Source organism: Homarus americanus, unplaced genomic scaffold (genome assembly GCF_018991925.1).
Source record: "Homarus americanus isolate GMGI-L3 unplaced genomic scaffold, GMGI_Hamer_2.0 scaffold57980, whole genome shotgun sequence".
In the NCBI taxonomy this organism is placed as follows: Eukaryota; Metazoa; Arthropoda; class Malacostraca; order Decapoda; family Nephropidae; genus Homarus; species Homarus americanus.
In genome coordinates this window covers 21794626-21938804 of record NW_024716703.1, presented here as the reverse complement: position 1 = coordinate 21938804, position 144179 = coordinate 21794626, and positions in this window count along the sequence as shown.

Sequence of the window (144179 nt, the reverse complement as noted above, 5' to 3'; positions counted from 1 at the left end):
GTAACAGGAACTAGGGAAGCTGTATTAAGTTCGAGAATTTTAAGTGAAAAGACTTATAGGTTTTAATAAAGTAAAACACAATAATCTTATAGATATCTTGGAATTATACCAAAAAAATCTTGACTGGTAACAGGAGGCTACAGTGTTAGTTCAGTAAATATTGAACTAACTAATTGGTTCAGAGTTAGACACGGTCACAGGGAGTAAGACAAGGCTGTGTTTTATCCTCAACATTATATATTATTAATGAGAGAAGTTATGAGACACTGAAGGAATAAAAGGTAACGGTATAGTGATATCAAATAATACACTAAGTAGACGATATTACCCTTTATCTCAGACAGTGGAGAGACATTACAAAAACTCGATATAATATAGGTTTAATAGATGTGGCCACTCGATATAATATAGGTTTAATAGATGTGGCCACTCTATATAATATAGGTTTAATAGATGTGGCCACTCGATATAATATAGGTTAATAGATGTGGCCACTCGATATAATATAGGTTTAATAGATGTGGCCACTCAGCTGTGTTTAAGTGGCAATAATATACGTCATCTGTGCCGGAGTCCTTGACCTGTGGACAGAACCAAGGTGACTGCCAGGTCGAGAGGGATGGGGGGCTAGAGGGGAGGAGGGGTTGGAGGAGGGGTTAGGAGGAGGAGGGGGTTAGAGGAGGAGGGGTTAGAGGGGAGGGGAGGGGTTAGAGGGGAGGGGAGGGGGTTAGAGGGAGGAGGGGTTAGAAGGAGGAGGGGGTTGGAGGGTTAGAGGGAGGAGGGTTAGGAGGAGTTAGAGGGAGGAGGTTGTTAGAGGAGGAGGGGTTAGAGGGGAGGAGGGTTGGAGGAAGAGGGGTTAGAGGGAACTGGGAGGTTGCAGGGATTGATTGTATTTTTTCCCCCTCAACTGTTAGATAACTTTAACTTGGTGTTCTATAACCCATGAGGGGATTATGTAACATACTGGGGTGGGGGGAGGGGGATTGGTGCCCTGAGGTTATGGAGGGAGAGGTTTGATGGGTGACCTAGGAGGGGAGTGGAGGGGGAAGGTAGGGGGTACTGTGGGGGTTTTTTCCTTCGATTTTATGGATTTTTTTTTAGTTTAAGAGACTGTATTTTGGGTTTAAAAGCTTTCTCTTGCAATAAGGTTATATTTTCACAGGGTCTTGGATACTTTCTTTGGGGGTTAATGGAAACTTTCTCTATGGTAAGCAGTTATTATTTCCTTAAGATAAAAGTGACAGGTTGATTAATGAAACTTTCTTCTGGGTAAGTAAGATATACTTTCCTTATGCTTATGAAAGTTCCTCTTGAGAATAAGAAAATTTTATCAAATTTCTCTGGGGTAAAAAAAGTTTGATATGGGGTCACCAAATTACCCCCAAAAATAATAAACTTTTTTAAAGGATAAGAAAACTTTTAAGTGAGATGTTGAAACTTTCTCTAAGATAACGAACTTTCACTGGGAGCAAACAAACTTTATTTAGGTTCTTGAAACTTTCTCTGGGGGTAAATAAACTTTACCTAGGGCCATGGAAGTTTCTCTGGTGGGCGATGACGTGGTGGGTGATGACGTGACTGGGTGATGACGTGGTGGATGATGACGTGGTGGATGATGACGTGGTGGGTAATGACGCGGCGGGTGATGACGTGACTGGGTGATGACGTGGTGGGTGATGACTTGGTGCGTGATGTGGTGGATGATGACGTGGTGGGCGATGACGTGGTGGGTGATGACGTGACTGGGTGATGACGTGGTGGATGATGACGTGGTGGCTGATGACGTGGTGGGTAATGACGCGGCGGGTGATGACGTGACTGGGTGATGACGTGGTGGGTGATGACTTGGTGCGTGATGTGGTGGATGATGACGTGGTGGGTGATGACGTGGTGGGTGATGACTTGGTGGGTGATGTGGTGGATGATGACGTGGTGGGTGATGACGTGATGGGGGATGACGTGGTGGGTAATGACGCGGCGGGTGATGACGTTGTGGGTTATGACGTGGAGGGTGATGACACGAAGCGAAAAATGGAGTAATGGATGATAGCTCGACGACGGGTGATGCCATGGCGGCTGGTGATGTCATGGCAACGGGTGATGGTGTGGCGGCGGGTGATGTCATGGTAGCGGTTGATGTCTTTTTAATATATTATTTATTAATTTATTTATTTTTTTGTAGAGAAAGGAGGGGTGAAAGAATATTAGAGGTGGGGGAAGGAAGTTATAGTTCGGAAATTGAAGATATTTAGGAGGAGGGAAGAGATGGCGAGCTGACCACCTAGCTAAGCTAATAGTGTGTTTGGGTTGTGTCATGGGTTAGTTATTGTCTGTCGGTACAGGCACTAGAGATTCTACCCTGTCCCATATATATGGGTGTTTTGAGGACCTTATTTCATATTCTGCCGACCCTACTGGTCTAGGGAGGTTGTCTATAACCGAATCTAGGTAAATTGCTCGAAATCAATTGCTCGAAAAATAACTTCTCGAACTATCAATTGCTCGACAGTAAATTGCTCGAAATAATTTCTCGAACTCGACAGTAAATTGTTCTATTCGAAGCTCGAATAGAACAACATGTGGGAGGAGTCAGTACAGCTGGGGGCAGAAAAAAGTACCGTGACTGCGCAATGCGATTAAAGAATATTGTATCAAACTATGACGAAACAAACAATGTAGAAGAATATTTAAGAACTGTTGTATAATAGAAATGTACCCGTTCTTAATTTTATCTGTTCAATTAACAATAATAAAGTTGTATTTTTTTATCTTATTTTTGGATAATCTTCATTAAACCACTATTTTCGAGCAATCTGCCTTTCGAGCAATTGATCGTTCGAGATATTATTTTTCGCGCAATTGATTTCGAGAAATTTACCGGATACCGTCTATAACCTGGCCGTGTAGATCGGGGGTGGTAATGGACCTTTTGAGATTTGGTAACTTTTTGGGAACCATATTTGGTTGTTGTCGCTATCTGGTGGGAGTCTTTGAAGGAGTTCTTGCTCTGATCGTTCTATCTTTTGCCAGACTGCTGGCATGACGGCTAGTGATGGCGCGGGGGAGGGTGATGGCGTGGCGGCGGGGAGGGGGACAGGACACGAGACGATGGCGGGGTGTAAAACAGAGGAGACAGCCATGACTCCTGGTGGAATGGCGGAGCTCGACATGACCGCCGCCCTACATCACTGGTCACCGCCTCGATGAGTCCATTCCTGCCGCCCCAGAAGGAGGAGGAGGTGAAGGGGAAGGGGAGGAGGTGGTGGTGGATGAAGGGGGAGGGTGATATGGAGGGGAAGGAGGAGAAGATGGAGGAGGAGGTGAAGGGGAGGGGAGGAGGAAGAGGGGATAATGACTTGGGAGGTGGAAGAGGGGGATGGAGAATGAGGAAGAGGTGGAGGAGGGAATGAGAGGCAAGAGTAAAAAGGCAAGCAAAAGTAATAGAATGGAAATAAAGAGGAAGGAAGGAAGGATTGAGAGAGGGGCAGAGGAGGGAAGGCAAAAGGATGAAGGAAGAGGGGAAATGTGGATAGTTTGGGCGTGCAAGAGGGAGAGAGTAGGTGAAAACGAGGGGAAAACGAGAGATAGAGAGATAGAGATAGGTGAGAATGAGAGAGGGAAAGCGATGAAAGAGAGAGAAAGGAGAACGGGACAGAACGCGAGGGAGAAGTGTGACAAGGAGAGGAGATGAATGGGAGTGGGAGAGAGTAAGGATGAGAGAAGGGGAGTGTGGGAGAGGGAAAGAGTGAGAGTGAGGAATGGAGAGAAAGAGAGTTGACGAAAAATAGTGAAAGAATAGGAGGAGAGAGTGAGAGAGTAAGATTGGCTGAAGGAGAGGGTAAGTGATGGAGATGGAGACTGGAAGAGGGATTGAGTGAGTAAGAGTAGAGATAGAATAAGAAAGAGGGGAGAGGGAGTAAGAGAGTAGGAGAGGGGACAGAAAGAGTAAAAGAATAAGAATGAGGTGAGATAAGGAACGGAGAGAGAGAGAGAGAAGAATAATGTAAGCAAGAGAGTGGAATGGGGAGAGAGAGAGAGAGAGAGAGAGAGAGAGAGAGAGACCGACCGACCGACCGACCACTGACGCCTCACCACTTGTATATCTGGTCAGTGTGTGTGTGTTGGTTTTACCAGTGGATACAGACACATCTGGCAGGTTAGTGACGCTGTACCCACACCGGAACACTCAAAATGTAAACTCTGTGATAAACCTTTAAGGCATATAATTGAATACTATATTATTGAATGTAACACTGTCAAAGACTTCAGGCCACCTGGCTTATTGTATCATGAACTTTGTAATTACTACATTGAATCAGGAGTGCTTGAGGACATTCTTGTTGTTTATCCAAAATTTGCCGCTAGTCCACACTGATTAGTCCTCAATTAGAATATGACTCCTAATGTATATGAACCTCTGTCCTGCATGGCAGTGAGAAGTGATACCACCCTCAGTGTCAAAACCTGACTGAATTACTCAGAATAGGCAAACTGTACTCCAAGCTTTGCCAATAAATTTGTTAACTGTTAACCGGTGACGGGGCGTCCTTCTTCCCCTCTCTTCCCTCTCCCTGACTCTTTCCTCTTCCCCCTCACACCTCTCCCCCTCCCCGACTCTTTCCTCTTCCCCCTCACACCTCTCCCCGTCCCTTACTCTCTCCTCGATTAGTCAAGTATTCTTCTTCTTCTTCCCTCTTCTCCCCCATCTTCTTCCATCTCTCCACTCATCACCCCTTCCCTCTTCCCCTTTATTCCCCCTCTCTTGACACTGAGTAACCGAGTCCTTCTTAACACTCCTTAAGTGATCAACATTTTCTCCCTGTCACTGCGAGTAGCTGAGTTCCTTCTCCCTGACCACTCTTTCTCTCCGCTCTCCTCCTCCCCTTTCTCCTTCCCTCTCTCCCTCTCCTAGAATGGCCAAACCCCCCCACGTATAATGGTGACAAAGGGACCTGGAGTAGAGACAAAAAAGCCAGCCATAGACGGCAACTTTTGTAGACAATAATGGCTAGGCGAAAGGATGGCTGGGAGGCGCAGGAATGAAATTAGGTCAGAATTATATGAAAATGAAGAAAAGTTGAAGCAATATAGCCATGGAGTTTGGCCGGGGAAAGAGGGAAGTTTTTTAATGAGCGCGTGATACATGGTACCTCAGGAACCCGTAAAAAACAAGATAACGGGAGGAGGAAGAGGGGACGACATGGCGACCACCACCACGGAAAACAGCTGATTAGTGTCAACAGAGAAAATCAGCTGAGCAGTTGATGAATCTCAACACAACATCAGCTGATTTATGCCAACAGAAGGTAATATGTGAATGTATAACACAACATAGACTCCGGCCTTAACACAACACAGCTGATGACCTAGACACCACATAAATAAATAAACAGGTACGGGAGGGGGGATGCGAGGGGGGAGGAAAGGGAGGGGGAGGAGAGGGAATTCTTACGTAAATAAATAACGGTATAGGTAAAAAAAATAGCAACATGACACTATGAACGAGAGGGGAGGGGTAGATGGGGTGGTGGAGCTGTCATAAAGATGTCATGTTCCCCCCCCCCCTCCTCTACTCCCTCCTCCCCATATTAAAAAAATCTCGTCAGATTTTAGATGAGGGGTTGAAGAGTGGGGGAGGCTATATAATATGCAGTATATTGCTTCATAACACCACCTGTCCTTCCCCTCCCTTTACCCCCCCTCACCCCTCTCCCTCACCCTTATTCCCCCATCCTTCTCTCTCTCTCTCCCTTCTTTCTTCTTTCTCTCCTCGTGCTAAAAGAAGAAAAAATATTATTAATTTATATTTTTTTTCTGGGATGTTTTAAATTGTATTTTTCTTGTTGTAGATTGAGGTTAAGTTAGTCTCTCTCTCTCTCTCTGAACGTGACTGAACTGGGAATGAGTGATCAGTGAACGGGAGATCAAAGAACATGAAATTAGGGAAGAGATGAGATGGAGGGAAGGAAATAGAAAGGAAGAGGGAGGGAAGGAGGAAAATAAAGGAAATACGAAGAAACAAAGGAGAGAGAGAGAGAGAGAGAGAGAGAGAGAGAGAGAGAGAGAGAGAGAGAGAGAGAACGGGCGATCAAAGACAGGCTGGCCAAGAAGAACGTGAACTGGATCGTCTCTTTAGCTCGGGGGATTACGGAGACAAATAGGATTTTAAGGATGGCACAGTGATCGGGGTCGGTAAGTAGGAGGAGGAGGAGGAGGAGGACAGGGGAAGGATGGAGAAAGAGTAGGGGGAGAAAAGAGGAATAGAGGAATAGAGAGGGTGAGCGGAGAACGTGAGGGAAGGAAAAGGAGGGAGAGAGAGAGACGGAGGAATAGAAGGATAGTGAAAAAGAGAAGGAAAGGATGAAAGGGAGAGAGATGGGGAGGAGGAAAGGAGATTTGTGAGGGAAAGGGGGAGAGAAGAGGAGAAAAGTGGAAATGGGGAGGGAAAGAGAGAGAGAAAAGAATGAAGAATGAGGAATGAAGGAGGGAGATGAGGTTAGAGGAAAGGAAGGAAGCAAGGAAGTATAGATGGTGGCAGGGAAAGAGAGGAGGTAAGAGGAAGAGTGAGTGAGGAGGGAGGGAAGAAGAAGAAGGAACAGACGGAAGGATGGAGAGAGGAAAGATGATAGAATGAACGAAGGAGAAAGAGGAGAGGAAGAGAAGGAAAATCCATGGTTAATTAAGAAGAGGAAAGGAAGGAAAGAAGAGGATGATGGAGCAAAGAGAAAAGGGAAGGAGAGAAGTGGAGGTCGGATTTGAGAAAGACAGAAGAATAGAATAATGATGATGAAGTAAGATAGAAAACATAGAGACAATAAGGAGGAAGAAAATGGGAAGAGGAGGAGAAAAAAGATGAGAAGAAAACGAGTAGGAGACAGAGGAAGAGGAGAGGATTTGATAAGTGCAAAGTAGGAAAGAAGGATAATGAAATGAAAACGAGGATGGCTGAAAGAGACAGAGAACACAAGAAAGATTTTAAGCGGAAGGGAGGAAGAAAGAGAGTAAGAATAAGAGCAGAACAAGTACATAGAACAGGTGAATAAATGCAACAAAAGAGGCCTCGAGAAGGAGAGAGAGAGAGAGAGAGAGAGAGAGAGAGAGAGAGAGAGAGAGAGAGAGAGAGAGTATCAAAGATGGATGGGTGTTGGAGGGTGGTGGTGTAGGGAGTGTCAATAACTGAGGAAGGGGAAGCAGCACGTGCATTGGTAACACTGCAGGCGACTGGAAGATACCAAATCAAATCCACCGCTTTATTGTGTGTGTGTGTGTGTGTGTGTGTGTGTGTGTGTGTGTGTGTGTCAATCTTTAGCGTCCATGTAGCTATTTGCTCTCCGACTATTAAATTAGGGTGTAGTGAATCGATTGCTTTTACCCTTGCAAGAGTGCGTTCGTACCAAGATCCACCAGACCCGATTAGCGTACCATCACGGGTTGGCGATTCTTTCCTAAAGCTGGCCCCTGATTGGTCCGTTCACAGTTCTTGGTCATGACGTCGTCGTTTGCCGCTGGGGATTCGCCTCTCCTTCCCAAGACACCACCTCCTGAGGGTCTAGGCTACGTAGTACTCCTCCTGGGGGGTGTCTAGGCTCCGGGGTGCGTACAGTGCTCTGTTTTGTTGTTTTTCCCGGGGATGGTGGAGAGTTAATACCATTTCCCGTTGGGTGTAGTTTAGTTACCCCGTTAAAAATACACGTATTAACTTGCACAGGGGGGAGGGAGTTTAAAGAATTAGTGACGTAAACAACACCGATCCCCCGTTCTAATAATTATTTTGGCAATACTCGTAACACTTACAGTACACATACTAACACAAACCAGTTGAATTTTATTATTATTATTATTATTATTATTATTATTATTATTATTATTATTATTATTATTATTATTATTATTACTAAATTCTTCAGTAATTTACCCACACAACGGCGAGGATTAGGGCTGGTGAGGGAGGGAGGGTGAGGAGGGGGGGAGTTAAGGTGGAGTTCCAGGAATCGACTGCAGGTAGACATTGGCTCAAATTTTCTTGCTGTTTAATGATGCAACATACACAGGTAGGTGGAGCTCGACGCCAGGCAAGCATAATCTCAGTGTTGTAGGTGTGTGTGTGTGTGTGTGTGTGTGTGTGTGTGTGTGTGTGTGTGACACGTTAATAATGTAACAATTGTTATTTTAATGGGAATACATACGTCACATTTTTGGTACCAACGTCACATTACTGGTACCAACGTCACATTACTGGTACCAACGTCACATTACTGGTACCAACGTCAATTTACTGGTACCAACGTCAATTTACTGGTACCTACGTAAAATTACTGGTACCAACGTCAATTTACTGGTACCTACGTCAAATTACTGGTACCAACGTCACATTATTGTTACCAACGTCACATTACTGGTACCAACGTCACATTACTGGTACCAACGTCACATTACTGGTACGAACGTCACATTACTGGTAGCAACGTCACGTATTGCCTTCAAGATAATTTTATATACGAAATATTAGATACGTAAATTTAAGTGAAAATACCTATTAAATTTTTAATAAACTCATTTCACCAAAGGAATTTTTTTTAAATAAAGGACAAAATGTTAATATGATTTAAATTCCTGATTTATTTTTTATACACGGAAAAGAAAGGAGATTTTTTTTTCGTCATTTTTGTACTTAGGGAAAAAATATTAATAGATCCAATTGTTAGGTTTTTATTATTTATTTTATTTTTATGATATATATTTTTTGTGTGAAGGGAAAGTGTAAGTAATATTTTATTTTAAGGTGAATAAAGAATACGATATAAAGGGCCATGGTATTTTGGTTTGAGGGGAAATTGTGTATTTTTTTTTTGTACTAATTGAGAATTGTAATACGGTATGACTTTTATATATATATGGTAATGCGATTTAAATGCCAGAATTTTCTTTTCACGGTGGAAATGTAAAGGATTGATGTTATGAGGGGAAATAAGGGGTTTATATATATGAGGGGAAAGTGGGTGGGTGGGTTTTGTTACGAGGGGAAAATAATGGACTGTTTTGACGTTAGAAAAGTAAGGGATTTTTTTTCTATAAGGGGAAAAGCGGATTTCTTTTAACGAGAGGAAAGTGCGGGGGGGATTTTGTTAATGGGGGAAGTGGGGATATATTTTAACGAGAGGAAAGTGGAGGATTTATTTGAGCTGAGAGGAATTGAGGGGAATTATTTTGACGTAGGCAAAGTTTTTGATGTATTTTAACGAAGGGAAAAGTGGAGGATTTATTTTAGCTGAGGGGAAAGTGGAGGATTTATTTTAGCTGAGGGGAAAGTGGGGGATTTATTTTAGCTGAGGGGAAAGTGGAGGATTTATTTTAACTGAGGAGAAAGTGGAGGATTTATTTTAACTGAGCAGAAAGTGGAGGATTTATTTTAGCTGAGGGGAAAGTGGAGGATTTATTTTAACTATTAATTGTCCTCTCTGAAGTCAAGTCAAGGTGCAATATTTCTTACCTTTGGTCAGGTGAGGATAATATTAACCCTCTCTCCCCTCACCCTGCCGTAACTACCACCAACCATCTACCACCACCACTACTACTACTACTACACAACATCATAATACGACCATCACCACTACCACACACCATCATGCACCAACAAACACCATTACATTCACTAACACCATCACTACTACCCCCCCCCCTCCACACACACACACACACACACACACACCACCTCGCCGATCGATTGTGTGGAGCTGTGTGGTAGCTAACATGGCCCGAAAACCTGGCTTATTCAAATCTTAAAGAGTTATATAGATAAATTCGACCTAACTTTTGACCTTTGACCTGATAGAAGAAGATACAATTGGGTGAAATCATGGAGGAAGGAAGGTATAAAGCTGCTTGTGGATGGGCTGGTGAGTTAGGACTGTGTTGACCTTAATATATATATATTTTTGACTCTCCATTTTCTGTTCGACACGCCCTGGCCAGACCCAACAACAAACTACATTAATTCTACTTTTTCTTTTTTGTTCGGAAGAGTATTTTTCACTTAATTGCGAAGCGAAATAGTTTGTAGAGTTTGTGCCTTGTGTTACCAGCAATTGATTTTTTAATCTTTATTTCATTTTATGTCTTGTATCTCGTCTTCTGTTTACGTATGGAGAGAGAGAGAGAGAGATAGAGAGAAAGAGACTGCGTGTGGAGGAAGCCAAGTATGATCGATTACACATGGGGTGACAGCAACAACATTAAAAGCCACACCCGCCCCTCCTACCCCCCGCCCCCCGCCCCCGCCCCGTCCTACACAGCTGCCGGGCGTACGGTCTTTCAGTTTACTTTAATATTTTCCTTACTTGCGTCACTCGTAAGCAGCGGCTCCGATTGTACCGTTGGGGTTTATATACAACATAAAGGCTTTAGTTTTTACTGGATGATGCTTGTTCGTATAATTCTCCCATTTTTATTTTATTTTATTTATTTTTTAGCAGAAAGAAAGAGTGTTGGAATTGTCGTAGTTGAGGCTGTCGGTGAACTAACCTAACCTAACCTAACCTAACCTAACCTATCCTTACCTATCTATCTAACCTAACCTATCTAACCTATCTAACTAACCTCTCACAACCTAACCTAGCTTCCATCTAACTAACCTATCCTATCCTAACCTATCCTAACCTAACCTATCCTTACCTCACCTATCCTAACCTAACCTATCCTAACCTAACCTATCCTAACCTAACTTTACCTAACCTAACTTTACCTAACCTAACTTTACCTGACCTAACCTACCTAAACTTTATGTAACCTGACTTAATTTAACCTACCATAACTTTACTTCACGTACCTTAACCTAATATTACACCAGGGCCACCAGGGTCTGCCACACCAGGTTCTGCCACACCAGGGTCTGCCACACTAGGGCCACCAGGATCTGCCACACCAGGGTCTGCCACACCAGGGCCACCAGGGTTTGCCACACCAGGGTCTGCCAGGGTTTGCCACACCAGGGCCACCAGGGTCTGCCACACCAGGGCCACCAGGATCTGCCACACCACCATGCACGGCCACAGGATCTTAAAATAACAAACTCACGTACACACACCTTCATTAATATTATTATTGTTGTTGTTGTTGTTATTATTGTTGTGGCTATTGTTATTATTGTTGTTGTTTATATAATTGTTATTGTTGTGGCTATTGTTGTTATTGTTGTTGTTTATATAATTGTTATTGTTGTGGCTATTGTTGTTATTGTTGTTGTTTATATAATTGTTATTGTTGTTGTTTATATAATTGTTATTGTTGTGGCTATTGTTGTTGTGAATATTATTGTTATTGCGGTTATTGTTGTTGTGGAATATGCCTATCGTTGTTGTGTTTATTATCATTATTATTGCTGTTTTTATTATTATTATTGTTGTTGTTGTTTATATTGTTGTTGTGTGTCGACATGGAGGACAATTTTACCCACTCATAAAAAAAAGTCGTCAGGATAAATTTTACTCCAGAATGACCACAGTGAAGTCATCCTCAATTCTAATTTCATGGCGGAAGAACAAGCGGGCCTTTTGTTTTTCCTCTCTCTCTCTCTCTCTCTCTCTCTCTCTCTCTCTCTCTCTCTCTCTCTCTCTCCTTTTTATTTACGTGTTGTTTTCTAAATTATTTTAAGGTTGGTGTAAAATGTCGTAAAAGTGCTGTAAAATATTGTGAATGCTGTGAGATATTGTGGAAGTGCTGTGGAAATAATGTAAACACTGAATGAGCTGTAAAACATTGTAACATACTTGTAAAACAATGAAAAAATGCTGTAAATATTGTCAAATTTACCAGACCTAGTATAAGTGCTGTAAAAAATGGGCGAGGGCGCTGTAAAACTTAGTAGAAATGCTGTAAAATGATGGTGCTGTAAAACTAGTGAATTCTGTAAACGCTGTAAATGTTTTTTTTACAGGAAGGAAAACGCTTGAAAATACAGATATTTTTAATGTGTTGTTAAGCTGTGAGAAACTGTAAAAGATTGTCGTAATAAAAGCTTAATAACATTGTAAAAGTGCAGCGGATAATTATTGTAACAGAGCAGCCAATTATTTATAGAAGTGTAAATGAGTATGTCAAAGAATGTAAAAAATTTGTCAAACATTGTCAGAGGATGTAAAGCAATGTAAAAGAGCTGTAAAACATTGTCGTAGCATTTTTTTTACACATTCTTTAGAGTTTCCTAATTTTATTGTAGGAGAAAAGTTTGTAAATTATGTTGGTGAGTTTTCGTATTAAAATGGGCGAGTTTTGTCTCACTGTAAGAGCCAAGTTGTCTCTCACTGTAAGAGCCAAGTTTTGTCTCACTGTAAGAGCCAAGTTTTGTCTCACTGTAAGAGCCAAGTTGTGTCTCACTGTAAGAGCCAAGTTGTGTCTCACTGTAAGAGCCAGGTTTTGTCTCACTGTAAGAGCCAAGTTGTGTCTCACTGTAAGAGCCAAGTTGTGTCTCACTGTAAGAGCCAAGTTGTGTCTCACTGTAAGAGCCAAGTTGTGTCTCACTGTAAGAGCCACTGTGTCCTGTAGAGCCAATTGTCTCACTGCTTAAGAGCCAAGAGATTGTGTCTCACTGTAGAGCCAAGTTGTGTCTCACTGTAAGAGCCAAGTTTTGTCACTGCTTAAACCAAGTTTTGTCTCACTGTAAGTCAGAGATTGTGTCTCACTGCTTAAACAAATTGTCTCTCACTGTAAAGCTTACCATGAGGAACTACGGCACCTACCGCCAGGAGACTACGGCACTCTACCATGGAAAGGTACATCGTACCATGGGGGTAACGCACCCTTGAAGACTGGCACCCTACCATGGGAGACTGCGGCACCCTACCATGGGAGACTGCGGCACCCTACCATGGGAGACTGCGGCACCCTACCATGGGAGACTACGGCACCCTACCATGGGAGACTCGATGTTAACTTCGCGGTCTCCAGTTTCGTGGGAGTTGATTTCCCGTGGGCGCTGGAGCTAGTGTGTGTGTGTGGTCGATGAGGAACCCCAGGTGAGCCGGGGAGAATGTAGGGGGTGGGAGGAGGTAGGTGGCGTGGGAGGAGGGAGTAGGTGGCGTGGGAGGAGTAGGGGGCGTGGGAGGAAGGAAAGCACCTGGGGATTCCGGGGGAGGGAAGGAAGGGGGAAGGATGAAGCCTACGTGAGCCGGGGGATGAGTCAGGCAAAGTTAATTCAGATTACGGTTAGGGAAGGGTACCTTGGCCAGGTTAGGAGCGGATTAGGAGAATTTTTACTTAGGTTAGGTTAGTTTTGTTTCGGGTTAGGTTAGGATAAGATTATATCACCTTACCTAACCTAGCCACAGGATGAAGATCTCGTGAAGATTCGGCACCCTAGCTTACTTAACTTAATGCATGAGCACTTTGACACTAGTTAAACTTAATCTAACCTAACCTAACCTAATATAATCTAATCTAACTTGCCACCACCACCACCAACCACCACCACCACCACCCAGCCACACCACCGCAACCACCAACCACCACCACCACCACCACCAACCACCACCAACCACCAACCACCAACCACCACCACCACCACGACCACCACCACCACGACACCAACCACCACCACCACCACCACCACCACCACCACCGACCACCACCTGCCGACCACACCACCACCACCACCACCACCACCACGACCCACCACCACCACCACCACCACGACCACCACCACCACCACGACCACCAACCACCACCCCACCACGACCACCACCACCACGACCGCAACCACCTACCACCACCACCACCACCACCACGACCACCACCACCACCACCACCACCACCACCACGACCACCACCAACCACCACCACCACAACCACCACCACCACCACCACCACATGCCACCAACCACCACCACCACCACCACCACCACCACCACCAACCACCACCACCACCACCACCACCAAAAACTAGATCCAGTATTTTATTTGTCGGTCAGGAATTTAACCATTAGTTGTGTGCATTTTAATCAGATTTATTCTCAGCTCAAAACTAATTCCCTCACAGTTATCATATACTATATATATACACACACCTTTGCTCACTGACCCTTCTTTCATTCTAGGCCCCCCCCCGACCACTACCACGACCCACCACCTCCCCACCATGATATTTTTAACTGAGTCTCTCCCTCTTCCTCGTTTTCTAATTTTGGTTTCGACTTCTCTTTCGGGTTCTCTTTTTATTTTGGGTTTGGTTTATTTTCACTGCTTCTTTCATCCCTAATTCCTTCCTTCCTTCCTTCTCTCATTACTTCTTCCCTTCCTGCTTTTCTTTCATTTTCGATTCTTCCCTCCTTCTCCTTCTTCCCTCTCTTTTTCTTTTGTTTCTTGCTTCTTCTTTCTTCATTGTCTCTCTGTTTCTTCTCTTCTTTCTCATCTTGTCCCTCCCACTGTTTGTTCCCTCCAGCTGTTCGTATCCTACAGAGATGGTAGGAACTTTCTCTCATAGTGTGTGTGTGTTGTTCAGTATTATGTGTACGTTGTTTAGTGTTGTGTGTACATTGTTCAGTGTTGTGTACGTTGTTCAGTGTTGTGTACGTTGTTCAGTATTATGTGTACATTGTTCAGTGTCATGTGTACATTGTTCAGTGTTGTGTACGTTGTTCAGTGTTATGTGTACGTTGTTCAGTATTATGTGTACATTGTTCAGTGTCATGTACATTGTTCAGTGTTGTGTACGTTGTTCAGTGTTATATTTACGTTGTTCAGTATTATGTGTACGTTGTTTAGTGTTGTGTGTACATTGTTCAGTGTTGTGTACGTTGTTCAGTGTTGTGTACGTTGTTCAGTATTATGTGTACATTGTTCAGTGTCATGTGTACATTGTTCAGTGTTGTGTACGTTGTTCAGTGTTATGTGTACGTTGTTCAGTATTATGTGTACGTTGTTCAGTGTTGTGTGTACATTGTTCAGTGTTATGTGTACGTTGTTCAGTATTATGTGACGTTGTTCAGTGTTATGTGTACATTGTTCAGTGATGTGTGTACGTTGTTCAGTGTTATGTGTACATTGCTCAGTGTTATGTGTACGTTGTTCAGTGTTGTGTGTACATTGTTCAGTGATGTGTGTACGTTGTTCAGTGTTATGTGTACATTGCTCAGTGTTATGTGTACGTTGTTCAGTGTTATGTGTACATTGTTCAGTGTTATGTGTACGTTGTTCAGTGATGTGTGCGTCGTTCAGTGTTCTTCTGACCAATATTATAATCAGTGCCACTCAGAACACAAGTGCCACCCTCAACGCCCAATGCCACCCTTCATAATACCCAGTGCCACCCTCAACACCCAGTGCCACCCACCATAATACCCAGTGCCACCCACCATAATACCCAGTGCCACCCATCATAATACCCAGTGCCACCCTTAACACCCAGTGCCACCCTCCAGAATACCCAGTGCCACCCTTTAGACTATAACTAATGCCACCCTCCTGACAGTCCCCCAGTGCCACCACCCATCAAGGCACTACTGGACGTGTGTATGGGTTTATGCAATACGTCTCTAGTGACACCTTCCTCACTTGCTGGGTGGCACTGTGCCTGTGTGTACTTCCTCCTCCTCCACACACACACACACACACACACACACACACACACAAAAGAGGCACACATTTTATTTTGTATTGTCACGTTCCAACAATTTCACAAGTTAGCCGTAGCGCGTTGTCCCCACTTTTGCCCAATAGGAAGGATAGTGGTGCAGAAAATACATATTCCCCGTGAATAATATATTTGCATTTGTGACAGCAGAGACGAGGGCGGCGGGCAGGGACGGAGCAGTTAAACCTTCCTCTCTAACAAAAGTCAAATTCCATTCAAACTCTCTCTCCCTCCTCTCTCTCTCTCTCTCTCTCTCTCTCTCTCTCTCTCTCTCTCTCTCTCTCGTAGAAGAATTTATGGGAAGTCATACGCATAAATAGAAGGGTGCCCAGGCGTTGTGGTGTGTGAGAGCTGTTGTGGTGGTGAGTGACAGGAGGGAGGGAGGTGCTGTGTGGAGAAGGCTGTGGTGGTGGTGAGGGAGGGAGGGTGCTGTGTGGAGAAGGCTGTGGTGGTGGTGAGGGAGGAGAGGGGGTGCTGTGTGGAAGGCTGTGGTGGTGAGGGGAGGAAGGGTGCTGTGGAGAGGCTGTGGTGGTGGTGAGGAGGAGGGTGCTGTGTGGAGGCTGTGGTGGTGGTGGGGAGGGAGGTGCTGTGTGGAGGGCTGTGGTGGTGGTGGGGGAGGGGGTGGGGTGCTGTGGAGGGGCTGGTGGTGGTGGGTGGGGAGGGTGCTGTGTGGAGGCTGTGGTGTGGTGGGGAGGAAGGGTGCTGTGTGGAGGGCTGTGGTGGTGGTGGTGGTGGGGAGGGAGGGTGCTGTGTGGAGGGCTGTGGTGGTGGGGAGGGAGGGGGGTGCTGTGTGGAGAGGCTGTGGTGGTGGTGGTGAGGGAGGGAGGGGTGCTGTGTGGAGGCTGTGGTGGTGGTGAGTGAGGGAGGGAGGGTGCTGTGTGGAGAGGCTGTGGTGTGTGGCGTTACGTGGAGGGGAGGGATGAAGGATGAGGTAGGATTGTGGTAGAGTGGAGTAGTATCTTTGTGGTGGAAGGGAGAGGGGTGTCGATGTGTGTGGTGGAGCGGTGTGGTGTGGTAGAGGGGTATGGTGTGTGGTAGAGGGTGTGGTGTTTGATAGAATGGTGTGGTGGGTGGTGGAGGGTGTGGTAGGGTGTGGTGGAGGGTGTGGTGGAGGGTGTGGTGGAGGGTATGGTGGGGGTGTGGTGGAGGGTGTGGTGGAGGTCTGGTGGAGGGAGTGTGGTGGGAGGAGTGTGGGTAGAGGTGTGGTAGGGGAGTGTGGTGGAGGTGTGGTGAGGAGTGTGGTAGAGGAGTGTGGTGGAGGAGTGTGGTGGAGGAGTGTGGCAGAGGAGTGTGGTGGAGGAGTGTGGTGGAGGATTGTGGTGGAGGCGTCTGGTGGAGGAGTGTGGTGGAGGACCAGGGTTGGTGTGAAGTTTCTTGGGTCTTCTTCCTCCCTCCCTCGTTTGTCATTCATGAATATTCAGTCCAGGATTATCTTCACCCCACACCTCCCTCTTCCTCCTCCCTCACTCTCCCTCACCCTACACTTTCTCCCTCACCCTACACCTCCTCCCTCACCCCACACCTCCCTCTTCCACCTCCCTCTCTCCCCCTCACCCCACACCACCGCAGAAGCCTCCCATCACAGTTGTTGTTGGTGATGGTGTTAGTGATGGTGTTGGTGTTGGTGATGGTGTTAGTGTTGGTGATGGTGTTAGTGATGGTGTTGGTGTTAGTGATGGTGTTAGTGATGGTGTTGGTGATGGTGTTAGTGATGGTGATTGGTGATGGTGTTGGTGATGGTGTTGGTGGGGGAGGCGAGGTCTGGTGATGAATGTTTTGTTCCTGTGGTAGATGGACGTGTTACTGCTACTGTTGCTGTTACTTTTACTGTTACTCTTACTAATGCTATTACCGTTGTTACTTGGTATTAATGTTACTTCTGCGGCTACTTGTTATTAATGTAACTTCTGCAGCTACTTTGGCTGTTAACGTTACTGTTGCTACTAGTGTCACTTCCGTTGCTACTTCAGCTTCATTTGATGTTGATGTCACTGCTACTGCCACTGCTACTTATGCAACCTTTATTGTTGTTGTTGTTACTGCTGCTAGTTTTATTGTTTCTTACTGCTCCTTCTGCTACCTTATGCTGTTTGCCTTCTGCTCTTTCTGCTGTTTGTTACTGCTCCATCTGCTACTTTATGCTGTTTGTTACTGCTCCTTCTGTTACTTTATGCTGTTTGCCTTCTGCTCTTTCTGCTGTTTGTTACTGCTCCTTCTGCTACTTTATGCTGTTTGTTACTGCTCCTTCTGCTACTATGTGTTTCCTTCTCTTTCTGCTGTTTTTGCCTTCTCTTATTGTTTTTTCTTCTGTTCTTTTGTGTTGCCTTCTGCTCTTCTGCTGTTTGTTACTGCTCCTTCTGCTACTTTATGCTGTTTGTTATTGCTCCTTCTGCTACTTTATGCAGTTATTATGCTACTTGTGGAATTACCAAAGGCCCTACAGGATGTTTGGCACTGAGAGATTTTTTTTTTTATTTAGAGGGGAGAGTTGGTGGTGGTTGTTGTCATGCTGTGAGGGGAATTTTATTGACCTTTTTTGTGTCATTGTATCGTAGAGGAGAAAGTTGTTGGGTTGTTTGTGAGGGGTTGAGGGCGGCTGTGTCTCGGTTTAAATATATTTTGTTGTAAGTTTAAGAGTAGAGGGGAAAAGTGATATTGTGAGGGGGCTTGTTCGTGGTACAGAAGAGGGGAGTCTTGGTCGTGGTACAGAAGGGGCCTTGATCGTGGTACAGAAGGGAGTCTTGGTCGTGGTACAGAGGGGAGCCTTGTTCGTGGTACAGAAGGGGAGTCTTGTTCGTGGTACAGAAGAGGGAGTCTTGTTCGTGCAGAAGAGGGAGTCTTGGTCGTGGTACAGAAGAGGAGTCTTGGTCGTGGTACAGAAGGGGAGTCGGTCGTGGTACAGAAGGGGAGTCTTGTTCTTGGTACAGAAGAGGGGGTCTTGATTGTGTGGTACAGAAGGGAGTCTTGTTCGTGGTACAGAAGAGGAGTCTTGGTCGTGGTACAGAAGGGGAGTCTTGGTCGTGTGGTACAGAAGAGGGTCTTGTTCTTGGTACAGAAGAGGGAGTCTTGATTGTGGTACAGAAGGGGAGTCTTGTTCGTGGTACAGAAGGGGAGTCTTGTTCGTGGTACAGAGGGGAGTCTTGACTGTGGTTGATAACATAAAGTAACCAGTGAGCCGAGTTTCTCTTACCTTTGGAGAGAGAGATTTACAGTTTGTAATTTCTTAACGTTCTATTGATTTTCTTCAATATTAGTTTGGACAAAATACTGGTAGAGGACTGAACCCCCACTTCCTTCCCTCCCTTTCTCCCTCCCTTTCTCTTCTCCCTCCCTCCTCCCTTTCTGCTCCTCCTTCCCCTACCCTTTCCTCTCCCTCCTTTCTCCTCTCCCTCCCTCTCTTTCCCTTCCTTCCTCCTCCCCAGGGGTCAAGGTCCTCACCTCTCCCCTCCTTGATGATAAATATTTCCCTAGCCTTAACCTTCCCCTCATCTCCCCTTGTCTTGCTGGGGTCATGAACATTTGACCTTATAGTATCACTTTCCTGACCCTGACCTTCCCTACAGGTTAGGGTGGGTGACCTCTCGTTGGCGATGTCCTACTTGTGTACTCGGGACGCGTGACCACTGCAGCTGTGTCCTCCAGAAGTCGGGGATCTCAGGGTCTTTGTGCCTGGCTCGAGGCCCTAATCCCTTACCGATGGGGCCGATCTCCCTTCTTAAGCGATGCTCCCCTAAGTTTGTAATCCTCTTCTTCGTCAGGGAGGAGGTGTCTCGGGGAGTCCTATCAGCCTGGGAATGTGTTGGTGTGTCATGGGGGAGAGTCCTGTGTCAGAGCTTGGGATGTGTTGTGTTGGTGTGTCCTGGGAGAGAGTCCTGTGTCAGAGCTAGGGATGTGTTGTGTTGGTGTGTCCTGGGAGAGAGTCCTGTGTCAGAGCTAGGGATGTGTTGTGTTGGTGTGTCATGGGGGAGAGTCCTGTGTCAGAGCTAGGGATGTGTTGTGTTGGTGTGTCCTGGGAGAGAGTCCTGTGTCAGAGCTAAGGATGTGTTGTGTTGGTGTGTCCTGGGGGAGAATCCTTTTAGGCTAGAGATAGGTAGGCCTCTATGATTGTGTTGTGTTTCAATGTATTTTAAAACCTTATTATATTTTCTCTCCTTTGTCTCGTGTCGTCGTGTTGGGTGACCCTCTGAAATCGTGTTGACGTTTAGAAAGTTTTATAAAAATGAAAAATGACCAACAAAAAATGGTTCAGATTTAACTATTAGAGACCAGATTTAAGGGTCTTGTAGGCGGATTTCAATGGTAATGTAAAATCCAAGAGAAAAAATGAATGAGTGAATAAATGAGTAAGTATGAATGAAGGAGATATGATCCCTATGGCTGTGGTAATAGTGTGATAGTGGTGATGATGGTGGTTGTGATTATCGGATGGTGATTAATGTTGATGAACTGTTGAATGTTGATAGTGGCAGTGGTGTATAAATGATGACTTTATGTTGACTAGGGGAGATAGTGATGTATAGTTGTGATAATGGTAGTTGTGAGTGATGAGAGTGAGAGACTAGGAGAGTGGTTGTGACATTATAGAGTGACAGTGAAATTATAGAGATAGTGGTTAGGGAGAGTGATAGTCTGTGTGTGTGTGTGAGAGTGGTGGTGGTGGTAGTGAGAGGCTGGGAGAGTGTGGAGATGAGAGCACCCTGGCAGCTCACACTCTCCCCAGGTCAACAGCTCCCAGGGCCTCCTCTTACCTCCGTCCATCTCCACCTTATGCCTCTCCTCCTCCTCCCCCCTTCCTCCTCCTCCCTTCCTCCTCCCCCTCTCCTTCCTCCCTCCCCTCCTTCCTCCTCCTCCTTCCTTCCTCCTCTCCCCTTCCTCCTCCTCCTTCCTCCCCCCTTCTTCTTCCTCCTTTTCTTCCCTACAGCACCTCTCCCTCCTTTGTATCTCCCCTCTTCTCTTTTCTCCCTTACCCCCTCCTCGACCTCTGCTCCTTCTTGTTAACTTCTCCTTCTCCTCCAACACTTCCTTCTCATCTTCAACATCTCCCTCCAGCATCTCCTCCTTCAACTCTCCCCCCTTCCCATCCTCTCCTTCCATCCCTTGTTCTCTCCCTCACTCTCACACCTTCAGCCATCTCCGTTACTTTCCTCCCTCTTCTTCCTACTCCCCTCCTACCTCTCCTCCCTATCTCCATTTCCCTCTCGTTCCTCTCTCTTTAAATCTCCCTTCATTTCCCCTCTTACCCTCCCTCCTTCCCCCTCCTCTCCCCTCTCCTTCCCTGCCTGAATCTGGCCAAATTAGTATGTAGGCATCGTTCGAGGTTCATCCGTCTGGAGGCCGTGAACACCAAGCTCTGTTCTATTTGTTCATCACTTGTTCTTCGTCTGTTCTTCACATGTTGTTCTTTTGCTCATCAGGCGTCATTTCTCTGTTCATTGGGTTTTTTCCTCTTTATTTCGTGTTCTTTGCGAGTTCATTTTATTTTTCATCTCTTTATCACATGTTCTTCTCCCCTTTCATTATGTGTTCTATTCCTGTTCATCTTTTGATCACGTGTTCTTCCCCTGATCATCAACTGTTCTTCCCCTGTACATCACATTTTCTTTATCAGTTTCCACCAAGACACAAGCGAACACTGTCTCCATTTCCACCCCGTAACATCCTACCACACTACCGGCCACCAGGAGTCTTATAATAAACTCGTAAACTTACTTAACATTCACCACATAGGCCTATCTAACATTATAATGACTGTACTTAACCAGAATGTACAACACCACTTAATAGTAATAATAATAATAATAATAATAATAATAATAATAATAATAATAATAATAATAATAATAATAATAACAACATAAATAATAATAATAATAATAATAATAATAATAAAAATAATAATAATAATAATAATAATAATACATTGATCCTAAACTGAGTTAGGACTAATTTTCAAGTCTTCATAAGCCGGAATTATTAGTGTATTACCCTTAACTGGTAACCAAGACATAACACCAGTCAAAGTGACGAAATGGCACCAGTTAAAGGAACGTAATAGTACCAGTTAAGAGACGAAATCTAACACCACTTAGAGACGAATTAGTACCACCTTGGGACGAATTAGTACCACTTAAGGACGAAAAATAACACAGGTTAAGAAGACGAAATCGCTATAGTCTTAATAAAACTAGTTTAAAATGACGAAATTAACTTAGGAAAATCTTTGTGACTCCTGTGTGGGGCAGCTGTAGTACTTGGCGTTTATTTGAGAGACGATTTGTTTTCGCGACTCACGTGGTAATAACCCGGTGGAGCCTCTAGACTATTATCTCTTCCTTCTATCCTGTGTAAAAGAAAATGTTTCTCTCGTCTGATTCCTGGAAATTAAAAAATATATAATAATAACACTTCTTTCATTAATTTGTTTTCTGGAAATTTTATGTTTCTTTCATCTGTTTCATTCTTTAAATGTTTATTCTTTCGTTTGTTTGTTTTAAAAGTATTTATTTCTCCCGTTTTCTAATCTTATCTAATTTAATCTAATCTAACCTAACCTAACCTAACCTAACCTAAACTTAACTCTATATCAATTGTTAAAGACAAACCAAAACAGACTTAATTAACCTAACGAAGGCAAACTAAACTTAGTCAACGGAAGCTATAAGAGAAAGCTAACGTGAAGGTATGTACTGTCTTAATGGTGGTCAGTTTAGCTTAGTTGGAGGTGTTGAGGGACAGCTATAATCTCGTAATACAGCTAACTAGTCTAAAGTAACCACGACTTCTAACCAAAGCTAACTACTGGGGGTAGTTATATCCCCCAGAACTACTCATCATACCCCAGAAATATCTCCAGCCTCCCCCAGAACTAGTTAGCATACCCCGAAGGTAAGAGATAAGGTCCGTGCCCTATCGATCATCTGGCTGGTATTATCTTGAGCCCCCAGCCTCCCCTCCTTCATGAGTTATTCGTGTCATCAGTATGGGAGCGGGGGGGGGAGGGGGGTTGCCCTACTGGGGTCCTCAAACCGCCCCTCCCCTCACCCCTCCCCCCCCCATCACTAACTTTCGCGGCCCAGTTTGTTAGATCAGCCCAACATGTTCTGTATTCCTCCGCCTCCACCCACCCCGTGCACTACCCTCCGCCTTCTCCATGCACCCACTCCACCTCCACCCACCTACCACCCGCTGTCCACTCCTATGTAATATTTTATCTCATTAATTTGGAAACCGCAGCGCAGGTAGCAGGCACAGATACAAGTACGTACAATAATTATTTCAGAATGTTCACAGACCACTAATTGTGTTCATATATTGTTATTTCCTTTTTGTAATTCAGGAATATCAATACAAGTACAGAGACTACAGCAGTACCCTAACACTGCTCTGGATGTACTGTATATGCGTGGATAGATTGGATCATGTGAAGATTAGTTCCCACGTTATTTCTCCTTATTACCCACCTTAATCTAACTTAACTTAACCTAACTTTACTGCTAACCTAACCTAACCTAACCCCCAGTTAACATAAAGGAGAAATAAACTAGGGTGTCTAATCTTCATGTGATCCCTTATATCCCATCACCTTGTAGGCACTGGCAGTAAAGACAAGTATTAATATCATTTACATCAAATTTACATACAGTTAGAAGGTAGAGAAGGTGTGAAGGGCCTTCTTATCTACTTGTCCCTAGATGATTGTTGCGGTCACCTGGATGATATTAAACTACCGCGGTCTCGGAACCCACGACAGGTATATGACAGGTACACAAACGGATATTCACATGATAAGTACAAGTAATATGGCTGTTAACTTTTAATAGATTCACAGCTGGGCAGGTAACGAGATGTGTGTGTGTGTGTGTGTGTGTGTGTGTGTGTGTGTGTGTTGGCCAGGTGGTAAGGCCAAGGTAAGGAGGGTTCGAGCGGTGGCCCCACTAAGTTGAGTGGCGCCGAGTTTCAACGAGTTGTCCAATTTCAGTGTTGCCACAATGTCCCTTTGATGCTAGTTGGGAGCCACTCTCTGAGGGATTTACTTTTGTCGCATCACTGGAGTCACGTGGTGGTGGTGGTGTGGTGGTGGAGCGTAAGTGGCTGGTGGTAGGGAAGGTGGTGGTGGTGTGGTGGTGGAGCGTAAGTGGCTGGTGGTAGGGAAGGTGGTGGTGGTGTGGTGGTAGTGTTGTTTTGATAGTGTGGTGGTAGTGTGACAGTAGTGTGTAGGACGATGGTGGTGATGCTGGTGATGGTGGTGGTGATGCTGCTGATGGTGGTGGTGATGCTGCTGATGGTGGTGGTGATGGTGATGCTGGTGGTGATGCTGGTGATGGTGATGATGGTGGTGGTGATGGTGGTTATGGTGATGGTGGTGATGAGTGTAAGTGGTAAACCTTGAATTTTTAGATTATTGTAATTGATCAACCTTTTGTGGACAGTTTATATAGCTGGACATCCATACATGACGAACTCTTTCTGTTTTTTGTTCCTCTTCTCAGGTATTGTTATGACTCGCCTTGACAAAGCTCATATTCACCTGTTGTATTCACCATTAGAACGCGTTGGGTCGTCTGGGTCTTGGCGTTCTTTAATTTTATATCACGGTTTCTTCCCGCTGAGAGAGAGAGAGAGAGAGAGAGAGACTTCTTACCCTGACCTTTGACCTCGTATTCACCTTTTACACAGCTCGTTGCGGTGGTCAGTCTGGTGCACATCCATTTGGTTTATTTAAAGAGAGTTATGGGAAGTCTTGCGGCCTCCAGGTGTATCCCATTTTTTTTCTTTTGCCTTGCGACGCTACCTTCCCCTCCCTCCCTCAACTATAACATACCTTTGACCTCTTACTCAACCTTGTTAGGCAGCGCAAGTCTGGTGTTAGCTTCTTGGTTCATTCATGACTCCGGGCAGTTGTCTCTCCCTCTCTACTCTCTCTCTCTCTCTCTCTCTCTCTCTCTCTCTCTCTCTCTCTCTCTCTCTCTCTCTCTCTCTCTCTCACACTCCCTTCCTTCCTTCCCTTCCTTCCTTCCTTTCTTCCGCTAGCTTCCTTTTCCTCCCTCTCTCCTCTCTTTCCCTCCTTCCCCCCTTCCTCGTACAAGCTTTCAGGAAGGCATTTGGGTGGTGTTGTGGCGGCTGGTCTCAACTCAACCCATCACTAGTAGGCAGCTACCAAACAGGGAGGTACTACCGCCTGGGAAGATATTGGAAGCGTAATGTGTTGTCTAATGGTCGACCTTGCTGCCATATGGCATCACGAAAATAGTGACCAAGACCCAGGTTGCTGATCTGTCTTTCTGCCTCATTTAAACACAATTGTAGGGTCTCAATTGTTTCTCTTACATGACAACACAACATACATATAGCATTTCTCACTCCTGATTTGTTTTCATTCTTGTATTTCTTTGTATTTATTATTATTATTATCACAATGTTATTATTATTATTACCATTAATATTTCATTTTACTTTTTATTCAATTCAATTTCAATTGTTTATTCCTTGATAGAGGAAGCGGGATCCTAGTGCTGTCACTAGGTACCCCTGTACAATGACACCAGAAGCATCTGGCAAGTGTGACAAGTATATACAGTATAAATATTATAAAGGGGCTTACTAAAGCCTAAGGAAGGAAGGATATTCCTTTAACACATAATCAATGTTATTTACAAAATATCTGGCCAGTATGGGGAGGATCATCGTGTCTCCGTCAGGGGGTCGTGAAGTGGTGGTCCAGCAGGCGTCACGGAAGCGTTGTGTGTGGGGACATCTTAGGAGGGAGTGGATAAGGGTGCGGCTGTCGGGTCTTCTGCATAATGCACAAGAGCGTTGCTCAGGGGATGCGGAGATACCAATCTCCCAAGCAAAGTCATACCCAATGATGATACGGGCAGCAATCACGTCCCCTTTCCGCGACCCTTTCCCATAGACGTACGAGAGGTTACTTTTTGTTATAAATTTTATTTACTATGAATTATTATTATTATTATTATTACATTTTCGCCCCCCAGGCCCCGATGTGGGTCAGTGTCCTGTGCCCGGGTGAGCTAATCCCCGTAAAAAAAAAATACAAAAATAAAATATCTTGTAGTAGTCAATGATGTTTCTAAACGTTGAGGTAAATGGTGGACGATCGACTGTAAGATTCTTTTTCGTATCATTTATTTATTTTTTATCTCTTATTTGTTTTTATTCCCTCGTACTTTCTTCTTTTTTGTTTGTTATTCCTCGTCACAAATTCCACTTCGTCCACACCTGTTTCATGACATCATTACTACTTAACCTTGGTAATGTTGAGCTTTTGTCATTTAAGCGATTAATATAACCTAACCTAACCAGGCAGTTCAGTCTTAACCTAATCAAGCTAAATTAACTTAACCAAACTTACCATAACATAAGTAGACCCAAACTAATCAAACCTAACCTAACTACACCTTAGGTAACGTAACGAAACAACCGTAGTTTATGATAGGTACGTAAATTGAGTCTACATACGGCTGACTGGGCATGCGTACTTTGTGTGTGTGTAGTAATTCTCAGCTCACACGAGAAAGAGAGAGAGAGGGAAAAGAGAGAGAGAGAGAGAGAGAGAGAGAGAGTTATAGGTCCGTATTATTTCTCAGTGTTGACGTCTCTGTTGACCCAGCAGTCAATTATTGGTGCCCGGGACGTGATAGACCTGTGTGTGGGTCTGATTCACGAGGTGGAGAGAGAGAGGGGGGGGTAGGGTCAGTGCAGACATCTTGTGGATTTTATTTTTCCTTAGATGCTGTCCCAGGCTGGGAGAGGGGGAAGGGTGGGGGCTGGCAACTGGTCTCCCTCTCCCCCTCCCTCCTCTCATCTCCCCTTCTCCCTGGATCATTTCCTTCCCATCTCCTCAGTCCCCCCGTGGCACCTAGTTTCCCTCCTACCACCTCTTATTCTCCTCACACATCCCTCTCATCACTCCTTCCCCCCCTCACAATCCCCAGCTACCCCTCACAATCCCCAGCTACCCCACCTAATCCCCCAGCTTCCCCTCCCACAATCCCCTCCTCCCCTTCACAATCCTCTCCTCCTTTCCCTCACAATCCTCCTTCGTCCTCACCCCTCACACAGCCCCTCTTATTTCGTCTTGTCTCCATCTTTCCTTCCCCCAGTTCCTTTCCTTTACATATTATTCCTTCCCTCTTCCGCCAGCTCCTCTCTCTCTCTCTCTCTCTCTCTCATATGTATCTCAATATCACTCTTCGTCCTTCTTTTCCCCTCCTCTCCCTCTCTTCCTCTCTCTCCCACCCCCTCCCTCCTCCTCCCTGTCCCCCTAAAATCCCTCCCTTCTCCCTGTTCCTTCACCACCTCCTCTCTCTCTCTCTCTCTCTCTCTCTCTCTCTCTCTCTCTCTCTCTCTCTCTCTCTCTCTCTCTCTCTCTCTCTCTCTCTCTCTCTCTCTCTCTCTCTCTCTCTCTCACCCCTCTAGCTCACACACACACACACACCTCTCCCCTCCCTCCTCTCTCCTCCTCCTGGCTTGGCTGTTGCAGGCAGAGACGTGACTTGGGTTCTATGAGTCGTTGGAAGCTTCTTGATTTTCCGTCTTACGTTCACTCGAAAACAGTTTTAAAAGTTTCGCTGCGATTTCTCTCCCCTTCCCCCTCCTCCCCCTCCTTCTGCTCCCTGTTCCCCGAGGTTTCCCCTAGGCCTCCCCCGGGTTTCTCAAGTTTTCCCCATTTCCTCCAGGCTTTACGAAGATTCTCCAGTTATCACCACCACACTTCACCATTCTTCTAAGGCTTCCCCATCACTCTCACGGGTACCCTGGGATTTTCTAGTTATCCCCATTCTTTCCTAAGGTTCCACAAGGCTTCCCAAGCCTCCCCAAGGTTTCTCTTTTTTTCACTTACTGCGGTTCTCCAAGGCTTCCCCAAGCCTGTTTAGGTTCTCATACCCACAAGTCTTTCCCAGGGTCCATAAGGCTCCCCAGGGAATCCCCACACCCCTCAAGGCATCAGGCATGTGTGTGTGTGTGTGTGTGTGTGTGTGTGTGTGTGTGTGTGTGTGTGTGTGTGTGTGTGTGTAATAATAATAATGTGTGTGTCATGTGTGTGTGTGTGTGTGTGTGTGTGTGTGTGTGTGTGTATGTGTATGTATATATATATATAATAATAATATAATAATAATAATAATAATAATAATAATAATTAACGGTTTATTGAAAAAGTTCGGCAGCCCGAAGGCTGAAAATATACATTGGACAAAAATTACTTATTACATGCAAAGACATGGGGTGGGTGGGTTGTTTAACTAAAGCTTTCACGAGTGAAAGAAGAAGGAACAATGATTGAACATACAAATTATTATAGTTTACAGTTGATGGCCTTGGCTGGTCATGGAGACATCGGGTGGTGTGGTGTTCACGTGGTGTGGTAACTCGTTCTCGGGTGTTGATATGAAGGACTTCACGTGGTCATGGGGACTTCTGGTGGTGTGGTGTGTGTGTGTGTGTGTGTGTGTGTGTGTGTGTGTGTCGAGTCTCTCTCTCTAATAATCCCATCCCCCGTCCCTTCTCCTCCACCTTTACCTTCCCACTTCTTCCCCTCACCTACCCCAACCCTGCCCTATCTCTTCCCCAGTGTCTTCGGTTACAAGAACTCCTCGTAGAAACATGTGGTATACTTGTTCTCTGTCATAACAATAATAACAACTTAATCTCCGCCTCTTACAAGTCTTGTTATGAAGATTAATTCCAGGTTGTGCTCCAGTGTATTATTATTATTATTATTATTATTATTATTATTATTATTATTATTATTATTATTATTATTATTATTGTTGTTATTCCTCTTGTAATTTTATCACTTGTTTTTCTACTAGTTGGTGTAGGCCTGAGCTTGCGGGTCACTGAGTGTGTGTGAGTGTGTGTGTGTGATCAGGCGGCTGACACAGCCTTCCCAGGCACCTCCTGCATACCAACACCAGCTGCCGGGGGGAGGGGGGCTCATTCTTCTTCTTGATCTTTTTTGTCTTCTCACTTTATCTCCCCCTTTCTTCCTTTCCCCCCCCTCTTTTCCTTCCTCCCTCATCCTCCCTCCCTCCACCCCCCTCCTTTCCTCTTCTCCCTTCCCTCCCTCCACCCCTCCCTCCGCCCCTCCCTCCGCGTGAGCAAGACAGGACGCACTTGACCTTTCGAGACGCTCCTCGCCAGTGCCTCCTGACACTTCACACCACAATTAAATTACACCGGAGAAATCGTAATATATTTTGACTGTTGTTTCTTCAGTCATTCGTGTCTCCTGTGTGAGTCCTGTCTCTTAATTTTATTTCGTAACTCTTAAAAACGACAGGAACAGTTAGAGATGCAAGCACAGGTATTCATTTAAGTACAGGTGATTATGTAAGTACAAGTACCCATTTAAGATCAAGTACACGTAAATCCACAGGTATAGAGACATTCCCAAATTAGGAAAAACAAAAACACCAGACGAACACTACCCAGAGTTAGGTGGAGTGTAACTGCTCCCCCAAGTGACTGGTCCAAGCACAGCAGCGAGTATGAGGTAACAGTGATATGTATTATGAACCAGTGTGGGGTTAGGAATAATTAACCCAACTAGTAAGTGGTAGTATAGAATGAAGCGGTGGGGGAAGTTCTTTTGTTGACGTTTTTGTAACAAGACTCGGATTTTCAAGGATTCATAGCTTATTTATTTTTTAATTTCCTAGGAATTATAGAACGCATTTAGTTACAGTAGAGACGTAAATGTACGTTTATAATCAATTTAATTATACTTACATCACAAATTTAAGTGTATTTTTTTTTACAGGTTTAAGTGTATCGTTGACACATGTATAATAAGTGAACTTTTTACACTAGTTTGCCAGCTTAAGTGACCTAGATCTTCAACTTTTACGGGATGGAGTTTAGTCTTAGGAATTTACTTGACAGTCTGGCGGTGTTACGTGTCAGAAAACTCTACGGAAGTATCAAGAAATGTTTCACTCGCTGGCTCGTAAGACTAACTCAATAATTCAGTGTTGCCAGTATAAAGAACACCTCCCACTCACTCACTCTTCCTACGACTCTCATCTCCCACTCACTCACTCACTGTTTCAACGACTCCCACCTCCCACTCACTCACGGTTTCTGTAACTCTCACTTCCCACTCGCTCACTGTTTCAACGACTCCCACCTCCCACTCACTCACGGTTTCTGTAACTCTCACTTCCCACTCGCTCACTGTTTCAATGACACGCACCTCCCACCCACTCACCCACGGTTCCTACGACTCTCACCGCCCACTCACTCGCTCTTCCTGTAACTCAAATCCCACTCACTCACTGTTCCAACGACTCTTATCTCCCACTTACTCACTGTCCCTACGACTCTCACCTCCCACTCACTAACTGTTTCAATGACTTTCACCTCCCACTCACCCACGGTTCCAACGACTCTGACCTCCCACTCACTCGCTCTTCCTGTAACTCTGTAACTTCAACTCCCACTCACTCACTGTTCCAAACGACTCTGACCTCCCACTCAATTTTTAATTCTTTCTTGTAACTCTAATTCCCACTCTCTCACTCACCCTTGTGCTAATCAATTTCACTCACTCTCTTCCTGTAAATACCCAATTCTCCCACTCACTTCTTCCTGCAATAAATTCCACCTCCTCCCATCACCACTTTTCCCTGTAACTTGCCCACTCACTCACTCTTCTTGCAACACTCACCTCCCACTCACTCACTCTTCTTGTAACACTCATCTCCCTCTCACTCACATTTCCTATGATTCTCGCTTCATGATTCCCTACCTATTGTGTTCTTAACCTATTGCCTTCTTCCCTCACCTCACCTCACCAAACCAAACCATATCGCGATAGAGTGTTCAATCATCATGTAAAATAAGCTTTGTAAGAGGGTGACTAATCTTCATGTGAGTTCCTGGCTTATGAGCGGCGGCGGCGGCGGCGGCATTATGGTCACCGAGAGCTGAGCAGTGGACGGTGAATTTAATAACATCTCCCTTGATAACTGAATATAATTAATGGCCATATATTTTAAAGTTTTAGGGACACCAATATACAATTTACTGGGTCTAATTTGTCATCACCTGTGTGGAAGGGGGGAGGGGTAGTGGATGGGAGGTAGAGGGGGGGAGGAGGAAGGTGAGGAGGTGGGGGGGATTGGGGAGGGAGTTGGGGGATAGTGTTGATATCTATCTATCTTATCTATCTTATTCACTACCTATCTATCTATCTATTCATTCATCTTATCTATCTATCTATTCATCTATCATCTAGTTAGTAATACGCTACACAGATTTAAAGGTGGATTTATTTTGCCACAAGCACATGAATATATTGTGCCAGTGACTTGAGCCTCGGAATTAATGGGGGGATGTGGAGTCTTAATCTTATGTTGGTAAGGTAGTGTACATGTGTGGAGGGAGTGTACAGGTGAGGGAGTGTACAGGTGAGGGAATGTACAGGTGAGGGAGTGTACAGGTGAGGAAGTGTACAGGTGAGGGAATGTACAGGTGAGGGAATGTACAGGTGAGGGAGTGTACAGGTGAGGGAGTGTACAGGTGAGGAAGTGTACAGGTGAGGGAATGTACAGGTGAGGGAGTGTACAGGTGAGGGAATGTACAGGTGAGGGAGTGTAATTAATTTTCACCTAAAGACCTAAAAAATACACTTGTTTGTTGACGTATTAACACAGTTTTCTTGTCACAGGTAAGCGATGGCCCAGCAGTGTGTGTGTGTGTGTGTCTGCAGGTGAGGCAGGTGCTACAGGTAAGTTAATGCCAGTAGCCAATCAGCATACAGGGGGGTGAGGGAGGGGGGTGAGAGAGGGGTATTGCTTCTGGTGTGATAACTGGAAACAACTTCCATTTCCAACATTAGTTATAAACATTGGTACGATAAATTAGCCTTCAAACACATTTTTAATACACACTATAACTGTCTTAATGTAAACAATAAAGACACCAATTTATATGATTGTCCTCGTAAGATTTACTCCCTGTGGTGATGGAATTGTTACCCTCCTTCTGGTGCTTTACTTGAACCTCATGGCTTAACCTCACAGCTCAACCTCACAGCTCAACCTCACAGCTCAACCTCACAGCTCAACCCAACACGGTTCACGAGGACACAGCAATAGCTTCTTAATGACTGTACTAATGACAGTCCATCCCACCACCACCACTATCACCACCACCACCACCACCACCACCACCACCACCATCACCATCACCACCATCACCACCACCATCACCATCACCATCACCACCACCACCACCACCACACCACCACCACCAATTCACACTATGAGTGTTCACCAATTACCATCATCACCATCACCACCATAACCCACCAGGAGTACCACCACCACCACCACCACCACCACCACCACCACCATCGCCACCACCACCACCATCGCCACCACCACCACCACCACCACCACCAGTATCCTCTCAGTTCTTTTCATTTTTTTTCTCTATTCTTTGATTAGTTTTTGTTTTATTTAATTTCTCCTGTCTCCTGTTCCCTTCTATCTTTATTTCTCTTTTATTTATTTTTTTCGTTTCCTTGTTTATCTTTACTCTTTTTCTCTTGTTTCCTTGTTTATCCTTTCTCCATTTCCCTTGTTTAGTTTCATTTCTTCGTTTTCCTGTTTGTTCTTCTTCTATTTTTGTCTATTTGATTTTTCAATTCTCCTCTTTCATCTTTTTTTTTATCAGTTATAAAATTTTATTTCATTTGTCCTTTGTTTCCTCCTCATCAATCCTCTATTTCTTTGTTTTTATTCCATTTTCTTTTATTTTCCTTTTCTTTTTATTCCTTCTCCGTGTCTGTTAGCATTCTTTTATCTCATTATTCTTTCTCACTTTTCTTTATCATGATTCATTTTCCCGTCATTCTTATTTTTTAGTCTTATTTTGTTATCTTCTTCTATTTTATCATTTATTGAATTATCCCATCTCCATCTTTATTGTACTTTGTGTTTTCTTGCTTATTCTACAATTATTCAGGTTTTTCATCTTTCATTTCTGTATCCCTTCTCTTAATTTCTCCTTCCTTCCTTCCTTCCTTTCGTCCTTCCTTCCTTCCTTCCTGTGTTTATTCATTCTTTTCTCTTCTCCCTCTTCTTATTGCATTTCTTTCTTCTTCTTCTTCTTCTTCTTCTTCTTCTTCTTCTTCTTCTTCTTCTTCTTCTTCTTCTTTGTTTTTCTCATCTTTCCTCCATCTAGGTGTGTTGGGTGGAAAGGATAGATGGATAGATGTGATAGGCTGTTCGGGATAGGAGACAGGGTAGAGATAGGAGACAGGATAGGGAATAGGAGACAGGATAGAGATATGTGACAGAGGATAAAATATAGAATACAGACAATAGGGGATAAAAGCCACAGGATAGGAGATAGGGGGCAGGATAGGAGACAAGGAGATAGCGGGTAGGATAAGAGACAGGAGACAGGGAATAGGAGACAGGATAGGGAATAGGAGACAGGAGAGATATAGGACAGGACAGGGAATATAAGACAGGATAGGGAATAGTAGACAGAGGATATGTGATATGGAACAAGACAGGGAATGGGAGACAGGATAGGGGGATAGGAGGCACAGGATTGGGGATAGAGGGACAGGTGTGCAGGCAGCCAGGTAGCATAACAAAGCGCCATCAACGGGCGATTTATCCCTATAATACACAACACTGTGGGATTACGAATGTCAGCCCAGGATGGATTTACGAGAACAAGGGAAGGAATGATGGAAGAATGATGGGGAGGAGGGAAGAATGGTGGAGAGGGAAGGAGGGAAGGATGATGGAGAGGATGGGGAAGGAATGATGGAAGAATGATGGGGAAGAGGGAAGAATGGTGGAGAGAAGAGGAGGAAGGGGGGAAGAATGATGACGAGGAGAGAGAAGGAAAGAGGGGGGGGAAGTGATGAAGAGGAGAGGGAGAAAGAAAAAATGACGAAAGGATAAAAAAAGAAAGAAAATATGAAAGAAGGACGTAGATATCGAAGGAAGGATAAATGATGGAGAGGGGAAGGAAGGACGGAAGAAAGGATGATTGATGAGATGGAAGAAGGAAGAGGGAAGAAGTAAAGAATTATGAAGAGGGGGACTAAAGGAAGGAAGGATAATAGAGAGGAGGAAGAGAGAATGATGAAGAGGGAAGAGGATGGAAGGAGGGAGAGGAGAAAGAACAAGAAGGAGATGGACAATAATGAGGCGGAGAAAGGAAGGGGAGGATAATTTTTTGTGAGGGAGATATTATGATAATGTAGAGAGAGAGAGAGAGAGAGAGAGAGAGAGAGAGATGACCTGGAACTTACAATGTCAACAAACTCATCTTAGTCATCATTATATTAGGTATTTAGCAAATCCACCCACGATGACTACCAATACCCCTCAGTGCCACCACCCACGATGACTACCAATACCCCTCAGTGCCACCACCCACGATGACTACCAGTACCCCTCAGTGCCACCACCCACGATGACTACCAATACCCCTCAGTGCCACCACCCACGATGACTACCAATACCCCTCAGTGCCACCACCCACGATGACTACCACTAGTACCCCTCAGTGCCACCACCCACGATGATCACTATTCCCTCAGTGCCACCACCCAATGATGACTACCTCTAATAATTCTGACAATGCCACCTTCACACCCACGATGATCACCAATATTCTCAGTGCCACCACCCACGATGACTACCAATAATTTCAGTGCCACCACCCACGATGACTACCAATACCCCTCAGTGCCACCACCCACGCTGACTACCAATACCCCTCAGTGCCACCACACACGATGACTACCAGTACCCCTCAGTGCCACCACACACGATGACTACCAATACCCCTCAGTGCCACCACCCACGCTGACTACCAATACCCCTCAGTGCCACCACCCACGATGACTACCAGTACCCCTCAGTGCCACCACCCACGATGACTACCAATACCCCTCAGTGCCACCACCCACGCCGACCTGACTCACTCCCCTGTTCCCTGTGTTAAATTATTACAGGAACATAATCATCACTGGAAAGATTAAGGTGAACACACAAGTCAAGTCTATTCCAGTTAAGTCAGGTCGTGTTCATTAAGGTGTTCAGTAACATTAATGAGGCCATGTAGCTTCTTGTATTATTATTATTATTATTATTATTATTATTATTGTTGTTGTTGTTGTTGTTGTTGTTGTTGTTGTTGTTATACGAGGTGCAGGGCGGAAGTGAGGTTAACGAGAGGGGAGAGTTTTGTGGTGTTGGTTAATGACAAAGGAAGAGGCAGTCAGTGAGAGGGAGAGAGGGACGCAGGCACGAGAGAGACGAAGCCAGTGGGGAGGGACGAAGACAGTGGAGAGGGACAAAGACAGTGAGGGAACGCAGACGGTGAGAGGGACGAAGACAGGGAGGGACGAAGACAGTGGAGAGGGACGAAGACAGGAGAGGGACGAAGACAAGGAGAGGGGACGAAGACAAAGGAGAGGGGACGAAGACAAGGAGAGGGTTTTTAAAGACAGGGAGAGGGACGAAGACAGTGAGAGGGACGCAGACGGTGAGGACGCAGACAGGGAGGGACGAAGACAGTGGGAGAGGACGAAGACAAGGAGAGGGGACGAAGTCAGTGAGAGGGGACGAAGACATGAGAGAGACGAAGACAGTGAGGGACGCAGACGGTGAGAGGGGACGAAGACAGTAAGAGGGACGAAGACAAGGAGAGGGACGCAGGCAGTGAGAGGGACGAAGACAGTGAGAGGGACAAAGACAGTGAGAGGAACGCAGACGGTGAGAGGGACGAAGACAGTGGGAGGGACGAAGACAGTGAGAGGGACGAAGACAAGGAGAGGGACGAAGACAGTGAGAGGGACGCAGACGGTGAGAGGGACGCAGACAGTAAGAGGGCTACAAGAAGTGTGAGAAAGTGAGTTAGATGACAGAGGCTCCGTGGTGAAAGGATAAATGCCAGGAAGATAACGAATGGCAAATAAGTAGGGATCTGTGTGTGTGTGTGTGTGTGTGTGTGTGTGTGTGTGTGTGTGTGTGTGTGTGTGTGTGTGTGTGTGTGTGTGTGTGTGTGTGTGTGTGTGTGTGTGTGTGTGTGTGTGTGTGTGTGTGTGTGTGTGTGTGTGTGTGTGTGTGTGTGTGTGTGTGTGTTGTAAGACGCTGCAGCAAGATAATGAAGAAGAGAAACATGGAGACGGTGGCACATTACGCAAGACGGGTGAACGCGTTACGCCCTCCTTACAAGTAACCTTACGCAGATCCGGCTTAAATCCCAGAGGATGGGAGAGTAGTAAAGATACGCCAACACTAAAGGTAGTCGGCAATTTTTATGCCGCCAACACTACTGGTTAATCTACGCAATTTTGGCGTAAATCCAAGCTGAAGCAAGAGGAACCGAGGAGGGGGTAAATATGCCGGTAACAGCCAGAAGTAGGTGCAATTTACATGCAAATAGGCCCACTGGCGGCCAGTTGGGGCGTATGCAGAATGACTTTATTCTATAGATGAAAAATAAACATCTCGTGGCTAAGGGGGGGTGGGAGGGGCCAAGGGAGGGGGAGGAGGAGGAGTGGTACGAGGAGGGGGTGTGGATCAAGAGAGAGAGAGCCACGGTCGACGTTCAGGCTCTCATCTGTTCTGATAATATTTTCATAACCGTGGCACAGCCTTTGTGGCTCTACACGCCGGAAATACCCAATGTCAGTATCTATTTCTAATGCCTTTCAGGGAATACAGAATGTCTCCAGGAATACATAATGAACTTGGAAATACCAGAGGCGACAGTCTCTTTCTCATGTTCAAGAGAATACAAAATATCAGTATTTTTCTAATGTCCCTGAAAATACGAAATGCAAATATACGATTCTAATTCTCTTGAAAAATATTAAATGCCTTTAAGGAATAATGAATACGAATATATTATTCTTATCTTTTATATCTGTTGCCAATACTGAGAGAAGGATCAGGTAGTTATTATAAGGGATTGAATAATGTTTATAATTAGTGGCTCAGGTACAACAAAGTGTCCTGCTGTGTGTCTCTTCCTGTTGTCTGCTGTCTGTCTCTTCCTGTTGTCTGCTGTCTGTCTCTTCCTGTTGTCTGCTGTCTGTGTAGGCGTTATTGTTGTATTAGTTAATGTGTTTGATTATAGACAAGTTTTAGTAACGTGAGTATACATTATATACGTCACTTGAAGCTTAAAATCTGTCTGGTTATGGTTGAGCTTCGGTTACTTGCAGTACACAGAGTTATTACCAGGGTTTACTGTATGATCGAGTCGGGGGGTTAAAGATAGTGTTACAACAATGTTAATAAGCCAGTGTCGTAGTAGGATTATATATGCACAAGAAAGAAAAGAATAATTTTTTTTCTGACACAGGAGCCGTCAAGCAGAGTAACGTGATATTCGGCGTTATTAAAGGTTAATGAGAGGTCGCCACTTTGTTAGTGTGTGTGTGTGTGTGTGTGTGTGTGTGTGTGTGTGTGTGTGTGTATATATGTACTAGCTCCTTTTAAAGTTATTTTCATAAGAGTTTAGTTGTGATGTTCTTTATAGTGGACCATTAATTATTTTAAAGGTGTAGCTTAGTGTGAGCTCGGGTGAGACACACCTGGGAAGAACTTTTATATGATGAGAAATCTACTCCCGATTGTTCTGTTTTATGTATGAAAGTTTTGGTTCTAGAAGTTTAACTCCACTGTACAGTATTAGCTGAGGATATATATATATATATATATATATATATATATATATATATATATATATATATATATATATATATATATATATATATATATATATATATATATATATATATATATATATATACCTAACTAGGCTATAAGGTCAAGCCAATCACTCCTCCACTTGAATTTAGTGTGTGTACAGGTAATTGCTTCACTTGTATTGAACAAATATTTTACCGTTTATCCCATCATAAAAAAAAATAAATGGCATATATGTATTTTTGCTGTATTTCACAAGGGTCTAACTTGAATTGTTTACTATGTTAAAAATGGATATGGCAGTGATCGGAAACGGCCATGACTTCACCTCTGTTATGACTTTATAATTAAGAAAACATCTGAACCTGCAGAATAGTTTATACGATCACATAGTAAATTAAAGTACAGGTGACCCATTATGTGTTACCTGCCTAATACGGTACTTAAGTTAATTTGATTTTCAAGCATCACCTGAAAGTTAGCCTCCCCAGCTCAATTCACATCCTAACACTACTTTAGAGGTTAGGTTAGGTTAGGTTGGGTTGGGTTAGGTTAACGTTAGGTTAGGTTAGGTTAGGTTAGGTTAGGTTAGGTGAGGTTATCATTAGGGAGTTTAATCATTTAGAGAAATAAATTTACAACGCCTAGTCTGGAATAAAACAACGCTTATTATGGAAGAAAACGCCTAGTGTAGGGGTAATGAGATCTCTTACAGCGCATAGTGTGGAATTATAACCCATCTGTACAGGCGAGTCATCACATATGTTTGTACAGCCGTGAAGAAAGCAAGTAGCTGGCATCTTCACATACACAAAGGCGTCTCTTTATAGCTCTGACGGCCGGCCACTGTAGTTCACAGAGATCCATAACAAACTTTGACCTCTAGAGATGGTCGGACTCGTTCCGGGTCGTGATGTCTGGCGCCAACCTAATCTGTTATTATTTCTTTAACCTTTTGAACATTTGGTTAATTTGTTTATAAAGAATGTCAGAGAAGAGAGACAGACACACGAATAGACATACAGTACAGAGAGGAATCCTATAGTCTCTTTCCGGGTTCAACAGTTGTGGACTGATAACATGGTAAACACACAGTATACTACACAAGGATTGCCTTCATACTCTGCTGTAGGTTAAGTTAATATGTTCTTAGTGAATTCTGGCTGTAGTTAAAGATTTTATGAGTTGTTGAGATAGGTGATGGTACTATTAGAGTGGGTGGTGGAGGGCGGTACTACTGGAGTGGGTGGTGGAGGGCGGTACTACTGGAGTGGGTGGTGGAGGGCGGTACTACTAGAGTGGGTGGTGGAGGGCGGTACTGCTGGAGTGGGTGGTGGAGGGCGGTACTACTGGGGCGGAGGATGACCCGCCTACCGCACTGACAAGAACAACTTGAGGAGATCTGCCTCTGCTGACGCTTTGGCTGATTCACTTACTCATGGGTGCTGCTGACGGATGGTGGTTAAGGCTGACAGTTGGTGGTTCAGGCTGACGGATGATGGCAAACGGCTGATGGTTGGTGGTAAGGCTGATAGATATTGGTTAAAGTTGGCGGATGGTGGCGGCTGACAGATTTTAGTTAAAGCTGACATATGATGGTTAAGACTGACAGATGGTGGTTAAAGCTGATAGTTAAGGTTAAGACTGACAGATGGTGGCTAAAACTAATAGTTGGTGTTTAGGCTGATGATTAATGATGGTTAAAGGACAAGCTGATATTTGGTGGTTTAGACTGACAGATGGATTGGACTAACAGATGGTGGTTAAAGCTGATATTTGGTGGTTAAGACTGACAGAAGGTGGTTAATGCTGGCGAATGGTGATTAAGGCTGACAATGGTGATTAAAGCTGATAGTTGGTGGTTAAGATTGACAGAAGGTGGTTAAAGCTGGCGAATGGTGATTAAGGCTGAGACAGATGGTGATTAAAGCTGATAGTTGATGGTTAAGGCTGACTAACACCTTGTAATGAAAGACTTATTGGTGATAATTATTTCATGAAATGTAGAAGCAGCAGCAACTAGAACTCAACAGCAGCAGCAAGAACACAAAAAGAACAGCAGGATCACAGCAGCAGCAGCAGCAGGAAGAAAACAAAGCAAGAACAGTAAGAACACAACAGCAGCAGCAGCAACAGTAGAACAAAGAGTCAGACAGTAAGAGAGAGGAAGGGCGTTGTTGAAATGATAACGAGTCCAGCTGTATCATCACCGCCCCTCCTCGCCCCACTGGCCTCCTACCTCCCACTGAAGCGCACCCCATCCCTCAGCCCTCAGGTCCAGACGCTGGGTTTGTATTCTCGAAGATTCTTACAGTATTACTTTTTTATCTCTTTCTCTGACCTGAAGATGAAAAAAAAAAAAACACCATTTGTCTTTGTACATCATTAGTTCAAGTCTATCTTTCTAATCAAAGTCTCACGATCAACTTCGAATCGCGCGCTTTATTGAACGAGTTAGATGCTGTTCTTACGTCACCAATCAGGAGAAGACACAAGCTGACGAATCTCCTAAGAATCTCAGGATCAAAATGTGCAGCTGGCGACTCAAGCTGGTTGTTGTGGTGCGGGACTCGTCTTGTGTGAATGAATGAATGAAAGAAACGCCTTCAGTGTGTGTGTGTGTGTGTGTGTGTGTGTGTGTGTTGTGGAGGGTGTTGATGGGTCGTGATTTATGTGTTGTTCCTCGACTTACTCCCTCTCATCTTTAAGACCAGACGCCGGTTATTTACGACTCACTCTGTTGAACGTTTTTAGATAGAAGATGTTTTATCGTTGTTGTAGCAGTGGAATGACTAGGCCTTGATCGATGGTATTCCTCGAAATGTTCAGGAATGAGGAACAAAAATTTATACCCGAAACACTGTGTAGAAATGATCAGTGACTTGGATAGTTTCTGAAAATATTTTATTATATTTTGTTATTCGTTATTGTGGGACATAGGATTTTTTTTCCACTGTGAAATGAACTTTTAAAGAATTAGCCTTAAAGAATTCTATATAGAGCCAATACAGTCCCTGCCATATAGTGAGGCGACCTGGAGATATTATATCAGTGCTTCCTTGATCTCTATTTATGAACGTGATTTATCGGAAGCAAATCGAATCAAGAGTCTCAATTTGTAACATTACGCTGTCGCCTGTCGGTCTCTCTGATGTGTTGGGCCATAGTTAGTATCTCCCATCTTTATTTTGACGTGAGATAAGAGTCAGCGTTTTCCGTATCTATTTTGACAAGTTATGGACACCTTTTGTTTTCGTGGCCTGATGCTCCAACTACGTGATGAACGATAACTTGAATCAATAGCGATGAATTTTTGAAGAGAATTTGGTGTGTGTGTGTGTGTGTGTGTGTGTGTGTGTGTGTGTGTGTGTGTGTGTGTGTGTGTGTGTGTGTGTGTGTGTGTGAGACTCAACATGACCTCCTTTGTCTTCTCGGGTCACCTGTCATGGCGGCAGCGAGGACCTGGTCTGCTCTTCTAGGTCATATTTATTTGTTTATACACCGTTTTTTTTTAGAGGAATGTCGAGTTTGTTTGTTTTATCGTGTGTTTTTTTTTGTGAATTTGAACGCTCTATTTTTTTTCAGGTGTAATATGAGATTTTTGGTCTTATTTTTTATTTTTTTTATTACAATGGTGTTGTAGATTTTCATTTATTTATTTATTGTCGCGATATATTTTTTTTGGGGGGAGAGGAGGGGAAAGGGGGGGTGGGGAGTCTCGTTTTTTCTTATTTATGACGCAGTGTTTAAAGTTCTTGACACGCTCTTTGTATACAGTATATATTTTTTGCTGCACAGTTTGTAATTTTGGAGTAAGATTTTTGCTATAAATTGTGTGCGTATGGTTTATTTTTTTGGGAGCCTGTAGGGTGTACTGTATAAACTTTGTGATGCACAGTGTGTATAATTATTACCGCGCAGTTTGTATGATTTTTTGGTGCGCAGTTTGTAGGATTTTTGACATGCAGTTTGTAGGATTCTTTGGTGCGCAGCTTGTAGGATTTTTGACATGCAGTTTGTAGGATTTTTGGTGCTCAGTTTGTAGGATTTTTGGGTCGCAGTTTGTAGGATTCTTTGGTGCGCAATATGTGAATTTTTTGACGCTGACGCACATGTAGTTGGACAGTTCGTTGGACGTCAATAACGCGCCATTATTATTTTATGTTGGCGCGAACCACAAGATTACCTGTGTCTCTGAAAGCAGGAGCAGGTGAGGGAGGGATGAGGGGAGAGAGAGACGGGAGGACAGAAGCGGATGAGGGAGAGGAGAGACGGGAGGACAGAAGCGGTTGAGGGAGGGACAGACGGGAGGACCGAAGCGGGTAAAGGAAGGGAGAGACGGGAGGATAGAAGCATTATGAGAGTGTGTTTGTGTACGCTTGTGTATATGAAATATCGTGTGTGTGTGTCTGTGATTGTGTACGTTTCTTTATGCCTCATGTCCTCAGTGTGTGTGTGTGTGTGTGTGTGTGTAAGATCAGACTCGTTCCTCGCTATTTTCTTCATCATATTACGCCATAAAAAAGATCAAAGTTATCTCCAGAAAATTGATGGGTCATGACGGGTTAAAGACAGACTATTGACAAGAGAAGACAAGGGAAGGAAAAAGAAAATGGAGGAGGAAAAAATCAACCTTGAAACACACTCAACGTCGATTATAATCCGGTCAGTAGCGTAGTTAAAACAAGCAGAAAGGGGGGGGGAGGGGGGAGGGGGGAGTGCTTCATCCTCCTCCTCCTCCTTCATGCTCCTCCTTCACGCAGAGGGGGCGACGGGGAGACGGGAGCCAGGAACGGCGCCTATTGTGCGGACGACGCCAGCCAGGCAGCTCTTCTCATTTACAGTAAATATTCTCTCTCTCTCTCTGGTGATGAACGTGCCTCACCCCCGCGGGAAGATTTTCATTTTTAGCTCGTGTGTCTTGGACTTTCGTTTTACAGCTCTTTTGTTAAGCTTTCCTATCTCGCTGACTTGTGAGCTGAGACTTGAGTCCTTGTGAGCTGAGACTTGAGTCCTTGTGGGCTGAGACTTGAGCCCTTGTGAGCTGAGACTTGAGTCCTCGTGAGCTGAGACTTGAGTCCTCGTGAGCTGAGACTTGAGTCCTCGTGAACTGAGAAGAGTCCTCGTGAGCTGAGACTTGAGTCCTCGTGAGCTGAGACTTGAGTTCTTGTTAGCTTACTTTAACTTCATTTTTAGGCTTAACTTAGCTCCAAGTATTACTCCCTTTAATCAGGTGTTTATCTCTGTTAGCTTCCCAGCTCTGAGTTGTAACTATATTGTTTTTTTTTTTAGCTTCCTGACTCTGGTTCATTTCCTCGTTAGCTGCCACTTTTAGCTTCTTCGGTAGTTCCCTATTCTTAGTCTGTAGTTTAGCTCGTAATTCAAGCTTTTTCGTTAGGTCGTACTTCAAACTTTCTCGTTAGGTCGTACTCCAAGCTTCCTCGTTAGGTCGTACTCCAAGCTTCCTCGTTAGTTCCCTGCCTGTCCTAAGCTTGGTGTCGTCTCTTTGTTGTTCCTCCTCCCCCTCCCCTCTCTCCCTTACCTCCCCCCTCCCTCACTTCCCTCTCCCTCCCTCACCTCCCTCTCTCTTCCCTCTCCCTCTTCCCCTCCCTCACCTCCCTCTCCCTTACCTATCCACACCCCCATCTCCCTCCTGCACCCCATGGTCCTTCCCTCACTAGCCTTCCTTTCCTTCAACCTTTCCTCCTACACCTCCTTCTCGTCTCACCTCACTCCACCTCCCTCTCTCCCCTTCTCCCCACCTTCCCTACCATGACCCACTTATTCCCTCCTCATGATCCATTCCTCTCCCTTCACTCTCCCTCTCCCTCCCCCTTCACTTCCCTCCCTTCACCTCCTGTTGAGTCGGATGTATTGAGGTAAGATTTAACCATTTTTTAACCTTTGTATTTTATTCAGATTTTAGATTTCCTTCACCGTCTCATTATCATTTTATCTCACTCCCCCTCTCTCTCTTTTACCCTCATTTCCTTCCTCATTTCCTCTCTTCCTCATTTACTCTCCCTCTCACCCACCCACCCTCCCTCTCCCACTTTCTCCTCCTCATTCCCTCTTTGTCTACCCTCCCGAACGCTATTTTTTTTTATTTCTTTCTTCTTTCTGTCTCACTCATCACTATTTTTCTCTCTCTCTCTCGCGCGTCGAAATTCTATGTAAGGCCTTTGACTTTGAAGTGAGTGTTTTTTCTTTTGTAAAGGTGGGAGATGTTGAGAGAAGTGTGAGTTTTAGAGAGAGAGAGAGAGAGAGAGAGAGAGAGAGAGAGAGAGAGAGAGAGAGAGAGCACTTGCCCGTGAGTGTTCAAAGTGCGGTGGAAGGGAAGGTAGGGAGTGTGGTGAGAGGGCAGATAAAAGCTAGTAGGCCGTAGGTTAGTGAGTGCACCAGAGTACAGGTTATTGAGTGAGTGAGTGAGGAGAGAAGCCAGCCATTGTGCGGGTGTTGACTCGGTGAATAATGTAGCCGGCCCAGCGGCTCTGTGGACCGGCCAGGTCGGCTGGAGCCGCCCGCCCCGGCCTCAACCGTGTGTCCTCCGGTAGGAAGAAAAACTGTGGCCAGATACTCTCAAGACACGGCTGTGTGTGTGTGTGTGTGTGTGTATATACTGAGGTAACAACATAGCTGTATCACATGTGTGTATACTGAGATAACAACACAGCTGTTCCACATGTGTATACTGAGGTAACAGCACAGCTGTACCACATGTGTATACTGAGGTAACAGCACAGCTGTTCCACATGTGTATACTAAGGTAACAACACAGCTGTTCCACATGTGTATACTGAGGTAACAGCACAGCTGTTCCACATGTGTATACTGAGGTAACAACACAGCTGTTCCACATGTGTACGCTGAGGTAACAACACAGCTGTTCCACATGTGTATACTGAGGTAACAACGCAGCTGTTCCACGTGTGTATACTGAGGTAACAACACAGCTGTACCACATGTGTATACTGAGGTAACAACACAGCTGTACCACATGTGTATACTGAGGTAACAACACAGCTGTTCCACATGTGTATACTGAGGTAACAACACAGCTGTACCACATGTGTATACTGAGGTAACAATACAGCTGTACCACATGTGTATACTGAGGTAACAACACAGCTGTACCACATGTGTGGTACTGGGAGGTGGAACACAGCTGTTCCACATGTGTGTGTGTATACTGAGGTACAAATAAGCTAGTACTAATATGTATACTGAGGACAACACAGCTACCTTACATGTGCATAATTATAAATAAATACAGCCAAAACACATGTGCATACTGAGGCAACACAGCTGTTCCACGTGTGCATACTGAGGTGACAATACGCTGTTCAGCGCAAAGGTGCAAAGATATTTGAGGTAAATAACACAGCTAAATTATTAGCGTGTATTCGAGGTGACAACACAGCTGTACCTTTCACATGTGCATACTCGAGGTAACAACATTGGCTGGGTACCATTATGACATACTGAGTGTAACAACACCGCTGTTCCACATGTGTGTGTATACTGAGGTAACAACACAGCCACCAATATGCGTATACTGGAGGACAACACAGCCGGTACCACATGCGTATACTGAGGTGACAACACATTGCTCCATTATGTGTATACTGAGGTGACAACACAGCTGTGGCCTTACATGTATATACTGGAGGCAATAAACACAGCTGGTCTGCCATGTGTGTGTAAGACACTCGAGGTAACAACACAGCTGTACCACATGTATATACTGAGGTAACAACACAGCTGTTCCACATGTGTGTGTGTATACTGAGGTAACAACACAGCTGTACCACATGTGTATACTGAGGTGACAACACAGCTGTACCACATGTGTATACTGAGGTGACAACACAGCTGTTCCACATGTGTGTGTATACTGAGGTGACAACACAGCTGTACCACATGTATATACTGAGGTAACAACACAGCTGTTCCACATGTGTGTGTGTGTATACTGATGTAACAACACAGCTGTACCACATGTGTATACTGAGGTAACAACACAGCTGTACCACATGTGTATACTGAGGTAACAACACAGCTGTACCACATGTGTATACTGAGGTAACAACACAGCTGTACCATATGTGTATACTCAGCGGCCGGTGTTGTCGCGTTTTGCGGGAATTTTTGGGAAAAACTTAAGGTAGATATGAATTTTGCTGCAACTTTGGCGAGAGATTGTAATGTACATAACTTATTTTACCGCCGTGTTTAAAGTCGCGTGAAGAATTTAAAAGGGTTGGAAATGTTGAAGAAAAGAATTCTTTGCTGTGGAGACGAGGGCGTGTTTGTCGTGTACACGGGGATGATGTGTGTTCACTCGTGAAGATACACCTTTAAACGGTGGTGACCTCGCCTCGCACACCTCGGTGGTGGAGAGTAATACATCTGCTGTACTCCATCACCTTTGACCCGGTGTGGAGCTGTTCCTTCTATACCTTTAAATAGAGATCTGGAGGGTAATAACGTGAGTGGGGGGTTGCTTGCAGTAGTGGCAGCAGTGGCCACACGGAGGGCTGCTTGCACCTAGTGGCCACACGGGTTACTTACACCTAGTGGGGACCTGAGGGCTGCCTGCACCTAGTGGGCACATGGCAGGGTTAACCAAGCCACTTGCTGAATAAATTTAAAGTAATGGTTATTACAAAGAAATTATGTTTGCGTCTACGGCCCATACCATAAAATAGCTCCAGCATGAGCCATCAACAGCGCCTGGCTATTCCTCTCACCCTGCAATAACATAATCATACGAGCTACGCCAGACGAACATTGCTCACCTTGTGCCTTAAGTCAAGCGTTAGTTAACTGTATTGGTTATAATTATTCTCCAAACATCACCCCTGTGTGTGTGGTCGACCATATGGCCAACACACAGCCCTCAGGTGTCTACACAACGGTGTGATCTAATTCTGATGTGTTAGAGAAATGAAGGAGCAGCGTGGAGTGCAACTTTGCTACCTTGCTACTAGTAAAGGTCAAGTGACGTTGAGCGGTGGGTTTGCGAGTCCCAGGAGACGGCGCTTGTCAGGCGGCGGTGACTGTTCGTACTCTGAATAATGGAAGGCGGCCCGTCGCTGCCTGTCTGTTTACACTTACCTCAAATGTCGCGTTTGGACAGCAGACGGGATTCATCTTCAGGAAAGTGTTACTGGTATTGTCTTGTGGCAGCTCCCTAAACATATCTTGAAGTCGTTCTTCGTGGAACCCGTCTTCAAGTTGTTCTTACAGAAACCTACTTTCAGGTACGTCAAGGAAGCGTCATCTCCAGATGACTCCGTAGGTAACCAATCCTCCGGCAGCTGACTGAGGAACACCAGTCTCTCGTGGTAGGTGGGAGAATATTCTCCAGAAAACTTCTTTACAAACCACTATGAAGAAACCCCCGACAGAATTCACTAACGGTTGGACCCACTTCCAAGTACCTCTTGAAGACGTACCTAACAAGAAGCTTCAGAGAACCCCCACCTTCAGGCACCTCTTACAGCAACTCACATTCAGACAGCTCCTGGAGAAACCCATCTTACGGCTGATTCATAAGTACACACACACACACACACACACACACACACACACACACACACACAAGAGTGTTCTCCACCTGCCCCAAACAAAGACCAGCCATCACCACCAAGGATGACTCCTGATATACCTGCTGCGGCATGGCAGGGAGGAGCTTGACCATCACATCTCGACCCAATTATTTATAATGCCGGGAAGCCACTCTGAAGGAGGAGGTGTGTTCCTGGTGTCACTTCCTGGTACTTGAACCTGTCCCTCAGATACTCGTGGCCTCGCTGCCGGAGGATCGGAGGAGGAGGAGAAGAAGCCACACTAACGTCTTGAGGGAATGGTCGCCACTACCAAGAGTCGCACTGTATAAATTGAGATTTTCTTTACGCATTTTCACAGGTCTTAACTTGATGTATTTTCCGCGCATTTAGGTAAAGAGGCAGAAGGTGGAGCAGGTGGAGGGCATGAAACAGCTATAGCAAGAGGGTGGAAGGCATGACACAGCTAAAGTAAGAGGGTGGAGGGCATGAAACAGCTATAGCAAGAGGGTGGAAGGCATGACACAGCTAAAGTAAGAGGGTGGAGGGCATGAAACAGCTATAGCAAGAGGGTGGATGGCATGACACAGCTATAGTAAGAGGGTGGATGGCATGACACAGCTATAGTAAGATGGTGGATGGCATGACACAGCTAAAGTAAGAGGGTGGAGGGCATGAAACAGCTATAGCAAGAGGGTGGATGGCATGACACAGCTATAGTAAGAGGGTGGATGGCATGACACAGCTAAAGTAAGAGGTGGAGGGTATAAGATGAAGAACATACGAATGGAGGAAACTGCAGCGGACCTATTGGCCTATATTGGGCAGTCCCGTTTACACCCAACTCCTACCGCTCATATACCCGTCCAACTTATATTTGAAGCTATCCAGCGTATTCGAGTTAATGATGATGATTAGTAACTTGTTGCACCACTCATCCACTATTTCCAAGCCAATGTTTACCTATCTCGCGCCTAAATCTAAATTTGTCTAATTTAAAACCATTAGGGTGATTATAAAGGTGAACAACAGGTGAACGCGACACAGCTAAGGTGAACAACAGGTGAACACGACACAACTGAGGAGAACAATAAGTGAACACGGAGAAGAATACAAGACACAGTAACAGTAATAGGCATATAACTACCAATGTTCCCCACCTATAGCTGTGCTGTGAGGTAGGTTAGTTTAGGCTTCTTTTGGTTAGGTTAAGTTAGATTTGGTTAGTTTAGGTTATGTTTGGTTCAGTTAGGTTTGGTTAACGTAGGTTTGGTTAGATTCGGTGAAGTTAGGTTCGGTTCGGTTAGGTTAGGTAAGGTTAGGTTAGGTTAAGTAAGGTTAGGTTAGATCTGCCACAACAACAGCATCTGAGAATCCGGTCAGTCCAGATGTATTCACTCAAACTCGTTCAACACTGGAAGAAGACAACCTGAACTTACCACTTTAACTCAGGGAAAACACCGCCTGTCGCATCTGGCTAGGACTGAAGAGAGAGAGAGAGAGAGAGAGAGAGAGAGAGAGAGAGAGAGAGAGAGATGACGGAAGGAAAATTGAAAATATAGAACGAGAAGAGGTCAAGACGTGGAGAATGTTGACGTTTTTACAGGTTAATCCGTATTGATCCATTTGTGCACCCGGATTCCTTGGATTAATATATCTCGATCCAGTTTAAAATTTTACACTCCAGGCAGTGCCGATGTGTTTTCGCTCCCACGCTGTTTTTCCCCCCGCCTTTAAAAACGTATTTTTAAAATTAGGACGCATATTGATGAGCGCTTTAGAATTTCGTGTAAAATTTCCGAGCCGCTGACTGGCACGATGGAAAAAAAAATATGCCTCCGCTCCAAATTGCTAAGGTGTTTTTTTTTTATTGTGTGTGGAGGCTGGGAGTGACATATGAATGCTCACCATCTGCATCATATTATGTTTCTTTTATGTCTAACGCCATTTTATCGATTCGAGGTTGGCGATGGATGTGTAATTCTCGTATTTGAGTAAAGATGGATGTATATATATCTGGCCGAGGGTGACGTCACGCGCGTGTGTCAATTTACCCAACCGACACTGTTGTTTGGTACCCGCGGTGTGTGTGTGTGTGTGTGTGTGTGTGTGTGTGTGTGTGTGTGTGTGTGTGTGTGTCCTTGTTATTACTTACATAATTATGGATCAAATGTCAATATAGTTTCCAGGGTGAGGGGATGGTGGAAGTTATGGTGATTGGTGATGTGGTCGTGTCGTGTGGTGTAGACTGTGGTCGTGGTGTGGTCGTGGTGTGGTGGTTGGGAGGAGTAGTGGTAGTCGTGAAAAAAAAAAGGAGGGGGATGGGGTGAGATTTTTGTAGATGAAATTGCTTAAAGGATGGTGATGGAGTTATGGGTAGAGAGAGGAATCTGTATTTGCTTAGTGGAGTGGGTGAATAGGCAGGAGAGATTAGAGAGGGAAGTAATTGTATGTATGGCAGTAGGTGGGGAAATTGGTGCTGGGTGGGTGGGTGGGTTGGAGAGGCAGGATTGAAGGCCAGAGCGAGAGAGGATAAATGTTTCAGTGGGAGGAGGAGGTGAAGGCAAGGAGTGGGAATAGGCATGGTGGGAAGGTAGGGATGAGGGATTGGATAGTAGAAACATGAGGGAGGAAATAGTATTACACAGGCACGGAGAGGGGCAGGAAGAAGGAAGGGAGGGACAGGAACGAGAGAGGAAGGGAGGGTGGGTGTGTGTTAAGCTGAGCGACAGTGGGCGTGGGTGGTGGATGGGTGTGTGGGTGGGCGTGGGGTGGTGGATGGGCGTGGGTGGTGGATGGGGTATTATTGGGTGGGCGTGGGTGGTGGATGGGTGTGGGTGGGCGTGGGTGGTGGTGGATGGGCGTGGGTGGTGGATGGGTATGCTAGATTGGGCATTGGGTGGTGGATGGGCGTGGGTGGTGGATGGGTGTGTGGGTGGGCGTGGGTGGTGGATGGGTGTGTGGGTGGGCGTGGGTGGTGGATGGGCGTGGGTGGTGGATGGGCGTGTGGGTGGGCGTAGGTGGTAGGTGGTGGATGGGTGTGTATGGGGGGGGGTGGTGGTGGTGTGGGAGAGGTCATAGCAGCGTGATCATTAATTAACCACATAAAAAATGGAAATGGGTGTGGGTTAATGGGCGCGGCTGGGTAATGACCGTGAATACACAAGAGCGAATTATAGCAATTGCTGTTGGAAAAACTGTGTGCCAATCCGCCGGCAAAATGTATTTTCCCGGGGCCTAGTTATATTATATAATTAATTAATACGATAAAGCGCTGGGTGATGTGGAAATGTCAAAATATATATATTTTGTTGGCATTGTTTCGGAAGTGTTAGTTGGGTGTTTCAATTGTTGCCAAATAGTAGGGGTTTTTTCGCGAGGGTATATTTTATAAACATACACACGAGAGAGAGAGAGAGAGAGAGAGAGAGAGAGAGAGAGAGAGAGAGAGAGAGAGAGAGATCGTAATACCAGATAAGTCGAACCAACGATTATCCCTAAAAAAAATCGTCCTGGTGATTAGATACCCCTCCTCTGGGAAGTAATTATATGCAGCGTGTTCCAGACATACATATACATAAATGACTATGACCATAAGACTGTCAACAAGTCTATGGACATAAAACATAAAATATCAAGACCTATTTAAATTAAGTGTTAACACTCGAGTGGGTCTGTTGTCATTCAGCGTGAAGTGACACGAATGTACATCTCATCAGGTAGGATTCACAATCGATGTTTGGGGTCGGCATTATTGGTGACCACCTCATTGACCCATATCTGCTGCCCCAGCGACTGACAGGTGAAACATACACACATTTTCTTGGCGATATGTTGCCAGTGATGCTTGAGGATGTGCCCATCAGGATACGTCAACAACTGTGGTACACTCAACAAAAACCTCTCCAACACCTGGGCACGATGGGTGTGAGAATGAGCAGAATGGGGCTGGTCATCTCGGAATGGTTTCAGATTCGTCGTTCATTTCTCAGATTGCATAGTTCTTATAGCGTGCGAGAAGTTTTTGGTGAGAGTCTACAGTACATGCATGATGTTGCCCCAACTCATTTTGCACTAGTAACAACGGAATTCCTAAATGTTGGGTATCCTGGCAGGCGTATAGGGCGCGGAGGCTCTATTCCATGGAAACCTCGATCACCTAACCTAAATCCCCTTGACTTATACTTGTGGGGTCACGTTAAAAACAAATTACATGTTACAGAAGTACCGACTCGTGAGGAATTGTGGCGCCGAGTGCAAGACAGTGTCACAAGCATTCACAACTCTCCTGTAGCCTTCAAACTGTCATATGTTCGGAATTTATAGTCATAAAGTAATTTATCCTTATGTACAGTATGTCTCAGGAATACACCCCCAGAATTATGAAACGTATTTATGAAACACCCTGTATAGTAGAATGAGAAATAATTATTGAGGCTAGGAAATGATTATACAGGTTAGGAAAATATGATAAAGGCTGGGAAATAATTATATAGACTGGGAAATTATTAAATATGAATTAATTATGTAGGGAGTGAAATAATTAGATAAATTGGGAAATAAATATACGATATAAGTGGGAAATAATGAGCTAAATCGAGAAATAATGATATAAGATAGGAAATAATTGTATAAGATGGGAATTAAATATAAAATAAGGGAAATAACTGCATAAACTGGGAAATAACTGCATAAACTGGGAAATAACTGCATAAACTGGGAAATAATTGCATAAACTGAGAAATAATTAGATGAACCATGAAGTAATGATATAACCTGGGAAATAAATATATAGGCTGGGAAATAATTATGTAGAGTGAGTGAAGGTGGTGCCGCTGTGGTGAATTTGATGATAGAGTTAACGCGTTATATAATTACTTGGCTGAAATTGAAGCGAAATTGAACACGTTGTACTGCAAGAGAAGAATGATGTAGCATATAATGGTCAGCGGGTGTTAACATATAGCAGGTGTTAACATATAGCAGGTGTTAATATATAACAGGTGTTAACATATAATAGGTGTTAACATATAACAGGTGTTAACATATAACAGGTGTGAACATATGGTAGGTGTTAACAACATATAGCAGATGTTAACATATAGCAGGTGTGAACATATAGCAGTGTTAACATATAGCAGATGTTAACATATAGCAGGTGTGAACATATAGCAGGTGTTAACATATAGCAGGTGTTAATATATAACAGGTGTTAACATATAATAGGTGTTAACATATAACAGGTGTTAACATATAACAGGTGTGAACATATGGTAGGTGTTAACATATAGCAGATGTTAACATATAGCAGGTGTGAACATATAGCAGGTGTTAACATATAGCAGGTGTTAATATATAACAGGTGTTAACATATAATAGGTGTTAACATATAACAGGTGTTAACATATAACAGGTGTGAACATATGGTAGGTGTTAACATATAGCAGATGTTAACATATAGCAGGTGTGAACATATAGCAGGTGTTAACATATAGCAGGTGTTAATATATAACAGGTGTTAACATATAATAGGTGTTAACATATAACAGGTGTGAACATATGGTAGGTGTTAACATATAGCAGATGTTAACATATAGCAGGTGTGAACATATAGCTGGTGTTAACATATAGCAGGTGTTAACATATAGCAGGTGTTAACATATAACAGGTGTTAACATATAACAGGTGTTAACATGTAGTAGGTGTTAACATGTAGTAGGTGTTAACATATAACAGGTGTTAACATATAACAGGTGTTAACATGTATTAGGTGTTAACATATAGCTGTTGTTAACATATAACAGATGTTAACATATGTTATAGCAGGTGTTGGCGTATGTTAACATACATCATGAGAGAAGAAAATATTTTATATGAAAATATATACATAGCTGTAAGGAGGAAGTACAGTACTGTATGTGTAAGGTTTAAAATACAACTTTACTATCTGTCTTCCACGCCGCCGCTTGTAATTTGTGTTCTTTTATTGCATGAAATCTGAGTAAGGGTCATGGAAGAACTATGTTGGGTACACATTAAACACTGAACCTTTTGTCATATCTCAGGAACTGGTGGATGAAACGCTTCAAATTTGTTATGGAGAATATTTGTAGGACCTTCATCGTTCATAAAATAAAATCACGAGATGAACAGTGAAGTGACATCCTCAGTGTTGGGTGTCCCGTCCCGATGACAGTGGGAGGGGGTGAGGTAGACAGTAGAGTGGGAGGGGGTGAGGTAGACAGTAGAGTGGCAGGGGGTGAGGTAGACAGTAGAATGATAGAGAATTGAGGTGAACCTTGAGGTAAGTGGCAGGGGTGGGGTAGACAGTAGAGATGATGGCAGGGGGTGAAAGGTAGACAGTAGAATGGCAGAGTGAGGTGAACAGTAGAGATGGCAGGGAGGTGGGGAGTAGACGGTGCAAATTGTGGGGGTGAGACAGTGGGGAGTGGCAGAGTTGAGGTAGACAGAGTAGAGATGCGTGGGGGTGGGGTAGACAGTGAGATGATAGAGGTGGGGTAGACAGTGAGATGGCAGGAGGTGGGGTAGACAGTGGGGAGTGGCAGGAGGTGAATTAGACAGTAGAGTGGCAGGAGAATTGAGGGGTAGACAGTAGAGTGTGGGAGGTGGGGAGTGTAGACAGTAAAGTGTGGGGGTGAGGTAGACAGTGGAGAGTGTGGGGGTGGGGTGTAGACAGTAAGAGTGGCAGGGGAGATTGGGAGTGAACAGTGGAGGTGGCAGGAGGGGTGAAGAATTAGACAGTAGAGTGGCAGGGAGGGTGGGGTAGACAGTGGAGTGTGGGGGGTGGGGTGAACAGTAGAGTGGCGGGAGGTGAGGTGGACAGTAGAGTGGCAGGAGGTGGGGTAGACAGTAGAGTGTGGGGGTGGGGTGAACAGTGGGGAGTGTGGGGGGGTGGGAGTAGACAGTAGAGTGTGGGAGGTGGGGTAGACAGTGGGGTGTGGGAGGTGGGGTAGACAGTAGAAGTGACAGGAGGTGGAGTAGACAATGAGGTGGCAGGGGGTGGGGGTAGACAGTAGAATGATGGGGGTGAAATTAGACAGTGAGTGGCAGGGGGTGGGGTGGGTAGAATGATAGAGGTGGGGTAGACAGTAGAGGTGGCAGAGTTGGGGTAGACAGTGGGTGGCAGAGTTGGGGAGTGAACAGTGGGGGTGCAGGGGGGGTGGGGTAGACAGTAGAGTGGCAGGAGGTGGGGTGAACAGTAGAGTGACAGGGGGTGAGGTACGCCATCTTGTTTGTGTTGTATGAGCACCAGTCCTGCCTGATAGAGGGGCCTGGTGATACAACTCATGACCAGTAATACAAGCTCATGGCCGGATTAAAATTTACCGTTCATATATCACGTAATTTTTTTGGTACTGACACCAGCAGGAGTAGAGTACAGGTGTTGGTCAGGATTTCACACCAGTTAGGACTCAGTTTCATACCAGTTTGGACCTGGATTCACACCAGTTAGGACCTGGATTCACACCAGTTAGGACTGGATTCATACCAGTTAGGACCTGGATTCACACCAGTTAGGACCTGGATTCACACCAGTTAGGACCTGGATTCACACCAGTTAGGACCCGGATTTACATTCACTAATTGACATATTCTAGAAAGGCTATAACTAGAGTCATGACTAGTGTATGTAACGACCTAGAATTCTCACTCAAAGAACTTAAGTGTTTAGAGCAGTAATACATAAGTAACATCACCTACAATAACAACATTACCAGTTAAGAGTCTTAGTACATAGAATCAATACGAATCAACACCCAATCCCTGATCCTTGAAGATTCGTATGCCGTGCACCCCCCCCCCCTTCCCATCCCCCAATCTCTGCTCCAATGGCGTCGAAATTACGTTGAGACTTTAGTGATAATAATTGAATTTTTTTTTGCATTATTTCCTTTTGTATCCTAAGTTCTGGAAAGCATAAATATGATCAATAATTAATTAGTCATCAGCTTGGTGAAACTGCACTTGAAAAACAAACACGAATCCCTCACGTAAAAACAAAATATAAATCAGTTTGGTTAGTAATGGCTGTGGGAGGGAGGGTGATTTGGGTAAACTAAAAGCAGCCAAGAATACACTCATCCACCCTCCATCCATCCATCCATCCATCCATCCATCCATCCATCCATCCATCCATCCATCCATCCATCCATCCATCCATCCGTCCGTCCGTCCGTCCGTCCATCCATCCATCCATCCATCCATCCTCCCGCCCGACCGTCCAAACACTCATGATTCCACCATCTTGTTTTAGACACGCCCTGCCATGGTCAACCAGCCTGGATTTTGTTTTTTTTACTGTATGCATGTAGATTACAATTTTAATCTCAGGCATATTTTTTTTTCTCTTTTTCTGTTTAACTTTTATGAAGGCATGAGTGGTGTGTGGTGTGTGGGATGAAGTATATGGTGTGTGGAGTGACGCGTGTGGTGTGTGTGGGGTGAGGTGTGTGGGGGCGAGGTGTGTGGGGGGAGGGGTGCGTTACATCTCATTTCATTGAAGAGAAATCGCCCGAGTTTAGGAGAATGTTGTGTCATAATGAATCGAGCTGGTCTCTGCTGGTACAAAAGTCATCTTCCATTAAAACTGATTTGGGGGGGATGTGTGTGGTTCGTTGTGTGGTTCGTTGATGGTGTCGTTGGTTTTGTGTTTCGTTCGCTGGTTGTGTTGTTGTTGATTGATTGTATGTTTCGTGGATCATGTGTTGTTTTTTGTATTCATTGCTTCGTTGATTGCGTCTGTTACATTGGTCGTGTTAAGTCATTATTTTATGTTCCATTAGTCATCTATTTTCTTGACCAAACATTTTTTTTTTAAATTATTCATCAACAAATATTTTAACCAATAACATAATAGATTTATAATTTGATATTTACATTTAATTAGTAATATTAGATAATATCAGTAATCATAAATAGAAAGTTATTGTGTATAAATTAATTATGTATAAACTCTCGATTATGTAAGATTGTTTATGATAGTGAGTGAGAACTTATGACAACATGGGTCTCGTGGGACAATGGCAGGCACTGAACTCGACCTTCTTTCATTCCCCAACTTGAAAAGACGGATCAATACAAAATAAATCAATACAAATTTCAATGAAAATAACTTCGTGTTTCAGATAGAACTTTGTGACTCTACATCCGGTTGTGCTCTAAGGGGAAAAATATTCAGGAAAAAAATCTACGAACATACTTTCTTTTGTACCCTTATTAAAAAAAATCATAATAATCACGGTTAGATGATCATCAGCATCATCGTTCGGTAGTGACTCGTGGGAGACGACCCCTTGACATACGGAGGAGGTCACACCCCCCCCCCCTCTCAACCTCCTTACCTCCTTTCCTCTGTCAGCGGCTTACGTCTTGGCAACACCTCCCTCCTCTTTGTCCTCCTCCTCCTCCAGGGGATCCCAAGGAGGGGTAGGAGGATGAGTCCCTCGTCCTCATTAGCGAGGTGTTGGATACCTCTCTTCCTCCACCTCCCTATCCTCTCCTTCCCCTTGTCCCTCTTAGCCTTCCTTCTCCTCCTCCTCTTTCTCAGTGTCGTTTAGTCTTTTGGAAACCTTTCTGGTATAGTCCTACACACACACACACACACACACACACACACACACACACACACACACACACACACACACACACACTCTCTTATAGTGTGGGGGAGAGAGTGACGGATCGACTAAGAGAAAGAGGGTAACGGAGAGAAGAGATGAAAGAGGAAAGACAACAAACGGAAATAAGTAAAATGGTGGGGAAGAGAATATAGAGAACCAATAAATAGCAAACTAGGAGAAATAGAAATAAACAAACAACTAAGGAATGCAAAACAAAACAGAAGAAACGTAAAGGAGGAACCAGGGAAACGAAAGAAGAAGAAAAAAGAGGAAGATGAGGAAAACTGAAGACTTAAGTTTAGGAGGGATTAGGATAACGAAGGAGTAAGAAAAATCGAAGAAAATGGAGAATAAAGAAGATGGAGAATTTGGAGGGAGACTTAAATGTTTTTGTCGTCAAGAGATAGTTCGGATCGGGAGGAATAGAGAGAAACTACGAGACATCAAGTACATGGACTGGAGAGACACACCAACTACAGACTTATTAGGAGAGATATTGAGAGACATCAACTACAGACGTTAAAGAGATATTCAGGCATCATATGTGATCATGAGACGTTAGATATAGACATCGGGTAGATATTGTGAGTCATCAGCCGGATATGTCTGGTAGGACGAGACATTGTATGAAAGGCAAGCGGAGTGAGAAAGATGGATTGGGCGGAGACAGAATTGTTAGGGAGAGAGAGAGAGAGAAAGAGAGAGAGAGATAGATTAAATAACAAGAGTAACATGTTTCAGGAAGAGTATCGACAAAGCTCATACCCAAAGCGTTGCCGTGTCACGTGTTGTGGTCGACGTTCACCAGAGGGAGGGAGGGAGTGTTTGTGGAGTATTGTAACGCCACACAAAGACTGTCAGAAGTGCGCTAGTCGACCAGATGTTTAGGGGGGAGGGCATCATCGCACTGTATATATATTTAGCAACAGTGACCCCTGACCTCTGATCTCACCTTTTAACCTTTGACTTGAAAATCAGTCCCATGAGTATTGATAAATCTGGGTGACAAGATATCATCATACTGCAGTAACTGTGTGATGGACGGACGGACAGACTAAATTATGTATGCCACCACTCTAACTGTTCGCTGCGGTGGCATGGAAATAAAGATGAAAATAAAATGACAAAAAAACTGGAAAAAGGAGATTGGTGTTGAACAGAGAAGAATACATTTCTATAACAGGAAAAAGGAAATACCCCGTAGTTAGAAAAAAAAAGGGCGAAAGATATATTGTCTCAAATAGAAACAAAAGGGGATGGAAAGAAGAGAAAAAGGAATTGGTTGGAAAAATGGAAAAGGTTGCTGTCAGGTGTAAAAAAAAAGTGTTTGGTAAAAATGTAAAAAGACTGATGTCTGCCACGCTGACGGTATCGTCGCCACAATCCTGCAGTGTAGCATCGAGTGTTTACTTCTAGAGGCGGAGGACAGCAGTGCCCCTCCTCCCCCCTTCAGGAGCTATGTGGAGGTCCTGTACAAGTGGCTTCTCCTAGGTGTGACGTCCCCCTCTTGTTTACATTCTTGGAGACCGAAGCTGTATAGAGACCCAACACTGTGATGTCTCCTGGGTGTGAAGGTATCCTCCTGTTTACACGAAGCTAAATTGTCGCTAAGTAAAGAGAAGTGTTGTACTGTAGCTGTTAATTGAGGAGGCGTGTGTCATGGTGTGTGTGTAAAAGAGAATCTTACATAACTTAATCTGACCTAACCTAAGCTAACCCAACCTAACCTAACCTAAGCTAAGTTAACCCAACCTTACTTTACCTTACGTAACCTAACCTTACTTTACCTAACCTAACTTAACCTTACCTTACCTAATCTAATCTAACGTAGTCTAACTTAGCCTTACCTTACCTTACCGTGGGTTCCTATATTTAGGTTTCTGTGAAATTATGTCCTTGGGTTCTGTCCATGAGTTCTATCCGTGGGTTCTGTCCATGAGTTCTGTCCATGAGTTCTATCCATGAGTTCTATCCATGGGTTCTGTCCATGAGTTCTACCCGTGGGCTCTATCCATGGGTTCTGTCCATTAGTTCTACCCGTGGGCTCTATCCTTGGGTTCTGTCCGTGAGTTCTACCCGTGGGCTCTATCCATGGGTTCTGTCCATGAGTTCTATCCGTGGGCTCTATCTATGGGTTCTGTCCATGAGTTCTACCCGTGGGCTCTATCCTTGGGTTCTGTCCGTGAGTTCAATCCGTGGGCTCTATCCATGGGTTTTGTCCGTGAGTTCTATCCGTGGGTTCTATCCATGGGTTCTGTCCATGAGTGTTGAGGTTCTAATGGTTCCTTTCTTCTTGTAACTGGTTGACTCGTAACAGAACAGTAATTGTCTTCACGTGTTTTACTTCTTTATCTCTCATCATTATTTATCTTCACGTTTCTCTCCTCATTAACTCTCCTCATCATTATCCTCACACGTTTTTCTTTGTCTTTTTGTTTCATTTTCTTCACGTATTTGTTTGTTTCTCTCCTTATTAACTTCACGTCTCTCCCTCTCATCATTATCCTCACGCGTTTTACTTTGTCTTCTTTCTTTCACCATTATCCACGTGTTTTCTTTGTCTCTCTCTCTCTCTTTCCCTTCCATCATTATCTTTATGTCATTGTACTGTGAGCAATGTGTTAATTATTATGAATGTGTTCTTCCAATAAGGTTAATGTGTCTTGTTTAATCTCTCTTCTCTTTGTTCTTCTTTATTTTTAATTTTATTATGTTTTCTTATTTCCATAACCCTGTCTCCCCTTTTGTTATCCTTTCTTGTTTCTGAGTTATTATCATCCGTTCTTGTTCTTGTTCTTCTTCTTGTTGTTCTTCTTCTTCTTCTTGTTCTTGTTCTTCTTCTTCGTTTCACGGTTTAACGAGTTCATTTATCTTCAGTCATAAAGCTGGTTGTTGTTGTCTGCTGTCTGTTTTCTTGTCTGCTGTCTTCTATCTACTGTTGCCTGCTGTCTTCTACCTACTGCTACCTGCTATCTTCTGTCTGCTTTGGGAGTGAGAGGTAAGGGATCATAGAACACTGCTTTTTAGGACATCTTCTTAACCATCAAAATTATTATTATTATTATTATTATTATTATTATTATTATTATTATTATTATTATTATTATTATTATTATTAATTCCTTATTTTCTTCTTATTTAATTGGGTTTTCTTCCTCTTCGTGTGGCTCTTGTTTCATATTTTTAACAAACTCATTTTTCCTGTCCCATAAAGAGTGGTTTAGCTGCCTCTTGCCTTCTTGTCATCCTCCCTTGCTTGATAAATGTTGTTTCTGTCTTCACTACTGCTGTCCTTATTATTATTATTGTCTTTCTCCCTGTTATTGTTCTCTCCATTGTTGTCTTCCCCACTATCTCCCCACCACTATCCTCCCCATTATCTTCCCACCACTACCCTTCCCATTACTGTTTTTTTTTCTCCACCACTACCCTCCCCTGTACATAGTTCCTCCACGACCACCACTACGACCACCACCACTACGACCACCACCACCACTACGACCACCACAACCACTACGACCACCACAAACCAACAAAAATAACAAACATCATTAATAAGAGACCAAATACAAGAAACCAACTCAGAAGAAAACATTGAAAATTACCCTAAACTTTGACCACAAAACGACAAACATCATTTCATTAGAGAACAAACATAAGAAACCGTCTCCAGTAAAAGAAAACACATCAATATATCCCTTCCTCCACCCCCCATATTATTAAAGAACAGTAGTTATTAGAGACACATTTTAGAGAACAGTTAGCATTCTAGTCCTCGTATAAATATCCCTAGTTACCCCTCCAATGCCTCCGTTTTCTTTAAGATGGAATTCGAAACTGACAACAATTTTATTTTTTTTTTTTTTAATATTTTGTTTTTCTATTTTTTTCTGAATGATGATGATAGATAGCAATTTATGACATTAATTTATGGCATTTTATTTACGTTTTTGTTCTCTTATTTATGACTTCTTTCTTTTTTTTTATTTCATTTTAAAAATTTACTCCCTAAGCGAAATGAAGCAACAAGGAGTAAATGATAGAATAAATGAAGGAAAGATGAGATAAAAGAATGAATAACAAGTGAAGATAGAATGAATTGATAAATATATGGATTAAAAATAACAACATATATATATTATTAATATTTTTTTGTACGTATTTATGGAATCATGGTTAAGGCAAGAGTGAATCGTCGTCAGTAGGAAATTCCTCCATCAGTTATGTCAGTTATATAATGATAGTCTGTGGTCATTTATACGATAAGAATTGGTTGTGTTTTGTGAGATTGGATTATTATTATTATTATTATTCTTATTATTATTATTATTATTTGTTCTCTCTTGAGTGTTGCATGAACTTCTCGGTTTGACAGAGACTGGGGCGGCAGGATCTCAAGACGGAGGAGGTGTGAGAGGCCCCAGGAAGGATTCAGAGGAGGGGAGGAGGAGGAGGTTGAACAATAACCCAAAAACCGGAGGGGAGGAAGACGGTGAGGTATTGTTTGAGGTCGTCTTCTTGTTTCTGGTTCCTCTTCCTCCTCCTCCCCTCCTTCTCCTCCTCCTCCTCCTCCTCCTCCTCCTCCTCCTCCTCCTCCTCCACCTCCTCCTCCTCCTCCTCCTCCTCCTCCTCCTCTCCTCCTCACCTTGACTCTCACTCACTCTCTCTCTTCCTACCACTCACCGTGACTCTTACCTCAGTGTTTCCCTCCCTCACATTGACTCTCTCTCTCTCTCTGTCTCTCTCCTTCCTTCCTTGATTTTTGGTTTGTCCGAAGTTATTTTTTTTCTTACGTCCTGCAATACGGGTGGGACGGTTTTGTATCTGTTTGTCAATCTGTCCGTCCGTCCGTCAGTAACGTACGCACTTCCGTCTCAACTATGTTTGTTCGGGGGGATTATGCAAAAAATATCTTACGTCGAGAGTGAAATATCGAATTTTCAAGTTGTTGATGTAAGATTATATTTTGCATGTTGTTTTGTTTTTATTATATTTATCCTTTTCTTGTTTTGATTTTATCCTTCTAATCCTCTTCCTTATGCGTTTCTGTTCCTATTATTTTTTTTCCTCTTCTTCTTTGGCATTCTCCTCATCTTAGTGTTCTTCGTCTTCTTCCCCTCCTGGTATCACCTCCTTCCCTTCATTTCTCTTTCTCCTCATCCTTCGTCTTGGCTATCCTCTTCCCATACCAATTCCTCCTCATTCTATTTTATTCCCCTCTCCTCCTCCTTTCCTCCTCCATTGCCCCCCCTCCTTCCCCCTCTCATACTTGGCACCGTTCACCCCTCCTCCTCCTTGTCCCCTCCTCAGCGCTGGATGCGTCGCTCGCACTAGATGGAGCAAGAGGGATATTAAAATTTTGGGCGTTATAAGAGCGTAGGGGACGATGATCTCTCCAGGGTAACTGTATACTCGAGTACAGGACGCCCCAGCTACACTCCCCCTCTTCCCCCTCGCTCTTGTCCTCCTGCGCCCTCATTCTTTTTCCTTTATGTCTCCTTTTTGGTAGAAGTGCTCCTTACCAGTACGGCCCTAATGGTGTGGCCACGTCGATGCGGCCCTCTTGGTGGCATCAGTGACGGGCCGTGTACCCTCATCTGGCCACGTCGCTACAGTGTGGAAGAAGACAATTGAGGTTAATGAAGACACAACCTTCAGCCACTTCTCTACGGTCTCACGTCAAGGCCACGATCGCTGCGTTTAATGACACTCTGTCCTGGACCTCACGACCGTCCACGACCCCATGGCGGTATACGACCTCATGACAATTTACGATCACATGATTTTACAGCGTCCCTTCTCTTCCCTCGACGGCCCGTGACCACAAGACGGTGTACGACCACACAACGGCTCATGACCCCACGATGGCCCATGACCCCACGACGGCCCACGACCCCACGGCCCATAACCACGACGGCCCGATGGCTCCCCCACGACGGCCCACGACCCCACGACGGCCCACGACCCCACGATGGCCCACGATCCTCCTCCATAGGGCAAAATCTGAAATCCATAGGGTACGCTCCAGGTTGAAGACGCTAGGGCTGCCGTAAGTTATAGAAGAGACAAGTGTGTATCCAACCATGAGATTTAGTACCATTGACAAGTTATGAGGCAGAAGTGGTAGTGGGCCCGGTAATGTAAGGCGGGGTAAGAGGGAGGGTGGGTGGCGGCAGGTTGGGTAGGGAAGAAGAAAAGGGAGTAGGAAAGATAGTGACGAAAGAGAAGGGTGGGAGAGATAGGGACGAAATAGAAGAGTAGGAGATAGAGGGAAGAAAGAGAAGGGCGAGAGATAGGGACAAAACGAATATTAAGAGGGGATAAATAACCAAAGGAAACAAGACAGAAGAGAATAACGGGAATAAAGAAAGGAAAGTGGGAGAATGAAGAATACGAGAATAAATAAGAAAAAAGAAAAACCTAACAAACAGGAAGGACTGATGATGATGTTGATAATGAGTGTAATAATGAGAAATAAACGAGAGAAAGGAAATATCAAAGGAGGTAAATGAAAGAACAAAAATAGATAATGAGAAAGAAAGGAGTGAGAAACGAATTTGATAATGGTAGATAAATTAGGAATTGTATTAATTTTAGGTAGATGAGAAATAAAGAAGACAAAAAAGGGAAATAAAGGAAGAAACAAATAATAATTGGAAATAATAATAAAATGAGTGATAATGGGAAATACGTGAACGATAAATGCGATAATGAGAAATTAATGAAAGCAACGAAAGTAATAATGAGAAAGAGAACGATAGATAACGACAATAATAGGACAAAGAGAGGGATAATTAAGAGTGATTAAGCAAAATGGGGAATAATGGGAAATAAATGAGAGAAATGGATGAAATAATGGCTAATTGATGAGAGGGAGAGAGTGGGCGTTGCATTGTGTGAGAGAGGAGACACAGATGAGAGGGAGAAAGTGGGAGTTGTGTTTGAGAGGGCGTTGCGTGTGTAAGAGGTAGGGAGGGGGTGCATGAGAAGGAGAGGGTAAGTTGCGTGTGTGAGAGGGGAGATACACGAGAGGGAGAAAGTGGGCGTTGCGTGTGTGTGAGGGGGAAACACAGATGAGAGGGAGAATGAGCAGCACGGACGGTAAATGGGAGTGACGAGACAGGAATTGTGAGTGGTAACAGATGTGACGGCTGGGTGCCAAGGGAGAGAGGGAGGGAGAGAAAGGGAGCAAGGATGCGATAGAGAGGGGGAGGGAAGGGTGACTTGAAGGATGAGAGAGAGAGAGAGAGAGAGAGAGAGAGAGAGAGAGAGAGAGAGAGAGAGATGGTCCGTCTGTAGGAATCCAGTGTTCTGCCTTAATGGATCCTGGCACGACACACGTCCCCGTTCCCACACCCTCCCCCCTTCCGTCCCTCCCACAGACCCCTCCCACACGCCCTTCCATGTCCCTACCAGCTCCCCCCTCCCCCCTTTACACCACTTCCACGAGAGGGGAGGAGGGGGGGGGGAAGACATGGAAGAAAAGGATAACAGTATACGAGTATTTGGTTAAGAACAGGGAGGAGGAGGAGAAGAAGAAAGAAAGTAGCGGTGAGGAAAAGGTAGATAAGAAAATGCGTGTAAATGAAGAAAGAACAGGGAGGTGGAGGAAAGCAGGAGAGTCATATCGAAGAAGAAAGAACAAGAAGGGGAGGAAAAGAAGTTGAAGACAGTTTAAGAGACGTATCCAGGAAGAAAGAATAAGGAAGCGGAGGAAAAAAAACAAATGTGATGAGGAAAAAAAGAAGAAAGAGGAAGAAAGAAAGTTGAATCAATGAATCCAGGAAAGTAATGGGTCGAATTTAAGACAAGGGAGAGAAAAACAAACTTACGAAGGGGGAGGGAAAAAAATTGAAATTTATAAAGAGGGGAAACGAAAGAAAAAAAAATAAGATAGGAGAGAAGTTTGAAAGTTATAAGGAGGAGGAGACTAAAAATGGGGATTGAACGACGGAGGAAGTGACGTCAGAAGGTGTCGCTAGAGGGCCATTGGCAATATGTAACCAAATGTGTGTGACAATGGTGCCAGCGCAGGGCCCAAGTGTTGCCACCATCGAGGATATCACCGCCACTGCTAAGGGTTGTCATTGCCACCAACGAGGATGGTACCTGGACTACCACCTGCCACCAAATGTGCTACCACCTCAACCAGTGCCACCACCACCTCAACCAGTGCCACCACCACCTCAACCAGTGCCACCACCACCAGCAATATATCACCACTTCCACCAGTGCCACTACCACCACTGTTACCACTACTATTACCACCAATGCCTGACACACAACCCTGCTTTAGTGTGGCTGAAATAAATGATTTAGTTCCTTTAGTGACATGATGATAGGCAGCGAGGCTAAACATATACCCGGGTTAAGTAAATAATCATCCCGTACACTACACTGCCTGTCCAAACTGCTGGTAATTATACTTGCAAATCTCTCACGCTGTCCTAGAGATCACGTGGGCCGTTTCTTGTGGCTCTAACCTACCCTACCCTACCCTACCCTCACTCCCACCCTATCTCCCTAATCTAACCTCTCCACCTCCTACCACCTTGCTCCCTAACCCTACTCCTACTCCTACCCTACTCCTCCTACGCTACCCCTAATCTAACCTACTCCTACCCTTACCCTACCCTAATCCTCCTAATCTAATTCCACCTAACCTAACCAGACTTGACGTAACGTAACCTTTCTTCTACATACCCAACCACGAGGACTGGAGGCCTCTTATGGTTAAGTTAATTTGTTGCTAGATTAGGTTAGGTTAAGTGAGGTTAATTTGCGTTTAGTTGGGGTCTCTTAGGTTAGGTTAGATTCTTTGAGGTGTGTTAAGACTGGTGACACTCGACAAAACATTTCTATTGTACCTACGACAAGCGGCAACTCGTGGTAACTCCTAATAAAGTGATGGTAACTCATGGTAATTTCTAGTAAAGTGATAGTAACTCATGGTAACTCCTAGTAAAGTGATGGTAACTCGTGGTAAGTCCTAGTAAAGTGATGGTAACTCATGGTAACTCCTAGTAAAGTGATGGTAACTCGTGGTAAGTCCGGAGTAAAGTGATGGTAACTCATAGTAACTCATGGTAATTTTAGTAAAGTGATGGTAACTCCTAATAAAGTGATGGTAACTCATGGTAACTTCTAGTAAAGTGATAGTAACTCATGGTAACTCCTAGTAAAGTGATGGTAACTCCTAGTAAAGTGATAGTAACTCATGGTAACTCCTAGTAAAGTGATGGTAACTCGTGGTAAGTCCTAGTAAAGTGATGGTAACTCATAGTAACTCCTAGTAAAGTGATAGTAACTCATGGTAACTCCTAGTAAAGTGATAGTAACTCATGGTAACTCCTAGTAAAGTGATGGTAACTCATGGTAACTCATGGTAGCTCCTAGTAAAGTGATGGTAACTCATGGTAACTCCTAGTAAAGTGATGGTAACTCATGGTAACTCCTAGTAAAGTGATGGTAACTCATGGTAACTCCTAGTAACGTAGTATTTGTGTTTCATCGCGTCTCTTTCCCTTTATTCCCTCCTTCTCTTCTCTCCCTTCCCTTTTCCCTTCTTTTATCTCTCTTCCCCAGCCTTCTTCCTCCCATCTTCCTCCCCATTTCCCTTCCCTCCTTTTTCCAGTACATTCTTTCCACCCCATTCCAATTTTTCTCCCCTTCGTTATTTCCATCTCCCTCTTACTATCCCTCTCACTCTTCCCATCCCCATCCCTCTCACTCCCCCCATCCCTCCTACTCCCCCCATCCTCCTCTCATCTCACTCCCCCTCCCTCCCTCCCCCCCACATATGTTTGGGGGTGTACTTATACAATTATATGCAATAAAAATATCCTTTGTGAGTTAGGGCCTGACGTAGTTAATGTCGAAATTAAAAACTGTGAGATTTATGTTGCAGCAATTGGGTAGTTACGTGATTATTGCAATTATGACAATATTTACAAGAATGGTGAATATGTAATGTGAATGTTGCAGTGAACGCAGGGCTCCGTGCATCTCTCTCTCTCTCTCTCATATTAAATGTTGAAACAACTATTTGAAAAATTGATAATGATGAAATAAAAAGTAAAAATTATGATAAATTTATAATAATAATAAATAATAATAATAATAATAATAGTAATAATAATAATAATAATAATAAACAAAACAACAACAATAATAACAACATAAAAACAATGCATAATTTATTTCAAGCGTTAAATACTGTCGTTTTACCTATGAAAAAAATGTTTCGTATTTCAGCTGCCTGTGTGTGTGTGTGTGTGTGTGTGTGTGTGTGTGTGTGTGTGTGTGTGTGTGTGTGTGTGTGTGAGAATATATCTGCATGTGTGTATGTGTGTGGATGTAAAAAAAAAAGAAAAAAGAGATAGTTGGAATTTATGTTAGCAAAAAGGCTATTGCTAAAGTGGATTTCTCCCCAAATGTATATATCGAGTGTGGCGCCGCCCACTGCTGGTCAACAGTATCTGGTCCACACATGAAATACTGATTGATTAACGGAGACTCGTTTTTGTTATATTTGTTTAGACAGCACTGGGGAAATTGAGTTTGTTTGTGCTGTGTGTACCGCTGTGTGCTGTACCGCTGTGTGTTGTGTACCATTGTGTGCTGTGTACTGCTGTGTGCCGTTGTGTGTTGTGTACCATTGTGTGCTGTGTACCATTGTGTGCTGTGTACCGCTGTGTACCGCTGTGTTGTGTACATTGTGTGCTGTGTACTGCTGTGTACTGCTGTGTGTTGTGTAATTGTCTGCTGTGTACCGCTGTGTACGTGTGGATGTGTACCGCCGTGTTCTGTGTAATTGTGTTCTGTGTACCGCTGTGTGTTGTGTACCGGTGCTGTGTACTGTGTGTTGTGTACCGCTGTGTTGTGTACTGCCAGGTTAGTACTGTGTTCTGTAATTGCCAGTTCTGTACTGCTGTGTTCTGTGTACCGCTGTGTTAGCACTGGTTGTACCGCAGTGCGATCTGTGTACTGCTGTGTTCTGTGTACCGCTGTGTTGTGTACCGCTGTGTTGTGTACCGCTGTGTGTTGTGTACTGCTGTGTGTTGTGTACCGCCGGTTCTGTGTACTCGCAGGTTGTGTACCGCCGTGATCTGTGTACCAGCCGTGTTCTTGGCTGTGTTGTGTACCGCTGTGTGTTGTACTGCTGTGTGTTGTGTACCTGGGTGTGTGTGTGTAATCGCTGTGTGCTGCGTCATTGGTGTGGTTAGTACCTGCTGTGTTGTAATCGCTGTGTTGTACCGCTGTGTGTTGTGTACTCTTTGCTGTGGGTGCCACTGGTGGTTGTACCGGTTGTGTGTTGTGTACTCGCTGTGTGTTGTGTACTCGCTGTGTGCTGTGTATCGCTGTGTTGGGGTAATTGTCAGGGTTGTGTACTGCTGTGTGCTGTGTACCGCCAGGTGTTGGTACTTGCTGTGCTGGGGTACTGCTGTGTGTTGTGTAACGCTGTGTGTTGTGTACCGCCGTGTTCTGTGTAATGCTGTGTGCTGTGTGTACCGTGTGTGTTAGGTATCGTTGTGTGCTGGTACCGGTTGTGTGTGTTGTGTACCGTTGTGTGTGTACTGTTGTGCTGTGTACCGCTGTGTGTTGGGTACCGCTGTGTGCTGTGTACCGCTGTGTGTTGTGTACTGGTTGTAGGTTGTGTACCGCTGTGTGCTGTACCGCCGTGTTCTGTGTGCTCGCTGTGTGCTGTGTACCGCTGTGTGTTGTGTACGTTGTGTGTGGTAATTGCTGTGTTCTGTGTACCGCCGTGTTCTGTGTACCGCTGTGTGCTGTGTAATTGTTCTGTGTACCGCTGTGTGCTGTGTACCGCTGTGTGTTGTGTACCGCTGTGTTGTGTACTGCCGGTGTGTGTACCGCTGTGTGTTGTGTACCGCTGTGTGCTGTGTACTGCCGTGTTCTGTGTACTTGCCGTGTGTTGTGTCGCTTGTGTGTTGTGTCCCCGTGTGCTGTGTACCGCCGTGTTCTGTGTACCGCCGTGTTCTGTGTACCGCCGTGTGCTGTGTACCGCTGTGTTTGGTGTGCCGCTGTGTTCTGTGTACCGCCGTGTGTGTGTACCTGTGCTGTGTACCGCTGTGTGCTGTGTACCGCCGTGTGCTGTGTACCGCCGTGTACCTGAGGAGCAAGAGGAGGCGATGCAACTGAATGAATCCTCTTAGTATAAACGTAAATATATCAATTCTCTATCTTCTCCTTCTTTATCATTCTTATCCTTCTTTCTCCCTTCCCCATGTTACATCAATAATTCCCTCCAGCTCCCATCTTCGTAATTCATCTTCTTTGTGTGGTGTTGTTCGCCTCATTATCGTACTTTATGACTTTTTAATCCCATCCTCTTATTAAATTCCTCCATCTTGCTCTCATTATCCTCCTTCTCTCATTTCGACAAACACTTCCTCTCCTTCCTCCTCCTCCTTCTCCGTGTTTGTAATCTCTGCTCTTTCTTATTCTCCTTCTTCCTATTCGTTTCTTTTGTCTTAGTTTACGTTTTTTGGATAATGACAATTAAACCTTTTGTCTTCTTTTTTCTCTTGGAATCTGTTTCGTTCTTCTCTTCTTCCTTGTCTTTATCTACTCTTCTCCATCCCCTTCTCGTTCTTTCTCCTCCTCTTCCTTGTCTCCGTCTTTTCTCCTCTCCTTCACCGTACCCCTTCCTTCTCCTCCTCCCCTTTTCCCCTCCCTCGTCCTTTTTTCCTCCCTGTTCTTCCTCCTCCCCTTCATTATTCTCACCTCTTCTTCCTCCCCTTTCTCTCCGTGTCCATTATACTCCTCTTCTCTTCCGGGTCTATTCACCTCTTCTTCATTGTCTTCCTCTTATACTTTCTCCTGTTTTCTCTTATTCTCACCTCCTCTTTATTACCATCACCTTCATTGTCTCTTTCTTCTCGTCCTCACTTTTCTTCATCTCCTCCTCCTCCTCTCCCTTGTCCTCACCTTCTGTCTCTGTGTCCCCTCGAGTCCTCCTTTGTCCGGGGTCTTGGCTGGTGTCCTCCTCCTCCTCCTGCAGGGTCTTGGCTGAGTGCCATCACAGGGCTGGGTGCTGGGAGGCTGGGGCTGAGGAGGCTGGCTGGCTGAAGTATCACTGCTGCACCTGCCTTACTTTTACCTCAAGCCTTTATTGTGTACTAAGCCTTACTCATGTACTCAAGCCTTACTCATTCATTTGTTTGATTACTTGCTTACTCACTTTTCTTCATTTACTCGATTGACACTTACTTTCTCAGTCAATTACTTAGTTACTCTTGCTTAATTATTTACTTCCTCACCTTACTTCCAGATTTACTCACTTGGTTATTCATTTACTCACGTAGTTACTTTAGTTGAGGCTTACTTACTCTCCTATTCACTCTCCTACTCACTTTGTTTTGAAGAATGGCTGTTGGGTGTAGACACGTGCCTAACGACGTGTTGGTGGGGGAGGAGGGGATGTTATTGGTGGTGACAAGGGGGATATTGTTGGAGTTGGTGACATATTGATGTTGTAGGTGACTTTGTGTTGGTGACGTGATGGTGGTGGTGGTGGTGGAGTATTGACTGTGTGAGGATGCAGTGTATGTGTGTATGGGACGCCTCACCGCCATGTTGCTACGCTTCCGACGGTCCCGCCGCCGCCACTGCTGCTATGAACGCCACACCGCCGGCGCCACCACCATACTCTTCCACCACCACCTCCACCACCCTTTTCTGTCGCCACCACTATATCACACTCTCCCATCATCACCACCACACTATCCCACCACCACTACCGAGGGGAAAGTTTTAATTGATAAAATCATGGCTCACCGATAGAACGCAGAGGGTCAGCGTAGATGGTGTTAAATCTGGAGGGGGCCGTGTAACCAGTGGGGTTCCCCAGGGGTCAGTACTAGGCCCACTCTTGTTCATAATTCATAAACGATCTAGATACTGGGATCAGCAGTGACATAAGCAAGTTTGGGGATGACACCAAAATAGGGCGGCAAATTAATTCAGGCAGGATGCAATGCATTACAGGAGGACCTAAATAAACTGCAGGGGTGGTCTGAAAATGGCAAATGAAATTCAACACCAGAAGTGCAGTGTACTTAATAAAGAACAAATGCTTATAATGTATACAGCCTTTAAATAACATCAACCTAGAAGTCGACTTGTGAAAGAGACCTAGGGTACTTAGGGCCGGACCTACGGCCTAGAAAAAAGTGCGTTAATGTTCGAAATAAGGCAAACAGAGTATTGGGTTTTATATCTAGAAGTGTAAGTAACAAGAGTGCAGGTCTTATTGCAACTATATCTTGCGGCTAGTCAGGCCGCACCTCGATTATGCGGTTCAGTTCTGGTGCCCCTATTATAGAATGGATATAAATTCAGATGCAGCGAAGAATGACAAAATGATTCGGACTTAGAAACCTTCCATATCGGATAGTTAAAGAAACTTAACTTCCCTGAAAGACGAAGAGCGGGGAGATATGATAGAAGTATTTAAGGGGTGAAAGGAATCAATAAGGGATATAGATAAAGTTCTTATAATATCCGAGCAGGATAGGACTCTGGCAACGGATTAAGTGATAAGTTTAGTTTAGGAGGGAGATATGAGCTGGTTCACAAAGGGATTTGAGTGGAACAAGCTTAGCAACTTTGTAGTAAGTGCGGAACTCTGGAAAGTTTCAAAGGAGGCTAGATAGATTCATGGGTGATGGAGTAGCCTCGACAGGCTGCCATGCACAACCGGCCTATTGCAGACTCCTTATTTCTATGTTCTTATGTACCACCACACTGTCCCACTACCACAGCAACAACAATCACCACAGACACTCACCACACCAAAGAGCACCAGCCTCCTTAACAACCCGTAACGTGATCACTAACTCAACCTACAAGTGTCCTAATTACAGGTGTGGGTGTGGCCAGAGTGTTATTACAGAGGGTGGAAATTCGATGAGTCTAGATGAGGAGACTCACGACCAGGGAGTTAAAGGGAGACTCACGTGACCCAGGGAGTTAAAGGGAGACTCACGTGACCAGGAGTTGAAGGGAGACTCGCTGACACCCAGGACAAAAACGGGATTAAAGTTCTCGGGGTGGGATGAAGACAGACGAACAGACACTCCCTATGTGTACAGCCCCGCACAATAATTTTAGGACACTTATAGTCTTGCAGAAACCCCAGGAAACCCATAAGAACCTTGTTTAGCTGAGATAGAACCCAGAGAAACCCATAGGAACCTCGTTTAGCTGAGATAGAACCCAGAGAAACCCATAGGAACCTTGTTTAGCTGAGATAGAACCCAGAGCAACCCATAGGAACCTTGTTTAGCTGAGATGACAGAAAACCCATAGGAACCTTGTTTAGCTGAGATAGAACCCAGAGAAACCCATAGGAACCCCGTTTAGCTGAGATAGAACCCAGAGAAACCCACAGGAACCCCTTCTAAGCCCAGAAAGAACTTAGACAAGCCTCCAGATTCCAATTAAACCCTGAAAGAACCCAAAGAAACCCTCAGGGATTCCACCTAGGGCTTACGGAAGACCCAGAGATTATATACCTCACTCACCTGGTGGTAGTTAATGACCTCCTCCCTGGCCCCCCTAATGAACCAGGTGGTGGGTGAGGAGGATCAATCACATGAACTTCTCCTCTCCTTCCTCTCTGCTTCCTCTCCTCTCCTCGTGCCAACCGACTATGTTGTCCCAGACAAGCGGCAGGGACTAAGTGATCCATCAGAACCCTAGAGAAACCCAGAGAACCCACCGGAACCCAAAGAAACCCGAGAGAAACCCATACGAAATCAACGAGAACACCAATTAGGCCCAGGATGAACCCAGACACGTGAAGAAAAGGCCAGATGCCTCCACCTCCTTTCCTCACCCCCTACCCCCTCCTCCCCATCCCCTCAACCCTCCTCATCCTCTCTCCTAACCCCACCTCATCCCCTCACCCTCCCCCCCGCATCAGCTCTAACTATGCCAGACCCCTGAGGTTGGCATACTTCACAACTTTCTCCTCATAGGCCAGGTCAACAGTCAACACCCTGCCCCACCTCCTTCCGCCCTGCCCTGCCCCGCCCTGCCCGCCCTGCCCCACCCCACCCCACCCTGCTGCCTCCCACCCCACCCCACCCCGCCCCGCTCCCACCCCACCCCACCCTTGCCCTGCCCTGCCTCCCACCCCACCCCACCCCACTCCCACCCCACCCCGCCCCGCCCTGCCCGCTGGACAAACCTTATCGCCTTTTTACTCCTTGGTTTTATTGGTGCTTTTGTTCGGTAAGGAGTGAGGACGCTTGTAGTGGTGGGTAGTGCGGTGAGTGATGCTGTGGGTGGTGAGTGACGCTTGTGGTGGTGGTGAGCTGTGGGTGAGTGATGCTTGTGGTGGTGGTGGGAGGACCCTTGGGGTGATGTGAGGACCCTTGGTGTGGTGAGAGACCCTTGTGGTGAGCTGTGGTGAGTAACCCTTGTTGTGGTAATGAGTGGCCCTTTGTGGTGGTGGTGAGAGTTCTGTGGTGGTGATGAGTGGCCCTGTGGTGATGGTGAGAGACCCTTGTGGTGAGTGATGCTGTGTGTGTGGGGGGGGTTGAGGTGGTGAGTTGTAGTGGTATACATGTATACAAGAAATTTACTAAATAATCCTAGTAAATATTAGGAGAATCACAGAAAGCTAAATAAAGCACAGTGTTTATTTATGTCTCTGTTCACTATCAATGGCTCCAGTGCATGCCCCCCCAAGATAGAACCATCAGAAGCACACGTATTTCTGTTTTTGTTATGCGCAGTCATGGTCTTTAAGGTAGGCTTGAAATCCTGCTTGGTTATGTAAATAGCCTCGAGAATGCTCACCAACATCTCAATGTGGGAAGTCGACCTTCATCTAAAAAGCGGAAATTTGTGAACTTATGATTTGTAATTTGGTGTGATTATATTTTGCATGTGCACTTAATTTTAGTCAAAGATGAACATAAGTGAACACCCGTGCAGGCCTCAACCAAGAAAGAGGACCCATATCACCTCCACCAACGCGTTTATGTGTTATTTTCCTGTAAATGGTCTTATTTTCCATTGAAGAGGAACAGGGGGTTAGGGATCGCTCGTGGGGTTTGGTGTGGGTTGGGGTCGCTCGTGGGGTTGGAGTCGCTTGTAGGGTTGTGGGTCGCTTGTGGGGTTGGGTCGCTCGTGGGGTTGGGGGTCGCTCGTGAGGCTTGGGATCGCTCGGGGGTGGGGTCGTTTGGTGGGTCGCTTGTGGGGTTAGGGATCGCTCGTGGGGTTAGGGGTCGTTTGTGGGGTTAGGGATCGCTCGTGGGGTTAGGGGTCGCTCGTGGGGTTAGGGATCGCTCGTGAGGCTTGGGATCGCTCGTGGGGTTAGGAGTCGCTGGCGGGGTTGGTGACTGTAAGAGAGGCAGTGGGTGGTAATGGAGTGGTGTGGTGATGAAGACTCCTGATAATGCCTCTACATGGGCGTGTCTCTCCCTCGCCCGTCATGGTCCGCCCACCACTTGTCTGTTATGGGTGATGGAGTGACTCTATTTATTTATTACTGTGTGGCGGTACTTTGTCTTTAGCTCAGGAGATTTATTTTAAGGGGAGAGGGCGGCGGTGGGTGGCGTCTCTCTTTTAGTGGGTGGGTGGTGTCTCTTGTAGTGGGTGGTGAGTGGTGTCTCTCTTTTAGTGGGTGGGTGGTGTCTCTCTTTTAGTGGGTGGTGTCTCTCTCTTTTGGTGGGTGGGTGGTGGGTGGCGTCTCTCTTGTAGTGGGTGGTGGGTGGTGTCTCCTCTTTTAGTGGGTGGGTGGTGGGTGGCGTCTCTCTTGTAGTGGGTGGTGAGTGGTGTCTCTCTTTTAGTGGGTGGGTGGTGGGTGGTGGCTCTCTTGTAGTGGGTGGTGGGTGGCGTCTCTTGTGGTGGGTGGTGTCTTGCTCATTAGTGGTGGAATCTTCTTGTTAGTAATGCTTGGAAATAGTATCTTGGTGGTAATGGGTGGTGGGTGGCGTGGTCTTAGTAATATCAGTGGATAGTGAAGAGTGAGTCACGGGGGGTGGGCGGCGAGTGATGGAGGGTGACATGGGCTTGCGGGTGACAGTATGGAAGACAGGGGTGGTGGGTGACAGGAGGCGGGTGGCAGAGGTGGTGAGCGGCGGGTGGCAGGTGCGGAGTGGTCATTAAGCGGGGACAGTGAAGGTTAATTGGCCCCGGACAGGTGAGGGGACACCTGGTCTCTCCCTGCCCCTGCGTGTGCCTCCTCCCCTCACCTTCCTTCCCTACCTCACCTTACTCCCCATCTCACCCTTCTCCCCATCTCACCCTTCTCCCCATCTCACCCTTCTCCCCATCTCACCCTTCTCCCCATCTCACCCTTCTCCCCATCTCACCCTTCTCCCCATCTCTGCCCTTCTCCCCATCTCACCCTCCTCCCCCCTCGCCCTCCTCCCCACCTCGCCCTCCTCCCCTCGCCCTCTCCCCTTCCTTTCATTTTCCTCTCTCTCCACCTCCCTCATTTCCCTTCCCATCTCATGTTTCTTTTCCTGTCTCTTTTGTTTTCCTTTCGCTTTCTGCCGGTCTTCTTCCTCCTCTTTCCCTCTCTTCTTTTTTCCTTTATTTCCCCTGTCGTCTATTCTTTTCCTATTGGAGGACGTAGATAAATGAAGAGAGATAATAATGGCAGGAAAGCTCTCTCTCTCTCTCTCTCTCTCTCTCTCTCTCTCTCTCTCTCTCTCTCTCTCTCTCTCTCTCTCTCTCTCTCAAGATATTCACGATAAAATCCTCCAAATTTATGATGCAAAAACACATTAATTTTTGCCTACATTTTTCGTCTTCACAATAACGGTAAGCTTGGTAATAGACCCATCGTTAAGCTTTCTTGAGTAGTTAATTATGTGTGGCTGGGGGTCGTTAAGGCTTATTATTTTTTTTAATCTTTTTGGAACCAGATTTGAACAGTTAATATTATGAAAAGAAAAGGAAAAAGAGATAAAATAAACACCTTTGTACTATTTTGTATATATACGGTAATCTTGATGGTGGCCACGAGCAGTACACACTCACACACACTCTCCCACGTACTGGAGAGAGAGAGAGAGAGAGAGAGAGAAGAAGAGAGGATTCACAGTGACTCATTCCTACCATGCAAGTTTCAGTGTGTCCGGCCTGGCGCCCACTGACTCCTACCTCAACCTTTCTCCTCTCTCTCTCTCTCTCTCTCTCTCTCTTCTTCTCATTATACATCACCATTTATCATTCCCGACATTAAAGTCACATTTACGAAAACTCAGTCTGTGTTGAGGGACCCTGGTGTGTGTGTGTGTGTGTGTGTGGTGTGTGTGTGTGTGTGTGTGTGTGTGTGTGTGTGTGTGTCAGACAGACGGAACGCCCTGTCGTTAGTCGCCGTCATCAGGATCGTAACCACACCAGAATTATTTATTTTTTTATGTAACACTCGGTTGTAGTTTCTTTCCTCACTCCATCCCTCCCTCCTTTCCTCCTTCCTTCCCTTCCTCCTTCCCTCTTTCCCTCTTACTCCCTCTCTTTCTACCCCTCTCAATCTCCCTCCCTCGTTTCGTGACTTCACCTTTGCCATATTCCTCCCTGCTTACGTCATCCTGTTCAAAATGTCCTCCTCCTCCTCCTCCTCCTCCTCCTCCTCCTCCTCCTCCTCCTCCTCCTTCTCTTCCTCCTCCTCCTCTTCCCTCCTCCTCCCATCCTTATCTTCCTTCCTTCCCTCTTGTACTTATCTTCCTTCATCCCTTCTCGTCCTTCCCCCATCATTCTCGTATTCTCCTTCTTCCACTTCTCTTCGTCCTCCTGTTCCTCCTCTTCCCTCTTCTCTTCCTCCCTCTTCTTCCTCCTCCTATCCCTCCTATGGTGCTGACAGTCGTAAATCGAGTTGACAGATGCAGTTATGTCTCTCTTTAAAGGCTGTCTCGTCCAGGGTAGAGATAGGGTTATCTCTCGTCAGGGTAGAGATAAGGGTTATCTCTCGTCAGGGTAGAGATGAAGGTTATCTCTCGTCCAGGGTGGAGATAAGGGTTATCTCTCGTCCATGGTAGAGATGAAGGTTATCTCTCGTCCAGGGTAGAGATGAAGGTTATCTCTCTCGTCAGGGTAGAGATAAGGGTTATCTCGTCCAGGGTAGAGATAAGGGTTATCTCTCGTCAGGTAGAGTGAAGGTTATCTCGTCAGGGTAGAGATAAGGGTTCTCCGTCCATGGTAGAGATGAAGGTTATCTCTCGTCCAGGGTAGAGATGAAGGTTATCTCGTCCAGGGTAGAGAAGGGTTATCTCTGTCAGGGTAGAGATAAAGGTTATCTCTCGTCCAGGGTAGAGATAAGGGTTATCTCTCGTCCAGGGTAGAGATAAGGGTTATCTCTCGTCCAGGGTAGAGATAAGGGTTATCTCTCGTCCAGGGTGGAGAGAAGGTGGGCGGTGAGGACCAGCTTGACCTCCTGGCTACGCTTGGTCAGTTACTCGCAGTTTATACCGTGTTTTAGACAGGTAATTTGGCCCAGGAGATGGATGGTTGGAAGAGTAGTGGTCCTCCAGTGTTCATGGTGGCTGGTGGATAGTTGGGGTTGTGTGGATAATAGGTCGTGTGGGTTACTTTTGTGGATTGGGGTAAGTGTCCGGATAAGGATGGGTTGACTGGATAGATAGGTGGGTGAATTATTTATTAATTTTTATTTATTTTTACATATATAAATCAGGTTTTTTTTTTAGGCGGAACAGGAAATATGAGTTAAGAGTTTGTGGTTAAGTGAAAGTTTATGGTTGAGAAAAGTAAGAAATTGTGGGTGTAATATTATTGTGTTAGATATTTACTGTGTGAGAAAGAGAGAGAGAGAGAGAGGAAATGTCAAATTCTAATCTCTCAAATTATTCACCAATAAAGGGAAGGAAGGAGGAGGAGGAGAGGACTTGTTTACATTAAGCTCACACCAAAACCAAAAGAGACATGAGGAAGAAAGGGTAGATTGGGGAGGAGGAGGAGTAGAGTGAATGATGGAGGGAAGGAGGAGAGGAAAGGAGAGAGAATCCGTCTTAGTCACAACCAAAAGTCAACGAACGAAGAGGTACCTGGGAATTTTTTTTGCAAGAGTAGTTAAGGAAAATTTTCTTCTGAGTCGAGTTCTACGTTGCTCTGGATAAAACGTGAATCTTGTATTATGGTTGAGAGCCTGAGATGGAGATGCCCTGCAACTCTTCACGGCTTTGCTTGCTGCCCTTGTGGTGGTTGTGGTACTGTGGTAGGGAGGGAGGGTCTTTGTATTGGATGGGGTTCCTTAGTGGAATTATTTTTGGGGGGATAGGGTTTTTTGTGTTGAGGGGAGTAGGGTTTTTATTGGTTGGTACCTAGTGAAAGTTTGGGTGGGGTGTTTTTTATTTTTGATGGGGGATTCTAGTGGGAGGATGGAGAAGGTGGGGTCTTTGTGGGAAGTGGGGTGGGTCTTTATGGGAGGGGATCCTAGTTGAGAAGGTTGGGGGATTCGTTTGTGTATTAGGGTCTTAGTGGTGTTTATCGTGGGTCCCAGTAGGGGTCTTTCTTAGGTCTTAGTGGGGTCCTCTTTCCTTTAGTCTTGGTTCTTTGTTGTCTTTAAGCAGATGGCTCACGACCAAAGTAACGGAAGTCCATGACCAAAGTAGCGTCCATGACCAAAAGTACCGTCGACCAAAGTAGCGTCGACCAAAGTAGCGTCCACGACCAAGTAGCGTCCACGACTAAGTACCGTCCTGACCAAAGTAGCGTCCACGACAAAGTAGCGTCCACGACCAAAGTAGCGTCACGACTAAAGTACCGTCCATGACCGTAGCGTCCACGACTAAAGAAGTACCGCCCATGACCAAAGTAGCGTCGACAAAGTACCGCCGACCAAAGTACCGTCCATGACCAAAAGTACCGTGACTAAAGTACCGTCCGACCAGTACGCCACGACTAAAGTACCGTCCATGACCAAGTAGCGTCCACGACCAAAGTAGCGCTCAGGTAGCGTCCACGACTAAAGTAGCGTCCACGACCAAAGTAGCGTCCACGACCAAAAGGCAGCGTCCATGACCAAAGTAGCGTCCACGACTAAAGTACCGTCCATGACCAAGTAGCCACGACCAAAGTAGCGTCCATGACCAAAGTAGCGTCCATGACCAAAGTAGCGTCCACGACTAAAGTACCGTCCATGACCAAAGTAACGTCCACGACTGAAGTACCGTCCATGACCAAAGTAGCGTCCACGACCAAAGTAGCGTCCACGACCAAAGTAGCGTCCACGACCAAAGTAGCGTCCACGACCAAAGAAGCGTTCACGACGAAAGTAGCGTCCACGACTAAAGTACCGTCCATGACCAAAGTAGCGTCCACGACCAAAGTGCGTCCATGACCAAAGTAGCGTCCATGACCAAAGTAGCGTCCACGACTAAAGTACCGCCCATGACCAAAGTAGCGTCCACGACCAAAGTACCGCCCACGACCAAAGTACCGCCCATGACCAAAGTACCGCCCACGACCAAAGTACCGTCCACGACCAAAGTAGCGTCCACGGCCAAGGTTTGGTGTCCGCATGATATCACTGTTAAAAGTTACCCATGGAAGGCTGGGTGGAGTCTTTAGATCAATATCGACGCCATTTTAGTATACCATCTTTTACGTCATAGTTGAAGGTATTAAAATAGATGACATTTTCAAGAATTCCAGTTAACGGGAAAAAAATGCCATTCGAACCGTAGTGAACTGGACCACTCCTACAAGTAGTCTAGTAGATGGACCAGATCAGGAGGAGGAGGAGAGGAGGAGGAGGAGGAGGAGGAGGGGAGGGAAGGAGGTGATAAGGGTGTTGACATGTCAGGGGCCCCCCCTTTCCCCAACCCTCTTCCCCTCCTGGATAAAGAAAAAGAAAAACGAGGCCCTAATGTCGAGTGCCTTAAAATCCCCTCCTACCCCCTTACCCCTCCTTCCCCACTCCTTCCCCACTCCCTCCCTTCCCTTACCCCTCCTCCTCCCTCCCTCCTTTCCCCTCCTCCTCCCCACCCCTCCTCTCCCCACCCTCCTCCCCTTACCCCCTCCTTCCCCACTCCCTCCTCCCCCCCCACTCCCTCCTCCCTTACCCCTCCTTCCCCCTACTCCCTCCTCCCCCTCCCTCCTCCTCCCCCCACTCCTCCTCCCCTCCTTCCCCACTCCCTCCTCCCCCTTACCCCCTCCTCCCCCTTACCCCTCCTTCCCCTTACCCCTCCTTCCCCCACCCTCCTTCCCCTTACCTCTCCTTCCCCCTCCTCCTTCCCCTACCCTCCTCCCCTCCTCCTTCCCCATCCCTCCTGTTCTCCCCCTCTCCCCATCTCCCCATGAATGAAGCCCCCTCGTCTCCCCTCGCTTCCGCCGACGTCATCACTTACACCACTTATCTCCCTAATGAAGCCTTTTAAGCTTTTTTGTCGCTTCCTTCCTGCGTTCGTAAACACTGTGGCTAAGGAGGCAGGTAGGAACCCCCACGACTTTCTTATAGTAGGATCGTGATGGGTTTAAATAGCTGGAAGCATCCTTGAGCGAGTCTTGTCTGCCCTCCACTCCTTCTGGGTCCGTGCTGGGGGTAAGGGGGTGGGTGAGAGGGTTTGTGTGTGCAAGAGGAGAATGGAAGGGAATGTGGGTTGAGGGGAGAAGGGAAGGTTGTGGGTTGAGGGGAGAAGACGGGAAGTGATTGTGGGTGGGGAGAAAAGGAAAGAAGTGTGTATGGGGAGGGTAATGGGCAAGAGAAGGAAGGGAGTGTGGGTAGGGAGGAGAAAGGAGGGATTGTAGGCGTGGAGCCCATTATATGATAGCTCAAGACACCCCAATAAGTAGCCCAGTACAAGATAGCCTAGTACAAGTTAGCCTAGTATAAGGTAGCCCAGAATAAGATAGCCCAAGATAGCCCAGTATATGATAGCCCGGAATAAGATAGCCCAAGATAGCCTAGTATAAGATAACTTGGAAGGAGGAGGGAGTTAGAGGCTTTGGGTTGAGCAAATAGCAAGAGTAAATAATGCATAGACTTGACATTAAGCTCCGCCATCTTTGCTTACGACCAACACACGGGTGGTGAGGCTGATCTGTAAAAGAGAAGTTATCATAGTATTTTTTTACAAATAATTTACGTTTTTTTTTACAAATTTGCACTTTTTTGACATTGACACTTTTTTTATTTCAGCCTTATAATATTTTTTTACGTATTTACATATATTTTATAGTTTTCCTTTTTTTTACAAATTTATACATGTTTTGATATACTTTTTCTTCATTTTTTTTTATTATTTACACATACTTTGGAGTTTTTTCTTTTTTCATAATTCACTTTTTTTATAAATTTACAGATATAGATTTTTTCTTCACTTGAGTATTATAAAATCTCCGGTAATAGTGTATTCGTTCATATTTTCCACAGTCGTTTTTTGGATGATGCTAACGACATGACAACTTTTTCTTTTAATTTTAAGTATTTATTTATTTATTTTTTGTTTCGTGTCTTTACGACCATAAATCACCATAAATCACCTGTAGTGGACAAGGTATGAAAGATGAGAGAAATTTCGGGGTAAAATCATATAAAAAAACTAATCATAGGGCAGTGATTTCATGTGTAAGTGTTTTGTACTCGAAGAAATTAATTATTTACCGTCAATATTCCGCCGATGATTCTACCGTGGCGCCGCGTGTTTACCTCCGCTGTTAAACTAATAAATTCTGAATCCGGTTTCGCTTAACTTGTAAATAAACGACGGAGCCTCATATCGGGGGGTTCATTACCAGAAATATTGGATTGATTGTCTTTCCTTTTCAGGTTATAGGCTTCACTTGCCTGATTTGTGAGTCCATCAGCTCCGCAATAGATCCTTAAATCTATTCTGTGTATAAGTGATGAGAATCATATTGTTGGATTCGAATTCCATATCATAGGTTTGGGGTACATTTCCAATTTCTATGGAGTATAATTGGATTCTAAGTGAACTGTATGATCTTATTGTTCTTCCCAAGGAGGACTGAGGGAGAAGAGAGCCATGTTGTTTTTCATTGGTGTTGTTATCGCGTCGTGTTTTGTATCGTATCACAAGTTATCTGTGGTGGTGGAGGGTTAAGACCGTCTCCAAGAGTTCATCTGTCAACATGGACTAGTTGTCAGGATGTGCAAGTGTTCAAAATGCGGCAGAGAACTGACAGTGAAGAAGGATTATGTGTTTCAGTGTAACAACCATTCGTACTCTTACGGGCACAAAAAATAAATAAAATTACACAATGGCGCTTCACGAAAATTGCGTTCATTGGTACCAGTAAATTTTTTCTTCCCCCGTTCACCCCTCTCTCCCCTCCCTGTTAGGTAAGGTCTGGTTGGTTAGGTTAGGTTCTGTTAGGTTTTGTGCTTTGTCGTTTCCATTTTCGTGTTCAGTATTATGGAAATAGTATCGCTGGAAATTTTGGTCCAATTCCATAAGTTATTTCTACTGCTGTGTTCTCCATCTTTACTAAGTCGCCTTAATTATCCATCCTAAAAATTTACTCAAAGGAAGAAAAAGTCGACGGATAATTTAAACGAAAAAAAAAAATTAAATAAAAAAAATCTACACTACTGTATATAAGGATATTAGACGAAGAACTGGAAAGAATTTAAAATAAAAAAAAAAATTACATAATTTTGAAACGAAAGCAAAAATATGAAAATTATAATTATCTGATGTTTACGATTATCTTTTGATAATTATCTTAGAAAATATTTTAAAAGATTGAAAGAAAGAAAGAAAAAAAATATAACGAGAGATAAGGTTAAAAGAGAAAGGAGAGAGAAAGATTTAAAATGAAAGGAAGATGAGATGATTAAAAAAGAAAAAAAATACATAGAAAGAAAGACGTGAGAGAGATAAATCAAACAGGAAGTTCTCAGCAGTGGTTTTTGCCGTCTACTCGATAAAATAACTGTTGGGTTAAACTTAAGCCTCTCGAGCCGACTTTTTCCTCTTCCTCTTCATTCTCTTCTTCTTCCTCCTCATTCTCCTTTTCTTTCTCCTCATCATCCTCCTCTTCCTCCTCCTCCTATTCTTCCTCTTCATTCTCTTCTTTCTCTTCATTCTTCTCTTTCTCCTCATTCTCCTTCTCTTCCTCCTCATTCTCTTCCTCCTCATTCGCCTCCTCCTCTTCCTCCTCATTCGCTTCCTTCTCTTCCTCCTCATTTTCCTTCTCTTCCTCCTCATTCTCCTCTTCTTCCTCCTCATTCTCCTTCTCTTCCTCCTCATTCTTCTCTTCTTCCTCCTCCTCATTCTCCTTTCTCTTCCTCCTGATCCACCTTTCTCTGGGATCGACCTCCTCCTCCATTCTCAAAGACGTACATTGGTTAGGTTAGGTTATGGGTAGGTTAGGTTGGAGTGGGTTTACGGTAGGGTCAGTTATCTTATTGGTTTAGGCTAAGTTAAGCTGGATAAAGAGTAGGATAGGTTAAGTTTGGTTAGCGGGAACGGGTTAAGTTAGCTTAAAGATAAGTTTGGTTAATGGTTGAATAGAAGATTAAGTTAGATTCTATAAACCGTAACTTACATTAGTTTCAATTAGGCTCCGGATTTGGGTATTAATGAGTCCCAGGTTCCACGGGGTTCAGTAAAAAGGTTCAAAGTTTCAAACCCAGGAATGAACCACTAAGAGGGGAGGGGGAGGTAGGTTATGGTCAAAGAAAACCTCAAATTTATATCCAGGTAACATCTTAGGGTATTGAACTAGAAATAGGTTATATTGATGCTTGTATAGTTCATCCATCAGTGATGTCAGAGAGACGAGCGCAGGGTAGATTTAACGTAGCCAAAAATTAATGGAGGAATATTTGAACAGATGGGACTTGGTGACTTAACTTTGGCCGTGTGTGATGGTCAGGCTGGAGGTGGGCCAATACTGAGAGGGGATTACCTGGATTGGTCTGTGATTGGGGATGGATGAGAGAGAGAGAGAGAGAGAGAGAGAGAGAGAGAGAGAGAGAGAGAGAGAGAGCTAGGATAGGATTACCTGGAGTGGCTAGTGATAATGAGAAATCCTTATCCACGTGAGACGATATTTAAATCTTTATCCTCGTGGGAAAATATCTGTCAACATGGGAGAATATTTACCTTAGTGGGAGTGAGGGAAGAGGAGTGAGTTGTGGAGGTATCCGGCAATTATCCAGTTAGTGTGGCGTGGTAAGCTGGATTATCTCTCTCCCACCACCACCTTCATTATTGTCTCACAGCGGCTTTAGTCTCTCTCTCTCTCTCTCTCTCTCTCTCTCTCTCTCTCTCTCTCTCTCTCTCTCTCCATGTTTGTCTCTTCCCTTGTTCATCGTTCACTGTATCTCTCGTCTCTGTTAATAACTTATGAAGGTATCTCTCTCTGCCATTAATTCCTTACTATCTCGTTTTCTCGCGAAGGAAAGAAGCAAATACTCTCTTAATCTCTCGCCGTGTCTTTAATATCAGTATATCTCTCTCTTGTCTCTTTCTCTTCTTTGCGGGTATACATCTTTGTTCATCATCACTACTTCTGTATCTCTCACCAGTTACTCAGACCAGCAGGGATATCTCTCTGGCGATCATTAATATCAGGTGGGCGTATCTCTTGAAATGTCTATCTGAAGTCTTAAAGAGATATCTAGAAAGGAATTCGAAATACCCGCTTGGTATCTCTCTTAAAGATGTCTCTGTCGCCGGAGAGATTATCTCCCCAGGAGTTGGCAAGACCGTTCTGGATTCTCTCGAAAACGTCTCTTTACAGTCCAAGAGATATAAGACATGGGATGAGCAAGACCACTTTGGCATCCCTTAAAGATGTCTCGTTCAGTCCAAGAGATGTCTGTCAAGGAGTTAAGAGACCGTTTTGGCATCTCTTAAGTACATCTCGTATAGTTTTGGAGATATCAGTCAGCTAAGGAGTTCTAAGACCAATTTAGATTCTCCTGAAGACACGTGTGCAGTTTTACAGGTGGTGGTGACGCCAGAGAAGGACAGGTGTGCTTGTATATAGGACGCAGCCAGGTGTTATTACCAGTTTATCTACAACCTTTGGACGTTAATTATACATTTGTTCAGGTGTTTCATGTATACATATAAATGACATTGAAGGTATTTGAACATTTGTTAATGGATTTTATGATGATTCATTGCAAGTATTTTTTTATTTTTTTATTTCCTGGTTGAATGATCCAAATTCGAGACGTTTTTCGGAAACTTGAGCCTGAGTAAGGTGGGGGTGGGGAGGGAAGGGGGACGTTCACAGTTCCTACCGGTGCGAAGGGAGAACACATGATCTCATCCAGTAAGTTCGTGATTTACTTGGTTATTATGTGCTATTTAACCCTTACAGACCGAGCAGTTTCCCCTCCGAATAGCCAAACTTTACTGGACTTGGAATATGTAAAAGTTGTGGTTGAAAGGGCGATGTGGGCGAGTTGGTGGAAGTTTGGTGTGTGGGGCTCCCTGGGTGTGCTGCTTCCTGTCTCACTCACCCACCCTCCCTCCCTGCCTCCCTTCCTCCCTATCTCCCTTTCTCCCTGGTAGTGGTGGTGGTGGATGGGAAGAACACGACCGGTACCTTTGTCACCACTAACACCCACGCTCTGTCTTGTTTCATGTTCCCGCCTTTTCGTGTTCATATCTTCCTCCTCCTTCTTCTTCGTGGCCTTTACCGTGTCTTCCGTGAACTTTTCCGTGTATTCCTTACTGCTCTCTCTCTCTCTCTCTCTCTCTCTCTCAATCCTTGTTCCTTATTTAGTTATTTTTTTATTTATTTCTCATTTATCTTATTATTTTTGTCTCCGTCTGGATCCTCCCCCTCACATCCTGAAGCCTCCCCAACCACCCCCCCCTCAAGACTCACCCCTTCTTCACTCCCTTAAGAGACTCTAAACTATCCCTGTGGAGCCTCCCTCACCCTTCTGGATATTCCTCCTCACCTCCACCTCATGCAACCTCCCCCTCATCCTCATGCTCCCCTCACCCCCCCCTCCCAAGAACTCCCCCCCCACAACCTCCTAAAGATATCACAATGATCAATGTTATACCTACACCTGTTAGCCCTACCTGTACCTGTTTAAATTACTTGTATTCACACAACTTTGTTTATATAATTTCCTGTGTTCTACATAACTACATCTCTTCTTTTATTTATTTATTGTTTTAAGGAAGTAAAATAACACTGAACGTAATCATTTAATGGCAACTACTGTGTGTGTGTGTGTGTGTGTGTGTGTGCGTGCGTGTGCGTGTGTGTGTGTGTGTGTGTGTGTGTGTGTGTGTGTGTGTGTGTGTGTGTGTGTGTGTGTGTGTGTGTGTGTGTGCGTGCGTGTGCGTGTGTGTGTGTGTGTGTGAGCTTAATAATGCTACTGCAGACTCACCATCATCAGTTAATAGAGACCAAATTACGGGAGGGCAACCGTGCTCCCCCCTGACTCTCCCTCCACCCTCGACCTTCCTTCACCGTGAGTCACTTCCTTCCAGACACTCCCTCCCTCCCAAACCTCTCCCTCCCTCCCTCCCTGCCTTCCATCCCCTCCCCTCCTCCCAGACAATACATCCCATTGTCTCCCTTCTTCCCTCCCTTCCAGACCTTCCCTCCCTCCCTCCCTCCTCCCTCCCCTCCCTCCCAGACCTTCCTTTCCACCTTGTCTCCTTCCTCCCCTCACTCTATCTCTCCCACCCCTAAACACTCACTTCCTCATCTTCATTATCGCCGCCCTCTTCCCTCCCCTTTTCTATCACCTCACTCCATTTCTACCTCCCTGTTTCCCCTTTTCATTCCACTTATCTCTCTTGTTTCACCCTCCCTCCTCCTCCCTCCCTCCTTCTCTCCCTCCCTCCTTCTCTCCCTCCCTCCTTCTCTCCCCTCCCCTCCCTCCTTCCCTCCCTCTTTCCATCTTCCTAATCTCACCCCTAATCTCTTCCCATTACTCGTTGATGCTTTTCTCTCCCCTCTCCTCCACCTCTCTCTCTCTCCATCACCCCTCTCTCTCCCTCTCCTGCTCCTCTCTCACCCCTCACCCTCCCTCACACCCTCTACACCTTCCCCTCCTCCTATTTCTTCCTTCACCACAACTCCCTCCAATCATCCTTTTGTTGTTTCCTTTATACCCTCTTTCTCACCTTCACCTTCTATGTCCCCTTCCACTCTTCCTCCCCTCTTTCTCTCCCTCCCTTACTTTTTTACTTTCACTCTTTTTTCTCACTCTTTCCCCCTCTCCCTTTCCTCTTTCCCTCTCGTCTCCCTCCCTCTTCCTCTCTCACTCTCATGCACTAACTCTCCTCCGCCCTTTCCATTCTCCTCTCTCCTGTCGGGGAAGTTATTCCATTTTTCTCTCACTTGACATTGCCTGCTCCTCTCTCTCTCTCTCTCTCTCTCTCTCTCTCTCTCTCTCTCTCTCTCTCTCTCTCTCTCTCTCTCTCTCTCTCTCTCTCTCTCTCTCTCTCTCTCTCTCTCTCTCTCTCTCTCTCTCTCTCTCTCTCTCTCTCTCTCTCAGAGGGGGTAGGGGGGGGGAGAAGGAACGAGAAAAAGAGATGTGGTTGTAGTTGGTGAAACAAAAGGAATAAGAGGAAGATAGAAGAAAGGAAAAAAGATAACAAAGAGAGACGCCTAGCACCAGGTTGGTGTAGACCCGGCGTGTCTGTCAGTTTGTTTACCTGGGCGGCGAGGGAGACAACGACCTGTATTATCAAACGTCTCGTAGGTTAGGTTAGGTTAGGTTACGTTAGGTTTGGTCTCTCGTAGCTAGAGACGTGAGGATTCATTCTCCCCAACTAGAGATATGAGGATTCCTTCCCCTGATTAAAGCTGTGAGGATTCCCCCTTACTACGTATGTGAAAAATCTTCTAACTTGTTTTCTTCCTTAACTTTTGGTGGAAAAACAGCGATCAAAATGGTGTCATGCTTCTATCGAGACTCTTCCTCAACTGTTCGTGGATTTGTTTCCCTTCATAGCTACAGGAACAAGAATTATCACTCATGTTTACAAGAGTCCGGGGCCAGTGTGGAGGGGGCGGTGGTGTACCACTGGGGTTGTTCTGACCCCCTATTTTTTTCATTAATAACTTTGCCAATTTGGTCCGCTATTTGCAAATGAGACAAGTTCTGATTTAATTTGGCTGTGTTTTCTCTCCAACTGCAATAGAATCTTTTTTTTTTTTTTGGTGGGGGAGGAAAGTTTACCAAGTTTTGCTTAAAATGTTTATTGCAAACTAACCCCAAAGTACATCAAACAAAAATTAGTGATGTTTGTGTGTTGTGGTGTACTAATGAACTGCTAGAGCTGTTTGTGGTTGTGTGTTTGATTGTTTTTTCTCAGCTGTCAATAAGGACTGTTACTGCGGGGGGGTAATTTCTCCCCATAGGTTATAAAAGTTAGTATTTATTTATATTGTTTATGATGATGATGGGGAAGGATCTTTATGGTATATTAATCCTTGAATCTAAAAGGAATTATTATATAGTTTAAGTTTTCATCGCAATTAGTGGATCTTTGTTCTCGGGTGTAAAGTTAGTGATCAATTTAATTTTGTATTTTATTCATATTGAAAGTCATCTGGTGTGTTTTGTTATTCTTGGATGTTAAACTAATTCCCTTTTTCTATGTTTCAGGTACGTGAGGGAGGGTGCTGAGGACGCCACGGAGACGGGGGTATTGTTGGTGTGTTGTGAACGCCTCTGTTTTCATTGGACCCGGTGAACGTCCCGTGCCGTTAACAGGTTCTGGTAAATGTCCTGAGCCGTTAGCAGATCCTGGTGAACGTCCTGAACCATTAACAGGTACTGGTGAACGTCCTGAGTCGTTAACTGATCCTGGTGAACGCCCCGACGCCACCAACACCTTCATAGTCCGTGGAGAACTTTTGTCCCCCCACAGGTCGCGGTGAACGCCTTCCACACGTTCACAGGTGGTGGGGACGGGACACCCAGCCGACACGCGCCTCATCTGTGAGTTAGGAGAGGTTCCCCCCTGCGCGACGCTCCCATAAGGAACACTCATAACCTTGTAAACACATAGATTTACACTTCAAACGTTTCCGCTCCACCCATATTTCGATTTCACTAGGAAGGGGGGAGGGGGGGGGTCCTGAGGGAGAGAAGAGAAGGAAAGTGGGGTTGTTGGCTGCGCTGTGGCTTTTATTTAAGGGAAAGGAGGGAGGATTGGGGGAAGGTGCTCGGGTGGAGAAGAGGAAAGGGGAGGGTTGTTGGGTACGCCGTGTTGACTATGGAAATAAAACAAGGGAGGAATGGGCTAGGGGGAGCTGCTTAGATTGCAGAATAAGATGAAAGGTCGAGTAGGAAGTTCGAGAAAATGAATTGGGGTTGGAGATTGGAAGAGGATGTTTGTGGTGTGTTAGTTTATCTCTCTTCTGGTGACTCATGTTGGCCGGGGAGCCGTAGGGTGAGTCATGGGTGCCAGAGAGCCTTGGGTGCCGGGGACTTCGTGCTGTAGACCAATAAGAACAAGTAACTACCTTAATATCGTCACCTCACAGTATAAACTATCTACACAGGTCATAGGATTGCCATCTTATCTGGCCACCTCACAGGATGATGTTATGTTTAGTCACCTTCTGTATACCTTAAAACATGGCCAGTCTTACCGTCACGTTCTGCACTACTCTGCCCTTTTCCCTCCCCCTGCGGTATGAATAGAACATCACTCGTTCCTTTGTTAATTAACACAGCTAAGTCCTCTCTTGATGACTTGTGTATTCTTGAACCCTCTCCTTCACCGACATACATACGTGCTGTTCCTTAGGTGTGAGGGGGAGGAGATGGTAACAGGTTATAAGATTAAAAGCCACGTAGACAGCGACGAACAATAACAACAACCAGTATCCTTCCAGCGTCGTAGTGGGTTGACTTCGCTGTCTTCCTCATACTTCCGACTCGAGTATGTAATACCAGCGAGGCTTCAAATTAAGTAAATCACTGACGAGTTTGCCTGCCTGCTTCCCTGCCTACCTGCCTACCTGCCAGATTACTTACCTTCCTTCCCTGCCTGCAGATCCATTTTTCCAGTTTACCTAACCTCCCTATCCCTCCCTCCTTCCCTCCCTTCCTTCCTTCTCCATACCTATATGCCTCCCCCTCCCCTTCCCTCTCCCTCTTCCCCCTCCTTCCCTTCACCCCCCTTCTCTCTTTCTCCTTCCTCTTCTCCGTTCCCTCTCATCCCTTCCCCTACCTATCTACCCTTCTCCTTCTCCCTCCCTCTTACCTACCTACCTACCTACCTACCTAGTTATCAACCTACCTACCTACCTGGTTATCAACCTACCTCCTACCCACCCACCTACCTACCCACCCACCCACCCACCCACCCACCCCACCCCACCACCCACCCACCCACCCCTATCCCTCCCTCCCTAGTTATCTACCTACCTCAACACCGTTCCATGCAGGCCCGTGTTTGGACGCCTCAATCTCTTGCAGTGTTCCTAGATCCAGCCAATCCTGATGAATATGTCGGCTGGTGGTGGCGGCTTGAGGGATTGCCTGGAAACTGGAGACGCAAGATGGTGGGAGTTTACGGCAATACGAGGGATTGGTTGGGCGGGTGGTTGGGCGGGTTTGGTGAGTGGATGGGTGGTTGGGTGATGAGTAAGCGGGTTGGGTAGTTGAGTGGGTGATGGGTGGGTGGGTAGGTGATGGGTGGGTGATGAGTGGGTGGGTGGTTGGTTAGGAGTGTTTTTGGGAGGGGCATTTCTTGGAGGTTGGTATGTGTTTGGGATTTGGGAATTGGTTGGAATGGTTGCTTTCATTTGCTTGGTTTTGGGTTGTTTTTCTGGTTGTTACTTAGATGGGTTCCTTGTGTTGCTTGAGTTGCTTGGATCGGTTATTAGATTTACTTGATTGGTTGTTTCATTTGATTTAATTGTTGGTTGCTTAGATTGTACTTGAGTAGATGTACCTTGAAGAATAGGCAACCTGTAGTAGGATCAGATGTTGATTGTGGTAGTTTGAGGGATTGTTGATTGTGGTAGTTTGAGGGATTGTTGATTGTTGTAGTTTGAAGGAATGTTAATTGTGGTAGTTTGAGGGATTGTTGATTGTGGTAGTTTGAGGGATTGTTGATTGTGGTAGTTTGAAGGAATGTTAATTGTGGTAGTTTGAGGGATTGTTGATTGTTGTAGTTTGAAGGAATGTTGATTGTGGTAGTTTGAAGGATTGTTGATTGTGGTAGTTTGAGGGAATATTGGTTGTGGTAGTTTGAGAGAGTTGATTGTGGATGCTAGACCGAATTGTAGTTGCTATAAGGGCATGAAGGATTGTATTACCACCTGAGACAACCGAACACACTAGGATGTAGCTCCGTGAAGGATACTGAACATTATGCCTGTGATATCCTTAAGGATTTATTAGGATTATAGGATTATTATCCCCCCCCCAAAAAAAAAAAATATATATATATATATATATAAATTTTGTAGTGGTAACATCTGGGAGATTTAGAAGGATTTACTGGATTAATACTCCCCAAAATTTTTAAGGATTACCGGATTAATGCCTCCAAAATATATGAAAGTTTAGAGTTGTGACATTCTATAGGATTCATCAGGATTACTGTAACTCTGAGTACTGAGGGATTACCTGAACTCTGCAGGTTATTGTTGGCCGTGTGGGAGGCTGATTGGGAGTTATGTGAACGCGAGGGATTGGTGGGGCTGGCTGGTGAGGGACAGGGGGAGGGTGGAGATATCCTATTGACCCCAATCCTATGAAGGGATTGGACGATTTACCGGCAATGAACAAATGTGTGGCGATTCACGGTTCATTTCGTTCGCATGTATTTCAATTTGGATTTGCGGGAAAGGCAGATGGGGGGTGAGGGATGGTTGAGCAGCGAGGTGAAGGGAGATGGGGTGGTTGGATGATTGAGATAGGGAGATGGGGTGGTTGGGTGATTGGGATGGGGTGAAGGGAGATGGGGTGGTTGGATGATTGGGATGGGGTGAAGGGAGATGGGGTGGTTGGGTGATTGGGATGGGGTGAAGGGAAATGGGGTGGTTGGGTGATTGGGATGGGGTGAAGGGAGGTGAGGTGATGAGAGATGTAATAATAATAATAATTAACGGTTTATTGAAAGAGCTTGGCAGCCAGAAGGCTGAAAATATACAGTTACATATTTGGGGAATGGGTTTCGAATTACAAATAATATACAAGTAACATAAGTGATACAAATAAGATATATAATAACTAGATGGGGAAAAGCTCAAACTACAGTGCATTTCAACATAGTGACAGTGCAAGAGGTAGTATTTACTGGGAGTGAATACACTGGTTTATTACAAGTTATTGATAATTTTACAATGGTTGGGACTGGGCTGTTCTTATAGCGATCAGTTCGTGCACGTATGGGCTGGGTGCGGTTGTGGTGTCGAACAGCAATTCTCGGGCTAGGGATCTCAGGTGGTAGTAGGAGCCGGTGTCGAGGATGGTGTAGAAGCTTCTTACCAAATTTGCAGATGAGGTCGTGGTGATGGTCAGTGAGAGTCGAAAGGGTCAGTGTGTGGAGCGCTTCTTGATATGTGGAGTAGGAAGGGGAGAGAATAATCTTGCATGCCCTCTTTTGCACTTTTTCTAGGTGTTTACGTTGTGTGCCATTTAGGAAGGAAGACCAGGTAGGGGAGGCATAGGTGAGCTTGGGAAGTATGAATGTTGTGTAAACACTGAGGAGCTCGGGTGCAGGAACTCCGAGGGACTTGAGTCGGCGGAGGAGGTGGAGACGGAAACTGGAGGATTTGACAACTTCACTGACGTGTGTGTGTGTGTGTGTGTGTGTTTGTGTGTCATCTGAGGGTAGAGAGGGGACAAAATTAAAGGAGAAAGAGAGAGAACAAGAGGACATGAAGAGGAAGAGGGATAAAGTAAGAGGGCGGAAGAGGAGCCGAGCGGAGTGGGGAGGAAGAGGAAGAGAGAAGGGATTAGGTAGAGAGGAAAATAGTGAAAAAAGTGAAAGAGAGAAATGAAAGGTGAAAGAAAGAGGGAAGGGAGGAGAAGAAGAACACCAGGAGATATGAAGGAAAGGACAAGGGGGATGAGGAAGAGGGAATGGAGAAGAGGATGAGGATGGGAACGAGAAAGAGAGATAAGAGGAGTAGAAGAGAATGAAAAAGGGGAAAGAAAAGATTAAGGGAAGAGTGGTGAGGAACAGAGAAGGTACGGAGAGAGTAAAGAGGGAGACAGAGAGGGGAGAAAGAGGGTTGCTACAATCAATATTAAAGAGGGGAAATGATTGGTGGGGAAGAATGTGTTTACCAGAGTTAAATCGAGGGGAAGATATGGACGAGGGGTTGAGAAGGTGAATAATCGAGTGACTCACGGGATATAGAAGGTGATTGATCGAGTGACTCACGGGACATGGAAGGTGATTGATCGGGTGACTCACGGGACATAGGTGATTGATCGAGTGACTCACGACATAGGTGATTGATCGAGTGACTCACGGGACATAGAAGGTGATTGATCGAGTGACTCACGACATAGGTGATTGATCGAGTGACTCACGGGACATAGAAGGTGATTGATCGAGTGACTCACGACATAGGTGATTGATCGAGTGACTCACGGGACATAGGTGATTGATCGAGTGACTCACGGGACATAGAAGGTGATTGATCGAGTGACTCACGACATAGGCGATTGATCGAGTGACTCACAGGACATAGAAGGTGATTGATCGAGTGACTCACGGGACATAGTAGGTGATTAATCGAGTAACTCACGAGACAGAGTGATTGATTTAGTGACTCCAGTGATTGATCGATTGAGTCACAATATAGAAGGTGATTGATGGAGTAACTCAAGACAGATTAGTCACGTCAGAATAGCAGCTGGCGGTATGAGTCACAGCTGGTCACGTGAGTCACAGCTGGTCGCATTAGTCACAGATGGTCGCATTAGTCACAGACGGTCGTCTGAGTCACAGCTGGTGGCCTGAGTCATGCAGTAGTCGTGACGTGGCCTTTAAGCTGACCTTCTCTCGACCATAAAATTTTGTCCCGTCTCCAGCTGAACGGAGACACACCGAACCTAAATATTTTATACAGCAATTAATATGTGACGGCCCTCTCGTCAGAGGGGAAATAAAGCGAAATAATAATAGTGATGATAACGATAAGAGATAAGTGTTTACAAGTGGTCGATAAGTGTTTATTTACATCTGGTCGATAATCGTTTGTTTACATCTGGTCGATAAGGGTTTGTTTACATCTGGTCGAGACGTGTTTTAGTTTACAGGGTGGCCTTACCGTTTCCCCTCTTTTACAATACCACAAACGAACTCTACCACACACTCTACCACACAGTAACTCTACCACACACTCTACCACACAGTAACTCTACCACACACTCAACCACAAAGTAACTCTACCACACACTCTACCACACAGTAACTCTACACACTCTACAAACACTCAACTACACACTCAGTAACCTACACACTCTACCACACCACACACTCTACACAAAGTAACTCTACCACACACTCTACCACAAAGTAACTCTACCACACACTCTACCACAAAGTAACTCTACCACACACTCTACCACAAAGTAACTCTACCACACACTCTACCACAAAGTAACTCTACCACACACTACCACAAAGTAACTCTACCACACACTCTATCACAAAGTAACTCTACCACACACTCTACCACAAAGTAACTCTACCACACACTCTACCACACAGTAACTCTACCACACACTCTACCACACTTACTCTAACTCTGTGTAATATGTTTAGCAAGACTTTTATTATTGAGGTAAACGCTACGTAAATCTAATATATATATTTTTACAGCTTAAATTGAATTTGTCCTCCCGTGTACCTACGTGTCTGCCCGCGTAGCTACGTGTTTTTCCGTGTAGCGACGTGTCCTCCCGTGTAGCTACGTGTCTTCCCGTGTAGCTACGTGTCTTCCTGTGTACATGCGTATCTTCCTGCGTAGCTATGTGTCTTCCCGTTTAGCGACGTGTCTTCCCGTGTAGCTACATGTCTTCCCTTGTAGCTACGTGTCCTCCCGTGAACTTCCGTGTCTTCCCGTGTATATCCATGCTTTCCCGTGTACATCCGTGTCCTCCCGTGTCCTCCCGTTTACCTTCATCCATGCTCACACTCCCTCACCTACATCCCACATCTCTCTCCTGGTGGGGCAGTAGGAGGTGACGGAGGGAAGGATGGTAGGGAGTCGAAGAGAAGGGAGGAAGAAAGAAGAGAGAGAGGTGGGGGGAGAGAGATGATGGAGGACTGGTTGGAGGGGGATAGAAGAGGGAAAGGAAAGACGGAAAAGAAGATGGAGGACTTTAGAGAAGGTGGGGGTGGGGGGGGATGTAGAGAATGAGAGAAAAAGCGGGAACCATCAATTGGGTGCCAGTGCCAATGCGTCAACACAGGCGACGCTCCGGGTGCTATATTTTGGCCCCCAGCGAACAGATAGCAGTCATAAATTACTGCCACCCGGAGAGCTTCAATATTTCCGGGTTTTATGGATCCGTAATCGATATATGAAGTAGACGGCGATGTTGTGCTAATATATGGCCAGATAAATTAAGAGGTGGGGCCAGGGAGGCAGGTCAAGGAGTCGCCATCTTGAAACACTGCTAGTGGAGCCACGGACGTCCCTCGAGATGGCTTCGCTTCTCGTGTTCTCGTCGGCTGGTCTTCACTGTTAGGTCAGGATGAGGCGTCATTCAGGGAACTTAATATTAACGTCCGAGGATCAGGACTTTTAACTTGTTACTAATTAATGTAAAATGTATTGTTGTGAAGTCAGGAAGTCATGTGTATTATCAAAGAATATAATGTCAACATCCAAAGCCCTGGGGTTTTGTCTTTACAACTTATAACCATTGTGGATGTCTTTAAAGGGAAACGTATGAGGCTTTCCTTTTATTTTATTCTATCAAGGTGTAGTGGTTATGGTGGAGTGCAGGGTGGAATAACTGTGTGGTGGTTGATCAGTTTCTTTCTTGGGAAGCTTAGTGGATGAGGAGCTCCATTGTCAACCTCTGGTAAACAGGCTTCGGGAACAATGTGGGATGTGGAAGTGACAACAGGTAAGTGCGGCCTCAGGTGAATCTGGCCTCAGGTGTATGGCCTCCAACACCTGCTCAGGTATCATATGAAGTGGGAGTTGTGTGGTGGTTGTGGTAGTTCGTCTCCACAACTGTTTCGTCTCGTGTCTCCACCTCCAGTCTCCAATAGTCTTCCACCTCTCCCTCAGTATTTAGCTCCACGTCACCCTCCTCTCCCCATTCCTTTGCTCCTCTCCCTACACTTACCCCTCTCTCCCCACGCCGCCTCCTCCCTCCCCAAGTCTCCGCCCCCCCTTCTCCCCAGGTCTCACCCCCCCCCCACCGTGTTCTTTATCCTTCCATTCTTGTTAATTGGCGGAAAGTTCAATTGGGGAAGTGCATATATTCCTCTCTCTTTCATCTTAACAACTCTCTCCCTGCCCCCTCCTCTCCTTCATTTCCCTTCCATGAACAACCTATCTCCTACTTCCCTTCCCTCCCACTCTTTCCTTCTTACCCCCTTCCTTCTATTCACTCCGTAATTCCTCACTTCCTCCATTCTTTCCTTCTCTTGTTTCCTTTCCTCCTTCTCTTCCTTCCCCTCCTCCCATCTTCTCCTCCTACTTCCCTCTCTTCTTTACTGCATCCCTTCCTCTATTCCTTCTTTCCTGCATCTTTCCCTCTCTCCCTTCCTCATTTCCATCCCCCAATCCCTTTCTCTCCCTCCCTCCTTTCTGCCTTCCCTCCCTTCCTCCATCCTTACTCTCTCAACCCTTACCACTCCGCCCCTCCACCCCCCCTCCTCCCCCCCCCCCACTCCACCCCTCTTCACCGACCCCACTCTTCCCCCTCTTGTATTTGCCGTATTTGGTCGTTATCAGATTTTCCTTAATTTCTCATTACATTTTTATCAGGTTTTTTCTATTGTCTTTTGTGCGTGAGTCGACTGTTTGTTTTCCTTTGTGTTTAGTTGTGTTTTCTTTTTTATTCGCTTGTTTATCAGTGTTTCTTAATGTTTCTTGAGAATGTTGATGTTTGTTCTGCTTCTTTAACGACTTATACATACACAGACCTTGTACACGCATACATACAGTACATACATACATACATACATACATACATACATACATACATACACCACTCATCCATTATTTACTCACTCATTCATCCTTTCACCCATCCACCAAACACTCATTTATTTAATCAATGGCTAGACATCCACTCATCCATTCATTTAACTCAACCAGCCATTCACTTATTCACCCACCCACCCACCCAGCCACCTACTTATTCATGAACTCACCAAATATTCATTCTAAAACATTAAACCTCTCTCACTGACGCATTCACTCAATTCTTTATTCATTTATTCATTTAAGTTATATCGTGTGTGAGTTTTAGTTAGATGTTCCGTAATTACCGCTACAGTTTCACATTTTCTCGTCACTTCCATCACCCTTTTTTCTTTGTCTTTCATTGTGTTAATTATTGTCGTATACCTGGTGTTTATTTTATTTATTTTTGTGTGTTCAGTAATTATTGTCAGGTGATGGCTGCTTCCGACGATCGTTATTATTGGCATTATTATGATTAGTGTTACTGTTATTATTATTATTATTATTATTATTATTATTATTATTATTATTATTTTGTTGTTGTTGCTGTTTATCATCGAGTTTACTCTTTTTCATCTTTGTTCATCAACTTTCCTCTCCACCAGTTTCTACATCCTCTTTCAAAAGTGTTCAAAAATACGTTTTCTGCGACGTGTGTGTGTATAGTGGTGGTGGTGGGGGGGGGGGGTGTGAGTTCCTCCCTCCCCCGCTGTTATAATGGACCAGCCCGGCGACGTCCACGGGGGTTTTGCTCTCCCTTCCTTTCATCATTATTTTTCTTTTGATGTTTTTTTTTGTCACAAGTTTATGTTCATTCCGAGACGGGTCATTATGAATTCCCCCGTTCGTTCAGATGTGAGTCAGCTGCAGGGATATGAGAGGGGGGGTGGGAGGCGTCGTATATTCGTTCTATGGTCAATGGGATGAGGTGTTGGTGGTCTCTACCTCTTAAGGAATGTTCTTCATGCCTTCACAGGTGAGCCAGGGAGTCAAGGTGGCTGCCAGGGTCCTCCGCTCTCGGCAGGCACAAGGTAGGTAAGGTGCCGTCAGCGCTGAGTTCAACGGGCCACTGTCACCTGTGTCTCGTTGTTGTGAGTTCGTGTCAAGACATCGTTTGTATCATCGTGTTTGTTTGAGCCAGGTTGTGCCATTAGTAGTGTCCGGTGCTGTGTTTACACCAGCTTGTAAAATGTCATTGATTACTGTGTTGTTTGTGTTGCCGGTGACCACAGAGTGAGTGATGGCTCGGGGTCCTGTGTTTACACCGTCATGTCAGGACTATCTTGTGTAGCTGTCACTGATAGTTCCCCACAAACTGGCGTTGTAGTTATTTTTCCCGCCGGTACAGTATATAACATGAGAAACAGCTCCTTTGGGCTATAATTGTTCATAAGTTGTAGCCTTCAGCTAATAAACCCAATCTAGACCAGACCAGACCAGACCAGGGTAGGTTGGGTTAAATTACAAATTTTAAGCAATTTAGGTGAAGGCGCCGACGGTCTTACCTCAGGAGGAAGTGTTCCCTGAGGAGCTGTAGTAAGTGATGCCGGCGGGGAACTTAAGTTTATTGTACATCCGTTCCTCCGTCTGTCTGTCTGCGTCTGTTTAGAGTTCATATTTACCTGACACGCCCATGGCTTACTCTACCACTCTCATCATCCCCAACGAATAGTTTACCAGCCTGAAAATAGCGATTTGGAATTTCCATTAACAGTGAGTGTGTGAGGACGAGTAGGTGTGAGGACGAGTAGGTGTGAGGACGAGTAAATGTGAGGGCGAGTAAGTGTGAGGACGAGTAAGTGTGAGGACGAGTACGTGTGAGGACGAGTACGTGTGAGGACGAGTAGATGTGAGGACGAGTGAATGTGAGGACGAGTAGGTGTTAGGACGAGTAGATATGAGGACGAGTAAGTGTGAGGACGAGTAGATGTGAGGACGAGTAGATGTGAGGACGAGTAGGTGTGAGGGCGAATAGGTCTGAGGACGAGTAGATGTGAAGACGAGTAAGTGTGAGGACGAGTAAATGTGAAGACGAGTAAGTGTGAGGACGAGTAAGTGTGCGGACGAGTAGATGTGAGGGCGTTGTGGACTTACTTCACCTGTGTCCTGTGGTTCAGGTCGCCACTATATGTTGTCTTCTTGACCTCTTGTCTCCTTAACTACCTGAACTGGTGATAATTTCCCAGGGGAGACATTACCGGGAGATTCTTATCATTTGTAGTGCCGCCATTATTTCCTTTCAGGTTAATGACAGTAAAATAATTTCCTCTAATTAATACCTTCAAATAATTTTCCTGTCAGACATTATGCCATCACCTTCCTTCCTTCCTTCCTTCCTTCCTTCCTTCCTTCCTTCCTCAACCAGACACATAACAACCAACAACAACAATACAAACAACAACCATTGCTCATCAACTACACCACCACCATCAACCACACACCACCACTAACCACCCTTCCCGTGTGTGTGTGTGTGTGTAGGGGTGTAGGAGGGGAGGTGATCAGAGCCATTACCATCTTGCATTAATCAGTATTGCCAGGCTTCCCTCCCCAATCCCCCCTGCCCTCCCCTTCCACCCCCCTTCTCTCACTCCTTCCTTCCCCTGTCTCTCTCTCCCTCTTCTTATTGTGTTATTTAAGACCTTGCATGTTGATCCCATCTTGTTTCCCCCACCCCCTTGATTCATGACCCAGGATGAGGTTACTTCCCCTCTCATGTGCCATAGTGACGTGTGTAGTACCTGGGTGGTGAGGGGAATTAGTAGAGGGAAGGGGATTTAGGAGGGGTAGAGGGGAGTTAGGAGGGGAGGGGTAGGAGGGGTAGAGGGGAGTTAGGAGGGGTAGAGGGAGTTAGGGGGGAGGGGAATTGGGAGGAGGAGGGGAGTTGGGAGGATAGAGGGGAGTTGGGAGGGGTAGAGGGAGTTTAGAGGGCAGAGGGAGTTGGAGAGGTAGAGGGGAGTTTGGAGGGGTAGGGAGCAGTGAGGGGTAGAGGGAGTTGGGAGGGGTAGAGGGGAGTTGAGGGGTAGAGGGGAGTTAAGAGGGGTTAGGAGGGGAGTTTGGAGGGGTAGAGGGAGTTGGGAGGGGGGAGTTTGGAAGGGTAGAGGGGAGTTAAGATAGAGGGGAGTTGGGAAGGGTAGAGGGGGGGGGAGGGGAGGGGAGTTTGGAGGGGTAGAGGGGAGTTGGGAGGGGTTAGAGGGGAGTTTGGAAGGGTAGAGGGGAGTTTGGAGGGGTAGAGGGGAGTTGGGAGGGGGTGGAGGGGATATGGGTGTGGGTTGGAGGCAAGGTTATCGTCCCCTCATTCCCATGTGGGTTGGGGGGTGAGGGGAAGTAGGAAGGGGAAATAAGGAGATACGTATTTTCAAGGGGTAGGTGTTTTAATGAGGGGATGATGAGGGAATGGAAGAGGGGAAATAAGGGTCAGAAAGGGGTGAAATAAGGAAGCGAGGGCTGGAAAAGAGGACGTAAAAAAATGTAGTAATAAAGAAGAGGATGAGAGACAGGTGGGAAAGGAATAAAAACGATAAGTGATGGGAAATAAAGAGAGAGATGGAATAAAAGGAGATGGAAGAGGGGAATTGGAGCGAAGAATAGTAATTGTGGGAAAGAAAGGAGAGCAACAGTAAGGGGAAATGGACTGGACAGAGAGTAAACGAGGGGTATGTGGGAGGGGGAGAGGTTGTAAATGGATACAGATAGGGGGAAATGGATAGGACAGGGAGTAAACGAGGGGTATATGGGAGGGGAAGAGAGAGAGAGAGAGAGAGAGAGAGAGAGAGAGAGAGAGAGAGAGAGAGAGAGAGAGAGAGAGAGAGCACCTCCTCCTCTCCATTCCTCTTATTATAGCCTTTTATCACATTTTATCGCCTAGTTACACCTTACGTGATAATCTCTTATTGTTTAGCTCACGGACTCGATGTAGGCATTGAAGGGGAGAGGGAGAGAGAGAATAGGAAGGAGGAGGAGGAGAGGAGAGTAGGTGTGTTAGGGAAGGGAGGTAGAGGGAAGGTCTGTGTGTGTGTGTGTGTTTGTGTGTGTGTGTGTGTGTGTGTGTGTTAGGGAGAATAGAGAAGAGGAAGACAATGATGATAATAATGACGACGATGATAAAGAGGAGGAGGAGGAGGAGGAGAAGGAAAGGATGACGATAGCAGCCAAGATATACACAATCATAAAAAACCAAAAGAATAAAGCCATTGAAACAGTATTATCAGATCATGTCAAACACACTCGTAATTATAAATATCTTGGACCATTACACTCTACTGACCTCATTACTGGGTGGGGGGGTGGACAGGTGTATACAGCAATGAGTTATATATCGAATTTGTTCCTCTTTAGTTCGGGTTTAATTTGCATATAATTAGATAAATTTTAGATAAATTTTGACTTAATAATTTATTGGGTGTTTACATGTTAATTTTGACTTTATATTTATCTATGTATTATTACTTTCATCCATTATAGTTCCAAATTATATTAAATTTATACCTCATCTATAGGCCTATTACCCATTAATAGGCTGTTGGGTGACGCTACTAGTCAGATAAATCCACCCTGGTGCACTTGGCTCTTGATCTCACAGATGTTCTAATGAGGCAACTGGTTCGAATCCCGTCTATTGAAGTTATGGTTAATTACACTTAAATTTGGCTCAGTCGATGATTAAATTCAATACACAAATAATCGTATGAATGATGTAATTAAATTGGGGTAATTAAACGAAGCGAAAAATAACCAAGATATCTGAAGAGAAAATGAACGTAAAATAATGGAACAATATTATAATTTATGATAAAGATCTGTGATAAATAATGATGAAGATGTGATGATATATTTATTTTTGCTTTTAACCTTCTTCTTCTTCTTCTTCTTCTTCGTCTCCTTTTCTTCTTGTTCATCTTCTTTTCTTCTTCTTCTTTTTTCTTCTTTCTTCTTCTTTTTCTTCTTTTTTCTTCTTCTTCTTCTTCTTTTTTCTAAGAGAGAAGAGGAAAAAAACACCCCATTAAGGAAGTCATTATTTACGAATAACTGCTGGACGGAATAAAATCTCTCTCTCTCTCGATAAAAGTCTTCTTAACCATTAAAGTTTTCCCTAATTAGTCTTTAAAGGATCCCAATGTGCTGTTTTTTTTTATCTTTTATTTTTATTCATCGCAAAAACACTTCAACATTTTTTATTTTTCGTTCACATTTTTTTTTCTTTTCTTTTAGTTGAGTTCACATATATTTTTTTTAGTTCTAATAGTTTTTTCGTTTAATACGTATTTTTTTTCCTTTTAGTGCAAATCAATTTTATTTTTTTTTAGTTGGCATTTGTTAATTACTTTCGTTTTTTTTCATTTCCTTCACACCTTTTATTAGTATAGTTCGCATTGTTTTTTCTTTTCTTTTCGTTCATTTTTTTAATTCGTTTAGCTCGCATTTTTTATTCATGTAATTTTGCATTCTTTTAAATTTAATATCGAAAATAAAAATCTCACATAAGAATTAACATTGACCTCCCCTGATAGGTCAAAGGTCAACGTAGCAATAACTGAAAAAAAAAATATGTAGGATACGTTTAATCTCCAAAACTATGGAGTAAAAAACTAGGAGCGAAGAGTGAAATGACATTATGAGCATCGGGTTTCCTGTACCAGTGGCAGTACAGGACGGCTGGGGTGACCCGGGGAACGTGTGACCCAATGGTTCCCAACCGAGATTCCTTCAAGGCCGAAATATTCAATAATAATAATAATGTAAAAATAATAACAAAAAAATAATACTAATAATACTAATAATAATAATAATATAATAACAACAACAACAACAAAGGCTCAGCAGTTTACAATTCATAAATAAACTGTTTTAACTTGAACTTGGCAAATGCTTCTTGACTTACAATAAAACTGATGAAGATTTGTATAATTTGTAACTAGAAAGAAACACGAAGCTAATCTGGTAACACCGTGTTGCGATAATAAACTCAACAGATATATATTCCTTCTGTCCAGTTTACTTTCTCATGTCACCTTGCCATTGTTTTTTTTTTTTTACAGATGAATATTAAACTGAAATGGTAAAAGACAAACGTAATATGGTGATATATGCCAAATATATTGTGTGTAAACGAAAAAAAAACTATGGATATATTTCTTCTCTTGAATCCAGCCAACATGATATTTATTCCAGAAAAAAAAAAGCTGAAAAACATAAGAATATTAGAAATTATTGAAGAAACAAAATTTTTGGTCATGAAACAAAATTAATGTACTTAAAAGATTTTTTTTACTTATGTACTTTGTTATGTAATTTTTTGCTTGAGAAGAGGAAACTGTAGATGGGGGGGTATTAGAGCCTTTTCTTACCTACGTTGAGTCAGTCAGTCAGTCAGTCAGTCAGCATCAGCGTCTCCTGACCTGACTGATGGAGGAGTTTCCTTCTTACACTGGAGGGATATTTTTTCAGGCGCAAGTTAACACATCGTTTTTTTTTCCCAGGTGTTATTTCAGCTTTAGAAATTTATATAGGTATAAATTGTATTCTTTGTTCTATACACGGGGATTTACGACAGCTTCCAACATGTAAATTTATGGAAAAAAAACGTAGGTGTTTTTTGTGTGTGTGAGTCTGGTCGTATGATCTATGCTCCTGTACCTCCTAAAAAAAATAATAATAAAAGTATAAATAAAAACAGATGAAAATGTGTGATCGCCTCTGAAAATGTATTTTGTTTTTCACGAGAACAAAAAAAAATGTATTCTGTATATTTACATATTAAAGCAGTGTGATAAATGCTGGGAATTATAATGGCATTTATTTCTTTTTCAGACATGTTCAATTTTTTTTTCGGTTTTCGTCACAATAAAAGATTTACTCTGATGAAATAAAAGAAAACGTATTTTTTTCTCACTATAACATGATTATGACAACAGTTATCTCTATTTATTTTTACAGCTTTTAAATTTGACTATACTTAACACTAATGACCTGGAAATTACGCCATATATCTGTTTTTACTTTTTTGGGGGGGTTCATTATTAAAGGTTTTATGATTCAGTTTTGTGTGTGTGTGTGTGTGTGTGTGTGTGTGTGTGTGTGTGTGTGTGTGTGTGTGTGTGTGTTGATTTTAAATATATGCGTTCCTATTAGCTAAATATTGGAGGTGTTGTTAATGACTATTGATGCTCACAGTACTAATATTAGATACTCTTGTTTAGCAAAATAATGGCGCTCATTTAGGGAAGTAAGTATTGAGACTCCTTGTTAATACATGAAAATTAACTGATCATTGAAATAGTATAAGCTATGGCGTCCCCTCCCCTCCCTCTCTCCCCCCTGCCTCTATGCCTCCTCCTTCCCCCATTTCATCGTCATCCCTCCCCCTGTGTACCTGTTCTCTTCCTACTTCCCCTCCCAATCCTCCCTATTTACGTCTTCTCCCTGTTTCTACGCCTCCCTCCCCGCGACTCCACTCTCCGTCACCCCTCCGTGACCCACCTTCGTCACACGTGACCACCTCTTCGTCACACCCTTCCCTAATCCACCTCTTCGTCACACCCTCCCCGTGACCCACCTCTTCGTCACACCCTTCCCCTAACCCACCTCTTCGTCACCCACTCCCCCAGATCCACCTCTTCGTCACCCCTCCCCCTAACCCACCTCTTCGTCACCTCCCTCCCCCCTTTGCTCCCGCCCCCGCATCAGGGACGCAATGACCCTCCCTTACCCCTTCCTTCTTTCCCTTTCCCAACAAAAATCATCCCCTTTGGGACTTCAAGCGTATGGGGTTCGTTTACCCAAGGGGATGACGGTCAGCGGGGGAGGGGTGGGAGGAGGGGTTCAACGTCTGTTTGTCTAGTATAGCGATGGTCAGTTGTTGAGTTGTTGGTTTAACGATCGTTTGGTAGATATGATGGTGGTCTGGGTGGTGGCTCTAACGAAACTGGCTTAAATGTGGTGGTAGATAATATTCAGTAGGTGTTGAGGCGCCAGTGTGGGGCTGACTTGTGTGGTGACGATTAACGAAGGTTGTGGAGGGAGGTTGTCAACGAATGGAAGTGAAGGTTAAACGTGTTTTGCCAGGAGACTAAGATCAACGAGCCGGGAGTCGAGGATTAACGTATCAGGGGATGTACGATCAACGAATAGGGTGATGCAGATTTACGTGTGTGGGGGGAAGAGAGGGATTAATGCACATGGGAAGACGATCAACGAGTGAATTAGTGAAGCGAGTGGAGGAGAGAGGAGAGGGAGAGAAAGAGGGAGAGAAAGAGGGAGAGGGGAAAGTGAATACGACATAGGTAAAAAAAATGAGGGGGAAACAGTGTCTGTGTGTGTGTGTGTGTGTGTGTGTGTGTGTGTGTCAAGTGAAAAACATAAAAGAGTCGAGTCTTCACGTTCATTATCAGTGAATCTCCATTTTTATTCCTTTTTTATTTCTTTATTCATTATTTTTTTTCATATTGCAATCACTCGTTCCACCCCTTTCTAATTTCTTTCATATACTTTCTTTTTTCTATTTCTTTGTTTACCCCTTTTAATACTACTTTTTTATTTACCCCTTATTTTACCCTTTTTACCCTTATCACTACTTTTTCTCTTCTCTTCTTCTCTTTCCACCCATTTCTTCTACTCATTAACTCCCTTCCCACTCCCACCTTCCCCTCCTACTCCCATTTCTCCCCCTCCCTCTCTCACAACCCTTTCTCCTCTTTCACCACCCTTTTCCTCTTTCTCCTTCCCCTCTCCCCCTTCCCCCCTCTCTCTCTCCTTCCCCGTCAAACAAAGATACAGCCTCTCAGTTAAAGCAGCGATAATCATTATAAATAATGACGATTCGGCACCACCCCTCCCCCCCACCCCTCCCTCTCCCCTACCCTCCCCTACCCATCCCCTCCCTCTCCCCTCCTCCACCCCCACCACCTTGTTTGAGTTGGCATGTATTGATTTTTATTCTCTTTTTTTTTCCACAACCGCGTGTACAAATAGGTCGCCCCCAGTTTAATTTTCCGTGATTTCCTGGCGATATTATGGTGATTGCAGCCCGGGCTTTCATGTGACAGCGGGCGGTATTTGATGTCATCGCGGAACAGATTCTCTTGTGGAATAGAATTTGCATGACAGAGAGGCAGGTGGAATAGGAAACTAACGATGAAAACCTGACATAGGGGAGTTTTAAAGACAATTTCTCTTATATCCCTAACAAAAGACAAATGAAAACTCTACTATGGGGAAATTAACAAATATTTATCTAAAACTTCATAATAAAATAACAATGAAAACTCAGCTTAAGGGAAAATTTACAAATATTTTTATCATATTTACTCTTACGATTTTTCCCTCTAAAACGATTTCTCATTTGGATAACTATAATGTATTCTTGTATTTTATTTCTTTTAATTCATGAACAATAACCTAACCCGCCCAGGGAATTGTAAAGAACATATTTATTATTGTTTTATGTACTGTATGTATGTATGTATGTATGTTTTGTTATTTATTAGTTTCTTTTATTCATAGTCTTTGAGTTGTGTTTTTAGTTGCATCAGTCAGCTATATGAATGCAGTTACTGATTTACCAGCTGCCGGACACACAGACTTGATGCGGTGAACGAGTCTGCTGGCGGACGTACGATTAATGCAGTAATGATATTTGGGATCACCTGATGATTAACCACCTTAATGGTAACCTAATCTATATTAATCTTAAACTAACCCTAACCTAATCGACCCTAACCTAACCAAGAAGAGTAAACTTTAATGTGATCGCCCAAATTAGAGCTTTAACCCTCCACCTCAACTCGATACAGTACAAGTTTATTTCGGTCAAACCTTTCGGATACAAATAATCAATTTACAAAAGTGAACTAAAGGTTAGGTGACATAACAGGTATGAATACATTTACCTAATACGAACACACAAATGAGTACACAATATAAGTTGCATATCATCAGAAGTTGCTTAATAAATATTCTTCACGTCCACAATGAAACACAGGATACTCTTTTAACATGTTACAAGTCTGGCTCGGGTTACAGAAAACCTCGGTGTGCTTAAGGCGTACCAAGTGAGAGAGACTGCCTATATGTTACAGTCTTAGGGGCCGGGAAGTACTCAGGATAACCGTCTTGTTCCTTGTTAATGGGTTGACTCAGCCTCGTCTGCGCTTGGTGAACACTACACTCCTCTAACCACTGGTGCTCCTTCCTTACCGCAGCTGCCTACTGGTACAAATGAAAGGTAATAAGTTAGAGCGGTGAAGGAGTCATAGATTAGTACGATATCTTCAGAGGGGTGAGGCTTTAGGTGCAGTAGTTAGTGATGAGGAGGCCAGGGTGAGGGGAGGCCAGGGTGAGAGGAGGCCAGGGTGAGGAGAGGCCAGGGTGAGGTGAGGCCAGGGTGAAGGGAGGCCAAGGTGAGGGCAGGGGAAGCCAGGGTGAGAGGAAGGGAGGCCAGGGTGAGGGGAATGTACCCGCCCAGACGCAGCTAATCAACCAGTCTCGGTTACTCATAGTTTCACTTAAATCATAATCTAAAAATATTGAAACTTTCTTTCATTTATTCCTTTGCTTTTTTTTCCTATTCTGTTATGCTGATAATTTACCGCCACAGCAACACACTCTTCCCTCCCAGCACACACTCTCCCGCCACAGCAACACACTCCCCCCACCACCAACACACCTCTCCCAAACAGCAACACACTCTCCCCCACCAACACACTCCCCACCACCACCAGCAACACACTCTCCCCACCACCAGCAACACACTCTCCCCACCACCAGCAACACCTCTCCCCACCACCAAGCAACACACTCTCCCCACCACCAGCAACACACTCTCCCCGCCTACATTCACCATTCATTCATTGTGGCCGCCTTACACTACTTGACTTTAATTGAGTTTTGTACATTGCATTTTCCTTTACTGGTGTTTTTTTTATTACTTTATTCTGTTTTATTATATGAAAAAAAAAGTTCAACATTTACTTTTTTTTATCAATTATGTTAAAGTACTAAATGAGCGTTTGTACATTTGTTTATTTTAATTTTTGTTTTATCTCCCTGGTTGAATAAATACCGGGGAGGGAGCTGAGCCGCGACTGTAGCCAGATATTAGTGCAAATAGAAATGCCATTTGTGCCTTTGATGATGAGGTAAATAAAAATGAAACTGTTGAAGCCTCCCACTGAAAATTCCCCCGATATTTCTGAACCCTTTGAAGTATTTTAGATTGAAATTATGAATGTGGAATGACCGTCCCCGGGCTAGTGTCCCCCCCCCCCTCCCCCTACTCGTCCCCCACAGTCAGTTTAGCTGTAGGCTTCCTCCCTTTCACTACCCCATGCGTCCATACGATGAACCTTCCTTCCTCCTCTCTCCGAACCCCCCTAATGTCAAAGCGCCTACCTTGTTTAGTCACTTTTCATTCGGTTCTCCCTTGGCTGTCAAGGTCCCAAGGGGTGTCAAGGCTCCTAGATTGCCAAGGCCTTAGGGGGTGTCAGGGCCCCTTGACTGTCAACTGCTCCCCATCGTTCATCATACATGGTCTCCGCCACCACCTCACTTGTCCGCGCTGGGTAGCTCCCTCTGCCGGGTTCACGTTGTCATGGGGAGTGAGAACGACTGAAAATGGAAAGAAGAATGAGAACCAGTGAAAGTAAGAGCAAGGATGAGAATGAATAACAGTAAGAGAAAGAAGGAAAACGATTGAGAGTGAAAGAGACACCGAGGAGTGGTAATTAGAGCGAGAATGAAAGAGAATTAAAGATTGTGATCGTTATAAAAAAGAAGTGAAAATAGAAGCGTGCTCGAGAAACACACACACAGAAACACACACAATAAAGAACATGTTTGTTAAAAGTGACCTCCACTGTGCTGCCACTCGTACCCGGTGTAAATATTATTGGTTGGAGATGATCAGAGAGAGATTACCTGTGTGTGTGTGTGTGTGTGTGTGTGTGTGTGTGTGTGTGTGTGTGTGTGTGCTACACTTTAATTACCCCGTTAAAAGTTTCTTATGTTGGTGATTAACTCAAACCAAAAAAAGTAATACTGAAATAATAATAATAATAATAATAATAATAATAATAATAATAATAATAACTAGTTTGTAACATTCGCAGGAAGACAGTTTGGAATTTATAGGTTAAAGGAATATTATAGAACGAGTCAAAAGGAAAAATAGAAGGTAATTAGAGAAAGGAAAATCAGAGAGAGAAAAGGACAGCGAGACAGCTAAAGAAAATAAAGCACAAGAAAATAAGAGGTAGAGAAAGTAAGCGAATATTACAGATACAGTACAAGGAAATTCGAAAAAGAATGGAAACACGTGACCTCGGTTAGATGAACGAGAGAGAGAGCGAGAGAGAGAGAGAGAGAGAGAGACAGATGATTGAGAATAAACCCAAAAGAATGAATATAAATATTTTCAAAGAATTATATAAAATGAAATACATAAATATATTCGAACTACCAAAAGGGATTTTTTATATTTTAGTAAAGAGTTATTTCATTTTTAACTTTGAAAGGTTAATTAATATGAAGGGAGAGGTAAGCGACTACGTTAAGCCGTATGAAGAAGAAAAAAAAATCACCGTAAAAAATGTCATCAGTTAAGTTAGTACAGGCGGGTTGATGATGACTTAATAAACCTAGAAGAATAAAATAAGCAATTATGTAGTTTGTGCTTTTGTAGTTAATAAATAAGAATATTCCGTTACTGCAGGAATTCGGCCACTAAGTCTTACACAAAACTACTTAATCATACAGTGTACACCGTTGTGCAATATTATAATGCTGTATATGAGGGAAGTAATAACAGTGGAAAAACTATAGTGTTGTAAATATGTACAAATGAAATGTGAGATTATTGTTTGTTACAAGAAGCTTAACCTCTCTCTATAAAGTTAACGTTTGTATTGTCGATAAAACTTGAAGACGGAGAGCATGTGCAAGAGGTTTATATCACGGTGGTGGAACTGGTGGGGATGGTGGTAGTGTTGGGGATGGTGGTGGGGATGGTGGTAGTGGTGGGGATGGTGGTAGTGGTGGGGATGGTGGTAGTGGTGGGGATGGTGGTGGGGATGGTAGTGGAGATGGTGGTGGTGGTGGGGATGGTGGTAGTGGTGGGGATGGTGGTAGTGTTGGGGATAGTGGTGGGGATGGTTGTGGTAGTGGAGATGGTGATAGTGGTGATGGTAGTAGTAGTGGCCAGTGATGGTTGTGATATGGTGGTTGTAATAGTGATTGTAGTGGATTGTGGTGGTGGTGGCGGCCAGTGGTGGAGGAGGATAACAAATGGTGATGGAGGGTAACAACGGAGATGGTGGAGGAATAGTGCGGACCAGTGGTGGAGAAGTGCGGACCAGTGGTGGAGAAGTGCGGACCAGTGGTGGAGGAGTGCGGACCAGTGGTGGAGAAGTTAGTGTTGAATAATCCTCTTAAACACTAATTAGCCCAATGGTTGTTTGTGTACATTGTGAGGCCGTCTGAGAGAAGATAATTTCAAACAAACAAACAAACAAGCTCGTAGATAATGTTATTGTTTGTGTTTTTGTAGGAGATTGAGAAACAAACACACTGGTCATTGTTGTTTTGGGATTGACTGCCGGAGATTAAATGATTTATATTTTTATCCGCTCCAGATTTTATTTTTACGTTGTATTTTTTTTTTAAAGGTGAAATTCTACATGATCATCAAGGTAATGCCTCAACCCTACATATATAATATAAACATATTTTACACTATAGTAAAGTTATATTGGTGTTATCCCATCCTCTTGCCTCCTTCCTTCCCTCCTTCCCTTCCCTGCCCTCCCTCCCTTCCCTACCCTCCTGCCTCCTCCCTTCCCCTCCCTCATGTAGTCTGTTGGACGATGTTATGCAGTATTCAAGACCCCCGGAGCTCGACGCCAGGTAAACGCCAGGTACACATGAATCATTATTGGCTGGGTAGTGATGCTCTCTCTCGTGGTGACTCGTGGACTGTGTGTGGTGGGTCACACAGTTAGTGGTAGTGACTGGTGGATTGTGTGATAGGCTACACAGTTACTAGTAGTGACTGGTGGACTTTATGTGGTAGGCTATGCAGTTAGTAGTAGTGACTGGTGGACTATATGTGGCAGGCTATGTAGTTAGTAATAGTGACTGGTTGACTATGTGTGGTAGGCTACAGTTAGTTGTAGTGACTGGTGGACTATGTGTGGTAGGCTACAGTTAGTTGTAGTGACTAGTGGACTAGGTGTGGTAGGCTATAGTTAGTTGTAGTGACTGGTGGACTATGTGTGGTAGGCTACAGTTAGTTGTAGTGACTGGTGGACTAAAGTGGTAGGCTGCAGTTAGTAGTAGTGAGTGGCGGACTGTGTGTGGTAGGCTACACAGTTGACCAGACCGTCGCTATACTGGCAGTTTATAGTTATACACGGCGGCATTTCCAGCCATATTTTTATCATGGCGATTAATGAAGCATTTATGACTGATGGAACGACCATTTACAAACGTTATGTGATTAAATTCGTTTTAGTGATCTTTTGTTTGTGTCATTCATATCTGACGAAACGGATAAATGCTGACGTTATAGGATAAAAAAAAATTGTTTTTTTATTAATTTTGTGCTTATTAAAAGATATTTACAAACGTTATGAAATGATTTTATTTTTTTTAAGTTTTTGTTTTGGCGAAGCAATAATATATGTCGGAGCGAATATTTATTACTGATATGAGATGAAGAATAATATTTTAACATTTATAACATTTCATCGTGATGGAACAGAACTTTACTAAAGTTTTGAGATAAAATATGTGTTTAATGCTTGACATAGAGGATGTTAAGACAGAAACTCATAATGTTATGGGTATTAATTATTCTTTAAAAGTCTGATGTCATTGTTTATGTATTTATGATGATGTTACTGTAGTGGTATATGTCGAAATGTAATATGTAGTTTATATGTAGGTGGTGACCCGCTATTGGTTGAATTCACACCCCATTAACATTAAAACTCCCCTAACGCTACCTCTGGGGGGTTAGGTTAGATTAGGTTGAATATGGTTTGATTAGGTTAGGTTAGGTTAGGTTAGTTATTTTGCTTTAATAGCTTTTATTTGTTTATTATTCATTTATTGTTTTGTTGTTGTTTACTCACTAGTTTACTCTCATTATTTTCTTTATCCATCTAGTTTATTCGTCATTGTGTTATTTTCATTCTTATACAATATTCTTTAGTTATCCGTCTTCACTTATAAGTAACTCGTTTTCTCTGTTGCTTATTAAACCATTATTGTGTTTTCATCTTATTACTCCGTTTCTTATTTCATTATTTTGTGCTTTTGTTGACATTTTTTATCTAACGTTGTGAATATAGGAAAAAAAGGTGATTTTTTTTTTAAGATTAGACACTACCGCAGTTAATGGTTAGCACCCTATCCTAGTCTAACCTAACCTAACCTAACCTAACCTAACCTAACCCCCCTAGGTGAAATAAGCCGGGGTATTTAATCATCAGGTAATCCGTATTTTTCTTCTTCATTCTGTTAATCTTGTTCGTATTATTAATTTTTTTATTCCTGTATTTATTTTCTCTCGTTATTGTTATATTCTTGGGTACATTCTACTGATTGTCAGTAATGCTCTTAAGGTACACGAAGCCTTTGGCAACAGTGGATGCAAGGTAAATACTGGCAACATCTAGTATAAGGTCCACACAGACACTGGCAACACTGGATATAAGGTCCACAGTGCACGTGGTACTATTGGTTATAAGGTAATTGCCACAATTGGTAACACTGAACTTAAAAAGGAAAATTATATATGGTAACACTGGTCATAAACAGCATTTGTTAACGCTGGTGTCAAAGAAGACACTTCAGCTGTCGACAATGGTCAGAAGAAACAATCTGACAACACTGGCCAAAAGACGGTCGCATTTGGCAACTCTAGTTATAAACATTATTTGGAAACAATGGTCACAAGAATGCCGCATCTGGCAACAGTGGCCACAAGAAGGACGCATCTGGCAACAGTGGCCACAAGAAGGACGCATCTGGCAACAGTGGCCACAAGAAGGACGCATCTGGCAACAGTGGCCACAAGAAGGACGCATCTGGCAACAGTGGCCACAAGAAGGACGCATCTGGCAAAAGTGGCCACAAGAAGGACGCGTCTGGCAACAGTGGTCATAAGAATGCCGCATCTGGCAACAGTGGCCACAAGAAGGACGCATCTGGCAACAGTGGCCACAAGAAGGACGCATCTGGCAACAGTGGTCACAACACGATGGAAACGTGTCTTGGGTAATTGCAATAACTCAGAGACAGTGTTGACGCTCAGCCTGGCCGGGATTTACACTCGTGTGTGTTTAGGGGATTTGTGTATAGGACTGTATCCCAGGTGTGTGTGTGTGTGTGTGTGTGTGTGTGTGTGTGTGTGTGTGTGGCAGAGGAGAAGCATTTATACATATAGCTGTATATTAATAGAGTGAAGACGTAAAGGCGAAGTTTATCGTCAATAATATTTATAATTATGGCACCATATAAATTGAGCTCAGGGTTGTGTTGTGTTGCCCCAGGAGACAATAATACTCAGACGATCAACAAGCATATTTGTTTATTTATTAAAATGTAATTAACGGTAATATTTTACATGTGAGTGAATATAAATACAGTCTGTGTGTGTGTGTGTGTGTGTGTGTGTGTGTGTGTGTATGTGTGTGTGTGTGTGTGCATGTGTGTGTGTGTGTGTGTGGCGGTACACAGAAGGACGGGTCGGGTTACAAATGGTACACAGCCGTCAGCGGTAAATCCCCACCTTGAATGTAACTAGTGGTGCTCTTGTCGTCCTGCTGCTGCTACTCTCTGGGGGCGTCCCGGGGAGACAGCACCCTCCACCCCCAGATACCGGCACTCTGGCCCTCCAGGGAAAGGAGCACTTAGATATGTGTCGGGGGAACTACACCCACAACCTTGGTCCCTCAGTCCTTGGATGGGCATAAAAAGGACCTGATCCTCCACAGTGGACTAAAACCTACGGAGTGTAGAGTAAGACTTGTGCAGAAGGTTTTAAGAGGACACAAGTGGTGATCGAACTGGACCATATCAGGCAAGAGCCCCCGTCAACGTGGTAAAAGTCGGGCGAACGTTCGTCTGACGTAGTGTACACTAGCGGGTCATTATGGTGGTGTGACGATTGTTTTATATAATCTTTGGTTTCATCACATCTCACATATCACGCTGCAGGTGACCGACTTTGATGGCGGGATCGTTGACGTAAACACACCCCTTGTAATATACAATATATCAACGACTCTGTGATGTTCATCAACATTGTGAAATATGAAAGCCACTTTTAGAATTAATCTATCCGTATATTTTGGCTCGTAGCTGTTAGTAATGGAAATTACTTTATATATATATATATATATATATATATATATATATATATATATATATATATATATATATATATATATATATATTTCTGTGTCGGGTACTTAGCTCAGTCGATTTCAGTACTAAAAAGGAAATTAAAATCGGTGGTCGTTGTTTGTTTATATATCTTTTTATGTACAAGGTTCGTCTTTTCTGAGTGATCACGCTTGTTGAGACGCTGTGCTGTGAAGAAGAGTTAGCAATCCCTCGAGAAATCATAGAGCAATTGAGGTATATTAAGTGCTTCCATAAATCTTATGAGCCGTACGATAGTGTCTCCCTAAAGAGAGAGAGAGAGAGAGAGAGAGAGAGAGAGAGAGAGAGAGAGAGAAAGAGAGAGCAGCCTCCACAACTAAGAGAGGACTGCCAGGCGTACGACAAATACCACCATGCTTGTGACGCCGAGTTTTGTTTGTTCTCGCCATAACCTCAACATTTCGTCTTAGTTTGGTATGTGTTTATCTTTACCAAATGTTAGGTAATAACCGTCTGTCTTACTGTATAAATCATATTGGTGTCGCGTGAATACATAAACTGCCCGACACACATACAAACGGACGAACGCACGAATTGGCCCGACGCACTTACACGGATAGACGAACGCATGCCTGTTTATATACTGTAAACACCAACAAGAAAATAACTGTTCTTATGACGACCAGCAGATGGGTATGAAAAAAAAAACATATTAAGCCTGAAAGTAAAATACTGGTTCATTTAATTATAATGAACTGGTAATAAGATGTATTATGTTGTGACGTCATCGTGTGTGTGTGTGTGTGTGTGTGTGTGTGTGTGTGTGTGTAAAACGCCGTCACCACAGTATGAACTCACAGACTAGTTGCTACCTGGGACGTACCTGTACCTCCTCACACCTGTACCTTCTCACACCTGCCTGCCCACACCTGCCTGCCTACACCTGTATCTGTTCACATCTATCAGTGTCTAGGGTAGATGTCTGACCCAGTGTATAGGGTGATATAATGGTGATATTGATGATAGTGGTGGTGATATAGGTATTAGTTGAGGTGGCAGGAATGGTGATAGTACTGGTGTTGGGGATAGTGGCAGTAATAGTGGTAGTGTAGGAGGAGGTGTAGTAATGGTGGTGGTGATAGTAGTGGTATGGGTAGTGCTGTTGGAGGGGATGGTGGTGGTGGTGGTGGTTGTTGTTGGGGTGGTAGTAGTGGTGGTGGTTGTTGGGAGGTAGTAGTGGTGGTGGTAGTGGTTGGGGTGGTGGTGGTTTAGAGGGCCAAAAAGAAGGCAGTCAGTCTATGTTGAGAGAATCAGTACCTGCTGTGAACCGAGTTGTAGGGGTGATTGGGTGGGGGTGTAGGCAGATGGGCGTGTGTGGGCAGAGGGATGTGTGGGTGGATAGACGGACTGGTAAGTTAGGTATGTCACCCTATATATATATATGAAGAAGATATTTCGCATATTCTCGTTAGCTAAGGTTCCTTGTTTAATCCTTTTTCCTGCAAAGTTATAAAGAGCTGGGCCTGGTAGTTGAGGCGGGCGGCGTGAAGGCACTAGAGAGAGGATGGTCTGTAGTAACGTCTTCACTCTGGGCATTAGCATATAGTAATGGAGAAACTTGCCTTCTACTTGGATTAAAGAATTTTTCCCACCTACACAAGAGGAAACATGTAAATTGTCATATTCTTGGTGATGCACACACGAAATTATTCACTTTTGTGTACAGTGGTCACGTCTCTCAGCATCGTCCATCAAGACACCTCTCGTGCTTCAGATAATCAAATTTTTAGTTCACCAATAATTACCTTGATTGATATTTGGCCAAATTTAACCAAGTGTATCTTTTATATATACTGTATGATTAATAGTCAATTATGTTAGCTTGACGAACTGCCTCATCCCCAGTCTAGACGGAGGTTAGTAACACCATCTTTTATATTCTAGTTAGGAAAAAAACCCAAAAGATTCTAGTATGTTAATGTCTCTGGTCGATGTCAGAGTGATCAGAAAATAATGACTAAAGTTATAATGAATGAATGAAACTTGGATATCTTTGATTTTATGAGAAACAAAGTTGGTGGATAAAAATAGAAGTCTGCTCTGGGTAAGTAAGAGGCGTAAAGACCAGAGTGATTGAAAACTTAAGAACAAAATAAGGTGTTGCTGTTTAGTGCTTAAAAAAATAGTAATGTGCTGGACTACAAGAAGATCAGCTACAGGTGCTGGAAATAGTGAGTGTTTATATACCAACAAGTGAGTAAGATGATAAGTTTTGAAAAGATCTGCATTGAAAGCTTTGAAATGGGGCTTTACATTGATAGTTGCATTGACATAGCTAATGAGAAAGGCAGGGAGAAAGGAGGCAGAGGAGGGGGGAATGGAAGAAGAGGAGAAGGAATAGAAGAAAAGGAGAAATAGAAAAGGAAGGAATTAAAGAGAAAGGATGATAAGAAAGGAGAGTAAAGAGAAGGGATTTGAATGATGGTGGGGAGAGGGAGAGAGTGGAAAGATGAAGGGGAAAATTAAGAAGAGATAGAATGGAAAAGAAAAGGGAAGGAAGAAGGAATGGTAAAAGACAGAAGGAAAGAAGAAAGAATAATGATGGTTACCTGTCTTTCGGGGTCATGCTTGTGTGTATGTGTCCATTATTTTAGGTGAAGGATTTAAGTGACTGAAATAACATAACCCGAGACGATATTAAGAGTCTAGGGATCCTGAGTCACAATAGATCGTACGATAAATTTTTACTCTGTTTAACCTTAGAATAAAAGAATGCACTTCACAGGTTGATGTAAGTTAAAACACAAAGTTAAACTCGACAAAAAAAAATCGATAAGAGGTATTGAGACTTTTCTTTAGCTAGATACGTTCACTTAGCACCAGTTAAGGGACCAAATTAACTTAGGAGATGGGAGGAGGGAGGAGAATTACTGATGCATAACAAGACAATAAAAGCTTTACGCAGTGCTAGTTAAACTTCTACTTGTCCGGATATGGTTATAAACAGTTATCACACACACACACACACACACACACACACACACACAACTTCTCCATGTGACTCGCCACCTAATTTACTAAAAACGGAAATTACTACGTCAGCGACTTTTATTATAGTCGTCTTTAATTTTCCTGTAATATGAATTAGTCCCTTCAAAGGCATTAACCTGTACCAAAACTAATTAAGGTCTGCCCCAGGTGAAGGTTGGGGGAGACATAATTGTTTTACTGGAGTCGTCTTTTTTCTCTCTAAAGTTTCTGTAAAGTATATTACTCTCTCTGACTAGATGATCAATCTTTCATGAAATGTTGTATCCTTTTGTATTATGTTGAGACGATTTGCTGAACATAAGTTGATTTGTGTCTTTGACTTACACATTTTATGACAAATCCGACGTCTGTGACAATACTTTTCTTCGCTTTTCAGTATTTTCCCCTCACTGGTGAAGGGATGTGATAAATAGTGTTATATTTAATAGTTTAATCTCAATTTGTTCTTAATTACACGAGATATTGTATTTAGTCGACAGCCAACACATGCAAACTCGGGGACGACAAATTAAGCAAAAATAACTAGTGGTTTTAGATCTTGGTCATGACGCTGTTTAAGACATTGTGGTGGTAAGATAATTAATGATGACGTATCTACGATGTGCGTCATCATTAACTCACCACCAGACACCAAGAATAAGACAACTTCTGGGTTAGGATTCTCAGATTCCTCCCAACTGGAACTGTGGCCATACATAAACCTGACCAGCATAAACTAAACACAGTAGCGAGTAAAATGGCTTTGGGATTGTACTGAGACTCTACTGTGACCCTCCAGTAACTAGATGCCTTCTGTTCAGAGTTAGGGAGCGTCTTGTAGCGAGTGAATAGGAGGAGGGAAGAGGCCCAGGAGACGGCGTGGGGATGTGTGTACAAGTCTCGGGTGGCGCAGTGCCATGTTTACTAACTGTGCCGGTCGTGGTGGTGATGGTGGCTGGCGGTGGAGTAGGAGGTGGTGTTAGCGGTGGAGTAGGAGGTGGTGGATGGTGGGAGTAGGAGGTGGTGGCTGGCGGTGGAGTAGGAGGTAAAAGAAGTGGTGAGCAGGAGGTGGTGGGAGTCGGTGAGCAGGAGGTGGTGGCTATGGTGAGCAGGAGGTAAGGGGAGGGGAAAGGTGGTGGTGAGGAGGTGGGAGGAGGTGGGTGGGAGGGGAGGTGAGCCGGTGGAGTAGGAGGTGGCTGGCGGTGGGAGCAGGAGGTGGTGTTAGCAGGGAGTAGGGGAGGTAGAAGGAGTGGTGGGAGGAGGAGGTGGTGTTAGCGGTGGAGTAGGAGGTGGTGGAGTCGGTGGAGTAGGAGGTGGTGGTGGTGGTGGAGCAGATGGTGGTGGAGTAGGAGGTAGTGGTGGAGTGAGAGGTGGTGGTAGTAGCCACACGCCCTCCACTACTCTCCCCCACTCCCTGCACCACTCTCCCCCACACTCTACCACCACTCTACTTCCCCCTTCTCCACCATTCTCCCCCACACACCACCACCACTCTTCCCCACACATCACCACCACCACTCTCTCCCACACTCCACCATCACTCTCCCCCACACTCCATCATCACTCTTCTACCCACTCCACCACCACTCTCCCGCACACCCACCACCACCTCCTCCACACTTCACCACCCCCCTCACCCCAACACCATTATTCCCCACACTCCACCATCACCTCCCCCACACTCCACCATCACCTCCCACACTCCACCACTTCCACACTCCACCATCACTCTCCCCACACTCCACCACTACCTTCCCACACTTCCACCATCACTCTCCCCACACTCCACCATCACTTCCCACACCCACCATCATTTCCCCACACTCCACCATCCCTCTCCCCCACACTTCGCCACCAGGACAACTAGGTTCTTGTTTGTTGTTACCTCCCAAACATTCACTTATGCCGAGCGTTTATTCCGTTTCCTTCTGTTATTTATCAGTGTTTGTGTTGTTATTCCGTGTTCGTTCATACATCTCCATTACCTGTTTTCTTCTCGTCACTTTCTTTATCTCTGTCTCTCGTATATTGTTATTTATTGTACGTGTGTTTATCTCCATTTAGCTCTCTCTCGTATTTTACATCTACCGTTTTATGACATGGGCATATATTCACTTAGCATTTTCTTTTTCACACACACACACACACACACACACACACACGCACACGCACACGCACACACGCGCACACGCACACACACACACACGCACGCACACACACACACGCACACACACACACACACGCACATACATATGGATCCTCCCTCCCTAGCATTGTGGTGACTCCAAAGGTATATCCTTTTAACTAGCCGTTAGTGAGGATTCTCTCTCTCTTGTATTACATGTTAACGAAAGGTTAAAAATATACAAACAAACAGTGGAAAGGCAAAAAAGAAAAACCACATACACACAAAGGGGAGAAAAAAGCACGAAAAACAATAATAAATTAAAACAAACACACAAAAGGTTAAAAAAAAGTTCAAACAAATAAATGAATAAACAAATTAATAAACAAATAAACAAACGAAAGGTGACCAAATTTACAAAACAAATAAACAAGTAATTAAATTAAAGGTTGAGTTGTAACTTGAGTGGAGGTATAACTCGGAAAGTTTCAATTTTATGAAGGTGTAACTTAGTGAAGCTATATCTCGATGGTGTTATAACGTGTTCGAGGGGGTTTAACTTTACTGCTCACAACTGGAGGTATAACTTGAAGGTATAACTACTCTGGGAACATCTGGAGGTATAACTTGAAGGTATAAATACTTTGGGAACATCTGGAGGTATAACTTGAAGGTATAACTACTTTGGGAACATCTGGAGGTATAACTTGAAGGTATAACTACTTCGGGAACATCTGGAGGTATAACTTGAAGGTATAACTACTTTGGGGACATCTGGAGGTATAACTTGAAGGTATAACTACTCTGGGAACATCTGGAGGTATAACTTGAAGGTATAAATACTTTGGGAACATATGGAGGCATAACTTGATGATGTTATAACTTGACGGTGACATAACCGGGTTGAAGTGTGAATTGTAAAGTGTGGAGAGTGAGGTGGGCAGAGTGGAATGTGGAGTGTGAAGTGTAAGGTATGGTGTATGAGGTGAGGTGTTGGGTGTTAGGTGTAGGGTGTTAAGTGTGAGGTGTTGGGTGTTAGGTGTAGGGTGTGGGGTGTTAGGTGTGAGGTGTTGGGTGTTAGGTGTAGGGTGTTAGGTGTGGGGTGTGAGGTGTTAGGTGTAGGGTGTGAGGTGTAGGGTGTGAGGTGTAGGGTGTGGGGTGGTAGGTGTGAGGTGTAGGGTGTGAGGTGTGAGGTGTAGGGTGTTAGGTGTAGGGTGTGAGGTGTTAGGTGTTGGGTGTGAGGTGTGGGTCAACAAGCAGAGGAGCACCAGGGTTCCATCCCCCGGTAATCCACCTTATATATCTCCGTCTCCCGCCGGGATCATGGCTGTGCTCTTTTCCCGACACTGTAAATATTCGCACTTCGCACACTCTCCCTTCCTCCTCCTCCTCCAAAAGGAGTCAAGGACCTTCAGGGTTAGGAAGGACTATGTGAGACTGCCTAGAAGGACTCAGGGATATGAAGGACCTTTAGGGCGAAGTGTGTCGGGGACCTGAACCATGCAGGACTGAGTGAGTCTGGGACCTGAATCATGCAGGGCTGAGTGTGGCGAGGGCATGAACATCCAGGGCTGAGTACGTCTGGGACCTGAATCATGCAGGGCTGAGTGTCTCGGGGACCTGAACCATGCAGGACCGTCCTTCCCACCCCTGGCAGGAACGGATGGCGCCCCTACTTGAGCGGAGATGACGGTGAAGGTGGCAGAATAGAGCTCACTCCTCCTTGCCTCTTTTATCTTCTGGCCTCCCTTGCTCCTGATGCCTCTATTAGTCTCTCTCCCCCCACAGCTCTTATACCTCATCATTCTCTCTCTCATCCTACCCCCGCATTATTCTCTTACTTTCATGCATCCACTTTCGCACTGTTTATGTCATTTATTTCTACGCAATTTTAGCAGCATTCTTCTTCCTCTTTCTTCTCTCCCTCTTCCTTCTCTTCCTCTCATTATTGTGCTTTAAATACCCCTTTATTGTCCTTCTCTTATTCCCTCTTCTTTTTGCATCCATTAATATCTTCCTCTCATTCCTCTCTCCCTTCCACACCTTTTTACCTTCCTCTTTATACCCTACCCCTTCATCTGTTTTCCTTTCGCACCTTTTTTACTCGTTCGTTCATTCATCCACCTTTCGCACCCCCCTCTCCTCGTCCACTCGTTCCAATTCAGTCTCCCACCTTTTGCACATTTCTCCTTGTGCTTTCTCCCTTTCATTCGTCCATCTTTCGCACTTTTATCTTCATCTTTTCTCATTCATTCACCTTTCGCACCCTTTATTCTCGTCCGCTCACTTCTCTCCCCCTTCATTACTCCACCCACCTCCACACTGTTCAAACATTCGTTAATTAGAGTTTTCACACTGGATTTTGTTTCTCCCTCCCTCCCTCCCTCCCCCGTCTGCTTTTTGTATCACTTGACGTTAGAATTTAAGATGAAATGTTGTAAACCTTTTCCTTCTCTCTCTCCTGGTGTAACCGACCCACGTTCACTGATTGATGGATTGTCAACAGGAATATCCTTGGGAAAATGTTGCGGTGGACTAAACCAAGTTGCCAAGTACCCGCCACTGATCACACCGCCCACCCTAGTATGAGCCAGACCAGGTGGCACACTTAATTTACCTGAGAGCTGGAGTCGTGTGTAAAATAGTGTCCCTGCCTACAAAAACTTGATAAAAAAAAATAAATATCTTTTCCTATTTGAAATAAAAAATTAGATCTCTGCTTAATGACGTAACCCCCTTCTCCTCCCTCCCTCCCTCCTACCTACTCTCCTACCTCTCCCTACCCACCTCCTCCTCTCACTCTCTCCCCACCTCTCTCCCTTCCTCTCCTCCCCCTCCCTCTTAACTTTCCACCCAAATCTTCCTACCTCCTTCTCCCTCCTCCTCCTTCCACCCTTCCTCTACCTCTTCTCCTTTCTCCCTTCACCCTTCCCTATTCCTCCCTTCACATAACTCTCCTCCCTTCATTCAACTCTCCTCCTTCCACCATTCCCCTCTGTTATTTACCATTTTCTCCTCCCCCTTACCCTTCCACGGTTCCTCCCCACTTTGCCCCTCCTCCCCTTCTCTTCCCTTCCTACCCTTCATTACTTCTTTCTTCACTTCCTTCCCTCTTCCGTTTTAACTTCCTCCCCCTATTCCCTTTCCTCTCTCTTTTTCCTTCCCATTCTCCCTCCACTCTTCGATACTTTCTTCACCCTTCTCTCCTTCTCCCTTCCTCCTCTCCCTTCATCTCATCACCTTTTTCTCTCCTTCTCCCCTCTTTTCTCCCTCCCCCCCCTCTTCTCTTCGCTCGTCCACGTTCCCTTCCCCTTTCTCTCCCACCCCTCTTTCTGCCCTCCCCACTTCCTTTCTTCCTTTCTCCCCTCCTCCCATCTTCCTCTCCCCACTCCTTACCCCTCTACCCCCTCTTCACCCCCCCCCAATATAAAGCGGATGCTTGCATGAAAGGCGACGGGTCGGTCGTTTCAGGGATCCCCAGAACGAGGCCCCTCCTTAGACATCAGACCAATAATTATCTTTTGTTTACCTGTTTACCCAAGTACGTCAGGGAACCCCTTCCTCTCTCTCTCTCTCTCTCTCTCTCTCTCTCTTGGGGAAAAGCAATGGATCCTAAGTGTAAACATAGCGTATGAGGGCGGCAGGGGTGGCACTGTGCAGCGTGTGAGGGCGGCACTGGGTGATAAGAGAGAGGTTACAGGGCGGTGGCACTTTGGCTGCGCGGAAATGGGTGGTGGCACCGGGCGTCGTAGAACGGGGTGGTGGCACTGGGCGGCGTAGAACAGAGTGGTGGCACTGGGCGGCGTAGAACGGGGTGGTGGCACTGTGGTGATGAACGGGGTGGTGGCATTGGCCGGCGATGAACGGGGTGGTGGCACTGGCGACGATGAACGGGTGGTGGCACTGGGCGGCGATGAACGGGGTAGGCATCATGGCGTAGTATCAAATAATTATGAAAGATGTGTATTGGGTAGTGTTGATGAAAGAGAAAGAGAGAAAGTGAAAGGAAAAGAGAGAGAGAGAGGGAGAGAAGATGAGACAAAGAATAAGAAATAACGGATGGTGAAAGAGAAGAGAAGATAGAAAGAAAGGATAAAAAAAGCAAGAATGGGAAACAGGCGAATAGAGAAAAGGATAAAAGTTGTAGTTAAAAGAAGAGAAAATGGTGAGAAAGGAATATATTTATAGAGAGAAAAAGAAGAAGAAGAGAATGGGGAAGTGTAGGAGAATCAAGGTAATAACAGGAAGCGGTAATAAAAATAGGAATGAAAAAGATGGCGATACTTGTAGCAATAATACCAGGGATATTTTATTTTTACTTTTCCTTGAGAAGAAAATGAGGTGGAGGAAGAGGATGAGGAGGAAGAAGAATAAAGGAAAAGAAGAAGGAGAGACAATAGGAATGGTAAAAGAGAAGAAGGAAGAGAGGAGAAATTTGGAAGAGGAGGAAGGGTCAAAGGGAAAAGAGGAGGAGGAGGAGGAAAAGAAGGAAGGGAAGACAGGGGGAAGGGAATGGGCAATAGAGAGAGAGAGAGAGAGAGAGATAGAGAGAAGGAGAGAGAGAGAGAGAGAGAGAGAGAGAGAGAGAGAGAGCGAGAGAGAGAGAGAGAGAGAGAGAGAGAGAGAGAGAGATTGGAAGGGGAGGAGGAGGTATAAGAAGAAAGAGAGAGACAAAGAGAATAATACATCCGAATGCAGGAGAACCAATGAACCGAAATGCAGGAAGGGGATATGGAAGAATGAAAAGAAAGAGGGGGAGGAGGAGAAAGGGTTGATAAACAAACAAGCAAAGCAGACAAGGAGAAGGATAAATGCTTGAGAAGTATTGGACTGGAAGACTGAGGAGAGGAGGAGAAACACACACACACACACACATACAAACACACACACACACACATCAGAGGAGAGAGTAAAAGGAGGAGCAGGGAAAAAAGAAGATACAATGTTGACAGTGTGTAATGTCGGGGAAGCGAAGGAAATGTAGTGGAAGAATTGGCATGAGGTAGTATGAATCTACGTGTGTGTGTGTGTGTGTGTGTGTGTGTGTGTGTTCCGCCTGGCTTATTCAACTCATCGTCAGGGTGGGCCAACGCCAGACTCATCAGTGCCGTCTAAGTCAACCAAGTGTTGCCAGTTTTATCGACATCACTGGACCCACCATCACCACGCCCACCACGACCCACCATCACCGCGCTCACCACTGGACCCACTCCTACCACCACTAAACCCACCATCACCACGCCCACCACGACCCACCATCACCACGCTCACCACTGGACCCACTCCTCCCACCACTAAACCCACCATCACCACGCTCACCACGACCCACCATCACCACGCTCACCACGACCCACCATCACCACGCTCACCTCAGGACCCACCATCACCACGGCCACTGGAGGACGTAGGGTGGTGTAAGATGGGGCATTGATAGGGGACATACCTTCACTTTACTCCAACTCGTCACTTTCTCCTAAACCTTTTCTTTTTCTTCTATCTTTATTATATCCCCTCATCCTTTTCCCTCATCCTTTCCGTCATCTCACTGTCCCCTTATCCCTCACTCACATCCTTCTCCCCCCCCCACCTTTACCTCACCCTCTTCACCCTCTTCCCTTGTCCTTTCCTCCCCTCGTTCTCTCTCTAACTTGTCCTCGCGCTTCTAACCCCTATTTTTCCTCTTTGCATGTTCAATTCTATATGGCAACGAAGCTGTAAGACCCCCAACACCCACCACAACACACCCAACACCCACCACAACACTCCCAACACCCACCACAACACTCCCAACACCCACCACAACACACCCAACACAACACCCTAACACCCATATTCACAACACACCCAACACTCCACTAATAACACTCAAACAAATTACCACAACACAACACCCACCACAACACTCCCAACACCCACCACAACACACCCAACACCTACCATCACCGGGGAAAAATCAACAGGTATTGGAAGAGACTCTACAGTAAATAATCGAATGTCCTTTAGCTTAAAAAAACACAAAAGAACACACAATAAAAACAGAAACCTGGAAGACGCTGTTGACAAGTATATAACTCTGAAGAAAACAATGAAAAATCGAGAAGAAAAGGAGAAGAGACCAGCCGTGAGAAAGGAAATAAAGGAAGAAGAGATTAGAGGAGCTGGCAGGACCCTGGAAGAGACAGTGAGAGATGACAAACCGCTGAGGGACAATGAAGATGACGAGACGACAGAAGCTTCTGGTCATGACAAAGGGATGTAAGCAACTTGGAAGAGAGAGAGAGAGAGAGAGAGAGAGAGAGAGAGAGAGAGAGAGAGAGAGAGAGAGAGAGAGAGATAACAGGTTCCTGGAAAGGAATTGAACGATTAAAGATTTTAAAATACACGACGAAACTTACTTTGGATGAACAATGACAGAAGATGGGAGAGAGAGAGAGAGAGAGAGAGAGAGAGAGAGAGAGAGAGAGAGAGAGAGAGAGTTAATGGTTCTCGAGTAGACAATGGAGAAGACCAAGGGAGATAACAGGTTCTAGGAGGATAAGGAGATGTAGAGAGTTTGAAAGAGACAAAAAGAAAAGGGGGTTGGGTTGGGTTCTAAAGATCATGGAAGAGACAGTTGGAGAGATAAGGAGAGAAGATGGTTTCTGGAGGAGACAGCGGAAGAGACAAACACAGGTAAAAAGTTCTGGAGGAGATAATGAAAGAGAAGGAGGGATAGATAGATAAATATAAAAGAGACAGGGAGAAATAAGAAGAGACCTTGGAGATAATCTAAGTGATGCAAGACAAGGCAAGAGACTATAACGAGAAACATACCCTAGAGAGAGAGAGAGAGAGAGAGAGAGAGAGAGAGAGAGAGAGAGAGAGAGAGAGAGAGAGAGGTGAGAGAAAGAGAGAGAGAGAGTAATTCGATCGCAAGATGTGCCAAGAACTTTCCCGTTTATTTGAGATAAATTTTTGGTCGTAAAAAAATGTAATTGAGGAACCTGTCATCCTGCCTTAAGAAAATTCAATCGTCGGAAACAGTGAATTGAGATTTAGAGAAGAGGAAGAAAATGATGGATGTTTTCAACTCTGAAGAAGAAGAAGAAGAACACAAAGGATAACGAGAGAAAGGGGAGAGGGAAGAAGAAGAAGAGGAGGATCTGGTCATTGCGGGGAGAGAGAGGAGGGAGGAGGATCTGGCCATTATGGGGGAGAGAAGAGGAGGATCTGGCCATTGGGCAAGGAGGGGGAAGTGGAGGAGATCCAACACATGAGAAAGAGAGGAGGAGGAGGATCTGGTCATTATACAGAGAGAGGAGAGGAGGATCTGGTCACAGGAGGAGGGGGGAAGGGAGGAGGATCTGGCTGGGTTAAGGAGGGTGGGGGGAAGGAGGATCTGGCCACAGGGAGGGGCGGGGGAAGGAGGGGATTCACACAGGAGGGCGGGGGAAGGAGGAGGACCTGGGCTGGCTATGAGGGAGGAGAAGGAGGAGGATCTGGCCATTATGGGGAGAGGAGGAGGAGGATCTTTGGCCACAGGAGAGGGAGGGGGGGGGAGAGATCTGGCCACAGGAGGGAGAGGAGAGGAGGGGATCTGGTCATTATGAGGGCGGGGGAAGGAGGAGGATCTGGTCATTATGGTGGTGGGGGAAGGAGGGGGACCTGGCTATGAGGGCGGGGGAAGGAGGAGGATCTGGTCATTATGAGGGAGAGGAGGAGACGGGTCTGTGGTCATGAAAGATAGAGGAGGAGGAGAGGAAGATCCCTTATTATAAAGAAGAACTGAGAATGGAAGGACGAGTGACGTTAATGAGATGGAGGGGAGAGAAGGAGAGAACAAGGGATAATGAGGAAAGAGAGAAAGAAGAGAAAAAGGAATAACGAGAAGGAGGGGAGAAATGGAGAAGGGAAAGGACAAGAGGTAATAAGAAGGAGGTGAAGGAGAGAGAGAAAAACAATGGATAGCAAGAAAGAGAGAACAAAAGATAACGAAAAGAAAAGGAAAAAGGAAAAAAGTGGAAGTGATAATAACGAAAAGAAGGGAGGAAGGGGGAGAGGGAGGTTAAGGGAGGGGAGGAGGGTCACGAAAAAGAAGGAAGAGAAGGAAGCGGGAGGGAGGGGAGGATGGTGACGAAGAAGAAGGAAGAGGGGAGAGAAGGAAGCGGGAGCGAGGGGAGGGTGGTGACGAAGAAGAAGGAAGAGAAGGAAGCGGGAGGGAGGGGGAGATGGTGACGAAGAAGAAGGAAGAGGGGAGAGAAGGAAGCGGGAGGGAGGGGAGGGTGGTGACGAAGAAGAAGGAAGAGGGGAGAGAAGGAAGCGGGAAGGAGGGGAGGGTGGTGACGACGAAGGAGACACAAAAAAAGAAATTAAAAGGACGGGACTTGACTACCGTTAAGCCAGCTCACTCCTCATCCCTCCCACTCATCCCTCCCCCTTTCCCTGCTCCTCCTCTCCTGCTTAACATCCTCTTCCTCCGTCTCCCCCCCTCTCCCCCTGCTTCACCTCCTCCTCCTCCCCGCTTCTTCTCCCGGGTCACCTTCACCCCAGACCTCACCTCACCCTTACCTAAATGTATTAAATAAAGGGGTAGAATTGGTTTATCTTGTTAGATCCTTTGATGAGAGTTGGGCATGTGTGTGTGTGTCTGTCTGTCTGTCTGTCTGTCTGTCTGTCTGTCTGTCTGTCTGTCTGTCTTTTCTGAGATGTGAAATTCTTGCCCTTGATGTTTTTTTGTTTTTTTTTATAAGATTTCTGGGAATTGTATTACTCGACGTGGTTGAGAGACTTTGCTGTCGGCGGCTTATCGTTAGTGTTGGCTGCAAATATATATATATAGAGAGGAAGATGTTGTAGCCACATTAATTTTGGTAACACTGTCTCTTGGAAAAGTAAATGTACTAAAGAGGTGTTGGTTACATTGTCTCGTCAACAGCTGGGGCATTAACACACCCGTTAGTTGTAATCAAACGCTATTTTTCCCAGGTAAAAAAAAAGGCCTTGTTTCTTGCCTTTTGTTGAGCACGATGTTCTTATTTGTTGGTTTTGTCATGTGTGTGTGTGTGTGTGTGTGTGTGTGTGTGTGTGTGTGTGTGTGTGTGTGTGTGTGTGTGTGTGTGTGTGTGTGTGTCTACATACACAGCGGTAGAGCCAAAGCCTCATACATATTTCTCCAAGGATTACCAGGCCGCGTCACTGTTTATTCAACGACTTTCCCTAATTTACGGCGACAAAAAACAGGTAGATGTTTAATCCTTAAACACGGTGACGTAGGAGCTGTTGGCTGGCCCCTGGTGTGTGTGTGGGGGGAGGCTGGAACTCCGAAAAATCAATAAGTACAGCCATCATCATACAGTTAAGTTACAGTATTGTATATGTAGTTACAGGGGTTCATAAATACAGTGTTTTAATGAAATTTGACTTTAGGAATATTAATACTAGTACAGATTTAAGTATGAAGCTCAGGTGGGGAGGTCTACAAAGGTGGCGCCTCGGCAATTTGTTTATCCAGAAGTATCAAAACATATGAGGCTCTAGGTATAAAGTGTAGGTACAGTAATTACCATATTGGCTCACTACTCTAATGGTGTTGCCTTAAATGAGATATGTGGAAGGTACACTCTCACCAAAAACTTATCGAGCGCTATAAGCACTATGTAACATGAAAAATTGACCTGAGTGTGAAGCCATTCCGAGATGACCCCCCCCATTCTGCTCATTCTCACACCCATCGTGCCCAGGTGCTGGAGAGGTTTTCTTTGAGAGTGTATAAGAGATTAATCATGTGAACGTAATGGTGGAATTGTGGGGTTTTTTTCACACCGTCAACGTCCAAATGACAGTCGACACGTTTTGTTGACAAGTATGGAGATTGGCCCCACACCCGGACGGCTCCCCTGGACGGCTCTCCCACAACCTGGACGGCTTTCCCCACACCTGGACGGCTCCCCCACACCTGGACGGCTCCCCCACACCTGGACGGCTCCACCACACCTGGACGGCTTCCCCACAATTCCAGACGGCTCCCCCACACCTAGACGGCTCCCCCACACCTGGACGGCTCCCCCACACCTGAACGGCTACACTACACCTGGACGGCTCCCCCACACCTGGACGGCTCCCGTAACTTAACCCGATGAGACAACGTATCTAGTACACACTAAATGTTCAACGACAGTATCTAGTGCACACTAAATGTTCAACGACAGTATCTAGTGCATGTTATGTTGAACGACGATTTATCTAGTATACACTTAAAGATCAACGACAGCATCTAGGACGGAGGCTAAATGCTCAATAACAGTATTTAATTTTCTTCACTGATCACTTATAATTGACGAGTTCCATTACACCTTTTTGACATGATCGCTGTCTCTGTGTAGTATAGAAGACATCTGACACTCAAGTATCCACTAAAAACGAAAATATAACTTACGACTTTATGAGACTCTTGGGTGTTTTTTCTTCACTGATTCCTTTGTATTGATGAGTCTCTCTCAGGGCTTAACCTTCCTGAATGGTCTCTTCCTGTAAGTTTATTCCTTCGTGATTAAACCTTCTCCTACCTCATGATTCCTGCTAGATCATCCTTCCTCTTATCTAGTCTCTTCTTCTAATGGCTAACTTACTTCTCTTCCTCCTCCTCTTCATCTTTATTCCTCCTCTTCTTTCTCCTTAGCAGACTTTCGCGCGTCCTTTCCCTCATGGCAGACAGGTGCAGTAAATGGAAGGGATAAGGAAAGAAGGATGGGGAAGAAGGGAACAAGCAACAGGGAAGGGGAGAGAGGGTGGGAAGGAGAGGGTGAAGAAGAGAAAGAACTATAGAGGAGGAGGGAGGGAAGATTGGGGTTTAAGGGAAAGAGGGGGGTGAAGGAGAGAGAGAGGGGTGAAATATTGAAGGAAGGGGTGTGGGAGGGAGGGAAGTGGGGATTAAGGGAAAGAGGGGGGTGAAGGAGAGAGGTAGGGGTGAAAATTTGAAGGAATGGGTGTGGGAGGGAGAGAGAGAAAGGGTCGCTATACCTGGTCTAAAATAAGTAAACACAGAAGGACAAAAGACTCAGGGAAAAACAGCAACAAGAGAGTCAAGACGCTTCTCGGTATTTTCTGCTCTCCTTTACCTCTCCTTCTCCCTCCTTTACCTCTCCTCCTCCTACCTTTCTCCTCTCACCTCCCTCCCCCCCAGACTTACCTTTCCACAAACCGCTATTCATGTCTAAGAGCTCGCTTCCTAAGGCGCCACCTGAATAATTGCACCCTCCTTTACTCCACCTTGGTCTTGTGAGCCGCTCCTGCAACCCTCTCCAAGCTCTCTCTGTGTGTGTGTGTGTGTGTGTGTGTGTGAGACAACATTACACAGCACAGTTTCCATCAGCCAAAGTCTCAGTAATAACGGTAATTTAGTCTAATTTTAGTGGACGTCTGGAACATATCTGTAGTATGACGTATACTTCCTGCTGAGGACATCTGCGGTAATATATCATTTAGGGTATGTCAGAGTGGTGGTGGTGGTGGTTGTTGGTAATTTGGATAGTGATGGTGGTGGTTGTTGTTGGTGATGGTGGTGGTTGTTGTTGTTGGTGTAAGGTGATAGTGATGGTGATGTTATTTTTTATTATTAGTGGTGGTGGTGGTGGTAGTGAAGGTAGTTGTAGTGGTGGTAGTTGTAGTGGTGGTAGTAGTAATGGTGGTGGTAGTAGTGGTGATGGACTGGGCACTCGGTGTTCCACTGTGTGACTCACTCATTAGACGATGAGTGTCACTAATTTACGCTACTTGAGCTCATATGGCACTGTCATGACACAGGGGTGAGTAGTGCCAAGGGGTGGTGGAGGGGTGAATCATCGGTGGTGTTGTGAGAGGCACTTTGGGTCCTCCACACTATGCGGACACTCGGGTTTATCAACAATGTGACACACACACACATTGTCAACTGGCTTTTCCACACAACACAGGCACCCAGGCTCCCTTACACTACACTGGCATTTCCAGGACAAACACTCCGCTTCTCTCTTTTACAATTGCTGTTTGCACTCCGGCCCACCCCACTGGCACTCTGGTCTACCCCATTGGCACTCTGGCCCTACCCCACTGTCATTCTGGCACTCTGACACCCGACTATCATTCTAGCTCCTTAACTATCACTCTGGCTCTACAAAGGCTTCTCCCCATTGGCACTTTAACTCCCTTACTGACACTGGAGGTTTCCACTGGCACCCCGACTTACCCACTATACTGGCATTCCAACTCCCCCACTGGCATTCCAACTCCCCCACTGGCATTCCAACTCCCCCACTGCCACTCTAGCTCCCCCACTGGCACTCTGGCTCCTCCACTGGCACTCCGAAGCCCACACTGGCACTCTGGCTCCCCCACTGGCATTCTGGCTCCCACACTGGCACTCTGGCTACCCCACTGGCATTGTGACTCCCCAACTGGCACTGTGCCCATCATTAATATTCCCCAAAGTATGAGAAACACCATTTGAAATTCAGCTCGTTGTGTTTGTCTAAATGCATGTTTGTGTGTGTGTCTGTGGAAATCTTTTTGTGTGTGGTCCTGTGATTGTTTCAAAGTAAACTCAGATTTTGTATTTTTTTGCGAAAGGATTGTTTTGTTAGGTGTTTACTTCTCCCTGATTTTGTAAAAGTTGGGAAGGAGGGACAGAAAGAATAAAAGGAGGGGGAGGTTGAAACAAGTGAAGGATGAGATGCTGCTGGCGTTGTGTTAGTACCTCACCAAGCTCTGGGAGGGGTGGGATGAGATGGTGAGATACAGTGTATGTATAGTATGGTGATGGCGAGGCGAGGTGAGTGGACTTGATGACTTGGCCTTTGAGAATTTATTATTGATGAATCAACAAACGGCTTGGTGATGTTGAGTGACGCACATGATGTTCACTTTGTGCTAAATGTAACGTGATGACTGGTGACTACGTGTGTACTCCTGTGTGGTGAGGTCGTGGTGTATTGGTGTTGCGGCATTCACGACCCGCCTCCACAGGATCCCTCTACCTCACGACCTGCCTCCCACAGCGCCTTCCCCCACGACTCGCCTACCGCAACGCCTCACCCCACGACTCGCCTACCGCAGCGCCTCACCCCACGACTCGCCTACCGCAACGCCTCACCCCACGACTCGCCTACCGCAACGCCTCACCCCACGACTCGCCTCCACCCACCCGACTAGGCCACCGACCGCTCCCTGGGTATAGCCCGTAAGATCGGATACATTGTCTAGGGTTGGTTAGCTGGTATGAATAGTCGCACTGTGTGGCCGTGTCCCCTTGTGGCCAGACTTTGTATACGGGTGCATAAGTTGGCCATCTTTTCATATGGGTAGATAGTGTTCCTTTGTTGGCCATGTTTATTTGTAGACGTGTTGGCCATCTCTTCATATGGACAAACAATGCTCCTCTGTGGCCATGTCTACTTGTACTTGTGTAGTGGATCATCTATTCATGTGCCCTGGCAGTGTGACCATGTCTGCTTGCACTTATGGCCAAACCCCAATTTTAACGTGGTCGTCACTCTATGTGGCCAAAGTCCCCTTGTGGCCATGTCTACTTGTACATGTGACTGCAGTGTATCTCAGCGTGGCCATCCTTCCATATGTCTTGACAAAGTGTCCCTGTGTGGCCACCCCAGTATGTATCCAGACAGTGATGTAGCTTAACTAACCCTGCCCTACACTCCTCCACTATCACAATCACCACCAAACATCCATTAACCACCACCACCACCACCACCACCATCATTACCACCGCGACTATCATCACCACCACCACCATCATCATCATTACCACCGCGACTATCATTATCACCATCACCACCACCACTACCAAACATCCACCGCCACTACCACCATCATCATCACCATCATCACCACCAACCAACCAACACACACACCACCAGACACCACCACCACCACCACCACCACACTCATAACACGAGACACAACAACAAAAAAAGCCACATGATTTACTCAGTACAATGAACACTTTAAAACACTCTATTCCCTTAATTATGCAGCACCCCTGACATACTGCTTCGTTACATTCGTTATACACACACAATATATTATCTCCCCAAGCCATTAGTTCAGTCCATAAGGTCATGAGGTGGCGTTCACAAGGGCCACATTGCTTGTATAGTTTACCCAGAATTGATGATTTTGAGAAGGGTGGGGGGCTGAGGGTGGGTTGGTGTGGTGTGAATAGGGGTTGGGTTGGTGTGGTGGTGGGTGTTGATGTGGGGTGTGGTGTGGTGTGGGGTAAGGGGTTGGTATGGTGTGTTGTGGTGTTTCCGGGTTATGTTGTGGTGACTGCAGTTGCGTGGGTGGCCGCTGCGGATTGAGGGCGCCACTTGTCAAGCTCAGTGGGCGCTTTATGCCGCCATCGTGGTCGCTAATGCCGCATGCATCACTTGGCTGTGGTATCACTTCGTGTGGCAGTGTTCCGGTGTTCGCCTGTTCACCCCACACACTTTGTCTGCCTACGCCTGTTGGGTGTGTGTGTGTGTGTCTACATAACACACACACACACACACACACTGTCCACATATTTTTTTTTATTCCAAGACCTGATGTATACGTGTTGCAGTCCTCCCCCTCCTGGTCACCCACTCCTTCCTTCAGTATCTCTTTCTCTCTCTCTCTCTCTCTCAATAAGGTGTATTTAGACCATGGGTGGAGGTGGGTGGGGTGAAGGGGTGTGGTGTGCTGTGGAGTGTGGGGGTGGAATGGTGTGTTATGCTGTGCTGTGGATGTGGGTGGAGGGTGTGGTGGTCTGGATGGGAGTGGGGGTGCTGGGGCGTGTAATTTGTATGTGCGTGAGAGCGGTGGGATTTGAGTTTCAGCGAAGTCGGCCAACAAGTTTTCTGTAGACTGCGACAGAATTGTCTCCCCTGAAGTTATAATTGAGGCGCCAAGTTGGTTTTCTCTCGTGTGCTTGAATGCGAGTTAAAGGGGATCGGATGTCACAACTGTGTGTGTGTGTGTGTGTGTGTGTGTGTGTGTGTGTGTGTGTGTGTGTGTGTGGGTGGTTCAGTATCTCAAGAGTCTTATGTCAGTTTTTGTCTTCTTTCCACCTTTGTTTTCGCTACAGTCTCACGGTTATTTCGCTGCCATTTTGAATCTTCATCTGTCGCGTCGTAACATGGGGATGCCACAGTCAGTTAGGGTTTCTTTTGCGTTTTTGTGAGTCCTGTAAAGGAGTTACGGGGACGAGGAGGAGGAAGACGAGAGACTGGGTAGGGAATGAGGGAAGTTTCGGGGCAAAGGGTTGAGGAGTGAGTGAGTGGAGCAAGGATAAAGGGAGTGAGGAGTTACTGAGTGGGCAGTGAAGGAAGGTGAGTGGGGAGTGAGAGAAGGTGAGGAGTTAGTGAGTGGGGAGTGAGGGAAGAGAGGAAGGTACGAATCATGGAAACAGTCTGGCGTCATGGTAGTTTTAGTGTATATGGGGCAGAGAAAGCCATTTGTTCTCTCTTTTCTTTAGGGGTGGAGGAGAATGAGAAAGTCATTATGTGCTATGATTGTTTGTGAGTGTTTGTTGTTGGTAGTGTTTGGGATATCTTGCGGTGGGTGTTTGTGTGTGTGTTTAGAGATGTTGAGGTAATGTTTTAATGTTTGGTGTTGTAGTGGTAAAGTTTGCATGTGTTGTAGTGTTTGGAGACGTGACTATGTGGTGTTTGTTAAGTTTGCATGTTGTTGTGTTTGTACGTTTGAGAGTTTACAGATTTAAGATGAGAAGGGGCGTGAGGAGGAGGAGAAGAAGAAAGGAAGAAGAAGAGAAATAATGGAGTGACTTAAGCAAGGAAATGGGAGAATGGGAAGGAAACGGGGAAGCAGAAAAGAAGAACAAGATGTGAGTAGGAGGAGGAGGGGGAGGAAAAGGAAGAAGAGATAGGGAGAAGTTGGAGGAGAAGAGGAAAAGTGGGTAGAGGAAGAGGGTGCGGGGAAGTGAAGAAGAGGAGTGTGTTGAAGAAGAAAGGGGGTGTGGGGAAGAGAAGGGGAGGGATGGGTAGAGGAAGAAAGAGCATCTGGGAAATGGGGGAAGAGAATTGGGGCGGGGCGGGGGCAGGATGGGGTGGGTGGAGGTGGAGTATGGAGTGGGGTGGAGTGGGGTGGAGTGGGTCGCCTCCCTAGGGTGTAGTTTACTGGAGTTATTAACAGGCTCAAGTTTGGCTCCATTTTAAACCAGTTTACCGAGTTGGCTGTCATGCTCCAGGGAGACTGACCTGACCTCACTCATTATGCTCCTCCCTTTTGACCTGACCCCACTGCAATATGTTCCTCTTGCTAGTCCTCCTGTCATTATGCTCCCTGCTGACTTAACTTTACGGCGTTATGATACTGCGGACCTGACCTGTCATTATGCTCCTCCCTGCTAACCTTACTTCATGACATTATGATCCTGCTGACCTAACCTGTCATTATGCTCCTCCTGCTGTTCTGACCATTCTTTATATCCTCCCTGTTGGCTTGACCTGCGTTGACCCCTTCCTGCTGACCTCCCCTCATTACCCTCACCCCTACTGAACTCTCCCTGCCTTGTCCTCCTCACGCATATCCCTACACTGGGACTGGTTAATCACCCTGAGATTAGTATCCCACCTGTTTCTGCCTGTTCCTGACATTGTTAATCCAGCTGGGTAAAATGTTATTAAGTATGGGGGAAAAGGGAAGGGATTACTTGTTCCGTGACGCTACGTTCAGACTACGAAGCCTAGATTTACGTAAAATTGAATCATAGTAAGCACAGTAGCTGGTGTTACGTGACGATTCCGTAACTCTGAAGCCCATATTGTCCGTGATGTTCCGTGACGGCCAAATAACCTCAGTGTACGTAGCGTTCTCTTCCCTCTAAATAGTCCAAGTAATCACGCAAGTGCTCCACAAGTAGCCCCGCAAGTGGCCGTGTAGTAGCCCCGTAGGTGGCCGTGTAGTAGCCCCACAGGTAACTCTGTAGTAACCCTGCAGGTAACTTCACAAATACCCTTGCAGTAATCCCACTAGTAGCCCTAAAGGTAGTCCCACAGGTAGCCCAGCGGTAGCCCCAGAGCTTCTCCTGCATCAAGAGTATACGTGACGGAGCAGGAGGGAGACGGACGAACTAGTAAGAAGTACACGCGAATTTACAAGGTTAAGTGGGCGAAACTTTTTGATGGCTCGCTCCTCGACGTCTCCCGACCCCTGCAAGAAACATGAACGTGCTGCAGTGATGCTCCTGGCCCAGGTGAAGGTGACGGGGGAGTGCAATTCCTCAGGGGAAATTTGAACCCTTTGGGGGGGAAGATAGTGGTTCAGAGCTTAATATGACAGGGAGTATTTAGAATTCTTGGCAGTTAGATTAAATATATGTAAAAAAATACATTAGCTTATGTTTTGTTTTGATACAACATCCAGCTTCGTAATTAAAACAAATGCATAATTACTACGAATTTCTTATCCAGCAAAACAAAGGTCAAAGATGCTACTACACCTGAATTCAATAGTAATTAATTTGTAATGTTTATATAACTTCCCCAGTGCTTGTCCAGTCTCTCACCAAGTGCTGACCCGACCTGACCAAGGGGTAGAAGGGTGTCTGCTGGTGTCATTTAAAACAACTCCTACTTCAGCTTTTCTATAGGCCTTACTGTATACTTATTCTATTACCTTGAATACATACACCAGGACTGTCTGTAACTTACTCGACTGGGTATTAGACAATGGCATCTCTTTTTTTAAGCCCGTGAGCCAAGGTCCACATAGGTGAGAGTCCAGGATATGTGGAGCTTTAAGATACCTGAAGATCTAAGAAATGTGAAAATTATACTTCATTAAATATTCGTGAAAATCGAAGGAACCAGAAGATACGGGATAATTAAAGATACGTGATAAATGAAACTCCAAGACACGAGAAGATTCGTGAGGAGTGAAAATAGAAGACAAGTCAGGGCTCAGTATGTGTCATGTAGGGCCCCCGAGTGTGCTTAAAAACAAGGAACACTTTAGTAGGAGACGGGAGCCCTGGAGCGAGCGTGGGAGCAGGACGAGGATGGATGGCGGGAAAGTCTCACTTCTCTTCATTCACGAGACTGCCAATGTTTCTCTTTCAGGGTGCTCCCCCCCCCCATCACCCCCTCCCTATACTTTATCACACCCCTCACTCCACTTCATCCACTCTACTCCTACTCCAAACTTTTTCAACTCCCGCCCACTCCATATCTTATCCTCCCTCCGCTACTCCTCCTTCACCTTCCCCCTTCATCTACCTCCCACATAACGTCACATATAGCAGGTGTTCAGAGGCTACGTAACACCCCGGGACTGTTGTTGTTACGGCGCTGTGTGTGTGTTGTGTGTGTGTGTGTGTGTGTGTGTGTGTGTGTGTGTCTGTCTGTCTGTCTGTCTGTCTGTGCATTAGTGATGATTTATTGATATGTCTTAATTAACTGCTCCGTTCTTTTGTTACAGGTGAGTGTTGTCGGCTGGTGGGCGTCACGTAAGTAACAGCCATCGTCATGAGTGGAGGCACGTAACTCCCCGTGTCACTCCTCGGTGTTACTCTTTGTTACTTACGGTCACACTCTGCATCATCGTAAGTCAACGGCTCGTATTCTTAAAAAAAAAAAAAATCTTAGGTTAGTTTTTACACTTAATTTACAACGTGAGAATTTGTTCATTTATAATATTTAAAGCTTCGGTGCAGATCTATGACTGGATAGACCATAAGAAAGTAAACACAAACGGCGAGAACAAAAACAGATTGACACAGAAGCTTCACCTAACAGTAGTCTTTATTATCCATATCCCACGCCACAGGTAACAAATCTGATGAGAAAACAGCAAATAACCACTCTAATGAAGGCGTGGTTCGTGACGTCAGTAGCTTATGACGTCATTGTCTAGTGACGTCAAGTTTTAGTGATAGTGGTTTGTTGACTCACGTAACAGAGGGATTGTAATGACATCAGCAGGGAGGTTATATAAGATAGATTATGTATGATCGTCGAGGAGGACTTGCACAGTGAGGGGAGGGAGATGAGGAGTGAGAGACGGAGAGAAGGAAGTAGTGGGGGGTATGAGAGGCAGAGAGAGCGAGGGGGATACTAAGAAGGTAGACAGAGGGAGTTAGGGAGAGTGATGGAGGTAATGTGTGAAAGGGAGAGTGATGGAGGTAATGTGTGAAGCGTGATGTGGCTCTCTCTCTCTCTCTCTCTCTCTCTCTCTCCATGATCCGGACAGACACACATATAGAGATACGGAAAACGATAGATCATTTGATTTGTTTTGAGTGGGTGTTACCCCCCCCCCCACCCACCCGGCCAGGTGTTGGTGGGGGCGAGCGATGGCCCTGAATATTTTAACTAAAAGTTTTTTAATCGCCTTCAATCTTGAATTCCCCTCCCCCTTCCACCTCCTTCCCTCCTTCCTTCCCTCCCTCCTTCCTTCCCTCCCTCCTTCCTTCCCTCCCCAACACACAGATGGTGATGCCTCTTTTATTGTTGTCTGAAGACCCTGATTTAAAAGTGTGTGTGTGTGTGTCCGCGCGCGAGAGAGTATATAACACACACATGTAACTATAGCTTCTTAGTAACAATGTATAACACAGTAATGAGGAGAACATTGTTACTAAGAAGGTATAGTGTGTTATGTCCTCTCGCAATTATAAAATGGTCTGCATATAGGGAAGATCATTCAGATAATCTTAATACAATCTATAAATTATTAGCATCATTACTGACCTGACCTGACCTGACCTGACCTAAGTTGATATATGTATAGTTAATATTGTGATAGTAAATTTCGTAACTAAATTTTACATCATTGATTAATTACTAATAAGTTTTGGAAGGTAAAGTTGTCACCAAGCAAGACCGTCATTAATGTTATAAGGTTGTGAGGTTTTATTATAGTTTATGGGGTTATATAACAGGTTGTGGGGTGGGGTGGGGTGTGTTGGCCAAGGTATCTCAGAAACTTAATGGATTAATTTGGGAGAAACTTTGCTCACTGGCGGGTTAACAACATACTGGGATTAAGTAGATCAATTTTGGTGATGGGACAACTGATGTCTAGGTCAAGGTAACAATGGAGTGTCAGTTCTAAGGGCTTATGTGTGTACAGCGGTAGTAACTTGTCCCACGTTTAAGGTCAAGGGTTACGGACGCCCCTTACCTGTGTTAGCTAGGGAGAGCGTCACACCTGCTGCTCACATCCAGTAATAAAAGGCTCACAATATACACTGCACCCCCGTGCACTTCCGGCTTAATATGCCATCATTTCAGTAACCGCTGTTCATTTATTTTATCAGTGTTGGGAAATGAGCAATAATCGTTTTGATGATCTCATCTGTGGTGTAATGTTTCCAGGGTAAGAAAAATGAAGGTGTCCCCCAGTTATTATTATCTCTTGGCGAGTCTACTGGTGTCCTCCTGTCTTCATATACACAGTATATATATATATATATATATATATATATATATATATATATATATATATATATATATATATATATATATATATATATATATATATATATATATATATATATATATATATATATATCTTGATAAAATCACACGGGAAAAGGAAACAACGTGTGATTTTATCAAGATTTATCTTATGCGTTTTCATTGTGGATCTACATGAAATATATATATACATATATATATATATATATATATATATATATATATATATATATATATATATATATATATATATATATATAATATATATATATATATATTATACAAAGAGACACCCAGTATTTTTTTCGTTCCGGGGTTGTGTGTGGGCAGATCGATGGCGTGTTGCTACAACTTCAAAGTTTTAATAAAAAAGAAGAGTTAGATGGAAGAGCGTTACCAGCCTCCCTCCTCCCTCCGTCAGAGCAACCCCCCTCCTACCACCCACTGTGTGGCCCAGATAGTCCCGCTCCCCCCTCTACCCTGTTGTATGCACACACACACACACACACACACACACACACACACACACACACGTGTACAAGCGTTGTAACTCAACACACACGTGTACAAGCGTTGTAACTCAGCGCGGCTTCACGGATACACGACAAAAACAAAACACGGCCAGATAGTACATTACAGCAACACGCAGGCAGACCTCCTCCAAACTTGACTCCATTAACGGTCTCAAGGTCATGACCACTTCCTCGAGCCATGGAAGAGACAGGAGACCTAAGACCAAGGAGACTGGCAGACTGATATAGGATTAGTGATGGAAGCAACTTGTCTGATTCGTATCGTCACAAACAAGCCGGTTATTATCTGCATTTCACTCAGATTATTGTTATACCAGTTCGTCATGTTTGTGTTAATTAACCAATCAGATTTCGATCAGAGTTATAGTGTTAGTCAGATTAATATTACGTAAACCAATCGGATAACTGTCGGATTAGCCAAGCAGATTAATGTTTTGTCAGGCAATCAGATTAGTACTCACGGATCGTATTGTTAGAGCTTCGTAAGTCAACTCTTCGCTTCTCCCGCGCCTCCAACACTAACACCTCCAACACCGAGTTACCGAGACGCGCCCTGCAACACTGGAATGAAATTTACAAAATACTACAACAAAGGGATTGTTCTTACAACACAACAGTCTAAATGTTCCTGTAGCACACTATAAAGTCAAGACTGCTCGTGCAACACACACGTCAACACAAAGGCATCCCACAAACATAAAGTAGACCAAACAAGAAACTAACTAATTACAAGTTGATAATACTGGTGAGAAGTCTTAATAACAAATCCCTCGTCGGAGTTTCTCTTTCACTAGGCAAGATTCCTGCGTCCACCACCACCACCACATCTAGGCACGCCTTCACCCGGATTCCCAAACATGCGTTCCCTTTGATGCCCCGCCATAGAAATGCCGAGGGACATTAAGCGTTGCTTTCCCGTCCGTCCGGTTTATTGTACACCCCACCCCACCCCACCCCACCCCACCCCACTTCATTCCGTTTTTAGGCCGCGCGAAGCGGGTGCCCCAGGGAGATGAATTCCAAAAGTGGATTACTTGCTGGTTACTCCATTTGTTTGTTTGTATTATTTTGTTTACTTGTCAGGGTTGTATTTCGTGGTTTGTTTGAACCAGGAAACTGAAATTTGGACACAATTGTGACCAAGTGCTTTGGCAAAAAGTGTTTGACTCGTTTGACCATTACTTGTTTTTAACCAGATTTCTCAAATTTATGACCCAGGGAATGTTGCCAAACTTTACACACTTGTTCACTAAGGCATGAACAAGGAACTGCCTGTACGTCGTGTAGGCCAAAGGTGAAGGTCGTGAGGTCACTTCGGTAAAGTTGCTGAAAAACAGCCATAACTCTGTAACCTGAAGCTATAACATGTCATAAGACTTCCTCCAGCTGTTCACCTCGACAAAAGAAAATTGAATTATGTTGCAGAGGTCAGAGGTCAAGGTTATCTTGTGTCTCACCCAGGCTGGGTGAGACTCCCTGTAACCAGCTGACGTAAATGACAGCACGAACACACTGCCCAACATGGCACTGATACCACCTTAACTAGCTGTAGACTTGTAGAACTAAATACAAGGAAAAGATATCTTACGAGTCTCACAGAATTAAGTCTTCGAACTTAGATATTCTAATGTTTAGCTAGACGCGACCTTCTGTACCGGTAACAGATAGATTAAATAACTGACGCATTAATGTTTAAGAATTATGTTATAGAACTCTAAATCTCATAGGCTTATCCGTAAAATATCTCGACTAACTGTAGACATGACAAAGAGTCTGATTGGCTCAATTTATCTTACGGCACAAACATGGCATCCAGATTTCAGTGAGACTCTACACACAGTAAATAGTCGAGTTATCTTATCCTAAAAGAAAAAAAAATAGATTGAATCTTGATGGTCCTAGCAGTGGTCTCCCTCCCTCCTCCCGCTTTCCCATATCCCACATAGCCCCCTCCCCTCCCTCTTCCCCCCTCCCCTCGCCTCCTCCTCCTTCCCCTCCTCCCCTCGCCCCCTCCCTTATCGTGCATGTTGGGATCATAAACTTCCTCGAATTGATGATTATCTTTTGTTTTACCCCTGACCTTATGCCTGCCACGGTGACCAACCTCTCCCCAATGTTTTTACGTTTTTTCTTTAATATTCCCTCATTATCTTGTCTATTTACCTTCGTGTTTCTTTTTTCATATTTTGTTTTCTTTTGTTTTTATTCTGTTTCTCCTTCTCGCTTTTTTTATTACTTTTATTTTATTCTTTATTTATCTTAATTTTTCGTTAGTTTTTGTTATTTTTTTATTTATATTTTTTTATATTGCCTTTCTTGCCTTTATTATTATTGTTAGTTCATCATTTATATAATTCTTATTTATTTGTACCTTCACTTTGTTATATGTCTCTCTGTATCTTGTCTGTGTATCTCTGTATCTTGTCTGTGTGTATCTCTGTATCTTGTCTGTATCTCTGTGTCTGTCTGTGTCTTATCTTTGTGTGTGTGTGTGTGTGTGTGTGTGTGTGTGTGTGTGTGTGTGTGTGTGTGTCGAATTTTTCCTTTGATTTTTGTTTTTGTTTTTGTTTTTATTAAATATTTCGAAAATGCGACTAAACCCTCCTTTCCCCTCTTCCTTCTTCCCCTCTTTCAAAAATGCCTATCCCGTCTCCCTTCTCCTCCCCCTTTCCGTCTCCTTCTCCTCTCCCTCCCCCCCCCCCTGATCCTTCTCTGTCTCTCCTCCAGTCGTCCTTCTTCATCTCTTCTCTCTTCCTCCTTCCTGCCCCACCTCCCTACATCTTCCTTCCTCGCCCCACTTTCTCTCTCTCTCTCTCTCTCTCTCTCTCTCTCTCTCTCTCTCTCTCTCTCTCTCTCTCTCTCTCTCTCTCTCTCAATCATCCTTCGTCTCCACTTTCTTTATTCACATTGGTTCTGCAGAATTATTTTGGTTATTCCTATTACTACTGTTATTGTCGTTTCTCCCTCTTCCCCCTTTCATGTTGAGGGTAAATAAGATTAAAAGGCAGTGAAGGAGAATTGCATTTAGAGACTCACCTGGCCCTCCTCCTCCTCCTCCTCCTCCTCCTCCTTCTTTCAGCCACCTGTGGTAATTACTGAACACAGGAGAAGAGGGAAAAGGTTAAAGAAGATCGAAGAATGGGGAAAAGAGGAAAAGAAGATGGAGAAGAAGAAAAAAAGAAGGATGAGGAGGATATAGGAGATGAAGAGGAAGAAAGACAGAAGAAGGGGAGGGAGAAAAGGGAGAGCTAAAGCAGAAGAATAGGAACTGAAAGCAGGATGACGAGGAAATAGCAGAAGAAGAACAAGAACAAGAAAAAGAGGAAGCGAGGGATTTAAAAGTCAGTACGAATTTAAGAAGAAAAGGACAGAGAAAAGACAGACTATGATAAACAAGAGACGAAGAAGAATGGAACATAATGGAAGGTTAAACAGAGTATATGATGATGAGATTAAGCAAATAGAATAAGGAGGAGGAGAAGGATCAGTAAGAGAGAATTACATAAATGAATGAGATTATTTTGGATGGGGAAGAGAGAGAACAATGATAATAACGGTGTGGAAAGTCTCAGCAAAGTGTAAAATCATTCGAGACTTTACAAAAAATAACGACGAAAAGAGGAAAGTAGTGGAAAATTGATAAAAGAAATGAAAAATCGGGAAAAGTACCGAAGTATTGATACAAAAATGAACAGAAAACGTAGAGAAATTAAAAAAAAAATGGAACCTGATGGTGCCTGGAGTTGAGAGAGAGGAAGAGAGAAAGTGAGAGATAAAAATAAGTAGAAAATCCGAGGAATACGAAGGAAACTGTGATAACGGGAGGAAGGGGAGACGGGAGAGAGAAATTGATTGTCTAGGGAGGAATTGCTATTGTCAGATTGTGGTACTGTGTGTGTGTGTGTGTGTGTGTGTGTGTGTGTGTCTGTCACGGGCTACGACGCTGAGGGTATAAACAGAATGACGTCAAAAGTGTACCTTATGTCGACGTGTTCCTACCATCCCCTTCCCGCCCCCTTCCCTTTTTCCATCTCCTCCCC